Raw genomic sequence first — 144,179 nt, forward strand, 5'->3', positions numbered from 1 at the left:
TGAGCTAGGGAGCCATCATGCCTTGCTTTAGGCCCGGAGGTCAATGACCCTGTGTCGCACCCAGATAGAGAACCAGGTAGAGAGAGAGGAGGCGAACCACCAAAAGCTACAATATATACCCATATGGTACGTGTCACTGCTTGTCAGTGGCAGAGGTCAGTCAAAATCCTCAAAAATCTGTAAATCCTTCTCTTTCTCTCGTCACCCATAAAACACTGTACGTGAGCAGCGGCTAAGCGACTGTAGATTAGCTTTCTCCGAGAGACTAGAAGGAAGAGGAGAGGCAGATAGAGAGAAACGGAGAAAACGGCAAGTGCTAGCAGTCACGGCAAAATGGCCCATTAGATTTAAGGAGTAAAAGTTCATCAGCTTTATTAATGGGAAGGTATATAAATGAAGTATGAATTACCTGACTTTTATGGAGTGGCGAGAGTGAAACTGGAGTGTCTTATGATATAATGTTTTAGTGAGCTGTTCTGAGCGCTCTGATGAGCCGGCTGCAGGGAGGAGGAGGAAAGAGAGAGAGAGAGAGAGACTGACTGAAGTGTGCAGGGTCCCCTGAGTCCGGCGGCTGGAAGGTTGCCTGATTGTTGCTAACATGCGTAGCTGATCGGGTTAGCTTGGAGACAGGGACGTCCGTAGCTTCCAGGCTTATTCTTTGCGTGTCATTAGCTAACATAGTACAAAATTGCCTGCACGAAGAAAAAAAGGTCAGCTCCATCTCTGATTTTGTCACTCTTCTACACATGTGCATGCGAGTGTACAGCTACAGTGGAACATGCATGCAGTTAAAATATGCAGAAGTATGTTTATAAACAAGCATGCATACAGTATATGCAAGCACAAGGGCAAACGCACGCCACTGCACAGACAGACAGACACACACACACACACAAACACACATGCTCTCCACCATCCTGTAATAAGCGGTAAGCTGAGCTAGCTGATGGTCATCCTCCCATGGGGCTGCTGGGTGGCTGCCAACTTCCTGCCTGCTTTGTCAGTGGATAAAGCCCCTAACAAACGAGAGGGCTGTAGCTAGGCAGGCCAGCCAGGTCAAAGGTCACCTCGGCCCCCAGGCAGGATTGAGCCTAAGAGCACTACAAGTAGAGAGAGGGAGAGGATGGAAGAATGCACTTAAAGATCGGCTGCTATTAACCAAGCCTAAAAGCTATATGCCTGCCTTACCACTCCTTCTCTTCCCTCCTCTTCTCTTGTTTTTGGCGGCACTTCACAAAGGCATTTTAACTCTACATCACATGTCGACCCTGCTTTGAGGAACATTAAGAAAGTGAAAGATCCTGAGGGCATTTGTCAGTCCACACAGCCTCATGCAGCCAGCCGCCCCTGGGTGTTGAGCAATGACAGGAGATATCTCCTTGACTCATGCACCCCTAGATGAAAGGAGAGCTCTGAAGACGTGCATTTCTGAAAGGCAGAAACGGTTTTCAGTAAAAGAGAACAGACACAACAGGTAGGGACGGGGTGGTGACTGATCAGGGCTTGGCTGGCTTTGTTCCATGGAAGTACTTGTGATCTCAGATGAATGCACCTTTGGTTCAGCTATGTTGCTCTGTCTCACTGACAGAGACATAATCTGTCTGTATGTCTGTCTGTCTGTCTGTCTGTCTGTCTGTCTGTCTGTCTGTCTGTCTGTTCGTCTGTCAGTCACAGGCCCAAGAGCTTGTCTCGCTGACAGGATAGAGGAAATAGGGAGACATTGGAAGAGAAAATCTTTCCTTCCACCCCAGCTGTCCATTCAAGGGAGAGAAAATTTGACATGGTTGACTTGAACACATTTAGCATCATTAGCAAACAGGAAGTGTCCCCTGCAGCTGTTTTTGAGCGGGGGAGGGGGTGTTCCTGCCTGCACTGTAATGGACAAATGTTACCAAACATGTTTGCCTTTGATTTTTGACCTGAAAAACAAGAATTGACATTACAAATGTCCTATGATAGCTTCAAATTGGCTTGACATTCCATAGCCAGCCCCGGGGGGTTTCTTGTTTGTCCTCTGTAAGTGGTTGTGCTCTTGTTGTTGTGTCCTGAGGCTCGCTATTAGAATGTACCGGCCTTTCTCTTGAGAATTTGAAGTCTTAAAGAGACAGAGGGAGAGACTAGAAAGAGAAAGCTAAGAGGGGTCCTGGTTGTGTATTTGAATACTTATGCTCATTAAGTTAATGCACAATGAAAGGGACAACCATCAAGTGGTAACTCTTACAATCTTCTGTTTGAAGAGTGATCACTCCCCCCTTTTCTCTCCCTCTGTCTGTGTCCATCTCTCCACAAATTACTCTGTTTCTATTTCAATTGAAAGATCAGCATCACTTTACTTTGACTTCGAAAGTTAAACACACAGTCCACAGAACACAATAGAGAAAGAGGTTAATCTTAAAGGACCCTGTATGTTAATATTAAGTCCTTTTCCCAACACACTTTATCAACAGACTCTAGGTTGTCAGTGCTCTACCCTGCCTGAACAGTCTCTTAAAACCTAGACTTGTTGATACAGATACATTTATTTATACATAAACAACAAAATCCCATTTATTAGAAGCTATTTCTTGAAATGACTCAAACAGTATATTTTCCTTACCCATTCAAACTGAAAAACATAAAATATATTTATTGTGTAAACTTATTTCGCAGTGTTTTGTTTTTATTCCCCGTATCGTTTTTTAGACCAACTCTCAATTAGTCTGTATAGAAAATCATTGCTTTTTTACAATGTGTACATACGTCATTAAACCATTGCCGGTGTTTATTCAGTGGCTTAGGTGGTTTGTTCACTACACTTTAGCCACAGCATGTGCTCCCGGTGACTTTATGACTGGCAACAGTGACAAGTGGTGTGGATATGAGATTGTTCAATGCAGGCGAAGTGGGTGGGTCTTCTGCTTTGACAGGCCCACCAGGCCTCTAATGATCTGCTTATAGGCCCTTAAAGTCCCTCGCAAAGGCAAGAGAGCAATTACTTCACACTCCCAACAGGCAACATCATGGAGAGTACAAGAACAGGAGGTTCATTTTTAGAGAATTATCAAACATAATAAAATCCACCCAAGACTTAATTTAAAGTAATTGAATTTAGGAACAAAACCCTTTGTATGGTTAGCTGTAGTCATTGCAACAAGATGTTTTAAAGATTTCTTAAGAGCAAGTAGTGGCTGTGTGTCGACATCAGGCGAGCTGGAGAGCAGAGCAGAACAGAGCTGGGTGCCCCTGAGCAGGCAGTTACCACAACAAAGCCAACAGACTGGTCTCAAAAACCAGGCCAAATTCCTGCCCTCTAGGACCTGGCTTAAAGCTTGAGCGGAAACTTTGAAAGAGGGGGACTAGATGAGAGGAGAGGAGGGAAAGAGGTAGGGTGAGAAGGATACGAGACGAGGCCAGGCGGGTTAGCGTGTAGCGAGAAAAGGATAGCTGCTGGGGCCTATGGAGTACGGCAGGAGAAGGAGAGATCGACGGAAATGAGAGCGAGGGAGAGAGTAGAGAGGAGACCAGGCCCCTGCTGTAAGGATGGAGGGATCGTATTCCTCCTCTTGAAAGCGGAGGGGCAGCCGTGTGGTGGAAAAAGAAGCCATGAACTCGATCTGACGATTAAATAGGCGCATCTCTATGGCTGCAGGCCACAAATGAGACCAGGACCACAACAGAGCACGCACACAGTATGTGTTTATAACTGTTGGCAAACTCCAATAGATCTATAGGTTGAGTTCAGTTGATTCTCATTTGGGAGTCTTTTACAGATTTCTGCATAGATAATGAATCTTCATTTTCTTTATTGGATAAAAGTGATACCTTATTATCATTATGCATGATAGCTTTTCCCCTAAAACATTTCTCTTTTTTTTTGCTGGTCGATCCGCTAAGTCTGGAGGTGCATTGGGATTGTGTGGGAGTGATTGCTATTTAGCCTCATGGAGCTTTGTACAATCAGATGCCTATAAACTCGCATATCCTCCAGGGCTCCTTCCTCACCCACATCGCTCCTCCTGACTCCCCTCACCCGCTTTACTGTTACTGTAGCTTGGCAGGCGAGCAGGGCAGTTATGCTGTAGAGCTTTCATACAACCTTGCGCCATCTCCAGTGAACATAAATTAATGGTGTAGAGCAAACAGGCTGCTGGCTGTGGTCCAGCAGCTGGCTTCAGGAGCCCAGCCAGCGATTGTTGTGGCGGGCCATGGCAGCAACAACAGCAGTAGTAGTACTGAAGCACTGCCAACCAGCCGGCCAGCCAGCCAGTCAGAGAGGCAGACAGACAGACTGGGGGCCCTTTCGCTCTATAATAGATGCCGCGGGCCTCGCCAGTCCGCCTTGTATTTGCAATCATCACTTTTTTACTGTCAGAGGGCAGTCCGCGGAGAGCCCTTATAGTTACTGGGGAAGCTGGAGTCTGGAGTGAGAAAGACAAGTGCAGTGGTATGTTCTGAATGCAGATCGTGTGAGGTGTAGATATGGATGTACTTTAATTTGCTGTTATCAGAGGTTGGCATGCAGTGTGTGCAGTTTTGTAGGTTGGGATCATGTGAGTTCTGTTTATAAGTCGGCTGTGTGTGTGTGTGTGTGTGTGTGTGTGTGTGTGTGTGTGTGTGTGTGTGTGTGTGTGTGTGTGTGTGTGTGTGTGTGTGTGTGTGTGTGTGTGTGTGTGTGTGTGTGTGTGTGTGCAATCAAGAGTGGGAGAGAGCAGCCGAGTTCAGTCATTGAGTCATGTGGCATTCTTGCCTGTTTTCAGACTGTTGTCAGGAAGCGGTTTAGTTCTCAGTAAAATAAAACAAACACAGAAAAAACACAAAAAACTTGACTCCCCCAATCTCAAACCGCCTCAAACAAAACACACAAAGAGAGGGAGTGAGAGAGTGATGGAAGAAAAGACAGAATAAAGAAGATATATATAGCGTTGAGCCTAAAGATATAAATGGTGATGATAGGTGTGGAAATAGTAATACATATATATTTATATTCGTTAATGCTCGGCTAAGTATGATAATAAACTAGACATAAGTTCACAATTGATTAAAAAATCTAATTTAAGTTTGAAATCACAAAGCATTACTTCGGTCAGAATTTTTTTTGATAGTAATACTTCGCTGATACATTTGAAAAATGATTATCATAGAAATATGAAGCTCCTCTTTTAATTGTCATTCATTGATCTATTTGATGTTTACAGATGGAAGTTATTAACTGCATGCTTCATTTTAAACCATAAAATCTGTCAGAAAACTGCAGCTAAAAAGCCAGAGATTGCTGTGTGCATAGTAAACATGCGTGATGGATTCAAAAACTCCAACTGGATTTATTTGTCATATCTGTCTGATCTCCCGGTAATGCCGATATGCATTCAATCTCATTGTCATTTGTCAAAGGAGCCAATTGTAGCATTATTAACAATGGCAACTTCATATTTAAAATGTGCCAATCTTATGCAGAATTCATATTAAAATGTCATTCCTATATTTGATTGCGTTTATTTCTGACAGTGAATGTTATTATCATCCTCCCGTCGCTTTGATTAAAAACAAATAAGATTCCAATCAATGTGAGGGAGGGGAGATATGAAAGGAAATACTGGGATACAATAATACTGAAAACTAAACACAAACTCACATTGAAGCCCATCAAATATTTCAACCACGCATTTCTATGCAAGAAGCTATTATATAAAATGATGTCTGTTAAGCATTTGCCACTTTTTATAATCGCTAAAAGTTTAATACAAAGTCTTTTAAACATATACAAAATATATACATGATATCTAATAACCCAATGCAAGTGAGAAAGAAGCAAAGGCTAAAACACATGAATCGTCATCAGCAGATCCTCTGTGTTGCCCCGGCAACAGAGTAAACAGCCAATGGCTTTTGATTTCCTGGAAGTCATTAGCATGGAATAGGTTTGCAAGCCACTGCGACCTTGTGACCTGGCCCTATAACTCATGTCACACACTGATGATGTCATTAATCAATGGGGTCCACCAGCGACTCTTGCAAGGGTTGAATGGAGCGACCAGGATAATGATCGGGCTGTGGGGTTTGAGGACGGCGGCGAAATAGGTGTCAGGAGAGTATCTGATATACAGCAGGCGGGATGTTGAAGGAGTAGATAGGACTGGTGTGGTGTGAAGTAAGAGTGGTCCAGCACTGGCCGTGGTTATTGTATATGGTGAAACGCCAAGCTGGGGCTCAGGGGGGGTTTAAGGACTGTACAAAGCAGATGATGGAGCCCCCTCAGCTTGTAATGTTCTGCAACCACAGGGGCCATTACATCCAGCACTATCAGAGAGCACAGAACACATCACACCCTGTAATTTAGCCATCACACACACATACACACACACACACACACAGGTTCATTCTGAATGACTGGCAGAATGTGATCCACCTGTGTGTGTTTGTGTTGATGTTTAGCTGTGCTTTTTTAGGTGAGATTGCAGGAGTTGGACAACATGTGTGCATCAGGATAGTGCAGGCTTGTGCCATTAACAGCCTCCAGCATAATTAACAGAGGTGTTTTCGATCCCACTCTGCCTAGACAACAAATTAAGGCTGCTTATTTCTCGCTCTAATTATTTATAGACTGGTTGTTTTACGTTTTGCGGTCAATCCTGTTTTAAGGATATTGGCCTTGGTGGTTGGAACTGAACATATTGAGCGGATCCAAAGCTAGTGGGGAGATTATCAATACCATCTTTGATCTTGCTCCGTGTTTGTGTTTCATCCATTAAATAACCATGTCATACTGTCTCCTGAGGGTAGGGAAGGACATATCCAGGAAGAAACACATTAGAACAGATTTAGCACTTTGTTTAAAATGCACTCGCCAATTCATCTCACGTTTACTCTTTTCATATCAGATTTTTTTTTTGTGCTCATTGGGTGATTTACAAACATATATTTTTTTTTATTGAGGCAATTAACATTAAGAGGTTAGCCAGAGGTCTAAATAGACGTTCTCCAATTTCACGGCTGCTGCAGCGCTGTAACCACGAGGCCCACCATGTCGGCTTATTTCTCACGTCTGTGTTTCTGTGTGTGTGTGTGTGTTTGTGTGTGTCACCATTGCCACCACACACTATTTTCTGTAGCTGGGATTTCTGAGCCCCATACTCTAAGAAAAGCTGCCACAACATAAAGTGTGGGTGGCCTGCAGTAACAGTCATAAAAGGTATGTGTGTGTCGGGGAGGGGGGTCAGCAAGAGTTGAGGATAGATGAAGTGAGGATAGGTTGTATACAGACATATTGTGTGTGTATGTGTGTGTTTGCGTCTCTGTGCTTGGCAGTGCATATGTGCATGCAAGTCTTGGGGTTGCAGGGGAGAAATCTAGTCTGACACAGGGAGGCGAGGAGAGGTGGATGAGCCAGAACTGGGAGGGGTATGAGATGAACGAAATAGGATTTTTTTTTTTTTTATGTCGTGTCTATGTGGTCAGAGTAAATCTCCTTACTCAGGGTTTTGTGTGTGAGGGGGGCTTTAACGTCCCCACTCTCCTTGATGAGACATCTTTCTTGTTTGTTCAAACCATTCATTACGTGGTGGCTGCTGGACGAGCTATGCCGCTGGCCGGGCGTATTTATCACGGGGCTAAAGCGCGCTCCGGCTGACAGTATGCGATTGATGACCGGGTCTGGGCTTGAGAGGCTGAGGAAGCCTTAATACAATGTAAATGACCCACTCCCATTTCCAATCTAGGCTGCTCCTCTCCCCACACCTCCATACCACATCATCTTTAGCTCTGTCTCAATTTGTGTACATGTTTGTGTAGTGTGCGTACACAAAAAAGAGTGGGAGGGAGTGTGTGTCCCATTGGATTTGCGAGCGTTTTTTCATTGTGACCGAGGTCATAGCTAATATGAAAACGCCTAGGAAGCTTGGGTGTGTAAGGGGGAGAAAAAGAGAGGTTGTGCTCTTATTACATGTTGTTCAAAATGGTCACACACACACACACACACACACACACACACACACACACACACACACACACACCACACACACACACACACACACACACACACACACACACACACACACACACACACACAGGGATGTAGATGTGTATATCTGTTGCACACATTGCATTTTACTAAGCACATTTACACACACACACAGAAACCAATAGACATTGCTCTGTCTTGCCTAGCCAGGGAAATGTCAACACGTGGCAATCAAAAAATGTATTCCTATGCAAGCATTATCAGCTTTCCTTTGTTAATAATTTTAGCATATTAAAAGGGACCACGAACACAAGTACAAATCAGAGTAATCCTTTTCTGCAGCCGGGACTCATTATTTGTCCAATCTCAGCCTTGTTTGTTATTAATTGAGCACATTCCTCTAACCATTTTTTTGGTCTCTCCTTTAATTAAAACAGACTACATTTAGACAGGCAGTACTACCTGAAAGGAGAAATAGTCCTCTCTGCTGATATGGAACCTCACTTACATCAATTATTTCAGCAGTAATAAATGAGAAAACTGTTCTTGAGCAACTGTTATCATTTCAAGTTAAAATTGAATTAAATTAACGCGAGTCAGGCAGACATTACCAGCTTCATGCAATTTGCTTTCTCGATGAGTGTGAGGCTGAAAAAAGCGCCTAAGATGTGAGGCTATAGATGTTTTCATTGAAGGGGAAGAATGTGTGTTAATGGAGCTTGAAACCATCCGAATATAGAGGAGGATTTAAGTGTCAGCTTTAAAAAGGTTTTTTTTGTGTGTTGTGATTTGCAGGTGTCATGTCTAAGAATATTTGCTTGTGTGCATTTCTTTTTGCACATAGTTCTACACAAATGAATGTGTATCTCTGTTTGCATGCATGGGTTCTGTCTCCAGTGGCTGAATGAAACGCATAGTGTCTCATTTGTTTCATTTGCGTGCGCCCCGACTCCTAATCTGGCGCTTAAAGACATCTGTCACCAGCGATCACTGTTGTTTTGTCATGCTTCATAGCAAGCCCAGAGGGAGCAAGGCAGACCAAGGCCTGCCATTTATATCAGCCCATGTTCTCTAGATTGGACCTGACACAAATAGTATCATTGCATCCCTGGTCGCAGAATTACATTTTCAGGTAAAACTCTTGGCGAGGCTGTGGAAGAGATTTCACAGCATTCTGTTCTTTTAGCATTAGTCCGTATTCAGCTGCTCTCTATGAAAGAGCCAATACCACGATACATGTCAGACATTCAAGAAAAGATAAATGTATTCACTGTAAATCTGCACCCACTCATTATGTTGCTCAGTATTATTAAAGGATCTTCAGACACCACAGTATGTGCTGTTAGGCCCGCTAGAAAATCTTTGTGTTTGCTTGTAAGAGTTGGTTTTATTTCTGCTTGTAGTACATATGCTCAGTCTGTACATTATATGTTGTTTGTGTGTGGGTGGGGTGGGGTTAGGGATAGGGGTTATCACAGTTGACAAACTTGTTGGGCCAGCTCTGGCAGTTTTAACACTGAACTGTGCATGTGTGTTGTTGTGTGGGTGGACACGTGTGAGCTGTTAATGTCTATACAGTGAAAATGAGGGGCAGGGTTGGGTAGAGTTCATAAGAAGGTGCAGTCTTGGGTTACACAATACACAAACAGGGGCACATATTGAATACATACAGTAACAAGCAACAGTCTGGAACTTGACTCGGAGCAAGCCCTTCCAGCGCTTCCCTTAATGAGTGTTTTTATCTGAATATTTATATTAATCTGTATGTTTCTCTCTCTGTTTGCTCCTGCAGCACCCATACCCCTCTGAAGAGCAGAAGAAGCAGCTAGCCCAAGACACAGGCCTCACCATCTTACAAGTAAACAACTGGTGAGTCAAGATTTCCGTTCGCCCTATCTCCACCACCAGCATCGCTCTGCCTTTCATTTTCAAAAGCCTTCGCCTCCTTCTTCCGCGCCAAGTGTGAAAACCGTTTATGTGCAGCCCTCCCCGCCGCATATAAACACACAGGTAGCAGCACGCGACGATCTACACACGGACAACCTTTGTAACATTATTACATATAAGCTACTCGGATGTTCCGGTGTTATCGGCAAAGTGTTCTGCGGCTAAGTCAGTGGCCTTTGTGGTTTGATGCACATGTATTCAGTGGGATATATTTAAGGGAGAAAGGCAGCGATCATAAGCTACCCCTACAACCCCCACACCCACCCCACCCCTTCATCCAAAAAACATACCTAGCACCGTCACTGGTGCCCCCGACAAAAGGCAAAACTGACTGCCACCCCCTCCCCATTTTACGCAAGCTATATGGTGGATTAAGGTTTTGGTGGCCTGGCCAGCAGGGCCTTTGTAGATGGCTTAGCACATAACTGGGGGTGGTGGATTAAATAAAATGATCACAGAAGCAAAGAAATGATACAGGAATTACTTATCAAAATACTAGCCCAGGTTTTATCTGCAGCTTAATTTTGTTCAGTACATTCTCAGGGTGGTGATCAGATTAATTGAACTGACAGCTTCTTTTCAAATTTCCGGGAAGGTATTTGCACGGATTTCAGGTCTTACACAAACTTAATTATATGGAACCCCATTTTATCATTCTAATTCCATGTAGCGGGGGTTCTATTTACAAATGACAAGTCTGTGCCTTTTATTCACAGCTTTCCTTAATATATTTATCAAAGCGGGTTCATTTACAAAGTGCTCTATCTGTTGGTTACAGGCAGGCCGACATTAACGAAGCTTTTAGGTTTATCAGACTCGCAGCCTGACAAGCCACCCGAGGGTCAATTGATTTTTTGGTTCCGTGATACATTTTTTTTCTCATTTTTCCTGGATCACAATGAGAAACATGCCTAGAGAATTAGCCTGGTTTGTCGGCCTTATCTATCAGCCCCCTCCCTCGTCCTCCCCCCTCCATTCTGACATCCTCTCTCTCTTTCAGTCTCTGTCTCTCACCCTTTTCTTTATTCCCTTCTAGCCAAGGGAAGTCAAGCTACTTAAATTGGCCACAGGAACCGCTGTTATCAGACTTTAATGCACCCTACAGTGTGGATAGCATTTCAATTACACCAGTAACCAAAGATTAGCCCCCGCTTGCCTGTTTCATGCCTCGTGCCACCGTTTCGGGACGCCACGCACCTTACCTACAGGAGCAGAAAATTGAGTTGCCTTGCCTGTGTCATGGTGATTAATGCAGAAATAGTCTGCAAACCTGTGAGGAGAGAAGGAGCGAGAGAAATAGACTGAGACAGAGATAGATATAGGAAGAGTCCCTGCCTTCTCAGAAGCCATGAAATCCAAGCCTGGCTCCGAAATGCCTCAGATCCATTTATAAAGCAAATCTCGTGCTGGGCAACATCCTCATGAACCCTGTTTACACACATACACACACACACACACACACACACACACACACACACACACACACACACACACACACACACATAGGTGGTCATGAAGCTGTGTACTACTGTTACATGTTAACAAGAACACACCAAGAATCCACTTTCACAAATAAAGTCATTAGAGAAGCTTATACTCTGCTGCTCTATCTCTGGTACATTCAGATGATGCAAAATGATTGGTTATTTTAAAGTGAGTTGAAAGATTAGAAAGAGAGAGGAAGCCGAAATGTCTTTCTCCTCGAGGAGCTTAACCAGGCAGACTGTTTAATATTGCTTTGTTTGGGTTGTCCCCTTGCTTTTTCCTCTTTGGGTTCTTGTTCCAGTGACCGCTGAGAGGGTCCACCCAGGATATGACAGAACTTTGCCATATGAAATTCCTGTTTTAAAAAAAAAAGCTCTTCAAATTCCTGGCTGGCCCCTTGCATTGTTCTGTAGTTCCCTTTGATGCATGGCCGCTGCCACGTTACTGGCCAAATAGAGGGAGAGGACGATGGAGACAGAGGGAGGGAGAGACAGAAGCAGAGGATGAGAGGGGGGAGAGGGAGGGGATGGCCGCCGTCTTCGGTTTCCAGAGCTCTCCCTCGGGGAAAGGATGTGCTGAATCAGGGCTTTGTCCGCCGGCACAATCGCAGCCTAGCGAGGGCACAAGGGTGCTCTGTGTGATAGTCAATAGACAGTGCATCTCGCTCTCTCCCCACTTGCCCCATCAAACCTCCGCAAATCATACTCTCCAACTAACACCTTCCTTTACGTTTACCTGCAGCACACAAAACAAAACCCTCAGTTCTCGCTGGTTTCAAACTTTTTGTTTCTGTACCTCAGAAGATACTCCACCTGGTTCTATATCTAGATTGTACCATTAGCTGCCAGCCTCACCTGTTTGTAGCCCACACCCCATTAGCTGTCTGATGTATATAAGAAACAAAAGAAAAGGTTAAAGTCCACAATCTCCCTGCGCTGGTGTTTAGCAGACAAGAAGGCAGACTTGATTATCCTGTTAATTGTATAGTCTCTGTGTAAGTATGTGTGTGCACATTATTTCTAATGGGACGCTACTCTCCCTTAGTATGTTCAGATGTGTGTACAGTGTATCAGGGCGCCATTAGTTGACCATTAGTTGGTGTTTGCTCTGGCCACATTTAAGACAGCTGGCGTCATGCTAACAGAATCGGGGAGTGGTCCGACGTGTAATTGCATTTGTTTAAGATTGCAGGAAAAAGGTGAGGGCCGTGTCACACGCGGGGTTCTGGGATAGCAAAGTAGGTGAAACGGCAGACTCAGGGGTCTATATGCTGCAGAATCGTTTACAGTTTACAGTTTCTAGCGGTATATGTGCCTGCCTCAGCAGCTCCTGGTGTCCTGCTATCAGTCTGGGCTAAATGGGGCCTGACCGAGTCTTTTCATGTCTCAGCGTCAGACCCAGCACGATGCGCCCTCACTCACTGCCATAAACGCACACGCCAACTATCCTGCCGTTATTTACCACCGCAGTAATGTGCACACACACACACACACACACACACACACACACACACACACACACACACACACACACACACACACACACACACACACACACACACACACACACACACACACACACATGCACGCACGCAGGGTCATTATATGGGCCTGAGAAATGACGCCGATGACAGATGACTGAGAGAAACAGCATCTAAAAAAAGGAAGGAAATCGTCCCCTCATTATTCCCTCATCTCAGAGGCAGCCAGTTGGTCATTTCCACAGCAGCGAGAGAGAGAGAGAGAAAGAGAGAGAGAGAGAGGACAGAGGTAGAGCAAGTCAAAGAGTGAATATGACAGTTCTTGGCATCTATGATGACTGACTGCTGTGCCATTGGAGCACTAATAACAATAAAGAGGGCACTAAGCCACACTCTATTTTTACTTCTCTGCCTCCTCTCTACTTCCCAGGGGGGAATACATGCAGACACATACACAAATACGCACACACACACACAGACACACACAGGGGAGAGGCTCTAATTAGCGGCAGAAAGGAATACAATGAGTGAGTTATTAAGACACAAGGGCGGATCGCAGCCACCCTTTGCCCCCTGTCGGAGCACAGGTCACATGATAAGGGAAGGATATCCGCCAGACGACGGCGCCAAGCAGCCTGTGCCCACTGAGGAGATGAAATACTCTCAATCTCTCCGGCCATTCAGGGCAGGGCACGGTGCACTGATTGTTTTTTTTTCTGGACAATCTGTGCTCACCAGAAATACATACTCATCATTAAGTAACAGTATTTTTTTGTTCCATGTTCATTTACTGTTGATTGACATTCACATCAAGATTTATATATTAAATTCCTTTGTATTGAGACGTAGAATAAGGTTATAAAACTGGACTACCAAAATTATAGTATTTAATAATGTGACCAAAATGTATTATTATGAGGCAGGTGTGCAGGTGGAATAAATAAAATAGGAGCTCATAAGTAAGGCAAAGCTTTATTACCAAATCTCCTATAAGGTTGCATCCTGCTGTAATACAGCTTGCAGATAAACTGAGTTGATCTCGCTCTAAACTGACTGCTCTGGAGCTCTCTTCACAGCATGATGCCCATTCCCATTCAGATCCTTAGTTTTTCCCTTTCATGGATCCCTCCAAACTTGTCAAAGTTTAAATCACAGAAGTACAAAGTAGCTGTACTGCAGGTTCGCTTGCAAAGTGTTATATGGTCAAACACAATTGTTTGTGGTATCTTAAGAAAGCATGAAAGTGAAAAACCAAAGCCAAATTTGTTCTTCCACTTAGTAAGGCATTTTCCAGCTGTTGTTCCTCAGTCCAGTGAGACACTTAGAAACACTTGCTTTCATGATTTTTTATGAACCTCTGGTTTGGCAGGGGAACCCATTATGAAATGCAAAATAATAACTAATATTTTCCAAATGTAACATAAAGCTATTAAGCTCGCCCAGCCGCCTTTTTTTCCACATTCATTCAAAGTATTTAGCTCTTGTGAATCCCACAAAGAGGTTTTTTGAGCTCCCTTTTCCCTCTCCTCTCTCTTCTACATATTCCTTGCATTTGGGTCTGTGGAGCTAGTTGACTGAAGTTGCTGGTTATCTGTCTAACTTTGACCCAGATGGAAATGTCAGGCCTTTTTTTGGCTGCAACCAGGGACTCCCAACAGTGACCATCTTATGCCCCTGGCTTTCTAAATATACAGCTGGAGTGTGGAGAGGTTGCGGCTGTGCGTGTTTGTGTGTGTATCCTACTAGTGTGTCTGTGTGCGAGACCATCAGTGTATATGTGAGTCTGACTGAGAGAGAAAGAGACTATCGGGGCACTGCCAACACAGGCATCATGATCCCTCTCATTTAGGGACCGCTAATTGGCAGTTAATTAGCAGAATTGACTCTGTTGTCAGATCCCAAGTGCCAGCCCCCCTACCATCACCCCCTACCCGCTAAATTCATTTGATCTGGCGGCTTTCTTGATGCTGTAATATTAATCCCATTTGATCTGTTTTGGAGGGAGAAACACATTTGGAAAAATATGTTCTTTATTGGCAGAATAAAACAGATCAGGCTCTCTGTTGGAGTAGGTTTCATTTTGTTTTTCGTTTGTTACATATCCAAATGTCTGTTTGCGGTACAATCTAGACACATGCCGTACTTACAGGATAAGCCATGGCAGTCTTGAACAGCTGATGCTAATGTGCGCCACAGTGTTTATGTGTGCACTCAAAGTATATGTGCTGCGTGTGATACATGAACACATGCCGCTGTTGAAACGCTCAGTGTGATTAACAGGGCCCACTCCCACTTTATCAGGCACTGGGGGCACATTGGGTCATAGCATGGCATGGACACCCACCGTGGCAATTGAGAAGCCCTGTGCCCACCTCTGTGCGAGCCCAGAGTCATGAAAAACAGGTGGAGCTTTAAAAAGAAATTGGCACTGTCGGGCGATCATGCATGAAAACGAATGCTTTTTTACTTGTTTTCCCATTTCATGCTCAAGACTCTCCAAGGCTGTGGAATTCTCCCAGCAAAGACGGCATGCGAGGAGAACGAAGCCAGACGAGGAAAGATAGAGGCAGAGAGCTGAAAGAAGCATTAGAGAGGGAGAGATGGAGAGAGATGGGAGGAGGGAGGTCTTTGTGCTCCTCTGCTCCTTTTGGTTCTTTTATTCCTCAACGGCTGGGTTTTATTGGTGGGTCGTTTAATAACAAGGGGCTCTGCGTTTTGAAATGAAGTCGAGCTGCGTTTGCGTGGGCGAGCCTCCCCTTTTTTTATTTTAAGATGGTAATTTCTGAACTAGGGGTGAGAACTGGAGAGAGATCGAGAGAGAGAAAGAGAATACACCAGAGAGAGAGAGGAGTGAGAGAAACTCTAAGGGTGAGAGTGTGGGAGAGGGAGAATACAAGGGAGGAAAGTAGGTTAATTTATTTCATTTGCAGGGAGAGAAAGAACTTAAAAAGAAGAAGAAAAAGGTTGGTGATAGTGAGAAAGAAAGTGTAGGATGCTGTTTTCATGAACAAGCAGCTTAATGCACACGTGCAGCCACAGTAAGCCTGCCAGAATCTCCCGGTGCCCGAGGCCATCTGTGAGCAGAATAGCAATTTTATTACTTTGTCATTAAACCAATTTCACAGCAGTATTGTTTGTTAATGAGCAGCCGCAAACGAGCGAAGATGTCACGTACTAGAATAGCAGCAAGATTTGTGACCCCAGTTCTCCTCTGTCTCATTCTGCCAACCTGTGCCTCATTCTTATTCTTCTGCTCTTTCCACCATCGCCTTCTTTCTTAACATCCTTACTGTCATCCTTACTCTCTCCCTGCCATCCTCCCCTCTTGCTCATCCCTCCTTTCCGTCCCCTGTTATAGGGGTCCCTGGCCCATAAAAGGGGAAACTGCTGAGAGATAAAATGCAAAGTCTATACAGTCAAGTCTCTGTTTATGAGCTCCCATTTGCCTTTAGAGCTCATTGGGACCAATGGTTTCTCCACGGGCTTTCAGGGCGTGCAGCTGGAAAGCCTGGGATATTGGCCTGTTTTTTCGCTCTGAGGCCTGACATGGGTGCCAACGGCAAGAGCCAGCAGAGGGACTAGGAGTATGAATAGATGCATAAATCCTTGAGATTGTATGCTCGATGATGTCATGCATTTATTGTGATTGTTCAGAGTTGTTTAGAGTACCATGCTTGATGAGTGCCTTTTTTGAATGAAGTTGATTCATGCATTTGAATACAAATGAAAAATGTAATGTCACTCTGAAGGTAATTGGAATGGTCTGTTTTCACACAGAAAACGGTTCACTTCAGCTGCTATGGTGCTATAAGCTACTTTATGGCTAGGCAGTCTCTGTTTACGTTACTCTGGAGGTCAGTTGGCACAGATTCTTGGCCTTTTTCGGTTTATGACTGAGAGACACGGAGTCAGACAGACAGACATACAGAAAGAGAGAGAGAGAGAGGGTAAGAGAAAGACGGAAAGAGCGAGAGATTTAAACTCAGGCCCCAGAGGATCAGACAACCTGACAAAGTAGATTTGGCATAATTAGTTTTATCTGCTGAGGGAGATAGCCAGAGGAGCTGTGTGTTGGCCACAGGGTGCTGCAGTGTGTATCTATGTGCTGATATGTTCTGGGTTGCTGAATGTTGTGTATGTGTTTGGAAGGAGGGGTGAGGGACCACACAGGGGGGCGGGGGGGCTAAAAAGGATAAAGGTGACCAGGTGTAGCAGAATGGCCTTGAGGGTGTGTGTGTTTGCGTGCGTGCGTGTGACACTGTGTGTGTGTGTGTTGGAGCCAGAGAGGACAGGAGCTCCTTCTTTAGCTGAGCTCTTTAAACTCTGTGAACCTCTACAAGGTATTTTCTCTCTGTCCAGGCATGCTCGTTCTCTCACTCTTTCTCTGTTTCTCTTTACCTCCCTCTTTCACACTTTGCATTCTCTCTATCCCTGTGTTTGGATATACAGTAACAGCATGTAAATAAGCATCTATCTTTGCTCCGTTTGTGTGGTGTCGCATTCAAAATAACCTCCTTTGACCCCACCATCTTTAAAGGCACAACAAGAGTGTTTTTAGATATGAAGGAGACAAGAGTTCATCCCATAATTAAGAATACTGCCATGTATTTGTTCTTACCTGTTGTGTGTTTTCTGTGGTTTTGATTCGTGGCCTTGTGGCCTACTGTATGTGGCTTTGAGGTACAGGCCAATAAACCCATCATGGAAGACACTATAAATCAATATACCCTTTGTTTGTTTTAGCCATGCTCTACTCTGGTTCAGGCCTGTTATGGATGAGATATCAGTGCAGTCAATGCCAGGCAGAAAAGGGGCGGGAAAGGCAAAGATGCCTCTGCACAAAACAATCCAATCTTAATTGGACCGTTGCCCAGAATCGTGGAGAAATCAAACCCAATAATTGCCAATTTGGGATCGTGAGAAATAAACGATGAATCCTACCGACACGCTCTCTCCATGCATACGCTAACGCACACCTGTGTTAGTGCTTTGATGAAGTTATCAGAGGTAGCTCGAGGAATTAGCCACCATTATCCAACACTTTTACATGCATAACAAGATGCAGAGATACAGAGCTGGATAAAGGAAGGGGGAGAACAATGAGGAGAACATTACCCTAATCTAGGGTTTCTTTCTTCCAGCCTTATGAATATTTATCCCTCCCATTTCCGACGATGATGTTTCAATTGGGAGACTGTGAGCATGTGCAGGATAGAGGGGGGGAGGCGGAAATATAATTTCCCTGGTGGGGGTGGACGGCATCTGACTTTACCCCACTAAGAAATATGTGCTTCATCATCTTCATATTGTATTGAGACTTTCTGCAGAGAAGGTTTTTATTATATGACCTATTTCATTTTAATTGGAATAGAGTAGACCTGATCGTTGATGTGGAGGCAGCATGGACATTGTTTTATGTTGGTTTTACACGTTAACATCATAAATACACATGCAATTTCAGGAGTTACGAAGTGTGGTAACCCTTACTTTTACATACACATACTATTCAAGAGCAATTCACTTTAGTGATGCTTTCTGATCAATTTGTGTTTGACTGACTATTTTCAAAGATAAGATTTTAATCTTAGCCTAAAAAATTCAATAATTGAGACATGACATGAGAGCATACTTAAATTCAAGGACCATATTCTGCAGTTCAGGCTTAACTGAATGTGGCTTTTGTGAAACACTGAGACGGTTGTATTTGTTTTAGGCTGTCACATATGAAAGAGGCCAGTAAAAGCTGCACACAGTCAGTGGTAGAGCTGATCTGAGAGGCAGAGGGCTTGCTTCAGGCCACCAGACACATCAGGGTCCCTGTGGTCCGCTCCACAGTCTCAGTGCTGCTTCTGCCAGCAGTCCCCTCAATAAACAACAGCTATTTATATCACTTGCCTGCTGCTGGGCTTTTTAGCCCTAAACTCTGCTTCTGACTGAGCCTACACATGTGTGTTTGTGTGCATGTGTTCATGCTTATGTGTGTCAAAGCGATTATGTGCAATTGAAACTGAAGATCAATTATTCAATAGGGGAGTCAGAGGCACGCTGACAACATTTGACCAATGACTCTCGTGGTCACTTATATGTGCAAACACACTAACAAAGACACATCATGGAAAGGTGCTTGGTGGAAACAGTCACCCGCACCCGAGACACAATCATGAGAAGATGATAATATCCCACTGGGAGGAAGAATCCCCCCACCCCACCCCCCAAAATGCACACACTCACACACACACACACACACACACACACACACACACACACACACACACACACACACACACACACACACACACACACACACACACACACACACACACACCAGCTCTTAAGGCTGCAAGTGCAACAGCGCCTAAACCCCGGCATTAAAGAATCTCAGTCGTCTATCCACTAGGTTTAGATGTCACTTTTTAATTGCTCAAACTGCTGTGCATTCTCACTGCCCTAAATTCATGGTTAATACTGTGAAGAGAAAAAAAGTGGCAGGAAGAGAGAGGGGATATATGTTAGGGGGCGGGGTGGTAAAATGGGGGCAACCTCCCATTGGCATTGCTTTCCCACTTTGAGATTCAGGAGCGTTAATGTCTGCACCCAAACATGTATGTGTGTTGCATAAGGACTTAACTGCTGAAGCCCCTCTTGGCAGGCCCTCTTCTTCTTTTCTTTGAGTTGAACCCATTATAGTCATATAAAAGAGGGAGAAGAAGAGACGTTTGATATGAAGCAAAGGAAATAGATTGGCCCTATTTCCTGCCTGGCTGCTGCAGCGCAGACACTTGTGTTGCCTAGACGATGCAGGCAATTGACACTCAATTTTGTTTGAAATATCACGCCTCTATCATGCCATTATCAGCTTCCCCTGGTAATCCACAAAGCCGCCCTGTTTGATATCTGACAATAAGGGGGAGTCACAGAGTCGTGGAATCTCTCACTCGATTACCAGGCAGAAAGGGGAAAAGGGTTGAAAATGAAAGGGAGCGGAAGAGGATAGAGCCAGAGACAAAGAGAGAGTGAAAGAAATCGAGATGGAAAGATAGTGCAGGAGGGAGATGGAGAGGCTAAAAAAGTCACACATTTATATGATAGCAGGGAGAAGTGGATGCAAACNTTTCCAACCCTTGGTGACAAAATCTCCTGATCCCGTATGTATGGTTCGTCTGTGTTATCTCCATGATGACTGATTGGACAACTGCTACGACATCAACTACAAAGTGTACAACGGGAGGTTTATGAACTCAAAACGACGTAAGGAAGTAACGTTACGTCGGATCAGGGATGTACTCAGAGTGTACAACCCTGTTAATACACTGCCAGGAGCAGAGTATGAATGATATCTATATTCCTCTTATAATATTGAGAAATATAGACAAGTGTTTTACTTTACAGACCTTCTCCGAAGTTCTAAACTTGGGTCTATGAGTACGTAGTGTGTCAATTCCGTCTCCATGTGGTTCTCTCAAGAGGTTGGGAGGTTCAACCGTGACGTAAATCTCACTTGTAAAGGCTCAACTTAAACTTATATTTCACAAAACAAGAAACACTAGGTCCTTTTTGTAGAAATCATCCACTCTCAGGAGAACTCTAAAGGTTACTTAACCTAAAAAAAAAAATATGTGTAATTACATGACCTGACATTTATATAAATCTTCAGACATAAAACATTTAACCCAAATTTTAATTTTACAACTTCAGAAAGTGACAGTTTTTATAGTAAAGGACTATTAATGGACGAGAAACGATCTCAGATTTTAGACAGAAATCGAAGGAAGGTACTGGTGATTTCGTAATCATTAGTTTTCTAAAACGAATTCCGTTGCCCCCCGAATTAAGCAAGTAACAGAATCTCGTCTAACTGTCCTCTTTGGAGAGAATGTACATGGTGATTTAGGACATGAAAGATGAAGAATGGTAAGTTTTGGTTGGGCAAGAAATCAAAATTAGCACGTAAACCAGCTCCTAGTAATAATAAAGCTTTGTAGACTCTCGGATAGAAAACCACCGATACAGGGTTGTAACTCCTGAATTCAGTGAGTTTGTTGTTACTATTCGCGATAACATGACTGTATACAAGGAAAAAAAGTTGTTTCGGAAAACCCTTCTCCGCAAACCGAGAATTTTTTATTTAGTTTGCGTGTGTTAAGTACGGTAGGAAATGAAAACAGAATGCCAAAAGTGAAGTGATAGAATTCTTCTTTTTGGGAATTTTACTAAATACAAATTTTATCAGTATGTTGTGACTTGTTAGAAAATTACGTGAAGGAGAGATTTTGGAACCTAATTTCCTGGGATGTGTGAAAACTCTATTTGCCTGCATCAACGGACTGACGCCGCGATGCTGCCACATCGTTTAAGAAGAAACTAAGCTCAAATTCTCGAAATCTCCGCACCTTTCTCTCATTCTTTCTCCCTACTCCGGGTGTACCCCTGTAAACTAACTTTAGCCTGGGTTTTTATAAAAAATAGAAAATAAGTCTCCTCTTGAAAAGACTTAAGACTGAAATGAGACTCTTGATCCCTTATATATGTAAAAAAATAAATAACATTACGTTTAGGTCTTGAGACTTTGTGCCTTCTCCTACTCCTGGTGTACACCTAAATAAAAAACCTAGACTGGTTTTGACTAAAAATGAAAGACTCATGTATTTCAGTCCTCAAGAATGAATGTTTAGAGTCTAGATATCCTTTCACAAAAAGACTTCCACAGTACTTCTTTTTAGACTAAAGATCTTAAATGAGATCTTTTTGTTTTATCTTTTAGACTTTTTTTTCCAAATTAAAAAAAATAGTCCTTAAGACTGAAAGTGTATGCATTTCTTTCAACTCTAGAACTGGTTTCACTAAAAAATAGACTGAAATTCAGAAGTGTAAGTGGTGTAACTAGGATGGGAAGTAGGTATCTGCCGAAGAAGTAGGAGTAAAAACCTAATATTTATTTTACGATTGAACACAAGTGAAAGGTGGGGCCTGAGAGTTACAATAAACAACCAACACACAACTGACAGCAGGTAAAACATGGGTCTCGAATGAAACCCCTGCATCGTCGATTTTTGTTATTTATGTGTACGTAATTTTAAGTTGTAGTGAATCACGTCGAAGTGACCTCTCCTCTCTTGTAAGTAAAATTCTAATGGTTTGTGTTCTTACTCTAAAAGTGAACACCAGGAGAAATCGAGAAAAGAATTGTTCCTTTTTTGGGTTGTGAAAATAAATAAATGTCTGTGACATTTACACCGTGAGTAGAGTGTAGAACTTTTATTCTTTGACTTAAAGTATTGTTTGAGTTGGATTAATCGAAAAGATTACACAAAAGAAGGAAAAAGTTTGAAAGGTAATTACGTAAGTTGTGTAACTCCTGATCAGTTTTGATTTTCTGGATAAGTTGTTATTATAAAATATCTCGTTTCAAATGTTAAAAGTACCGTCTCTTTAAGTCAGACTCCAATTGTCTTAGGAGGACTCGTCACTTGTCGGAGGTTACCGTTTTTTCCTCCCTCGCGGCGGTTTCTTTGAGGTTGTAGATTTCTTTGTTGTTACTCTTCTACAATTCGTGTACGCGTATTACAGATGACTAAAACTCTGTCTCGATTGAACTACGACACGCGCGCAAACCAATATTTAAGTCAAGATAAAAGTTCTACACTCTACCTCACGGTGGTAAATGTGACACCCACCTTGGGTGATTGGAAATATTTGCGAGCCCTCCCTAACCCAGTTCCCACTTAGATTGTTAGAATTAATTGTAATGTATTAATTGTAAGAACGTTACATTTTCTCTGCTAATAATAACGAGACAAAAAGATATATTATTTTATATATTATTATGGATTGAACATGAACAGAAGTGCTTGTATTGGCAGATGATCCTGTGCCACTGTGAAATAATGAGGCCTGATTGAAACATTTACAAATACTGCTTATCGATCCGGTTCTTTAACAGTATTTTTATTTTTGTAATTTTTTTAAGGGAAAAATTAAACAAATTGGAAACAGAATTCACATTGATTTATTGTATGTATAGTGTGGATTATGGGCTGCTAGCACACATGACATACCTACAGTGTTGGTAGTAACTAAGTAGATTTACTCAAGTACTGTACTTATATTAAGGTACTTATGTATTTCCACTTTTGCCTCTTTTTAATTCTGCTCCTCTACATATATTTCATACCTTTAGTTACTTTACAGATCTGGATGAATGATGTGAAATATAATCAACTCTTAAATCAGACTTTAGTTACACCTGGAGTATATTCAAAAGCTACCCTGCAGTATACTACTTTTACTTAAGTACTTGATCTGAGCACTTCTCCCACTCTATACGTAATTGGGGCAAAGAACTCTAATTTAAGGAAGTTGAAAACGGTGCATTTCTCCGTATGAATATTGTTGGGAACACGGCGTGCAAAAGTATACAGGTCGTGCTGCAGCTAGATTTTCCTGTCCTCTGTCAGAAGGTGTTGGCGACGGACGTGCAAGGAAGAATGGCTTTTCACAGGCTGTTCCAGTTTAACTACTTTATTGATTCGAGGGTAGTGAATATACATGCAATGGTAATTGAATGGGTGTGTGAATAGGTGAGATTGGATGGGTGTGGTATCTGTAACATAAAGATAAACAGGTATGAACAAACATGTAATACAGAGAGACAATGACTAGTGACACCGTTACACAGCAAACCAGGCAGACAAAGAAATGGCACAATTAGCTGGCCTATGCTGCCCTCTATTGGCCAAAGGCTAAAAAGCGACTTGACTGACTTCTTGGTACACCCTGATAATAAGGAGTTACAATAATCCAGCCTTGAAGTAACAAATGCATGGACTAGTTTCTCTGCATCGTTTTGAGGCAAGATATGCCTGATTTTTGCAATGTTACGTAGATGGAAGTAGGCGGTCCTTGAAATTGATTTTATGTGGGCGTTAAAGGATAAATCCTGATCAAATATAACACCAAGATTCCTTACAGTCTCACTGGAGGCCAAATTAATGCCATCCATAGTTAGTATATCTTTAGATAATTTGTTTCGTAGATTCTTCGGGCCAAGTACAATAACTTCAGTTTTGGTCGTGTTTAACATCAAAAAATGTAAGGTCATCCTGAGTTTTTAAGTCTTTGAGGCAGTCTTGAATTTTATTTAGATGATTAATTTCATCAGGCTTGATTGATAAATATAGTTGAGTATCATCCGCATAACAATGAAAATGTACAGAATGATTCATTATAATATTGCCTAACAGAAGCATATATAATGTGAACAAAATAGGTCCGAGCACTGAGCCCTGTGGCACTCCATGGCTAACTCACCCCATGGAAGATTCATCGTTGACACGTACAAACTGAGAGCGTTCAGATAGATAGGACCTAAACCAGCCTGGGTTGAAAATGAAAGGGAGCGGAAGAGGATAGAGCCAGAGACAAAGAGAGAGTGAAAGAAATCGAGATGGAAAGATAGTGCAGGAGGGAGATGGAGAGGCTAAAAAAGTCACACATTTATATGATAGCAGGGAGAAGTGGATGCAAACGGAGATTTTACCTGACTGCTCCGCAGAGGCATACAAAGGAGCCCAACAGGCTTGGCATTGTGGGAAAAAAAGAAATCCGGGCAATAGGGGTGGCTAAGGGGTGGCTAAGTGAGAAAATGGGGCGATCTTGTAAGCTCACCCTCTCATCTCAGGAGGGCTGGTGGGTAGGCAGGGGTAATGATAGAGCTGGATTTATTTTTTCTTTGTATTCTCCTCCTTTCCTGTGTGTCTGAGAATGTGTGTGTGAGTGTGTGCCAGCCTGCCAGCACGTCTCTGTTCTTTCTCTCGTTGGCCCTGCATGAAAGCAGGAAGCCCTCACCCACCCAAAGGTTGAGAAGCTGGCTTATGAGGAATGAGCGTTACCTTCCAGCGATGATGAACTCTGTCACATGCTATATGCTGGATTCTTCGACAAGTGGCTAATATTGGCATATGTTGAATGTTTTCTGATGCTCTTCAAACAACGTAAAACACAGCTGTTGGTCTCTCAGCTCCACGGCAGGCAGGCAGAGAATACCTTTTGTCTACCTATGCACATGAATAAGGTGTTGTCTTAAGGGAGGGAGCCCAAGAGTAAGAGCAGAGGGGCCTCGCTAACAAGGGGAGGTGTGCATCAACTCTTTCCCTTAATCCCCCTGTCTGGTTGTGATATTCAAAAATAACAGCGTTAGTAAAAAAAATCCAGGGCAGAGGTGCCAGCCTCTGAGGAATGGGAGGTTAATGACGGGAAATATTAGGGGACTGTCTGGTTGAGGAAGAAAGAAAGAGAAAGAAGAGATGATACCCTCCTTACATCAGAAAACTGGAAGAGCTCGGGCAGGTTAGCCACGTTGGGTTGCTACAATAAGGTCTCTTTCATACAGGTGTGTTGACGCCTGGGGCAGGCTTGGCCTCAGTCCATTCCATTCACCCTGGCTGATTTGAACAATAACTATCATATCTCTTAAAAGAGAAGGGAGGGTGAAGCGTCAAGAAGGAGATGCCTGAGAGCTGTGTCGGGGCCAAGAAAAACCCCCGCTGCCGTTGTCAGAGCTTGTTGATGTTCTAGGGAGGAAAAAACGGGCAAGTTTTTTTTTAACTCCCCCCCCCCCACCTCCATTATCCCCATATTTTTTTTCTTTCTCTCCTTCTACTTCTGCACTGGAATCAGTGTTTTTGTGCCGTAGGACAGAGTGTGGTGAGGAGACGGAGGAACAAAGTGCTGCTGTGTGGAGCAGCAGCTGCTGCTTGCCGGATCAAAGGGGCAACAAGCGTGGTCTTCCTGGCCCAACGCTGCTCTGGAGGTGTTTGACGGACAGTCAGCAGCTGGGGCCGCACAGCTCGCCATGTAGGGGTCAGGCTGCTGGACTGCAAGGCCCAGGGGTGACATGCCCTCACTGGACAGGGGGAAGAGGGGAGAAGGTGTTAGATGGGAGGGTAAATAGAGGGAGAGATGTCTATGTTTGTTTCCTTTGTTGTTTGTTTTTGCTGTTGTAGTGAAGAGAGTTACTTCTGGGATGTTTACTGTACATTTCAAATGGATAGTAAGATGTGTACCCTTACTTAATGAACCAGTGTGTTCATCATAATGCATAGGTGGTAGTTGAATCCTTATTTTCAGGGTAAAACCATCATTATAATAGCATTGCACTCCACACTGCAGTATTCCACCTCTTTGGTGCTGACAAGAAATCAGAGCGAGAAAAGAGAGACAGACAGGGAGCGAGCATGCCGCAGTGCTATTGATTTATTTTAATTAGCTGCTCGTTAAATCGTGTCAGTTTGCAACACAAATATATAATTCTTTGTCTGATTTTCCACTCGAGTCTTAATGACTCGTACTCCCCGGGTTTCAGAGAGGAATTACTTCTGCAGCTAGACTGAGAGAGCAACGCAAATGTTACTCATATTGGACTGGGGGGGGGGGGGGTGCCACAAAAGGGCAATGAGCAGAGTAATAAAAAGGGAAAGAAAAACAGGTCAGTGAAAGTGCATGGAGGAGAGGTGAAACAGTCCCCCTTTGAGAGGCAGACAAAAGACTGTGGAGGGGGGTATGGAGGCACAGTGGATGAGAGAAAAAGAGGGAGAGAAAGAGAGAGGGAGAGACAGAGGTAAAACTATGTAAACACAGTGGCTGCCCTAAACGTGGGCCCTCTCTGACGTTCCTAAAAAACGATCCTGCCTCGCTCCGCTTCACATCTGCACTAAATCAAACACGGGGGTGAGGTAATGTTCGCCCAGCTTATGTCTCTTGACTCCTGTTTTAACTTAGAGGAGGGAAGAAGGGATGGAAAAGGGGAAACTCTGTCTCTGATAGGATGAGCTTGAGGAAGCTTCCCTGTTCCTACCCTATCTCTTTGTCTCTTATCTCCATCCTGAAGGAGTGGGGCCTGTGAAAAGCTCCTTTGTTATAGTTTATGATAAATCCATAGATACTGTAGGTTCATCCTGGTGGCAAGCTATGTATAAACTGTTGCACGGGGCCTGTTAGGAGCATGTGAGCTGATTTAATCAGTGTTGTTGACACTACAGTAGATCAGTGTTGGAGGTTCAGTAGCCCCAGACTGCCCCACTGTCTGACTGTACCACCATTAGGGTTTGCTTATACTAAACACACTCTCCTCATGGGGTTAATTTGCATGCACTTCCTGGTCAAAAGACACGCAGTGCCTCACTCATTTCTGCCTGACTTGCTTTTTTTTGGCGGGAGGGGATCAAACTAAAGCCTTCCTCCTTTGATTCCGTTGAGTTGTGACTCAAACGCTGGGGGTTTGGAATCTTTATTTCTGTCCAAAGCAAAAGTATGGAAGCAATGAGCTCTAATAGGAACCAGAGGACAGTCATGTTTGCAGGCAGTGATCAGGGATTGAGTTCAGCACATTCTTGTTCAGATTGTGTTGCATCTAATCTTCCTACAAACACAGACAGGGCCCAGGAATTTGACGGACAAACGGAAACTTGCTCCCATGTACCTGGCATATGATCTCTCAAAAATGGCATGCACAGGTAAGCCGTTAAGGCACTGAACTGTCAACAACGTTTTTTATGCAATTTGAAAACTGCCTCCTTTCTTTGCACGCTTGACGGGGCAACATTTGCAGTTATTTCTTAAGAGACATGTTTAGCATTTCTTTCTCTCTCCGCTCTCACTCTGGCTCTTGCTCGCTCTTTCTTTCTTTCATCGCAAACTCGTCAAACGAGTGACCCTACTCCTGATTGGCCTACTCCCTCCGATCTCCACAGCAATTGGCCAGTCAAGCAGCGAGGCTCTTCTGCTCCCTCCCTCTCTCTCTCTCTCTCCCTCTCTTGGCTGTGCTCCAGGGTAGGGTGGTTTGGCAGGACAATTTCTCAGAGAAGGAATGCTGACAACAGGAGCGAGTTACCAGGTGTGGCTGCAAGTCAGTTAACCAGAAACAAGGCCTTTCTGACAGATTGAGAGGAGGAAGTAAGCAAGAAAAAAAAGAATACATTTAAGCCTTGTATCAGACATACAGACCAGTTTTCTGTGACTTCTTCTTCAAAGTTCCACGACTTTCATAGTGTTTGTCAACTTAATTTCATGATGGTAATGCAGTTGGTTTGTTGCATTTAAGGGCCATAAAGTTGAAAGGACTTCATCAAATTGAAGCATGTTTTAGGATTATGTAAGTTCCCAATAAAGTCTCCACTCCTGTCTCAGACCACACACACACACACACACACACACACACACACACACACACACACACACACACACACACACACACACACACACACACAGGGTATAGCATAACATTGTATGCTAGCCAGGGTATTTAACACCTAAGCAGACAGTCTCTGAAGCCCCCCTCCCCCCTTCACCCTGTGTATGTGAGCATATTAGTAACCAGGGATGCCGTGTTGATCCAGCCTCGTGGAGACCTCGTGTCAAGGGGACTCCTGCTGCCCTGGCTCCATCCGTCATATCTGCCGCTTATTTTCCCCTGCGGCCTGCACAGCCACAGCACTCGTAAACTTAGCACTCTGTATCAGGATGTATAAGGAGCGAGGATCTTCCAGTGGACATATTGTATCTGTGCATATACATGTGTTTGTAAACTTGTGTTGCTCACGCCATTTCAGAGTATGTCAGCAGGAAGTGCTACTCTAGACCAATTGTCAGTAGCATGTAAAGAATGTGCCATTGTGCACATACACACATGTTGACTGACATGTGCATACTCACATTCACGCTCCAACGCGTTCTTAGCACTCCAAGAGCATTTTTTGATATACAACTTGAAAATGTGTTTAAGACTAAAGGAGGCCACTTGCCCACGTTAAACAGCAGTTGGCCGCTGCCCCCACCAGCCCGCTTTCTCCCGGGGTAATGTACACATTCTGAGCTGTATCCCAAGGAATGACCTCCACACGACCCCCTAACCTTGCTTTTAATTATTTGTTTGAAGACAGCATGGAGTTCCCATGCTGAGAGGTACTCAGTGTGCATGTGTGTGTGTTGGTGTTTCTGTGCTCTAACATTGAGCAGAGGCAGGCCATAATAAGCTCGACCACCAGATGTAGATAATAAAACATGGGCTTTGGCTTGGAGGTTTTTAGCTAGTGTCCCCTGTGAGCCTCCTGTGTTCTGGTTAGTCTACAGACACACTGGCGGTGGTTGTGGTCATGTCCATGGTGTTGATGTGTAGATTTACAGCCCATGCGTATGTTTTAGCGAGTGGTTGGGAATTCTGAGTCCCTGTGGTCAACCTCTGTGTCTCTCCAGGGCCTCGGGTCCTCAGATCTGTCCATCTATTCGTCCATCCCAGTTTGCTTCATCTCTGGAGGATTCCAGGTTGTGTTGTTCTAAGCACACACCATTAGCAGCTCACGGGTTGAGGGAAAACAGTGTTATCAGGACTGGCTCTGATAATCTCAATTGGCTTTACTCAGACTGATAAAAGGTGCTCTAAGGCCACGAGAGGGGCCCTTAGTCACCCCCCACTCCCTCCATTGCACAGCATCGCCTCCTAGTTACTGTGGCAACTTGTTTAGCAGACAAAAACAGAGCCTTAATGTGTGTGTGTGGGTGTGATATGGTGGTGGTTGGCCAATAGGGAATGTTGACAAGAAGCAGGTCCATGTCAGAAGCAGCAGGGGGGAACATATTTGAATATACATATGTTTGTGAATACGGTAATAAGCTGTTTTGATAATTAAACAAATTGTATTTCAATGAGAGTAAATACGCTGACAGCTAAACATGTTCCTGCATTTTTTTCTTTCACACATTTCTGGTAAGAAGCGGGGGAGACAAAATTGGAAGAATACTGTTTGATGTTATATTATCTATAGATCAATACTTTGATCTTAAAGTATTTCCTCTGCAGTCATTGGAAACCGTATGGGCAAATTTAGCACCTGGGAAGAACATTTCAAATATTATGTGTTTATAGTTATATCCCAGAATAGGTAAGAATGCACATGGTTGTGATTTTGAGCCCTTTGGTGCGTGTAGGAAGGGAAAAAGCAGGACATATATTTCAGCAGGCCTTGCACTAGTTGAGCTTAAAGAAGGGAGTGTGACACCAGGAATTTCTTACTATTTACTTGCTCAGCTGGTTTTGATGCTGGAAGCGACTCTCTCTATCTTAACAACTGCAGGCATTTCTGACAGAATAGCTATCTAAGAATGCTTTGTCCCCTTTGTTCTATCAAAAAATACTTTCACAGTTAATAAACCTTAATTCTCATTCCTTCCTTAAAACACAAACCATGCATTACAATCATATAATTTCCAATCCAACACTCATTGGCGCACCCCGCCTCCCTACCTCCTCTTTCGTTCTCTCTCGTTCCCATATGGATGCGTTTCATCTTTTTCTCTCAGGGGCCCGCGGCACCCCTGCGTACCTGCACTCTGGATGCCCCCTGGCAAATGAGCACCGCGTCTCTCTTTTCCCAACCGTGCATTTTGTACGTTTAACCATGTCACTTTGAGTCGGGCAGATTACAGGCGTTTAAGTTCATTGGAGAAGGTAAGGGCAGGTATCAGGGCTTCATGGGGGATTAGGAGCCCAAATTGGTTCCAGCTCTCCCTTCTTTCTAATGACCAGTTCTTTACCGTTCTGATGGTGCCGTGGCCTGTACGTTAGAAGAGGGGCCTTTTTTTTCTCTCCTCTCCTTTTTTGGAACCAGCAAAGGACTCCATGCTGGACAGCTCCAACGTGATCTTTAATATCAACCACATGGTGGTACCTGTAGTGCTGAATCCACACTATGTTTTAGAATGTGAAAGTGAATGAGAGGAAGACACAGAGAGAAGAATAAAAGAGGAAGATATAGAGATAAATAATGTTTGCTCGAGTGTCCAGCTTGTGTTTGCCGCAGCCCAGGGCATCTCCATTCTAAGTTAAAAATGTTGCCCCTGGCTGGCAGTCACCTCCAGATGACCTCCGGCTCTACAGTGGAAAAGCCACAGGAGCAAGGCCGGCTGGGGAGGCTTTGTGGAGCTGCACTTATTCGCTGCTGTGGTGGTGATAAAACTTCAGACAGCCTAATTGATGGGCTCGCTGACATAACAATACCTTGTGAAAGCACGGAGTGGCCCATGCCTGGTCCTCATTTCTAGACAGCTGGAAGGGGAGCAGAACCCCCTACAAAGCAGCCAGAGTGGGGGTCCCACAGAGGGGAATGATATAGTGGGGGTGGGATGGTGGGGAGCAATGAAAGGAACCATTTGTATCCTGCACTTTGCTAACCTAAAGCTTACTTTGGAATTCCAATGGGTGATAACACAGAAATAACGTTGTTTTGGAGAAGGAGCTGTAGAAAGGACACTGTACACTATGGATAAAGTTTCTGTGGCGACCGGCTGCAATGAAGACAGGGAGAGAGTGATGTGCCACGCTGAGGGTTCTTCTGTGCCCAAGCTGCACTTAATACTTGAGGAATGTCTCCCTGGTGCCCATAGCAACCAAACGTAATCAAAAGCTTTATTAAAAGAGGGGGGAATAGATCATAAGGAACATTAAAAGTATCCCTCGCTGGGTTCCCAAGTCAGAACACAATTGCCCTTTTGTTTGTTGCTGTTTTGTTGTGAGCGCCTCTCTCAAGGACTCGGTGGCTAATGTTGCCATTAAGTCATGCAAAACTGTTTTGTCTTTGTGGTGGCTTGTGATGAATCTCTCTGTGCGGTGAATTGCAGGGTGATTTAACGTTTGTTTTTCTCCTCTGTTTTTCCTCTCCTCTCTGCCAGGTTCATTAATGCCAGGAGAAGAATAGTACAGCCCATGATTGACCAGTCAAATCGAGCAGGTAAAAAAAAAAGACCAGCTGACATTACGTACTGTTTCTCTCTCCTTCTTTCCCCGGCATGAAGACACCCTTCCCAAATCCTTTACTGGCATGCACATCATGCCTGGAGCCCAGATTTTTTAAAAGGGGGATTTTACCCCCCCCCCCAAAAAAACATCTACTCCCTCCCCTCATCCCCTTTTCCATCTATGTATGAGATGCGTTCAGCAGTGGTGCGGGCCGTTTGCTGATTGACTCTAATTGGAGATTTCCCAGTCTAAGTGGAGAGAGAGGTATATTAGCACTCTCTCTGTGAATTACTAATTGGACACAAGAGGAGAGCCAGAAATGCTAGCAGCAATTTACAAGTTATCTTTCTTTTTTTTTAAGCTGTTTTGTTTTTAATTTATTTCCGGTCGAGGGTTAGGGGGGGATTCCCCTCACTTTTTCTGCTGCGTTTTTATTTTATTCCCTCAAGAATTCAGAATTTTGATATTAAGTAGTCATTCAGCACATTTTAAACGTCTGGATCTCAACATAGCTACTTAGTCAAATGTTCAGCTTAAGAGTAACAGTTAATGTATTTTCAGTCATGAAAACTGCCCTTAGGAGGGAGAATGATTTTAAAACGTTGCCTAGATTAAATCAGATCTGATGTTTGATGTTTTAACGCCAACGCAGAAAGAGATCTTTATTTCTTTCAAATTATGGAAAGCTTCATATTGTTAATTGATGACGCATTAATTTTCCATTTCTATTGTGGTCAGATTACAAAAAGCACTTACTTAGTGGTAAACATACGGCTCTGTGATCCTGTTGAATGATTGACTCAACCTAAGCTTCATTGACTTTGGCTTTGCAAAAGAAGCCAAGTAATTTGTCTCGGGGAGGGAAAAGCTGTTTTTGTTGATTAGCAAGCTCCCCGTTTTATAAAGTCCCCACACAGCGGGATGAAAAATCGCTCAAAACCAACATGAAGCGTGATTAAAATAAGCTGCACTTATAAATGTGGGGGACTTTTTACAAATGCCGTGCACTGTGAAATATTCGTCAGCATTTAACCGATATGTGCCAATCAACAATCATTACAAAAACAGCATGACTAACAGCTCCCCCTAATCTGTACAAATTACAGATTTCCTCCGATAATGATGTTTTAGTCCTAGAATACACTTTTTTTCAACAGTCTCCACAGAGCTTTAATTCATTAGGGCTTATAGCAGGCAAAACGAGACACAACAGAGAAACCTCATTACTACTGTATCTTCTGTTTTATAACAGATTATGAGATACATAATTCAGTTAATTGAATAATTTTCAAGAATAATTTAATGGGTTTTCTTTAGGACTAGATCACTATTGACTTAAATTTGGACTCGCTGAACTGCCTCTGAACTGAAATTCTTCCTTTCCTGTCAAACGGCATGCTTTCTTCTTAGAGAACAATGTATCTCCTGTGAGTGTGGTTTTGAATGACATCGGTGTGTGTGTGTGTGTGTGTGTGTGTGTGTGTGTGTGTGTGTGTGTGTGTGTGTGTGCGTGCTTGCATGCATTGAGACCTACTGTATGCGTGTTTGCATGCCACGCGTCAGTCATTGCGGTCTACAAACATGAGCACAATGTCTTACAGTATGTTTGGGCTTGAGCTGGGACAATTGCTGATTGTCTGGTGTGTTTTCTCTTCTTCTTCCCCCCTCCCTTTTTCATGTCCACGTTTTGACTACAATCAGGTTTTCTTATTGATCCTTCAGTGAGCCAAGGAGCAGCATACAGTCCAGAGGGCCAGCCAATGGGCAGCTTCGTGCTGGATGGCCAGCAACACATGGGGATCCGACCAGCCGGTAGGTCGTCCACCTCTTGTCCTTTTGCACCTTTCCCTCCGTAATGCCTGCTTTACCGGACACCCGTTTCACCCTCAGTTATCGCAACACTGATCTCTAGTCTGTAACATGTAGATCTAGTCACATCAGCACGGAACAGGTCCCTGAGTCAGCAACGTAAACCTAATACTAACAAGTGCTTCACAACCACGATAACGCTTCTCTTTAAACCCCCTTACAGTTCCCCAGACTGTCTTGCTTGTTTTTTATCTCTAATCTAACACATCTGGGAAAATCCCTTATGAATGATCATAACAAAGGGATTTGTGGGATGGCATGCAAAAATAAAAACACTTCTTTACATCTTTCACTTCCCCTTCCCTAATCATTTTCCATCTAACCCTTACCAACCTCATCTTTTCTATCAGTGGTTTTTCTTCCCTATAATTCAAACTCCTGCTGACCCTTTTCCTGGCGTTTATCTTCTCTTTCTAGGGCCTATGAGTGGAATGGGGATGAATATGGGCATGGATGGGCAATGGCACTACATGTAACCTCCATCTTGTAAAGCAAAACGCAAAGAAAAAGGGGGAAGTAAGTACTGGGCTCTTTTCCTTATTTTCAACTGTTGGGGCTGTGGGTTTCATTTTTTTCCTTTCACTTCACCCGCACTACCCCTTCTTACCCTGGCCATGATTTAGCAATAGGCTCGACACCCTTCTCCCTAGCACCAACAACTATGAGCCTGTCTGCAGGGATGTTGAAGCAAGATGCTTTAGAGGTAGAAGGGGTGGCCCAGTGGTCAAGGATGAATTAAAGACTTGGGAAAAAGGGGGGAACCGTCCTGGGACAGAGAGGAACCGTCGACTTGTGGCGCCAGACAACAGGAACAACAACAAAAAGAAGGAGGGGAAGAAACAAGCTGGCATGACATGTGCACATTTATTTATCACAACAGCACCATCGCTCTCCCCATCCTGGACAGCCAATGCAAATGTTGGACATTTAGGGAAAAAATAACATCTCCTGGGGAAGGGGCTGACGGGGAGAAATTAAGCAGGCTCCAGTGAAGCGATAAAGAAGGAGAAGTGAAACTGTCCTCCGAGTGACATAAATCTGTCTGGGGAAGGATTGATGCCCAAATTATCTTATATGCAAAGACGGGAACACCGCAGTACATTACGGTCCCTGAGCGAGATATACGGGCCGTGGGTGACATGGCCGATCCTTCACTGGGGGTTTGGTTTGAGCTGTGTAAAGGGAGGAATGAGTGCGGGGGGGGCTGTGTGTTTTGATTATTTTTTACTGGAGGGAGACGATTTAAGGGGAGGCGGGAGCCAGTGACTAGCCTGACCTGAGTCTCACAGACAAGAGCAGGGAGACATTGAGATACATTTATAAGGTTGTAGACACAGGCATGACTGCATCTAAAAAGGATGGGATCTCTTTCAGATACAGTCTCTCTGTGGCGCTGACTCTGTCACACGCACACACACACAATCACTATACAGCTAAATGGCGGCAGTCTGATTAAGCTGGCCATTCCACCTCCCGCTAGTGCCACAGTGCTGACATTTGGAAAATCAAGACATATCACATCCCAAAGGCGGCAGGGCAGAAGAGATTTTATTTTAACACCTAAACTCCCTTGCCCAATGAGGCACAATATAATAACACTTACCTTGATTAAAAGAACCCTTTATATGTAAATGGAGACTGGATTTTCCAAAGGGTCACAGCAGCAATTCTGCCGACAGAGATCATTTCACCCCTCTAGTCGTTGCCTCCTATCTCTCGCTCTTTCTCTCTCTCTCTCCCTATGTTTCTCTCTGTCTCTCACCCTTTTTTTCTCTCGTCCCCTCCTGTCTTTGCTAATGGCAGCATGAAAAAAAAACACCAGGAAGCAATGTTCCCTAAAACAGCCACACAGAGACAACATTTGCTCAGGTTGGCTAATTCTTAATATAGGGCTATATAATTTTGAGACTATTTAATTACGTAACATACTTTATGCTTCATGACCAATTACATTAATAGCTTAATACAGAGGAATATTATCCTCTCTTGATTTGATTACACAGCCACACAATATGGTATATTTGGTACTTAATTATGGCCAGCCATTGAGCAGGACCACTGTGCCATAACAGAAGTGAACAGCCAGCGAGGGAGGCAAGCATGCAGAGATGGAGAGGGAGGGAGGCCCAGTCTGTACTCGGTTATTGTCTTCAGATGGTTTTACCACTCTTGTTAATAAAGGAGGGGGGGGGTCTCAGATCTACTTAACAGAATGACTGCAGCTTACAAGACTGGAGATTACCAGCTTACAGTGTCAAAAACATCTGCTGGGCCTTTTACCAGGAGCTGCTCTAGGTTATATGGAGGTGAGGGCAACCATCATACCCCAACACCCTGAATGATTTATTTATTTTATGACCCCAGTAGTGAGGTTTTAAGAGACCTGCTCTGACAAACATGTGCATTTCAAATGAACTGACATGGAAAGGGAGTATTAGAAAATGGCCCAGCTTTCAACCAATGAGACTGGTCATTAATCTTGGCCTTTGCTGTCCCCTTTCTTCCCCCCTCTCCTTTCTGTCCTCCTCCTCCTCTTCCCCTCACCGGGGCCCTCCAGTGTAATTTCTTAATTGCAGTGTACTAAGGTGGAGGAATGCAGAGAGTGAGCATGCCTAGTGACCTTGCAGCGACCTCTCCCCTCCTATTACAGCTTCTAATCCCCCAGGGGTTCACATTACAAAGCAGGTCGGCCCAGACCCAATCTCAGACCCAGGCCCCCTGGCTCCAGCGGGACCCCCTGCTCTCACTAGCCTCTCCCCAAGGTCCAGGCCTGTAGACCAGCCATGTTCCCATACTCCAGTCCCGGGCTCCAGGAACAACCCCCCCAACATCTTGCTTTTTTCTTTCTGATTACGACAAACAGGCGTGTGAAAAGCCAAACAGTGGCACTGCTGAGGCGGCCCTGTGTCCTGGGTCCTGTCACAGTGTGAGGGATGCCAGCATGCTGAGGTCTCCACACATATGAAGTGGATCCCATCATCAATATACCCCACCTGCTTGTTCCTTCTTTGCTCATTTAACTTCCTTCCTTTTATCCTTCCTACTGTTTCCCTTTTTCCAAAACCCACACCCCATGCATATAAGAGCCTTGTTTTGCTTTAAAATGCTTTCATTCGGGGGTGGAACCGAGCCTTTAACGCTTTCTGGTACAGCTAACTGAGACCTAAATTATTTAATAACCTCTTTAAGGGATTTTAAATCAAATATGTTCACAGAGACTCGTCCCCCTGAGAGAAAGCTTGTTCAGTTTTGTCACTTAAGTCAGCTGGGGAATTGACTGTTCCACTTGTAAGAGTATTAGCACTTCTCCACATCAATACCGCTGGTTGATTTCCCTCCCGTCCTCCAGGACTGCAGTGTCTGTGGATGACTGAGGATCATTTTCCAACCTGAGACCTGACCACAACGCTATTGGTCATTGTAAACCACTCACCATAGTCTAAAATAGCTCAGCGCAATAATGTCTCTCTTTACTTGTCGGAGCTAAAAGCAATGTAGTCATTGAAGCAGTGTCATAAAATCGGCTTAGCCCTTTGAAGGAGCATGTAAAAAGTTATATTGAGTGTGTTTATTTATTTCTGTCTTTCTGTGTTTCTCTCAGGTCTGCCAGGCATGCCGGGGGAGTACGTACCTCAGAGCGGTCCTATGGGCATGAGCATGGCCCCACCTACTTTCACCAACCCTCATCAGATGACCTCCCACCCCTCCCAGCTTCGACACGGACCCCCTCTCCATGCGTACCTGCCGGACCACCCCCACCATCCTTACCACCATCACCATCCCCACCACGCCATGCTGATGCATGGAGGACCCTCGTCGCACCCAGGAATGACCATGTCTGCACAGAGACCCCCTTTGCTCACTCCCATTGACCCCAGTACTGGAGGACAAGGCCTGGACATCCATGCCCAATAGTATGAGGGAACTTTGCTACCACAACAACAGCAGCTACTACAAGAAAACAGTTTAAAAAAAAGAAAGCAGCAGCCCACAATAAATCCTATTTTGAGACTATTTTTAAGAATAAAAAGCGAAACCTTTTGACCAGAATTTGACACTAAAGAAACAGAATTCCAGATGAGCTGTGATAAATCTTTCTTTTTTCTTTTTTTTTAGACTTGTCAATTTTGTTACTTTCATCCAAACGGAGGACCAAGCTGACAAGAACACTTTGTAAAGTCTTGGGCTTTTGGTAGAGATCAACAGAGGATGTTTTGACGTACACGTGTGCAAAGAATGGACATATGCACACACTCAAAAACACACACTCTTCGCACACTCACTCACACACACCGACATAAACATGTTCAGTACACTTTCATGTGACGCGCTCAAACGCTTCTAAAATAAAATCACTCTGGAAGATTTAAAAAAGAAACGACAGAAAGACTCCAAGAGTTATAACTACTGTAGTATAAAAAGTATAGATAAATAAGTTAAAACTTGTGCATTTTTCGTTGATCACATGGTTTATGTTTCCTGAGCTAGTTTTAGAATTAAAGGTTAACCTTTTCTCTCACACTGTGTGTGCTCCTTCCTGGAGGAGAAACTGTCTCGCAGCACAGCACTATAAAAGAAAAAAAACAACAAGAAGATGGAACATCTCAAACCATAGAGGGCAATCAGGTCCTGTCCCCCATAAGAACAGGGCATGATGGGAAAAGGCTGCTAAATGACACCGGATCTTTCCAGAAGATTCAGTTTGAACATTTGTCATGCCCCTCTTTTTTTGGTTCATGAATGAATGTTGCCCTGTAGGTTTTAAAGGAAAAAAGTTCTTTGTTTGAATTGCCCAAGCACTGGATTGTGTTGGTTTTATACATTTTTATTTTAATATTATTTTATTTTTTTGTACCCTGGACTCTCATTGGTAAGAGCCTGTTGAAGGAAGCTTAATAGTGGAAAAGCAACATCCTACAGCGCTTCTTTATCTGCGGATCAACATTCTTGCCATAAGGACAATACTGACACAAACGTTGATTCTGCGGCACTGGAGAAGCATTTGATGGTTGATGCACCAAAAAACCTAAAACAAAAAAAAGGAAAAAAAAAAACTTAAATTATGAACTCAATGCTTTTGGAGGAAGAAAAGCTGAGAGAATATTGTAACAAACTTCGTACAGAGTTCAGTCTATTAATTGTTTCATGTTAGATATTCTATGTGTTTACCTCAATTGAAAAAGAATGTTTTTGCTAGTTTCAGATCTGCTGTGGCATTGATATTGTATGTCCATGAATTCCTTCCTTTTTCAGCACGTGTTCCTCACTAGATGATAAGATGCCGTCTCCCTTAAGCTTTGTCAAAAATACATTAAATACTTGTATGAGGACTGTGACGTAATGTTTAAAAGGTGTTCAGTCACAAATGCTGTAATAAATATTTCATTTTTGATTTTTGTTAGATTTTTGTGTGATTAACTGTGTTATAAACAGAGACTTTATCCACATTCCCATTGTAATTGTAATAACATTTATTTATATTATCATTCAAAAAAACAGGTTCTGGTTGCTTGTCGAAAAGACTTAAATTTTTGAAATGGTCAGAAAAATTCAAGAGTTACATCACCACTTTTTCCAGCACTCTATTTTCACTAGCTCCTTTTAACCAGACTGCCCATTAAAATGCCCTCTTATAATGACAAATACAAATGATGGTTGGAATATATCTTGCCATGCCAATTTATTTAAGCACACAAACATGTCCTCTAAATGATAAATAGCTCTCAAACACAAATGAAGGTTACAAATTAATGGGGCAAATTCACCACCAGCAGATCTTTAGTTTAACACCAAAAGACAAACTGTGAGGAGGAGTGACATTGTGGTAAATAAAAAATAAAAAAGGTAATTGGTGGCTTTCAGCTCGTAAATGTAGGGGACAAAAATAAATTACATTTTCTGAAAAAAACATTTATTTACTTTAAAACATCCCAATTTCCTTTTCACATAAATAAACACACGTTAATACAATGTAGAAAAATACTATTTCAGATATTTCTGTTTGCTTAAAACGGCTGGATCATCTATATTTGGGAATTTAAAGAAAAGTCAAATATAGTAAAGATAGATACACCCTTCACTCTAGTCTTCAAACAATAGAGCGAGGATCGTCCCCTGTGTGATTTATCCAGATCCACGGCTGGCCCTCTCCGTGTAGTCTGCTCGTTTCTGCCGTTTTGCAGCGCCGCCTGTCGGCCAGATGTGGGAGTGCACCGCTGGGCTTTGATAGGCTATCTCTTCTCTATCTCTTTGCCTGTGTTTGCCCGCGGCCATCCAAGTCATAGCCTTAAACCATAAATGACAACATCACTTCGGCTGAAATATTTTCTAGAAGTTTGGACTTGTGCTTTGTCCAATTCAAGGCCTCATTTTTTTTTAAATCATTTTTTCTTTAAATTTAATTTACAAACTCTTCTTATCTGCTGACTTTGAATCAACAAAAAATAATACGTGGCATAAAGGATAATAAAATATAGGATTAATATTTGATAATGCTGTTTACCTTTTACATTTTTTTGTGCACTTAAACAGCTGGGATTGTTGTTTATCCACAGCTGGTTATTTGTGTATTCTCTTGTGGCCTTCTGAAAGTTATTTTGTTTCCAGCAATTAGTTAAAAAAAAATCCCACGTTGTCCTAAATATGACCTAAATCATGTTTAGCTATTTATTAATTTGTAATTAATCTAGACAATAATGCATTTCAGTTTAGTTCGTGTTGGGCCTTTATTGTATTTATTTTAATGTTGGATTGTGTACGTTCCTAAAAAAAGAAAGATAAACAAACATATTATATTTTTGATTTAAATCCGTTTCTCACACTGAAAAAAATCAAGTACATTTCTGGCGTGGAGAGTAAATTAATTTGAATCTCAAATACTTTTTTTAAGGAGTTTTTCATTATTTGGATTTAAAATGAATTTCTGTTTAACACCCTGACTGTGAAACTCATTTTCCTCTTTGTTATTTTAGCATTTAGTTGGAATGTTACACAGGTTGTTTTATTGAAATTCCGGACATAATACAGTTCATGTTTGTTTAACAATTTCACAGAGGAGTGTTAAGGCCTTGACCAGGTTGGAACATTTCTAGATATTTATTAGTTTCACACCAGCGTCTAGTTAATGATGCATCTTAATTCCCTTAACTATTCAAAGTACTTTTTTGTTTTTCTAGCGCTCTATTATTATGTGGATAAAACGGAAGGAAGAAGCCCTCCGTTTTGTGCGGAGATTATCAGATGAAAAAGAGAGAAAACGTGAGGATTACTGTGGATGGGGAGGATTTTAATATTAATAGTTTTTTTTTCTTTTCTTCCCCCCCACCCTCCCCCCCTCCTCGCCTCCTCCTCCTCCCCCCCTCTTCCCCGATGAGACAGAAGGTAGATTGCCTCTGCTGCTTTCCTTTTGCCGATTCGGTGTGACAGGGATGATGGATGATCCAGCCGAGCTAAACAACTCCTCCCCTTCATCTCCTCCCTGTCAAAGCCAGTCCGGGCTGCTGCTGCAGGAATAAAATAAGGAATATATTCCCTCTGCACTGCTGCACAATGCAGCCCGGTCCTCCGTGCAACAATATTAAAAGTCCACACACAGTTTACTCGATGGAAACACTATGTGCAGACGCAACATGTTAATAATAATGCTTATATTATTGGCTCTGTGGTTTTCTCTGCAGAGCTTCTTGTAAAGTGCATGATCCGAGGGGTATTTTTAGATTCACTCATGCATCTGCTTGCAGCCAGAGAGAAACGCATCAACAAAAAAAGTTTTGTTTCTGCTTTGTTTTTCTTTTAAATTGCTGATTTGGATAGTGGTCATAAAAATGGACGCACACGAGGGGCTGAGTGTCCTTCGCTTTGCAGCTGGCTCTCCCCGAAATGGCTTGCTCTGGGGGACAGTTTTTAGGTTTTGTGTGTGTGTGTGTGTGTGTGTGTGTGTGTGTGTGTGTGTGTGTGTGTGTGTGTGTGTGTGTGTGTGTGTTGCCCTCCTTTTCTTTTTTCTCTCCTTTTTTTTTTTACATTTCAGCAGTTTTCTCTCCTCTTGCCATGAGGTGTTTCTATGACTACGTTATGTAGGCCTGTGTGAGCGGGTCAGAGGCGGGGGTCCCTGGGAGAAAAGGGCCGCATTTGGCTGATCATTTATCAATGTCAACCGCATAATGATTCTCCCTGCAGTCCCCTATTGATGAGGATAATTACATTAGCTCAGAGTGACTGATCAATAAAGCCCAGGGAAAATGGTTTATTATAGCACCACCGAAAAGGCTTTATTTAAAAGGGGACTGGCTGGCTTTGAAAAAAAAGGAAATAAAAGACAGGGTTGATGTGCACAATCCAAACTCCGGAAAGATAAAGTGGGAGGCAAAACTTCATCCGCACGCAGATTTCAAGAGTGAATGTTTTTTCTTTCTCAGGATTTCTTTTATTTCATTAATTTTCTTTTTGTGTTATTTATTGTTTGAAGCGATCCATAGTTCATTTATTTCGTGGAAAACTATGTACATTCTCCTTCATTAAAAAAGAAAATAGGAGTGCATCGTTTTTGATCCAACTGGTAGGCTACATTTAAATAGACTAAAGGTGAACCATTCCCTTGTGATTATTTAATGATAAATCAAAAGTCAAACTAAAGACATAACTCACCAATGACTTACATTTTTCCAAATACCGTGTAGCACTTGAGGCGTGATTTCAAACATAATTTGTCTTGATGGCAGGAACACCTGATACAGTGTCAACAAATCCACATCGGCCATGAAAAAGAAATCCCTTAAAATTAGGAGTAAACTAAAATAGCCTTGTATTGTTGGCCAGGTTGCAGAAATACTACACCGGAATAAATAGTCCCAAAAGACGGCCAGTAAACGCATGTTTGACCTCTCTCTCAGTGTCTCCGTGAGTGCGTGTTCTTTAATTGTCAACAACTTATCCCCTGCAGGAATGGTGCAAACTCTTTCGCCTTAATTCTCGGTGGTGCTCCGCGCCAGCTCCCATTTACCGCTGATGAACGTGTCTGCAGGAGACAGCTCCATTATCTATTTATCATTTATGATAGTATTTTCTCAGACAGTGGAGGAAGAAAACGCTTCTACAGATATAGTCTCACTCATGGCTCTCCACTGCCCTTTCACAAACGTGCCTCTTTATTTATTCGATGGCATTTTGTTAAATAGAACAATTTGATTTTATCCTAGAAAATAAAGCCTTGACATTTTGGATTATTATCTAAATAAGCATAATTAGATTTCTTTACTTTTAAAAATGTATAAGCAGCGTTATTAAGAAAACAAATCATAAAACAATTATCACATGGACAACATGTGCTTTATTAATCTATATTTCAGACGGATTGGGTTAAATTAAAGTGCGGTTTTAGGGGAAATATTGAAAATAAATCTCTCAGATGGGTGATTTCAGGACTTTTTGCGCTTGGCTGCGACTACTTGAATTAGAGGCGATTTTGTTCACACTTCAGCGGTGCTTGTCTTCTTAAAAATGAGTGACAGTCAGCCTCCCCCCTTCCTAACACACACTCACCCCACAAATACATCTTGATGATATGAAAATTATAATTAGTCAAATAATAGCTATAGGGGTTTTTGAAGGAGAAGAAATCGAAAACTGCACTCGGTCTGTTGTGAAGCAGCAAGAGAGGGCATGTGAGTGCAGAACAAATAAAGCGCAATAAAAAAGGAAATAGCCGGAGTTTAGTCAAGCCTTGAGGTGCTCAAACCTTTATTTCAATCAGTTAAGATTTAATTAGACAAGCCTCAGGCCCGGCCGTCTCCTTTTTTTTTCTCATTATGTGCGTTCTCCAGCGCTGTGTTACAATGCCCCTAAGGTTGTGAACATTTGACCGGTTTTTCCAGTGAAATGATCACGCTTTATGGCTTGAGTACCCATAAGATTCGCAAATAAATCTGGCATTATTCCATTATGAGGCGGAAGTCCAAACAGTGAACGTCGAAAATATTGATTCATTTTAATTTATGGGTTGTTGTCCTTTAAACTGATCTTATTTATAATGAATTTCCTTGGGTTATTTTGAGATCTTGGAGAAAAAAGAAGGTTAGAAATATCTTGTGGGTAGCCGAGGGCAGCAAAGTGAGACATTTCACAAGAACTGTAAATAACAGAAGAGGGCTGAGAGTTAAAGGAGAAAGGGAGAGGGCGTTTTTCTCAAAAATATTTAATTCATCCAGGTTATTGATAAATGCACATCTCTATAGGCACAGTGCACGATTCAAATCAATGAATTAATAACGCCAATATAAAAGATGTTCGTTGGTTTTAGAAAATATCTGAGACCCCCTCCCCACCACACCCTTGGGCGCACTGTTATTACATGTTGGCGACCCCTTCTGGAGGCCAAAGCAAATGTGTTTACAGAAAGAGAAGAAGAAGAAGAAGAAGAAGAAGAAGAAGAAGAAGAAGAAGAAGAAGAAGAAGAAGAAGAAGAAGAAGAAGAAAAGCGGCCTGTTGTGACAACAGCTTCAGAGAAGATCACATTTACATGTGCTTTAAACAGTCTGACTGCACTCATCCTGCACTTAAGAAATCATGCTAAAAGGACTCCGCCATTTGTACCCTGTTTTATCCCCTAAGATGGTGAGACCCTGACCTGCTGCAGTAAATGACCTCCAAAGACTCTCATCTCATATTTACTTACATGTATAAAGCCCCTTATGCATGTATTAGGCGTCCACGTTGATGGTAAAATCAATAAAGATGGATTGTAAGGTCAATATTATGCTTCGCACCTGGGGACTTGTTGCCAGGCTCCCCTTCCTGTGTGTGTGTGTGTGTGTGTGTGTGTGTGTGTGTGTGTGTGTGTGTGTGTGTGTGTGTGTGTGTGTGTGTGTGTGTGTGTGAGACAGAGAGAGAAATGAGCAATTCATAGCATGCGACCGCAACATCTCCTCTGCAAGAGCTGTGCATGGCAGAGAATATGTGTGTGTTTAAAGGAGAGAGAGAGTGGGGAGAGAGAGCTTGAAGCAGGGCAGCATGGCTGAAGTCATCCAGCCAGGGCTCTGAAGGACCCGGCTCGCACTGACTCATTAATCATGGCCCACTTGAAGATTATGACTGAAAGTATAGAATCGGTAACCATTATCGTCTCGGATGGCAGTTAAAACCTCTCCTTATTTTTCAAAACAAGGTAATGGCATATAGGTCTAAGAAAGAAAAAAAAGGGCCAAAGACGGGGGAGGGAGACTGGTGTCACTGGGATGGAGTTACAGTTTGCTCTGGAGGAAATATCAAGGAGAAACAGAGGTGGTCCACTTCATTAAGTAGCATGGACTGCTTTAATAATATACTCATCATTCTGTAAAACAAACAACTACACATGGATATCACTGCTTTAAATAATTATATAAAAAATAGGTTAATAGCAATAATGTAGGGTTATTGTTTTTATCATTCGTATACGCCTATATAATTTAGAATCAATATTGTAAAGTTATAAAATACAAAATAATTAATTACAATTATTTCGTTTGAAAAAGCAAACGCGGATCAAAAAATGAAATGTTTTTTTTTTAAATGGCAAAACATTTTTTTTTTTTTCTCTATCAATTTGTTTAAACAGCGTTGTCAATATTTTTGACACATTTCGATTTCTGGATGACAAGATATGAACAAGTAGCAACCTCTTATCATTATCATTTTGACTGTATGGATCCGAAAGCAGAAACGGGTCATCTTAATTTTATCTCAACAAACAACAACCGCATTTTCTTCTTTAGGCTACTTATTATTTTTGCAGAGACTGATTTCGTTTCAATTTGTAGAATTCTGATATCAAAAGGGCAAAAATAAAAGTCTAAAATGTTCAACATTTGTGACGAGCAAAAAAGAAGACTGAATTTATCTCGCGATTACAAAACAAACTGTATCGAAAACGCAGCCACGTCGAAGTTTAAAGAAAAGATCAAACCGAAGTAATATCTAATTATTTTCCATTAGTGTCCGTTTTTAGGGTTGGCATTTCCGGTGTTTTTGAACATAACACCCCCATGACACATTATAATTCTTAAAAAATACATTATATATCTATCTAACAGTGTGATGAATGTAGTGTGTGTGTGTGTGTGTGTGTGTGTGTGTGTGTGTGTGTGTGTGTGTGTTTTATGAGCATTACCTCCAGTATACAGCCTATGAGAGAGGAAGGAAAAGATAACATGCCCCTGTTAGCAGTGAGAAGCTGCAGTGATGAAAAGCAATAGCTGGTGTCAAGAACTTTTTTAGCACATCACTACAGCTGGTGGGAATAAATAGTAGTCCACTGAAGAGGAGGAGGAGGAGGAGGAGGAGGAGGAGGGTGCAGGCTGTGACACAAGGCTTTTTGGGTGTGTGACCAAAGGGAAGCTGGGCTCTCATATCTTCTCTGCACAATAAAAGCTCTGTGTGCCACTGCCTCACAAGTCCAACTTTGTTTCTCAACAAGGAGTGTAAACTGTTGTCAATATTCAGATAGCCTTCATCTGCCAATAATGACAGGCAGCCGGCTTCCTATCTTATCTGTGGGCCAGGTAGCGCCGCACCTGGGGGGAATAACTGCTGCGATAAAGAGAGTCTGGGCCAATAGAAAGGCTCTTGTCTGTCTGTGAGGAGTTAATGGAGAATGCCACTGGAGACAGGAAGTCCTCAGAAAGTGAAAAGCACTTTATTGTGCACCTGAATGGCCTGGCATAGGGTTTCCCTCAAACCCAATGGGAAAACCACATTACAGGTCCTTACACAGGGTCATTACAACAGGGCAATGGAGTTCAAGTGATCCATTGCATTTGAATGACAACATCACATCGCTCCATTCATTCTTCCCTCTTGTGTGACCTGACGATGATCCCTGTGGGACTAGGAAGTTGTCAGTGGAGTGACGTGCTGAATTTACAGTAAAGAGTGTGCAAGATTCGGTTCATTCAAGTTATTCCTCAAAGTGTGCATGAAACTCACCGCAGCGCACGGGTTTCCTCATGCACTGCTCACTGAGTCAAGACAGTTGTGATGACTGCTGCTTTCTTGCAGCAACAGGTTCATGGACCCATAACCCACAGTACACTGCAACATGACATCATCACGCCTCTAAAAATGAACTGCAACATCGATCCCTCGCAGGCTGACCTCCCATAAGTCAAATATAGACGATGTGGGACATGTGTTTGGATGGAAGTGTATATTTACCTGTCACCAGGAACTCAAGGACATGGCAGCAGCGAGGTTGTATCCAGCCCAAGAGGGGAGTGTTTTGGGGGTGAAAATGAGTTGTAAAAGTGATAAATGGCCCACATTTCTCTAGCTGAGGAGTACTGGAGCTGGCAGCGTGCTTTCAGCAAAACAGTTAATTGCTCAGCACACTGAAGGCCCAACAAAATACTCGTAAAGCATCACAAAAAAAAAGAAAAAAGTTTAGTCCAGTCTTCCTTTCTTCTCCCTCACTGCCTCTTTATTTTCCCTTCTCCTCCGGCTAAACGACTGCTTCCATTCCTGCCCTTCACAATTTCCCAGCACAAAAATATTATGTTGCCAATGGCAACAATTCAAGAAAATAACCAATCACATCTGCTCTTTCAAATATTTCCAAAAATTAAGCCGAGTCTGTACATAATGGAGGAGTCGTCTGATCTATGCATCAGGATTTGAAGCTGGATTCATTGCCGTGTGATAAATGATTGTGAGGCTTGTTTTGACAAATGCAAAATTCTTCTGAAAGAGCATGCGGCCTTGCACATTGTGCAGGACCAGATCAACTGGATTACAGACTCTAATTGTGCTCTGGATTCAAGCTTTGCTCTCAGCACCAATCAAAACCCGTGGTTGACGCACCCCATAATATCTACGCTTGTCTGGTCTTTGCCGCCTGTGTACAGCAGGCCCACCTCCTCCTGAGTGCACTTATTTCATAATAACCAGCCTGTGACAGCTCTCATCATGCTCACAAATAGAGGAAAAAGGGAAAGTGTGAGCCAGAGTTTGTTTTGACTCAATCACATTTTGTCTCCAGCCTCTTGCAACTAACCTTTCTCCACCCCCCAACCACTTCCACCGTCTTATTTTCCTACGACACAGCTCTAATCTTTTAGGATGTCACTAGTGCTCATATGTCTACCACTGCCTCTCTGCTGTCCCTTCCTCCTCTATCTCTCCTCTACCCTGCTGTTCCCCTCACCCTCGCTCGTCCCCATGCTGGCCTGTACCTGTACCTATGGATGTAACGGGGCCTCCTCTGGACCCCTCGCTGAGAACAGGAGATGACACAGTTTCTGGGTCACTTCTGTCACAGTCCAAATGCCACTCAGGGGGGCTGACCTTTCCGGTGGCCGATGCTAGAGCAGGCCGCCTCCGTGCAGGCTGTCACCCCTGGCCCAACCACAAGCACACGCTCCTTCCATTTCACTGACAGACCTTTTTTTCCCCCTACGCTGTTCTGCGGTATTCACATACTCCTTTTTATTCATGACAATACATGTTAAAACAATGGGGATTAATCAAAGCTGACTACAAAAATAGCCTCTGTAAAATGTGGCTGATGTGTGACATCTTGGCTAAACTCTGGACGGTCACAGGCCACAGCTATGGCCGCAGACACATGATGTATCAGGTCTCACTGGAAGGAACTCCAAATATGCTTCCTGGATTTATTTGAAGGCGTGGGTTACACGCTGACTGCCACTGTTTTTACAAATGGGAGCTTGGCACCAAATGGAATACCTCAATTAGCAAGAATCCCAGTCAACACCTTACCATTTAACATGGTGTACCATCTAAGGTATTTAGGTTTCCACAGCCATGCTGTTTCTTTTAACAGAAAGGGACTTGAGTTGCTCATTTAGGGCTGTCAGAAATTGAAAAGTGCAATGGCCAAAGCCTGGGTGCATGTGATCCCATGTCTCATCAGTGTCAGGAGTGGTTTTTGCAGGGTGTTCAGAGCTCTGGATTTTTGGAGGCTCTCGGCCATGTCCCCGTTTGTCCCGCACTACCAGTGACTCATACTTCACTAAACTAGACTAGCGCCCTTATCTCCCCACCCTACTGAGTGGATTAATGTGTCATAGTTGTTCAGTTTCCCTCAAACATACCATCTGCCCTGTCAATCAAACATCCACTGCTTTGCCATGTAATATCCCCCAGACCATTTTTCTCATGATCCATTGTTGTTTTTAAAATAACAGTCTCTGATTAGGCAGTTTCCCAAAAATAAAAATAAAAACTCTTCATATCTGCTTGAGCTCAGGGCAGAGGGGCTGCTTTTTTCCCAGTGCTGTTTTCCAAGCACTCTTTAAAAAAAAAATCTTTTTTTTTTAAATTTTAAACTGGCTGCTCTGAATCTTCCAAGAGAAATGTTATTTATTTTCACCCTGTGATGTCTTGCTGGCTGAGGGAGGCTGAGAGGATCCCGACTAAAAGCACTATGCAGCCTGGGGCAGCAACAGGCCAGAGCGCTCTCCACATAAATAACACAGGAGCATGGAGGAAGTCCGTTTGGTGGTCTGCTGGAGGGATAGAACCTAGCCTTCAGTCTAACTCCGGTTCTGTTCTTCTTCCTCATTCTCCATGTCTCAGTGGTCTAGCAGCTTGGCTGAAGAGAAATAAAACAGCAGGATCTGGGAGAGATCGGGCTGATATGTACATCTGAGTGAATAGTAGACTTCCAGTAGCCTGCAGGCCAAGGCCAGACGAAGCTGTGAGTAGCATCAAACTAATAGACACATGGGAGTCTCAATTTAAAGGGGTGTAAACAATATTATAACACTTTTTTTTTTTTAACTAAATAGTTCTCAATGTAGGTTGGAAATACTTTATCAGGAGAACATGATTTAAATGTTTTCAATTTTCTCTCTGACACAATTATATATATCTGCAAAAAAGAAAATACTGTACGGTCAGTCCTGTTATTACTGGATGCCACTTGAGGATCAAATTTCTCCAACACTGGTGTTCCTTGCCCCAGGAAACGACCTCTCCAAACTCACCTTATTTGGAGAGCACTCGACTGCCCATTGTTGTGACAAGAACAATGAATCTAAAAAGAGGTGGTAGACGAGGACAAGGAAAACACAAAATAAAGATGTCTGGCTCTGAAAAATCATCAGAGACATTTGTTTTCTTCTATATTTGCACTCACATCATGGAAAAACTGCCAGCCGACGCTGATGTCGGCTCTTGCCTTTGAAGTAGATTTAAAAAAAAAAGAAGCTGTATTTAGTTTGCATTGTGTGCAGAACCTAATTTATAGGAGTTGACCCTGGCTCCTCTTTTGTGCGACAGCCATCTTGGAAAACAATGACAGGAAGGCTTGAAACTTGAGAGGAACTGAATCTGCTGTTTTCCATTTTTTCTGTTCTAACTCAATAGAGAATTTTCCCTCCCCGAGTAAAATAGCTCTGTCTTTGTGTCCAACAGGAGCCATAAACTGATGTCTAAGCATTCCATGGCCAGGCAATAGGGCCGAGTTTAACTGGACACATGGGGACAGTTGTTTTGTACCACATGGAGCAGGGGGGGCCTGACAGAGGAAGCCATGGCCGCCTGGCGACCCCGCGCTGACCCACCGGCCTCCTCATGGAGGGATCAAGGCCTAGATGGGAGCTGGCTGAGGGTTAGAGGTTTAAGGGTAACAAATCAAGCAACACTTTAGTGGTATTTAACCCCCACATACCATATCTCTCTAACTGCGTGAGCCGTGCATGACTTTGCAGAACAAACAAGCGCTTATTTTTATTCTATATGGGGAGTTCTCCTCAGTAACAGAACAGGGAAGGGTCAGGTTTAGGAATGATTACACTGCAGTGACGACAAGGAGGACATCATTTCATTCAATACCTCATTCTTACCTGAGGTCTGTTTTGTTTTATCTCTCAGCAGGTTTTACTGAAATATTGTGTATTAGGAAACAACCTCTCATATTAACTCAGTTTCCGTAGTGCAGCAGTTATGATACATAAGAAGCATTCTCTGAGGTGGCGGCAGGTTCTTCACTCTTTCACTTTCTTTCCTCTTACCGTTTTGTGTGCCATAAAGAAGAAGACAGGACAGGGACCCCCTATAGGCAGTGCATATCTGCCTCTAAAAGCATCACTCAACTTTATGTTCACTTCTGGTTCCCCTAGCCCGGCTGTGTTTCTTCCATTGGTATCTGCTCATAAAAAAAGGTACAGCGGTTGTAAAAGAAGTGGAACAGACAACTGCTGGATACACACACATTTACATGAAAATCAGGTGTTTCTACTGTACGTACCCGTCTGCACTCACAAAGCTTAAGTTTAAGTGGAAAATAATAAATGTTATGCTGGCAGCATTCATAAAAATAACATATTCCAAATATTTTATCAAAACGTATTTATTAGTAATAAACACACATACAAAATCCCTATATACAAAATACATTTTCTATTAAATTACCCCAGTGTAAAATGTGGGATAAAATGAACCACCTCCTTTTTTTTTTTTTTAAACCCTGCAGTGCACTTGTTTAGGTGACATATAGACCTAATTACTCAAATCTTTGGCTCAACAGGCACCTTAATCCCTTGTATGGAGAACACTGTAACTTCAGGCTTTATGGCTTTCTCTGATGTTATGTAACACTGTTTATAGAACACATCTTTAATACTGACTTAAGACTGACAGAAAATGAAGTGCTACCAATTTGAATGATCAATGAATCATTTTTGATTTTGAGAAGCAGAAATGTGAATGTCAGCTTCTTATATGCAGATACTGGTATTTGTTTTATATAAATAACTTTGAGTGTTAATTGAACAATTTTGATGGCCAATTCTTTGATTTTTCAATGTTTCATAGACTGACAATAACCAATTAATTTAAAAAAATTGAACATATTAGTCTATGGTGAGAAAAAGATAGATATCAACATCATGCAAGCTAGCCAAGGAGAAAAACAAAGACACTTAGTAGTTATAGTTGGCACTTGAGTTTGATGGGAGCTGTGTGAGAAGTGTTACCAACAATGTGGAGACTTATATTGACTTAAAGACAATACAAAAAAAGTGGATATTATTCTATGATAGCATTTAGTTTTGAAATGGTTAACCTTGCTTCAAAAACTGTGGGGAAAAAAAGAAAATCCTCAATAGTTTTTATAAGGTGAAGTGGAAGAAGGTCACAGTGAGGCCATCTTCAACCAGAAATGATCCTGTTTACCCCCCTGGGGTGGAACTGAGAGGACGCTGAGTGACGCAGGTGAGAGACAGGCGTCCAGCCAGCCCCTGGACCGCACCTCTCTTATCTGCCTATGGAGTGGAGGAGGAAGGAGTGACAAAGGCCAGGGCGCTGGGTGTGATAAGGAAGGACCTAATGTCCTGCTTTGGCCCTGGCTCTCACCCTGGCTGTCCGTTGCGAGGGGCCATCCAGGGGCCAGGAGCTGACCACAACCAGGAAAGCCTCCAAGACAGTGTTTTTGCACACAGGTATGAATCTGACCCTGTGCTGTCAGATAATACAGAAAGATGGTGTGTGTTTACATGTGGTAGCTTTGGGGCAGTGAAAGAGAGGAAGGGAGAGACGGACAGAGACGGCGGGTCAGGTGGAGTTCAGGGCAGATTTTTTTGCCGTCTCACACTGCAGGAAAGCCAAATTGCTTCCGGATCTGGATATACACCCCTGTTCCTTCCCGCCTCTGTGTCTTCCTCTTTCTTTCCTTCCATCATACGTTTTTTCTTTCTTTCCCCCCGTCTTTGTCTTTATTCTGGCTCTTGTGGCAGTCGGTCCTGCTGGGCGGCATGGCTCAGAGTGACTATGTCTGTAGGGAAGCAGTCTTTGAGCAGGATACCTCTGTCTCTCTGGCAGTCCAGCTCTCCTATGAAACCATACCAGTAGATCACAAGGCCTGGACCGAACCTGCAGTGTAAAACAAAAGAAACAAAGCACATATTTCCTTAGTACATCATTACTGTCAAGACTGAGAGTTCTGAAGTAGCTATGAATGTTTCTTTTAAATTCATATGTGCAAAATGCTTATGGCTGTTGACTTTGGGTAAGGCAAAACAAGAAAAGGAAGAATAAGCAAGTAAAGAGACTAACAGATGGGACACAAGCAAGATTGATCTATGAAAGATATGATCGCTTAGTTTCTTTTCCCTTTGATAACATTTCAGGAAACTGAAACAAATAAAAAAATCCGCCAGGAAGATTAAGATCTTTGTGACAGGGTGATACACACTTGATCATATTACAATGGCAGTGAAGAAAACAATAATCTGAGAAATAACAAAGCATTACACCAAGGCCTCCGGATCCTGCCGTCGGAAGCCTTTGGCACATAGCAGAGAACAGAAAGTTCAACACAAAGTCTGAGACTCAAACACACTGCATCTGGCGGCTAATGTTAGCCAATCCAACAGTGTCCAGCTGTTTCATTCACATTCACTTTAAAAGCCAGAACAACTTTGACTCAGTTGGCAAGCACTGCAGCTCCTAAAAGCTATACATAATGAATTGCCAAGCAACTGAGAAGTCAAGTTCAGGCTATTTAAATAAAAGTGTTTTTTTTCTATGTTTTGTTCTCTCCCTCTCATCATGTTGCTGCTATTGTTTCTTCTGGGCACTGTAACTACTGTACACCTGAAGGTCTGCTGAAAGGTGCAGAGACAATTAAAATGGTTCTTCAGCGGGAACGTTATTTCACTGCTTCTCCTCACAAAGGCAATAAATCATCTTTCAAGCTGTATATTATGCCCCAAAGAGCCACCGGTGGCCCCTCTCTGCCTCATATAGATCATACCTATTCTTTGAACATTAGCTGCCATGCATAAAGACATGTCACAGTTGAACTCTGAATGGAGAGCACCTCAGTCCCCACATGCAAGACCAGATTCAAGGGGGCTGACAGTGCTCCGGTCCCAGACACTCTATCCTCAGACAGTTAACAATGTTGTGGGGCCTCGGGAGAGCTAGACAGGAAGCTAGCCAAAGGGCCACGGAGAGCAACAGAAGTTCAGCTCCAAGGTAAAGTGCATAAAATCTTGAACCTGTGATCAATCATTTCATATTAAAACACAGACCAAAACACCCTTTGGTGTTATTTTAATATTAATTACAGAAATATTTACCGTAGTCTTTTATGTGGTTATAATTTACGAGCTTATTATAAATACCTGGATGTTCGACCCCTCGCAACTTCGACAAGTTATTCTAGCCACATAAATTATAAATGAGAGCAAGAATCAGTTGTTGTGACATTGCCAACTATGTATATGTTCTGTTGACTGAGCCTTGAGGCAGTGCATGTTCTACATACAGTACTTGTATGGAGACAGTCACAAGCACAGACAAATATGTGACTCCAACGCGTGCACCCCTCCCTCCAAGAGGCCCTTCCAGCAGTTCATGCTTCTGAGCCCCATCCCCGGATTCTACATTTTACACTGTGTGATTTACGGTGCTGTATCTATGAGCAAACAGGCCAAAGCTAACAGCCCAGCAGAAAGCCCACAGATGCACACTGAAAGTTCACCACGATGTCACACACATAGCTCAGCCTCTCAGCACTGCAAAAGGCTCAAGCCCCCAAACTCTCATCGCTTCCATGGTCCACTGCTGCACATGGCCGCCAACTCTTAATATGGAAATGTTATGGAAACAAAACCTAAACATTTACATTAGATGACTTTGGAAAAGGGGTTATGCTCTTCTTTTGAATTCAGCCGCCGTGCTGTATGTATTTCCTGTGCTCTGGATGGGGAGGTGAATCTGAAGAGGGGGGGACAGGGAGACTGGTCTGCACAGAGTGGAGAGAGGCAACCTTCTGGAAAGGTTAAAACTGTACATCAACAGATAAGGCAGCGGTGTACGATACATCATGTCCCGGCTCTGTCAGGGGAGGCCGAGCACAAATTGAAACAAGCAAAATTATAAACACAGGGGAGCCATGTCACCAAGGCCTTTCCATACCGTAAAGAAAATAAATGGACTTTGAATCCTACTCAGAATTAATACAGGTCAATACTACAAGGATCTTGAGGTAAAAATCTGAGACTGGGAATACAAACAATAACAGTAAGGGGGAAGGGAACGGTCAGGGGGCCGAGGCTGAGCCTGATGGCTTTGGATTGAGAAGAAAAAGTTCCAAGCAGCATCCACACTCTGTGAGAGTAAATTATAAATACACATGATGCTATGTACTTTCAGGTCCCCCTGAGTTTGTTTGTTATAATGCCTGATGAAGTGAAGTTCAGTTGAAAATTGTCAGCAAATTATGGTTTATTATGTGGGCCAGCTCATCTTAACCTGGCATGTGCTTATTACATCGACCACTTCTAAGTCAGAGTCAGCCATCTTCCAATAAACACCTAGCTGTGTAACGAGTTAGGGAAATTGTTTGTGAAATGTAGCTAATTTTAGCGAGGGGGCAGGTTGACGAGCCTGGGCGTGGAGTGCGGCTGCCAGCCACGCTTTCGTTAGTGTTAATGAGCGGGTGGTGGTCGTATTTAAAGCAGGTGCCAAGCAGCTTACTACTGCAGCTTAATGATCACTAAGCGCTCAGGAACAAAAACCTTCAAATGGAGAAAAGGGAGTGTTATTAGTGTCTGCCTGAACACACACACACAGCGAGTCATGCAGCCAAGCCTCACACAGAGCTGGAAAACTGAATTAAATCTCTGCATCTTAAATGCCTAACCCATGCATACACAGAGCACCAGTAAAAAAGTGCAAATGTAATACAAATACAGTAAAACACAAACTGTACCTTTCAGAGAATATGCACACTTGCTTTCTTGATTTTTATTTATGCCCTTCTCATTTTGTGAGAAGCCTCAGGTTGCTAGAGGTCAGACAGCTCACCCTTTACCTCTTCCAAAAAAAACGTTCTGTTTTCTATAGTACAAACAGATCAAGGCTAATTTGATCTGCCACATTTGGTGAGAAAAAGCTTTAGTAAAAACTGGGGACCGAGCACCTCTGCCAAAACACATTACACACCATGACGGATTATCAATAAAATCAAGATGAATTTACGCTGGACTTTAAAACACCGTCATTTTACATACCACGCAGACCCATTTTAAACAAACGCCCCGGCAATGATTTAGACAGCGTAAGCCTCTACCTGAGCCTGAACTCTACGTCTCTGAGGTTTCCTCACAAAGACCTCTTTGTTTTCAGCATCCATACATCAGGTCACAATGTAGGCCCACTAAAGCACTGCCAAACATTAGCTTTAGTCTTTTCTCTGCTCCCTGAAAAGCAGGTATGGAACCGGCTCAACTCCTTTTAAGACAGAAAGCATTGAGAGTGATTGGGGTGAGAGGTATAGAGGAATTAACATCTCTGTGTTGGAGACAGGCGGACTATGTACATAGACATACAATGTGTGTATTAGTGACAAACGGCCTGCTCTTTCATGGTCAGTCCATGCTATGGGCAGCTGCCTAAAAGGAGTTTATTTACAAGGTCAGATAATGGCTGTGTGATCGGTTTGTACGTGCAAGGGGGGCAATGACCCAGGGGCCTGCGTTCCAGGTGATATGGCCCCTCAGCTGATCACTGTACATCCAGTGTCTTTATTTTAAAAGCCTTTCAGTAGCTGTTTGTAGCAAGTCAGCCAGCCTTGTGAAGAGGATAGAGGATATTTAAAGGCTGGCTCTGCCCGGAGGGGCGTCCCCGAACAGGGAGGTAAATAATCCCTCGCTACAAACTATACATCCTCCTGCACATAAATAACAGGAGATGAATGGAAGAGTTAACCTCCCACAGACAAGTTATTAACATGACTACAGCTAAGAATAGAACACCTTCTTTTCTCTCGCCACCGCCCCCTACATTTCTGTGGGCAAGGAAAAGTACAATTCTGCTCAGCTATGTAAAACACAAATAAAAAAGGCAGCCAGTGCACACGGTTAAATGAGTCGCCCAAGTCTACACAAGCATCGTAATTAAAGTGGAATAGAGGACAATAAATTATAAAACATCTTCTTTCAGTTGTAATTCTTCACGACATCTTTATGTTTTCTGTCGATGGGTTATGGAAATAGAACGTGGAGCGGATGTGGTTTGCCTTTATCACTGTTGGAGGTAGGGAGTTTTACGCGTATGTATGTTTGTGTAGTGTAGTGTTAGGTTTAACATAGAGCTGTGGAGGCAAGATGTGCGAGTATGAAGGGTGTGGGAGGTCAGGTCGAGCCGGTGTGTCGTGAGGTGCATGTTACACCAAGAGCTAATTTACGCTCACTGATGCATGATAACCAGCACTCCAGTGCTTATCCGGTAACCATAACAACCACTGTAACCTCTGTGGCAGGATCTCAGCTCTCGGACCCTAGCTATTAGCCAATGCCATCTTAAACTTAGACACACAATAAAAACACAAATTGTAAGAAACACAGCCTCCATTATTTACACGAGGAGATGAAATAAGTGACTAAAGGAATATCAGGGATACTACCTCTAATCTCACAAAATGAAAATGATATTGAAAGGGAAATTAAACATGTGAAATATAATTATTTATTTAGGACAATTGGGAGATGACCGCTGGGTCTTTCAGAACATATTTTAACACATAAAACATTGGAATATAATAATGCAGATTCAATTATAAAAAAAGATCTTTGAAGTCAAATTCACTTTCCTAAATTAGTTATATAAATTCCCTTTTTTGTATTACAGTAATGTAGCCTAAATAAACTATTATATTTATATTATCTGAAATAGTTGTAATTTTAACTATGGGAACATTTTCTTGTATTGTGTGATTGTTGCAGGTCAAGATTTTCATTACATTTAGTATTTTTAAAGGAATATATCAAGCCTCAAACCATGTAACAGTACAGTGTTATAACAATGTATTGCTTACATTATTTTCTTACTACATTGGTGTTTCATACAGTATGTTTCAACTTGCTGCATTAGGAATATTGTTTTATGTGCTTTGAACAGGGATAAAGAATTCTACATAACTGTGAATGCTGCTAACTTTTAAGTACTCAGTGAGATCCACAAATACCAATTATTCACCTCTATCTCACTTTTTTCTGAATTATAAAAAGGTACAAATACTTTTTTTATTTTCACATTATTTTTAACCTATCACTGTTAAGCTCCGTGAACATTAGTGGGTTAACCGTTAAGGGACACTACAGTCTTTATCTTGCTCTAACAAATTATCACTTTCTCTGACCTCAGTCTACCTCACGACCTCCTATCACCTCAGCCACCTTCTCACATTAGCCTAAACCTTATCTCCACACACACACACACACACACACACACACACACACACACACACACACACACACACACACACACACACACGATTGATAACCAGCCTAACACATGATTATGTGAATGAGCAGTTGAGCTAACAGGCAGCAGCCCAATTTTTATTTGTATAGCACAAAAGCACGAAGGAGAGAGCATACGACATTTGGTCCTAGTTAGGATCCGTTTGTACAAAATCATGCTTCCCAAACATCCTCCAGCCAAAGGGAGGAGTCTTAATCAGTGTTTGGAACTCGTTAAGTCCCTTAACTGAGCATGTTGCCGGCCGCATTAGCAACACATATCTGAGGGACAAGTGTGTGTAATGTGTGCTGGTCCCCTGTAAGATCTACGGCGTCACACTCTAACGCACTTTGACACACTCTGGTCTGCTTTGGATGTGGAGCGAAACCAAACAAGGTGTGGTGTGGCTTTGTCTGTTTAGTGTTTAGAAGTTGTATCGGGGACACACATACGACCAAACAACCTACAGACGACAGCTCCATGATCACACCAGAACATACATATTAGAGCTTATGGAACAAATAATTCTTCAAACAGATCCTTTTTTTTTACGCTTTGCTCCTACTTATCTTTTACAAATATTATTACATTTGAATTCATCCCTTGTAATATAAATGTAATAATGAAAATGCTCTGGCTGTGTAAGGGTTAACATTCAGTCGGTCAGAAGAGCTCACCTGATCTTTCCTCAGATATCGACTCCTATCCTCTCTAATGACCCTCTACATCATGAAAATGGCTTGATCTCCTCAGTTATGACACACTGAGTGGGTATTCATTAACACCTGACGCTGATATTATTAAATTTCTATTATGCCAATGGCTGCAAATGGTGTCTCCTATGCAAGTACTGTAGTGAGCAAGCCATATACTGCGTTCTTGAGTCTGTGTAAATACATTTTAAATGCAGCCTCTGCAAAGGATTGAGATGACCTTCATTATATCTGATATGGGAGGTAAAAATAACAGAAGAAGAAATGTCTCTGAGGCTTCTTCTGTTTTTAGATGAGGCTTATTAGTCTCTAAATCCAAACACTGGGTGCAGTGCTAATTTGGAGATCAGTCCAGAGTCCCTGTGGCCTTTGATGAGTCCTCATGTCTGTAAGTTCAGCTTGGAGACAGGAAGCTCCCCGCGGTGGAGAGCGAGCATGCTGGGGGCCTCTGCAGACGGAGAGGACTACAGCGTCAAGGGGATACATGTTCCTTTAACCTGTTATTGTGAACTCCCAACAGCCCTAGCCGATAATTGCCACTTGTCTCTGGGGAAACACAGTCAAAGGCAGGCAGAGGAACGGCCATTTTGTGTCTGCCGCTGCTCCTAGTCCCATGCCGCCCTGGTCCTAATCCTGCCCTTAACCCTAGCGGCTAATGTGTTTTCAATTTAGGATTATCCCCCCACTACAGGCACGGCCCTAATCAACAACAGTTTGTACTGTAACCCTATCTGCCCTCGCTAGGGCAGCGTCAGTCTGACCGGGCGCCTGCAAACCTGGTACGTCCAGCACAGGAACAGTGTTATGCGTGTATATGTATGGATGATATCATGTTTATATGTGAGGTCATAGGATGTGTGCCTGATGCTTGGCTGTTTATCTTCCACATCTTGTTATGCTATTGAAACAAACACATAAATATGCACACACACGCAATGTAACGGCACGTACAAAAAAAAGAAAGTCATTGCTCTATTTTTAAGGATGTTTTTTGGATTCAAAAAATATTCTGTTTTCATGATGGATAACGTTATCATGGCTATGTTTAGTTTTAGGTGATATTTTTTGTTTGTAGAGTGTATTTTGCAAAGGAACCTTTCATTTTTTCAACATTTCAGAAGATTTAATTCTGAAAAATCCACAATCCACTAAGTTCAGGAATAAGTGGTATATCTTAAATTCGGCTGCCACTCAAGTGAGGACTGAATCAAAAGTAAGGCATGGAAAGGCAGGTGTGAATGTTTGTTGTGTAGGGCCTCTTGGCCTCAGCATCCATGAGTAGAACCCTGCCCCAAAATTAGAGTGAGGCCTCTAATGTCTCCCTGGGAGAAAAAGAGGCCTGGCTTTCGTCCAAGTCAGCACCTTTGGAAGTGCAGTCGTGTTACCACCACTAAATCAACATGTCAGCGCCCGGCCCAGTGAACTTCTTCACCCAGACTCCACCGCTTACAGCTACTCCACACACCTAATGAATTGGTGTGAATGCCCATCTGTCTATTACAATGAAAAGGGGAAAGGAGATATGATGAAAAATAACTAAAAACATATATTTGTTTTTCAGCTGTTGCATAGAGCATTTGCAGTTTGCCAATATGATAATCCTAACCAGAGACAGAAACACTTTTATAAGTCCTCTTACTTTAACTAAAGAACAGCCAAATGAGGTTAAAGGTATCCTCACCACCAACCTTGGCCTCTGAGTCCAAAATGGATCTGTCCCAGTTTGGGTGGCGAGTTTGGAGACGGACGCAGGCGAAGGGCCACAGAAAGCCGTGTGCTTACTCTGCAGTCTGTTTACATTCCTGAGGGTAATTTTAGCCCCTGGGGGGGAGCAGAGCAGGGGGGCCAACATGTCGTTGGGGCCTGTCAGTGGTCGATGGGCCAGCAGGCACAGTGGCGGCACCTGAACATGTGGGTGGTACATAAAAACACACAGACCTCCAGCCGACAAATCACTGGAACAGTTTTCTGTGTTTTTAACTAATCAATTATTTACCAGGTTTAGTAGGAGGACATTGAAATAGAGCCAAAAAGCATCTTCTACATATTATCAATGGCTACCTTGTCTATGACTGGACGACTCAGAGACACGAGCTAACATAGAGAGGAAAACCACTGCCGTGGGGGCTTAGGCTTGCTAACAGGCCCACCACAGAGCAGCATTAGCTTTGGCCAACACAGGATACCCCCAGTGTTTTCACTGATGATCTAGGGTGCAAATCTAATTTCATTGTAGTTTTAAAAATTTGCTATGCAAACAAAAAAATAATCCAAGCTCAAGAATCGCTGAGGGCTTCTGTGCGCATGTTGGGGATTTGTCTTTTATTACTCCCAGCCGAGGGTGTCCCTTCAAAGGGCAAGAAAGCAAAATGTCCATGTGTGTTTGCGGAGCTTGTGTGTATGTAAGAGAGAGGGAGGGAGAGAGACTCTGAGCTTATCGAAACTAATTAGGCGAGGGATGAGGATGGAAGTTAAATACTGGGCTACATGTAATGAAAGGAGCAGAGTGGGGGACATCTAGGGGTCAGGCCCACACCAAACAGTGGTCCTCAGGCAATCTGGTATTGATTTTCACTCGTTTGGGGATGAAGGTGGACGGGGAGGGGGGGAGTCATAGAGAGGGAGACAGGGAAAGGCGGTAGTGCTGGAGTCTAAAGGTCTTGCGAGTTGTCAACTTGACAGTTTAACCCCTTTTGGAGGAGAACAAACAAACAGAGGGATCTCCTGGGCTGACAGCGTTGATCTGTCATAGCGACGACGCTACAAAGCCCCACACAATGCCACACAGGAGAGGAGAGTGGGGAGGGATACAGATATGCAGAGGCACATTCCTTAAGCCTAAGAAGATAGGACTGTGCTCTGCTTAAGATCTGGCAACCCTGAGCTATGAATATCTGCACCTCAGATCAGAGAAGGGAAAACAACTTAACTAAATGAATACGGTTTAAGAACAATTAGATTTAATATGAATACATTATGCACATGATATTTCTCATCAGTGGTATTATACAACTATTTATGACAGAACACACATGGAAAAGTCGACCAAAGTGCCAAAAGGTACCAAAGGCCCATGGGTTATATTTTGATCTCTTTGCTTGTCAAAAAGTTGGGATTTCTCTGAAAAGAGTATGGGTGTCCAACCACACAGACACACAGATGTCAGTGCTCCTCTCTTGTCACTCAATCTGTGCAGGCCGTCACCTCGAGCACCTTCCCTTCTCATGTCCTTAAACACTTGAAGACCCTTTTTCACTTTTCCCCTCAGACTGCCTCATCGCTTTGTCACATTGCCAAAGGGGGGACTCCATTAGCCTGGCCATGCACAGAGCGAACACGAACGAACACACACACACACACACACACACACACACACACACACACACACACACACACACACACACACACACACACACACACACACACACACACACACACACACACACACACGGCTGTCCACATCAAATTAGAGTGGCCCCTATTGTCCCTATTACGGCCTGGGAATGCTCCATCATGACGGATGCTACGGGGTCCCTCACTTGTCAGGAGTTGTCAGACAGAAAGGGAGTCTGGATACACACAGCTGACAGGTAATCTTAATGTCTTCAATTAGCCCAATTAGGCCTGTCATAAACAATTCGATAAGTGCTCGACCAACACAAACAGATAGACGTACGCACAAGCACACACGGACGCACACACTCACACGGCCAGGTCTGCAGGGTATTAATGAGAAGGGTAATGGGTATATCAGCGGACGCTTGACTTGTCTTTTGTTTCGAGGAGGGGTGTGTCCCCCATCCCTTGCTCTCAGCTGTGCACTGCTGGCTGCTACCTGGTCAGTTCAAATTGTACTATCTCCTTTCATTAGCACATCTCTGGTTGAGAATCTGAAAGGCCGTGACAAAATTCATTTGAGACGAGTAGGAGCAGATTGCCTGAAGCAGGTGCTATAAGGGAGATAAAACAAAAGCAGCACCTTTGAGAATCTGTGTGTGTGCATGCATGCGTGTGTTTTCTGTCTGTGTGTGTGAAAGGCTTTTCCCTGGTCTTCACATTCTGTTCTTTTCCTTGCTCTGGTAAATGGGTAATGACACAAGAGTGCTTTAGAAAAAAGAAAGAAAGAACAGGGACCAGAGGGGAATCGGCCTGGCGCACACTTAACGTTTACAAAGCTGTGGTGAAATATAAATATTGTTTCTAGCGTGACTAAACAGGCCAACACCTTCACGTGGAGAGGATGTGCGATAGCTAACACTGTTTGATTTGGTCTCTCTTTTGCAATATCTTATCGCAGAACAATGGTGACACCCACTCTACATCCCCTCCTTTTGTCCTCTAACTGTTTCTTTAAATTCATCTATTTGCATTCACTATCAATTTATTTTTCTCCAGATACGCAGGACACGATTGAGGAACCGTGAAGGACAAGCAAATGTTTAAAACAGAGATTCCACAGTTTGCAAACACAAGACCCGAGCAAAGTTTGCATCATTATTTGAACAACAATTTCAAATCAACACTGCTTATGTACAGAGGCCCTGAAATGCCACATATTAAGCAACAACAGAGCCTTAGTATACTGGTCTCTGGGCATTCAGGGCAGTGTTGTTTAAAGACAAGAAAGCAATGAACTATAAATAATCCACAATGAAGATTTCAGTTGAAACCAAGGCATTAAACCCAATGGTGAAATCCAAACACAAATGTATATTCGAGGAGTAAATCTTGGACGAAAAGACATCCCAATTTCTACCAGCGATATTCATGATGGACATCGAGCTCTACGTCTGATCTTTACCTCAAGTGACGGCTGGAATGCCATATGAGGAAAAAAAAGAAAGAAGTAAAGAAAGAGAAAAGCCGTCACCGGGAAGTTGTAATAGGAAATTGCTCTTGGCAACTATTTGTTCAAGCACCAGATTTTTTTCATCTTTATGCCAACCCAGCGAGCCCCCATTGGAAAACAGGGCAGGTCTCCCTAATGAGTAATCTATTTCAAAGCAGTCGTGTCTGGGCATGACAGTTTACTGAGAGGCTTGAAGAACTGGTAATTACCAGTGTTACGGGGCAATTAATGCATATTACACTGCGGCACTCATGGCGGTGACTGTCAGCTCCCCAATAAAAATGAGCACTCTTCAGCTAAAGGGTGACATTAATTGGGCCCTTAATGACTATGCAGAGGAACCAAGCCAAATAGGAACAAAACAGGGGACTCGCTCTGACTCCAGCAGAGGGCTGGAAATTGGACTAAAAATGAGATTAATTGCTGTTTAGAAAAAAAGAAGGGAAAAAATGTGGTTGAGGGGAAGGGGGAGAAAGAGGTTGGAATTATAGGGTGCAGAGAGCAAGGGCTGCTCATACAAATGACAATTCAATTAATTATTTTATTCTGTATTTTCTATACCTTAAGACGGGCAGACAGGCTTAAGGTCCTTTTCGAGGGCTCTGTCTTCATATGTTGCTCATTGCATAAACACTAACATTTCCTTAAGCACCCACACACTACGTCTCAGGGTGTTGATGTTCAAATGAATGTGTAAAATCTTAATTTAAGCGAAAAGAGGCTTCTCACATGAAGAAGTATACAATGTATACAGCTAGGATTTATGCAATGAGATCAGGTAGCTAGGTCAACCATAATGTGCAATAAATACAATTAACATTGAAGCAGCGAGAGTTTCTGGGTTAAACATTTTCCTATGAAGCCTAGGGCGTTAAGGATGTCTTTCCACTTAAAACAGTCCATAAAAACATTAAGCAGAGCTTTCATTAAAAGTAGATCTGCCAAAGTGCAGGCCTTCCACCCCCAGGAATGTTTGTTTAGAGGGAGATCAAGGATGTGGTGGAGACATGAAGTAATTCTGATTAATGTTGCTACAGCTAGGCACGTACTGAACACTACCTGAATATGCAAGCCCCAAATCATAAAAACATCAGCATGCAAAACATCCTGCCATTTGCATACATTTTTTATTCTGGATTTCCTTGCTATTTAAATATGCAGTTAGAAATAGTCCAGCTCTGCCTCTTGCGCTGTCACGCTGCACACTCACACTCACACTGTCATTGGCCCTGATAGAACTCTTCCGCTTCAAAGAGAGCTTTGCAATGGCGAGGAGAATGAGCAAATATTTGAATTGCAAAAACACATCATCTTGCGAGGGGAGAAAATTCAAGACAACTTTTTAGAGTTAAAGACATCTCCAACCCCCAGTAAGCTAACCCTCTGCACACAGCTCAAAAAGGCAACATATTCATAGCGTAAGCACTCCTCGCCGCTAATTTACCATGTCCACATTTGCGTAATGGGATATGACATATTTTAGAGGGGATTGCTGAAATAAACTTTAATTTGAGTGGAGAACCATAAAATGTTTTAAGCTGCTCCTGTATTTAACTGAAATCCACCGCACAAATCCAGGTTCTCAGGCAACCTGACATGGATTTGATTGCAGACTGTAGTGTAATTAGCTGCTTAGGTTATCCTCAGCTAGGTTGGAGTAAGCTGTCCCTAAATTGTAGCTAGCTATTTTAGCATAACTAAAGATACCTTGAGATTCTACTGGAATATATTTTCCCTTAAGAAAGAGCTCAGCCAGTTTACACCCATTTCCATGCAAACTCTCTCCAGAAGAATCTCCGACATCTTCCAACTTATGCAGAAGTTATCGAAAAAAAGTGCAATAAATAATCTTTATGACAAATCAATAATATGACTCATAGCATATTTAAAAGTAAGAGCTCCACAAATTGAAGCCAGGGTAAATAGAACATATAAGCCAACATTTACAGTCTAGCCACAAAGGCCGCAGACACATTTAACAGCAATAAATACCCATCTTCAGACATCTGAAAAAATACCCATGCAAAGAGGGACAACTGTGTTTATGATTAAAAATGTATTTACCACAGGCTGGGAAATACCTTGAATTTTAAATCGGGGAAAATGTGAGTGTCTCAAACACATTTAAGGAAATGTCTAGGACACATGGAGAATTACTGTGAGTAGCTAAAAGTAACTGTGGAAAGAAGGGCGATCAGCTACTGGTGAAAAACTAATGTAATATAATTTAGTTCATAAACATCCAAAGATGTTAATGCAATACAGTTTGTACAAATAATTAGATGATACAATTAGGGTTTACACTGTTACCTTGATTCTAAATTATATGTTAACAGATAACCTAAATATGAGTCAACTTATAATAACAGTCCTAACATTGTTAATTATTTTCAGCTCTTAAAACACAGTAGGCATTTTCCAAAGCTCCTCAATACACCGTCCACTTTTCACCTCCCACCAGTCAAACCTTCCTGTGGCCTCTAGTTTTTGTGACTACGTGTAGACAACTTGGAGACAGGTCATAGCAGAAATCAAACCCGAATGATGGATAGCTTTACTGCACAATGACCTCTGTCACTGGGTTCTTGCCCTAAATCAATGCTGGCGATAAGAGCCCTGCGCCAGCGCTCACCTTGGTATGTTCACTAGCAGACCTTATCTATGACAAGAGGAAGTATGAGTAATAACTAAAGACAAGCTACGACAAAACCACTAACCCCACCTTGTCAAACATAATTTACAATGTATATCCCTCTCCCGCCCCCCACCCCCCCTGCTGCTGTTAAAACAGTAATTATGAGAACCAAAGAGATTTGGGACTTTGAGTTTGGAAGATTAACCTACTATAGGACGGTGGGAGAGCTTTGCAAGAAATATTTGGTCCAAGTGAGGTTTAAATTATATAACAAGAAAACTTTTTAGACAGAGGTCTGACATATCGTACTCTTCACTGGAACATTCATTCACAAAATCATGAATAAGATATTTAAATCGTAGCACTGTCTGGAGCGGCCAAAATGTCAGTGATGCAGGAGAGAAGAGGTTAGAGGTTAAAGGTTAGAGGAGGGCTGACAGGAAGTAGAAACAAATACTCAATAAAGATTACAGCATTGAGAACTCTCAGACCTTTGAGTCGTTTTTCATTTGAGTGTGTGTGTGTGACAGAAAGAGAGAAACACAGAGTTGAGCGAGAGAGCGAGCATAGTTTCAGGCAGTCGAATCAAAATGGAAAGAGAGACCAAACATGACATCAAACGCTGCAATTAGCTGACCCCTTTCTCCAAGAGTCACAGTTGGAAAAGCCCTTCCTTTAAAACACTGATTAAAATATGTTTGCTTTCTCATTCAAAATGACATTTGACAAGGTTAGTAACATTTCAACTACTGCAAAAACATTCTTGTGGCCGTAATGCTTTTTTCCATCACTTTTCAGGGGCGCAGGTAACCTCGGAGCGAGTTTCCCATGAACTCAGCACTACAATTTGAAAACAAACGGCAAAAGTTCAAAGTTTTACTCAAGCGTGTTTTGTTTCACCCGGGCAGTTGAAGCTAAATGTTTTGCTATCATTATTCAGAGAATTTATCCCCTTTCTAATTCAAACCACAACGAATATTTTAAACAGGGCCAGTAGTCTTTTCTCTAACAACGAGCTCTATCCTTAGCAGACACTCAGGGGGGCTGAGGACTGTCAGCAGCTCCGAGGATAGAGTTCCCCAAAGCGCTAAACCCCCTCATCACCAAATTAGTAGACGTGTAGTAGACTGTAAGCCAATGGCCTCTCCAATGGAAAAGTGATATAGAAAGTGAAATATAATTTAATAATGCAAGAACGTAATGATATTATTGGACTTTTTTCAAAAAGGGCCTTGAAGGATCTGAAAACACCAAAATCATATGAATAGTGTTTGGGACAGTCTTTGTCAGTGTGCAATTCTGACAAACCAAGCTGAAAAAGAGAGTCAAGAAAAAAGGGGTAAACAGATCAGAACTGGTCAGACCAAAACTCCGTCTAAAGTTAAAAGTTTTCACATCCATTCCCTTCGAAAGAGAAGAGAATGTGTAGTGTCGGGCTGGACAGTGAGTCGACCAAAGCTTAACTGCAGCTGTGCACAGATTGAAGTGGCACTTTCTATCAGAGGTCTTTCGCCAGACAGCTCTATTCTGCCCTTTCACTTGTAACCTCCATGACACACAGACGCCCAATACAAAAAACAAGAGTGGTCATTTTAAACACACTGCCGTCATTGAAGAGACAGATTCCGGGTTTTTACATGGGGGAAGATTCATGGTGAGAGCGTGCCAGCTGATAGAGATATCACTCAAAATGAGAAATACATTTCCCCGACATATCCGTGGCGGCCGTTCAAAGAGGGGGGGGGGCGTCTCAAAGCCCTAAACTCTGCGCAGAGTTTATATTTCACTTGTTTCCGAAATGTATGCCTCTGTTATCTCACATCAGTCCAAAAGAAAAGGATTGGGTATCGCCTGTTTCAACTTCCCTCCCATGATGAAACGTTACATCGACAACGGACGGATTGGTATTTGGATCGTATAGTTACCCTGTTAACTCCTTAATACTGTCACAACGGTTTGGTTTATGGTACTACAGAATAGATAAAAAAATATATATCAGCATTAACACAAAAAATTGAAAGGAATATATAAGTCCACATTTATTTTAAGAGGTTTCAACAGGGTTCATTGGCCAAAGGCATTTTTTCCCCGATTATTTTACAGACCTGACGAAGCTTGTGGAGACAAATCTGCTGACCTGATAGATCTTGTACATTAACCCTAAGAAGTGATGAGCAAAATCAGAAGGTCAGCACTTGGACACAGGCTCCTCATGTGTCTTTGATTACACACTCCCACTAAGGGAAAGGCAGGCAGAGATGTTTAAGCTATCAGGCAATCAGACCGCCGCGAGACGTGAAACTCAAACCAGAGACGGGAGAGGGCTGCCTGGGAACAAAGATGGGGAAAAGGGTCCTGACGAAGCTCTTTAACAAATGCCAGGCCGGTGAGGCAAGACTCAGATGTGCTTGTATCTCTTTCAGGGTTTCTGGCAACAATGCAATGAAGGGAATTAATACTGAAATATAAAGCAAAAGTTCAAAAAAACAAATACCTCCTTATCTGGTATTTAAATTCAGTTACTTACGGTACATCAATCTAAATGACTGCCATGAAGTACAATCAGATATAGGTCTTATATAGTGAAACAAAACAAGAACGTTATATAGAGAGATGGATGAGGTCATATGGGGAATGGTGGAGAAAATCTCAATTCAACTGAAGAATGTAGAATGATAGGTGCAAATAAGGAACAGCATTGTAGCTTGTGACGCAATATATTGTGGAAAAGATACAGAAGCTGATGGGGTTTCTGGCTTTTATAGAAATCTTTATATTTTTATCCAACACTCTCTATAGTAATCTTGTTTTATTTACTGGGTTATCTACAAAGAGTAGGAGAAACTTGCCATCTTGGTTTAGAATACTCAAAGATGTGACAGGTCAAGCCAGAATAGCAGTATACCAGAAAGGAAAATGTACATGGACAGTACAGAAGTGTGTGTCTATTTTATATAGGGATTGCATTTCTGATGGTCATAAACATGTTCCAGATTACTATGTAAACAATGTGAAGAATAAAATATACAGAGAGGATGAAGAATCAGGAGATCAATGGAAAAAAAAAAAATCAAATAAGCATGGGTGGTAAAAAAACAAACAAGGTTATGTGAGGGACAGTAGGCCTATAAAAAAAAGCCCACTGTCTAGATTATCTATAAGGAACCACTTATCACAAGCCACCAGCTCCACATGGTGACTGATGGGCCTCCATGGACCCGAGTCCCAGCACATTATCAGGTACACACAGAGCTGCTCTTTAAACACAAAGGCTGAAATATGAAGCATTGTTTCCTTGGCTGTCATTCTGTGAAATATCATATTTATTTTTGGTCTAAAATAGGAAGAGTGTTTACTGTGTTTGTGCTCTGAAACACAAAGACAATATTGGCCAACACATAAATTACAGCAAAGATAAACTGAACCATTACAAATCCAAGTAGCTGATAAAAAGGTTCAATTCAATCCTGAAGTCTTCCATTAAAAATGAGCACAAGTAACCTTTACCATAGACAGAGAAATACTGCTTGATATGAGACAAGTCAAAATCAATAAATCATAAGAAAAGAAAATCTTAATCCGCCCAAAAAGCTGTTAAACACTTGCCATGTCATGAAATCGCACATCCAGAACTAAAATATGCATTCCTCCTCTATCCATGTGTACCATGCAACAATAAAAGCCCCTTTTCTCTATATCAAATGTCATTCCTTAAGAAAATGTCAGGTATACATTGCTGGATAGGAGACAAAAGACCAAACTGTTGTATTTCAAATTGTAAAATATTTGTTTACCAACAACGAATATGCTATTTTTTGCACTTGGGTCCCATTCATTTCCTGTTATTGGACTCATGGTTTATTGCCCTTCATAGGTTTGGATAATGTGATGACTCTCGGCCTCCCTACTTACTTAAATACTTAAAAAAGGAGTTGTAAAAATAAATAAAATGGTGTTTTATCTTTATGTCTTCTTTGCTGTAATTGTGTTGATTCGAGTATATTAATAAAAACCTGTGCATTAGTTTTAGCCTTTAAGGTAGATTCAACAAAATACAAAACCACAAATTGTGTAATATAACAGATATCCCTTTAATTATTTTTGCCATTTCCCTGGTTTTCAATCTTTAATATTCTTCAGATTTAGCAGCAATAAGTGTGCACACAGGCCTTTGTGTAATGCACAGCATGCACCATGTATTGCATACAACATCTATTTGTCTTCACTGTCTCTGTGTCAATAGCAAATATCACTGCAAGTTGTATGTCACATTGAATTAAATGCAGGACTGATTTTCTTTTGTGGGTCGGGGAGCCATCAAAATGCTCCTGTTAGATTGAGTCTTACAAAGAGCCATTCTACCCTTGCTCACTACTCTCTGGGCTTTTGACAAATGCTGCTGACTTTTTCCTGGAATGAAACCCAGAAGGTCACCGTAAAGGAAGAAGAAGAAGAAGAAGAAGAAGGGGAAAAAGGAGAGCTAGACCGAGAAAATGAGGGGTGAAAAAAATCGTGCACATCTGTAAGTCTGAGGACATACATTGTGAAAGCTGACAAAAAATGTGCGTTAATCTTTAAAAAAGTTCCATGGCAAAACAGGAATTCATGGCGCAGACATGCTCGCACCTCATTTAACTCGAGGCTTTCTTCTCCATCTCACAGTGTCACAGGCTAGCAGAGAGACAGGAGGAGGGACATTATATCGCCGAGGTGCCGCTTTCTGTCCCGCTCCTCGTTTATACACACAGCGGCCGTGTCAAGGCTGCTCTCACACTCAACGGTAAATGACAAATTTAGATAATGCACACATACAACCCTACAAAAATAAATAGGAGACATGGCGGCTTAACCAGAGCTAAATCCTGAGGCTGCTGCAGACCTGAGAGTGCGGATTACACCCCAGACGCCTTAAACAATGCACCCAAATGTGCATCCTTAAAAGCATGAAATCCTTGAAGCATCAGAGCCGACTTGTCATTTGCCATTAATATTCCAGGTTGCTTGTGCTTTAGGGGCAAGCATTGCACTTCTGTGTGCCGATGTGCCCTCAAACAAACACTTGCAAAGCCCTAAAGGAACCACCATTGTGGATAGCTATTTTTCTAGCTGTGGAATATTCTACGAGAGGATGTCATAACAAAGGAAACAATAAAAGAGGCCACGTTCCTGCTCTGCATGGGGTATCTAGAACTATAAATAGGAATAAGGCAATGCTAGAGGCAATGTTAGAGATGCTTGTGCTTTAACAGAAAAAAATCATATTTGTTTTTTTGTTTTAAAAACAACATAATTTTTGTATGAATATTAAATAAATAGCAAGCCACGTAACCCTGAAAAGCTAAATTATTAAAACCACAATAGAAAGGCTTTCATAAGAAACTTAACACATTGCTGACACTGTAGGTTAAGTAAAGCACCACATATAGTATGAGGTCAATATGATTCCAATGAAGTGTTCAAAGGCCATTATTGCATGGAAATGTGCTTCTTACATTATGTTCCTCCCTTTCTTTGCTAGGAACATATCTGAAGGGAAGGTGAGGTGAAGTGTGGAAGGGTACAGGTCTTGGAGTTGTCACATTGTCACCCCAGAGGCATCAGTACCTGTCCTTGGGGATGGCCCTGTAATGTCCGGCCTCATTGGATCAGCAGCAGCCTCGGCCTGTGGGCGCCCCCCCCCTCTCAGGTGACAGCCCCTATCTGCTCTGGCTGGATGATGGTCCTGCTGCTGCTACTGCTTATATATTGCATTAAATGCACTATAAGCCCTTCTAACATTCAGAAAATGCCTCTTTTTATTAATTTATGAAGTCATACACATAAAAAGCTAATTATCTGCGAATCTGAAAAAATATTTTAAAGAGAAAGCTAAAATCTGTTGAATTCATGAAAGATTTCCTGCAACACATAATGTAATTAATTGGGCATTCCTGTCGGGAGTACTTTGGAAAGTTCAACAAAAAATGATGGACATTTCCATTAAAAAAAGACAGCAATTTCAAATATCTGGAATCAAAAAAATCATTTGATGTCGCAAGTGGATTGACGGCTCTGAGAGAATATAACAGAATAACCACGCAATTTTATTAGGAGCTGTAAAATCTAAAGTCTGTAGTTCCAGATATAATTGGAAAAAGTTCAGAGAGAGCTCAAGATGTCTAATTGCAGCTGTGTCAACTAATATAAAACAACACATAAATCAGATTTTTGTCTATTCATTAGCCAATGTGTCAGCGAGCAGATTAGTGATGTTGTAGAAACAGTCTGGTGAGAATCTTGAGAATTATGACTTCCTCATTAATTGTAGTCTTGCTTCCATGTGTGTGCAAAAAAGTGTTGCAACAAAAGACGGGCACTAATCTCATTTGCTCAAAACACATTTGAATGGAGATCGATATGCACTTTTAGAGGATGAGAGTTGTCCGCCTTTAATTATGCTAGGACATGAATTATCTACATGACAACAGAGCGTGACGTTCAAAATTACAAAAACAAAAAGAGGAAACCTAATGCGTGTTCGTGCATTCAAGTCTAAACACATTTCAAAGTGGTCAAGCCAGATGATGTATAATAGCAAACCCAAAAGTCTTAACCCCCATTTCATATGAGGGAGAAATGAGGCATACTGTCCCATTATAAAGCTATAAATCATATTCCGTAGACGTCTGACAGCTTTTTATCAGATCTAACCTTTTCAAGCCTCCATTAAGAGTGCTAACATTTTCAACTCTGACACGTTTGCAGTTTAGGAATCTCACAGCTGATTTACTCTGGGAGGGGGGCACGACGGAGTTTATGCTCATATCCACACAGGCTGTCCATTGTATTGGATTGTGAGGAATGGGGGAGGGAAAATAAGAAAACAGCGAGGAGAAGAACGGGCTCTGAATCTATTTATTCAACTCTCCATTTGCCCTTTAATCTGCTACTACAGTGTAAAGTGGTGTTGTTGCTGAAAAGCATTTATGTGGCAAACAGTACATTCTGATTTACTCTATTGATTCTTTAATGGTACACAACTGCTGCATGAAGGGAAGTTAATGGCTGCCTGAATTCTTCATAATCTGACTAATAATTCATGGATTTCAGAGGAAACTGTGGAGCCATTTGTTCAGACCTTTGCTGTTTGATAAGGCTTTGATGTCAAATGCTGTAATGTTAATATGTTTGTATTTTTGTACAAGCTGTGATGTATGACTCTCCTGACAATGAGGACCAATAATTGATCAATAGATCCATCAAAACATCTCTGGTGTCATTTGTTCTCAATTTGAGCTAAATGGCATTTAAAGACTCCACAGATTGACAATAACAAATGAATTAACTAAACCTCACAGGGACAAACATAGAAGCATTTTTTTAAATAAGAGAAAAAAGCAGCACTAAAAAAATACATGTCTACATAATTTCCTTAAGCCTCAGAACTATTATTTATTGTGTCTATTTTTTTTACTGCAGTGAGAATTGCCAAAGCAATGTCATTGTACTTTGTATGATGACAATAAAGATATCTTATTCAAGTGTACACATATTCAGAAAGCCATAACATAATTGTTCTTATCCAAATATGTTCAGGATTAAGTATTTAAAAAGATAACTAATCAGACAAATACAAGGGAAGAACTTCAGTGGCTGCTTGGTGAGTTATGGAAGGAACGTTGTCAACCATAATTGATTTAAGTACACCATAATCAAGTGAGGTGGCACCACACAAGAGTCCATATTTCATGACATGCTGTGTTTAACCTTACCCACTTCTCTTAAAACACACAAGAGGCTCCTTATGTGTTTAATATTCACCAGCAGGTGAATAATTTTTATGCAACTCTGATAGTTGGGCGAGATGGATAACTCAATTATCTGAACATCCGTCAGAGCAGAGGGCTCGCTGGCTCTGGAACGCCACCAGCTAAGATTGATGGCTGCAAGACACCAATAGCTGCTGCTTCGCCATCTCATCCAGGCACTGGGCCTGAACACGCCGTTTGATTCTGCACGAAGACCGTTATTCTCTCCATTTTTTTCCTTTTTTATCTTTTTTCTTGGGAGCATTGTAGGTGAAGCGTCATTACCCCTCACTCCACTGAAGAGGGGTTCATTATGGGGTTAGTGTGTTGGCAAGACTATTGTTTGGATGATAAATGCAGTTGGTGAGGGCTTTAGAGGGAAAATTAGTTATGTTTTTTCTCTCTGTCTACAAAAACATGTCCCCATTGCTCACTCTGCAAGGCTTGAGGGCAAACCGAGAACAATTAACACAAGCAATGGGTGAAGCAGCTCAGTTAAAGCAAAGAGGGAATTCATGAAAAATAAGCAAACCACTGGAAATGTCAATCAGGGGCAATGAAGTAATTACAAACACTGCTTTGCGATTCCAAGGGCAGTCAAAAAAGACCCAAAAGGTTTAGAGTCAAGCACTGAAATCAGTTTGAGGAATGAAGGAATGGACAAACACCCTAAAAATCAGTGCTTTAGGGCCCGTCTCATAAACTGAAACCAACTAATGAGAAGTGAAAGGAGGATGATGTCACCCCATCACTCTCTTGTACCCTATTTCTCTATTGGCCTATGTTTTCGTGGCTACAAAGCGCTGACCCTAAATTTTCACACACACACACACACACACACACACACACACACACACACACACACACACACACACACACACACACACACACACACACACACACACACACACACACACACACAAAGAGAAGGATGAGGCCATTTTCAAATGTCAGCAGTAAATGTCAATTAAAAATTACAAGGTTGCTTGAAAAGGTAGGGTCTGAAGGGACTGACATTTTTTCTTTTTTGACACAACAATGTTTATCTGCCCAGGCTGCTGGCTGACATGATGGGATCTACTTTGTCAGTTCTCTAATACACTCGGACAAGGCGGCCCCTGAATATCAATGAGAGACACCCGTGGGCAAATATGTAAGGCTTAGTCTAACTCTAACTGTCCAATCAGCCTGTTAGTATTCTGATATTTCACCCTACTGTATGCTTATGCCACGAGTAGCAAAGAGGAAGACTGTCTGATGCCACCGATTCAAACCGAGAAAGAATGACTTGCACGGTAAAATATTTATAGAGACATCTGATCCTCATCCCATTATCCAATTAGCTCTTTTCCTTTATTAGATTTTTTAAAAGTTTGACTGACTGAAAAAGCCCTAATTTTGGATACTTTATCAAAAATTGTCTGCCAATATTCTAATCTGGAGCTTTAGCAAATCCTTTTATAGTCACGAACTTTCTTAGTGACATTTTAATGAGACCTAACAAAGCTAGTAACCAACAAAGACTGGCCCTTTTTAAAATCACACCTCAGTGACTTTTAACAATAGAATAAAAAGGAAATAGTATAAAAAAAGCCTTTTTCTTCTCCAAGCAAATAAAACTATCTTACTCTGAGAAAATAAAACGCACCATTGACTATGACCTTGACCCGATCCCCTTCATTTTAACTGCTCAATGATATTGGATTAGTCATCGGAAAATCAAACAATATCTCTGCTGACAGCATCTGAGTTAAATCAGTAGGTCAGTCATCTATAGAGTGGCATCATTTTCTAAATGTGGAACCATTATTTTCTTTTTATTTACTTTTTGGTCTTTACATTTGTTTTTAAAAGGTATGGCTTAAAATACATGTACGTTGCTGGTTGAATTGGTTGAAAAAAATGTTGAATGAATATTAGATATTTATAACCGTTAAACCCTGATCAAGATATGTATTGTAACAATGCCAACAAAACCATTCAAATTCATTAATGATAAACAGTTTCCCCTCCTGTGTTGTGGTTTGGACAGATCCATGAATCTGATCTACATATCTGCACATGCACCAAGAAAACAATAATAAAAAGTGAGTGCCGGGGGTAGCATCCTCCTTGGGCTCTGGCACCATGTCACAACATGTCAGCTGGCCGTCACGGCTGAGGGGGGGCGGGGGCTTCAGCGATGCGGATGGAGGTAGTGTGGGCGGCTATTCAACTTGGTGACTGGAACCCCACACCAAGGGAGGCAGGGATGTGAAGACCACATGTGAAACACACAACCCTTCTCTCTCTGTGTGCCTCAACACATTATTTTATTTAGAAGAAAAAGCCAATATAACAGTATTTTGCAAAATTGTTGGAAAATGGGTGGTGTTGGGAATAAGTATTACAGGTGTTCTTCGCCAATATATTTACCTGCCATTTAATAGTGAAAGAGTTTATTTTTATTTTTTTTAAATGGATGGGACACTACAGGGCCTGTTTAGCCCTTCAACCAAGAACTAGCTCACAGTTTACTAAATAAAAAGGGTCATTACTTTACCCCCTTGCGAGCCGTAATATAAGTTGTTGTTCTATGTTGGCAGAAAATGTAAGGATGGTTGGAAATGATGATCTTTCAAGAGACAATGAAATGGATATCATTTTACTGAACCTTATTCATTTCTAGCAGTGAGACATACACATTTATATGCATACACACGCCTCTGTTCTCCCCCCCGGGGTCAGACAGCAAGGCCTTGTTCCTGTCCAAAGCTTCTCATGACAACAGATGCAACGGATTAATGACCAACTTCCCAGCTTTCCTTCCAGAACTCTGGAAAACAATCAAGCTTATAGGCAGACCCTTCAGGCTGTTAAAGGCTCCAATGGCAGAATTGAATGTGGATGTAGTGTTGTGTACAGATGTACCACATGGAAGTGTGGGGTTAGTGTGGCCCATGCCAGGGAGGAAGTGGTTAGCTTTGTTTGACAGAGATATGAGCCGCCTATGTAATACTGAGAAAAAGCTGACTGTGGTTTGTGGTCAAAAAGGAGAAGTTATAAACAATATGCCCACTGGGGAATTGGGAGTTGCAGCATTACATGGAAAGGTAATACCTGATTTAGACCGATAGTTCAGCTCCATTTAACTCACTTTTTGTACCAGGTTATTTTCTCTATTTAGTTTTCTAAACTGCTATGCTATGCCGAATACAACTGATGTGCCATATCAAGCAGCGGAAATGCAAATATGATGAGGCTGACCTGTTCCAGTAGCTCCAGAACTGTTCGTTGAGATAGGTGCGATGACTGTGGTCGTCTCCGAACGAGGCTTTGCTCTCAATCCAGTGAACAATATGTCCTTCGACGGCTTTTGAGAAACAGAAACACAGAGCAACACAAAGTAAACTCAGCAAATCAGGAGTAAACGGTAATCCAAAGACAATATTAAGAACACTTCTGTTGAAGACAACATAGTTAAGATTACAACATGTATTTAAGATAAAACATGGTTATATTGTGTTAATACTTACCAATGGGAACCTCCAGGATGATATCAGGTGTTTTATCGTAGCCCATAACTCTTAGTTGGTTTTCATCTAAAGGAAATAAAGTGCAACATCAACGTGTGACTTTTACTTTGTAATAGGTTTTACTCTTCATCGAACAAATTCTGTTGCATCAGTCACAGGCAGGTAACCTCGCAGCCTTGACCAAGGTGCTGGTAACAAACCCTTTAGAAGAAGAAATAACAGTAGAGGACAGCAAGCACAGTAAAACCATTAACTACATCTGCCATGTATTCGCTGTCGTTGCAAAAAGAAAAACCCTGTAAAGCCCAGTTACAGAGCTGCTCTTCAGTTTGCAGTTTGGCAGAGCTTTATAAAATATACAGCAAAGGGACAAGGTTGGCATTATAGCCTCTGTAAGCATGACCCCTGCCTGCACAGGCCGCAGCCATTGTCCTTGACTTCTGGTGCGCTTCGGCCATTATCCCTACAACACCTGATTTCTCCATTAAATCTCAGGCTGACCAGGTCATTCAGTTCCAAGGGCCTGCCTCTTTGTCTCCAGCCAAGCTCAACTAATGGGGTATGGAAGGGAATTGAGGAGAGATGGAGGGTGGCGGTGTCAGTGGTGGTGAGGAGGAAGCATCAGCCAAGGAGAGAGAAAAACAGCCGAGTGGGGTCAGAGAGGCTGCCAGAGGCCTGTGGTACTAGAGGAGCATCCTGGGTGTGGTAATGTGGGTGTGGATGTGTATGTGGTGGGATGGTAGCCTCTATTCATACCTACTGGGCTGTTGACATTGTCATGTGGCTCTGATCGCCTTTTTACATCACCCTTGATTAAAATTAATGGGCCATCCCTGCTGTTGGGTAGCTTATTTCAAATCCATTTATCAGATGGGGTGAGTCTGCCTTTAGTGGCCCTGGTGCCTCCTGAACTCTGACAGTTTTAGAACAGTCCTTTGTAAAGCTCTGAGGAAAGGTCAGCACTCCAGGTTCAAATAAATGATATGGTCTTAATGACAGTGGGAATGACTTTTATCCTTCATCACTCATCTGACCTAGGGGATGGTTATGGGATGGGGGTGATGGGAGGAAGGTTAAAAATGTCTGTTTCACAATTTCACACCTGGACTCTACCTTGATTTAATATTGTTGGAACAGGGTTATGATTTTAATAGAAAAACATTTAGAGAACAAATATGTAATTGGTTAAATCTTAGAAACTAAAACAATATAAGGAGTTTTTCATCTCCAAACTAGGGGCTGGATAGATAACAGCTCCTTGTTAGCAAATCAATAAGAGATAACATCCATAGCATCAGTCATGCACAGGTCTTCCTTCACTAAGCGTACAAAAAGATTACAATGCCATGAAGAGACGTTAGAAATGTGATGAGGAGGTCAAAAGATAGCTTACCTAGAAAGGAAAGGTTCCTCTCCTTTAGTTTTTCACAGAGCAGCACCTCATGTTCTTGGCCAATAGCGCTGAGGAAAGAGAGTCAAGGATTCTAACATACAGGAAAAGAGTAAGAAGTACCAACATGTTTAAATAGTGGAGCCTCAGCCGGGGTAAATACATGAAAAATAAATAAAAAGTCAATTATAAGAATTCATACAAGTCGCTCACTAACAATATTCAATTTGATCTGGAAATGGGTAACCACAAAAAACACTGATGTTAGCGATCATACAACCTCAAATTTGCATGTTTATGCTTGAAATCAGTTAAAGTAAGGAATATGCTTTACTCCACTATTGGCTTACTATGCAAAGTGAAAGCAAATTCTGTTTTTGCCGATGTATAGGGAAAGCACAATCAGAGTTTTTAGGTCAAACTTAATCTGCTTTCACAACAAATCTCCAAAGTGCATTACCTAAATGAGGAAGAAACAAATGCCAATTTGGCAAAATGTATAGAGCGCCTGCACAGGCCGCTCCACTCTTTCCTCTACAATCTTGGAAGTAAAATGCTTTTAGAATAAATGCCATGTTGCATCAGGATGCATGCTGCTTGATGTCACAGAAAGCAATACAGCAAATACAGAGGCCGCATATCATATATGCAAAACTGGCTTTTTACCAAGAGAAAAAGAAAAGTTCTAATGCAATTATCCTGCCCTCAACAAGCACTCTACTCCCAAGATGGATTTTAATTAATAAATACATATCGTTATTGGCCCAAATGCATTAAAAGCCATACCCCTGATGTGAGGATGGAGCTCTTTCAAATAGCACATAGAGGGGCGGTTCTAATGAACTCTGTGTGGCGGAGTAACTGACTCTAAGTTGACGCTGACAAAAGGACAGCCAAAGGAAGGTAAAAAGGGGGGACGTAGAAGGAGGGCACGGTGGGACAGGGTTGACTGGATATGAACAGAACAACACAGCCCGACCACCACACACCAAAGCTTGGAGAGACACAAAAACATACAGATGAACCCATGTACCACACATTCAAATAAGTCTCCTCCCCCAGGAAATAGTTGGTCTGCTACCCAGCTGCTTAGCCCTGAATAGCTTTCACTCTGAGCCTGCAGTCAAGGCCTAGCCCCTGTTTGATAAGGAGGGGGTGTTTGTATTGATGTATAAAAAGGAAAGGACAACACCGGAAAAATAAGGAGTAATTCGATTACAATTAATAGCAGAATAAAAAAAGAAAGAATTGATTGATCAATTAATAGTTCATATTGGACTGATTAGACACTCTCCATGGTGCTGAATGTAATTATAATGTTAAAAACTAAATGCAATTCAATTGAAAAGTATTTAACAAATCTGCAAGTAACATCTCTCGGTATAAAAATAAAAGGGTTAAATAAAATACCAAAGAAATGAACACATTTCCAACACATGGGGCTTATGAATGTTAATTTTTTCCCTGTATCATAGAACATTGGGTCTGATTCACTGTGTGCACATGGAGATGCATTTAGATCAGCCAATCCTCTCCTCCTCCTCCTCTTCCCTCCATCGCCTTCCAGCCGCTGTAGCGGTGAAAGTGGGATGGCAGGCAGGATGAAACACTTCCTCTGTGAAGCAGAACTTTTATGTCAGGTGAAGCCAGACACATCCCATCCCCTTCAATAGCTCCTCGTCAATTTCAGGCTTAACATTTTATGGGATAGGATACTGTTTGATGCAGTCTACCAGCGGTCCATAACAGCAGTCATTTATTGTGCACTGAAAAGAGGGGGAAGAAATATTATGGCGTGCAAAAAGGGTGGGTGGGTGTAAGGGAGGTGGTACAGCGGCGGGAAAGGAGAAAACACATGAGATGCTGGCAGATTGGCAGGCATGACCGCCGGCTCTCACGTGACCTCATCAGCAAACATGAGCGGCTGATGCCGTCTGTCAGCCAGGTGGTACAAAAACATTGAAAAACTCACTGTACCTAAGCAGGAGATTTGTTACATCGACAACAGCGACTAAACCTATAAAAAGGTATCAGATCTAATTGAATAATTAAAAATCATCCCATGAAACAAAAAATTAAGACGATTATAACGAATATTTCAGTTTATATTTAAACGTTACACTTACCTGGTAAATGTTATTCGCCAAAATTTGGTCTGGAATCAAGGATGGCTCTTTAAGCATGCTGCTGAGGACTATCTTAGAGGCTGAAACCAGAAAAAAGAGAGATAGATGATTACAACAAATTGTATAAATATATATAAAATATTATTAAATGTATGCAAATCACATCAAAGATTACGGCGCAGATAGTCTACGAATGCAAAATATACATTATAGCTGCTTTTAATTGAGAGAAAACGGAGAAAATATACAGACCTAAAAGACAGACTTCACAAACGATAATTCACCATGCCACTGTTAGTGCAATATTTCCTCACGAGTCCATTAGATGGCTGCTTGGTGTCTATACAGATTTTCTATAGATAAATGTTTCAGTCCAGAGCACAGAAGCCCCATGTAGTTTATCTATGTTATGAACGCTGACTATTCTGCATCTCTCATCCCCATTCTAGCTCTACTAACATTATAAATCAGGAGGGAAAGCCTGCTGAATTGATTCGCTGGTACTGCAACAGCAAAAAATTCCTTAAATCATTTCTTAAAAAGATTTGGATTAAATGGATTGTATCATTGTGTGACGAAATGGTTGAGGCACGCCATTTTAGTGATACATGGTCCTGACAGACTTGCAGAATTGCAGACACTACAAGGAATGTTTCTATTCACATTTCAGGCATGGATGGTGCCTGTACCAACACTGCACTGATGTCTCCAAGCTCATCTAATAAACTGCGCACAGCATATAAAACTCTTAAAACAAGACAGCTTATTTGAAATGTATAAAATGGGTTTTAAAAAAAAAATGGTGTTGAAAAAAATATACAAAATGAAAAAGACTTGGGCGGATATTTGTAAATGCTGATTGGCTCAATCATTGATTTCATTCATAGAAATGCATTTAGAGTCTTTTTAGCCCAGTCTTTGAATTTCTTTTATTGGCATTACTCCTTGAGAGGACTATCACAGAGAGGACAAACAGTGCTGTGATCCCATCTACCTTATGATGAAATGAAGAGGGAGGAGGGTGGGAAAAGAACAAAGCCCATTCAGCACTCCCTCCTCTCTTTCAGTTTCTTCTTCTTCTTTGTCTCCATCTTTTCTCTGCCACCTTTTATTTCCCTCTGTTTCAGCCTCTTCCAACCACGGACGGTACTCCCCCAGCCCACCCCATAACCTCACACTCCCTCTTAGAGCTGCAAGGCACAGGCCTGTGCTTTATTTCTTTGCTCATTTTTCTCAGAGATTGGTACCTTCACACGCAGATCCATACCATGCTCCTGTTTAGTGCGGGCGGCGGTGAGAAAAGAGGGTTATATTTTCCCCTTGAGTTAGGACACCTCATGACAAATGATAATGGATAATCAATAAAGCGGGAAATATGAGGCAGCAAACTTTATGAAGCCAGGAGACATATTACTCCCCAACAACACTGGTTTCCCTTAACAAAGTCACTACTCGACTGTGCCTAATAATCTGAAGGAAAATCAAAGGACCTGCAACCACATCAGCAATATTGGCAACTTATTCCACTTTAATGGCATTTTGATTGATTTTTTCCCTCTTCCTAATGGTCGTTTTATAGATTTGACGCTGCTTCTGCAAAACAGTAGTGTGTAATAAACCTCCCTGAAGGCAAACGGCAGCCATTAAAGCTCTTGTCTTACTAGCTCTCATAATTGGGGGTTTGACCACCACCACATTTTGGTCTCTCACATAACACACACAAACACACACTTTGAGGTCTGGCTTCCTTTCTCTCTCTCCTTGTCTCTCCTGCCGCCCTTTGGTATTTTTGGTAGATGGCCATAATAAGTGAGAGGATCCCTTCCTCCTGCTCTTTCTGAGCGATGGGGTTAAAAATAGCCATAAAGAGGTGACCTTGGCGCTGACATTGTGGAATTTCAGCCAAGCATTGACCTGATGAAAATGGAAGGCCAGGCTGCTCATAAATCAGGATGCTTTTAAAATGAGTTTACCCTAATGCCCATTCATCACAGGCTGTAATGCCATTTGCAGGCCCAGGATTCGCTGCTGTGCACAAACACAGCAGTAAATAACAACAGGGCCCTTGCATCCCTCGCATCGCTGCAGCCTCCAACATCAGCATACATTTATTAAAGACGCCCCCGCCTTGCACGGCAGCACTCCTCTATGACACCCCGAGCTCCTCTCTGCCACACACACGCGCCGTGCTCTTTAAATACACACACTCAAGGCACACAGTCGCACACATAAAACACATGCAGGAAAATAAAAAGCATAATCTGAAGAACACCAGACACAGAGAACAAAGCCCTGCAGCGCGACTTTGCACCTTGTAAACATTCGCCAAATTTACAGTAATTGTCCCATGCTGGTATAAATTCTGACTAGGCACCGTATCACACCGTCAACATCTGAACCGGAAAGAACAGAGAGGAGGAGAATAATAGATCTGAAACGCTACGCCTCCATTGGGATTCGCTAAAGAAAACAACCAGTGTAAACAAATCACAGGCTGTTTCATATGCAACTCCAGAACAAGATAAACTATATAAAGCAAGGTAACAGCAACATAACCTTGGCTTGATTTCTTATTGCGTACTTGTGTCATTTGTAACTACTCTTCCTTTCTCAGCGAGGGTGAAAAAGTCATTATCTCAAACACAAAAAAAAATTGCGAAACCTCATTAGATAGCAGCATTTGTTGAGGGAGGACCGTAATAAACAATAACGGATGACGATTCTTATTGCCCCTGACACTGATGAGCTCCTCTGCAAGTTTGTTTATTAATTAAAAAACCCACTCTTTTCCATGGGTGGGGGGGCACTTATCCATTTCCTCTAGAAACACAACCCCCCCCCCACCATACTCCCCATGCACAAGCCATTGAGCTGTGGAGGGGCACTCGTTCATCAAACTTCATGGAGCAAGGGAGAGACAGGTCCTGATAATGTGCGCCGCTAAAGCTGATTTTCCATGATGAATCTGGGAGCATATAAATTGGCTAATATCTGAAAACATTTACAGATACTAGAGGAATTGACTACTTGTGGTACATGATGGATGAGGCCCTGCGACGCTGGCCGACAGCTCTGCAAATCTCTGCGGCTGCCTAAAGCCCTCATTTGATTTTCCAATTTACTCCTTTTAAATTTATCCTCCCGTATTGAAAAAAAAAACAGAAGATGGGAAAGGGAGACGGCGAAAGAGAGAGTGGGAGATGAGAGGAAGGGGGGGAAAAAAAACGTGTTTTCTTTTTAAGTATCTGTGGTGGTGTGTAGGTGCTGGTTGATGATACGCGGTGGTATCTCTGTGCAGGAGGAGCCCAGTCCCTGAAGAGGTTACTGGGGCAGAACTGATCTGCTTCCACCTGATTCTCCCTGATAGCGGTGAGATGAGACTCTACATTTCGGTGTGTATGTGTGTGTATGCGTGTGTGTGTGGCAGTAGTAATAGTATATCTGGGGAGGCTCTGCTATGGAGAGAGGCTTCCTGGGTCAGGCCATTAGACTGTGGCAGAGTCTGACTGGAGCTTCTCTGCTGAAAAGGAGTAATTAGTATACTTGTCAAGTGAAGTGCCACGCTGCTGCTTACCTCCCTTGCAACACACACACACACACACACACACACACACACACACACACACACACACACACACACACACACACACACACACACACACACACACACACACACACACACTTTACCTCCTGCACAGCCACACACACACACACACACACACACACACACACACACACACACACACACACACACACACACACACACACACACACTCCTTACTCCCTCCCTTCTTGCTAATGAAGTGCCCTTACTCTCATTATTTGAAAAAAAGGCTGCATATACACAACAGCTCTACCACAGTTAAGGGGTGAGGGAGAGAAGTGAGGAGCACTTGAAGACAAGAGCGGAGCAACCATAACAATCATAGTGGATACCAAAGTTGAGATTTGACTGGATAGAACATAATACAATATTCAGTTATCAACATGTCTGATCTGCAAAACACTGAAGCTATTACGAATTCTGTCAAGGAACCAAAGGATCATAGTAGACACTAACATTCTCACAGTGTTAACATCAAACGCAGGACATTTATAACCTTGCGTACAAGGCTTCGGTAAAGGAATGTGACAATAAATCTTAAAGGCGGTCGAATCACATAGTTACAAAACATGGAGCAGCAATCTAATCTGGAGCTGGGCCTTGGGAAAATGGAAAAGGTCAAATAGCTAGCAAAATTGCCTCCGCAAAAAAAGTATGTCTAAATCTAGAGGCACATCAACTCCTGTCAGTGGAGGGATAGAGAGAAAAATGAAGAGATAGCAGGAGATGGAAAAGAAGAGCAGGAGCTCCCCCAACGTGAGGCTATACGAGGAAGTATCTAGAAACAATTACAATACAAGAGTTTATAATTTGATCCTATCATTTACAGAATGTATCAGTGGGTTGAGACACTTTCTGTGTGCACGTGTAATCCATTTAATGTAATCTGATAGACATTTTAGATGTAAACATATTTTCTGTCAACAAGAACATTTTAAATAGTTCCAAAATATATCATATCGTTAAATTAGAGTTAGTACATCAGTTATGTCGTTGCGGTCATAACATTTGGTGCATTTCTATTATATCAATTCAGTTACAAGGAATCAATTTATAGTATTTTCTGTCATACGTAATATATTTGAAAGAGGGTTTTGGGTTCAGTTGAATTCAATGTAATTGTATTGCCACTATACATATAAACTTTAGTACATATTTTCGATTTAAAGACGTTTATACATCTTTTTTAATAATTCATTTGAACACATCACAATGACAGATTAAACTGTAATGCAAACATATATTTAGCTGCCTTAGTTATGTTTCTGTTTTATTGTCATCAAATTCAATAAGTTCCTAAAGTTAACTTAATTGCCATATCCATGTGGCCCATTTAGGACATTAATCCGTTGCCAACAACCCTGAGAGGAATTCTAGCGTCCTCATCAAAGCTGTCTCACCTGGTTTAGAATACTGTATTTTTTCCTAAAAATTGCAGCTCTTAGTGACCTTAAAATAGTGAATACAAACTGTGCAAAAGTCCACACGTGACCTTTCCTCCCCTACTGCCCAGTCTGTTTTCACGAGACAAGGAGCATTATGGATGTTGATATCATATTCAATACGTGATAAAACTGCTTTGAATGTATTGATTTATTTACAAGCACCACCAGATAGTCTTTCATTCTGCTTGACTGATGCTCTCTACAATATTTCTGCTGCAAGGAGAGAGGGGGGGATGCAGCTTGTTGGTGGTGTCGTCATGTTAAGGTGTGGTGGTGGTGGTGGTGTTGGTGTGTGAAGGGAGGGGAGGCAACAACAAGCAAGCAAAACAAAACAAGGAAAGGAGAGAAAACAATTTAAAACTCTGTATTGATCCAGCACTAGTGATTGTACATATATTCCACAGTCCCAAAGGCCCCATTCCTGTGTCTCTTGAATGCAAGGGACAGAGAAGGGGAATTCAAAAAACGATGGTGCTAGGCAAAGGCAAGCCACTCACCCAGTTGGGGGTAATGTCCCTTATATAGAAGTCTATTGATCTTTGCAATGTGCCTGCTGGCCCTCCCTCTGGAGTCAACAAAAACAACACAAATACACACACACAGGCACACTGGAGTGCAGTCTGGGTCTGGAGGGGGGCATGACGGATATACCTGACAATAGCACAGGACCAGCCTGTGAGCTAATTGCCAGGAAAGACAATTATCCTTGCTTTGTTTAATAATGGAAACACATTACTGGAGTCTAATATACACAGAGGGAAATAGGACGATTTGACCGCACAACCCATGTGGACAGCAATTAATTTGCAAAGGCCAAGCAGGTCATTAGGAGATTGCAGAGGAGAAAACAAGTCACCCTGAAATCAACCGGCTTCACAGCTGGTAAAAGTGAAAAAAGGTACAGTATAAAGACGTCAACTAGGGGTGTAACGGTTCACAGAAGTCACGGTTCAGTTCGTACCTCGGTTTGGGGGTCACGGTTGGATACGGGTTCGGTACAACAAGAAAAAGCAATTATTATATTCCCATTAGCATACCGCACCGCTATCGAACAACACCGAAACACCGTGCTCGTCCGATCCACCACTTGCACACTTCATCGTTATTGTAGTCCACAGGGAACCCGAAATGTTCCCACACAGCTGATTTAAAAGAAGCTGGTGGGTTCTAACTCCTGTGTGTTATCTGAAATCACCATACTAACTTTTCTTCTTCTTCTTTTAGGTTTTGTTGTTGTGTTTCTTCTTGTTCTTCATTTGTTATTTAAGGGCGGCTGGCAAACAGCTTTTAGGCGCAATACCGCCCCCTGGATTATAAATAGTGTAAAAATAATGCCCTGAATGACAGACTTTTTTCCCACTCGTAAAAAAAAAGGCGTATTCGTCGCGTGGCGTCCGAACCCTGACAGTACGGGACGGATACGGATACGGATACCGTTACACCCCTAACGTCAACATTTGAAAGGTTTTATTTAAACAGCAGGTAGGATTAAAGTAGATGTTAATCGGATCTAAATCACTTTTCTTTCACAGCGTGCAGGCTTAGTTATGCTGATTTAGATCTATGATTATCTTGTAAAAGCCATCTAGCTTCTCTGACATCACTGTACAAGAAGAAGAGCCACAACCATGACATTACTCTCAAGCCTGCAAACGCTGTAATACTCCATGGTTACAACACTGTTTTGAAATTAAACAACGATCATCCGGGAAGTTTTGTCTGCTACAAATCTATTGTGAGCAATAATAAAGCCTGTTTTCACTGTATGGAGATGGAGGGATGCAGTGTGCTATTATCTGAGACCGAGTGCTTCTCCTGGATGAATGCCCTGTTCTACAAGCAGCTCAGACTAGTATTTTGACAGGCAGTGGATAACGGTGGGTCCAAAGCAATCACATCTCTGACTTTGACAAATGGCTGTGCTGTGGCGAAGTTGAAAATAACACACATCCACTTTAATCTCTTTCTTGATTAAATTGAAATCACGTCTTTTTGACATCATGCGATTCACTCTCAAAGCCCTGGCTATGGCACAGACACACACAATCTATTGAAATGTTATGGAATAATATTTGCATGTGATATTAGATTTTCTCTTTAAGTGTTACTGCAAATGTTTCCAGTATTTCTGCCAAAAAACTATTACACAATATATAACCAAACTCTACACACTAACAGGAATGTACAGAGACAATTATTCAAGTTTAACACAAATATTTGCATCTGGAGTTTTGTTTTCATCAGCGCTACCTTGAGATGGTTTGCTTTTCCTGCCACATTTTCCTTAACTTAATTTCCTCAGAGGACCCCAGTAGAGATGGAGAAAGAGAAGGAGATGAAGGAGGAAGAGAAGGTAGGGGGGAGATGGATGCATTGGGGGATGAAGGAGGGTGAGGAAAGAAATCAGGGGTGTTATAAATAACACTGATGAGGTGAGCTAGAATTGATCCAGACTGCAGTTGAGAGGTGGGTGGTCCTTCCAGTGCTTAATTGCCAGTCATGTGCCCTGGGATGCAGCTAGCACTAAATGTGGTCTGTCTCTCATTAGGCTCGGACAGGCTGAAAATACAGCAGCAAGAACGGGATTTGGGACTCAAACAGAAAGGGATTCAGACAAAGTGCTACAATTAAGACTGATGGGGGGATGATAGAAAGGATGGAGGGGGAAATGGAAAAGTGTTACTCACGCACTCCACCCTCGAGGCCCTGAAGGAACCTGTCCAGGATGATACGAGCCATCAGTGCCGGAGACAGATCCACCTTTAAATAGATTGAACAACAAAAAGAGAGAATTTGCCTTAATGAAAAACCAGGCTATGCAGAGTTAATGCTACTTCAAAACAGGGCTATAGTGGAAATAGTATTCCTCTCTTGAGAATTACTCCATTTACAAACCTTCAGACTAAATCCCGCATATCCAGTTGGAAGTGCGAACACATTTCAAAGAACCTAAGAATTACGGCGCTGAAATTACACCGCCGGTCTACTTTCGGCTGATGTCACATGGATAATAATGATTGTAATGGCTTTAAATGATATTATTGGGTTTTCAAACCTTGACCTAACTTTCGACAATCTCTGTGCAAATTGGTCTTTGAAAGCGTTGCTGTGCAATAACCTTTCCCACAGGAACAAGAGCTCGCCAATTACGCAGCCAAGCTACCAAGCTGAATTGCCTTCGCCTCTGTCAAACGGACAACCGTAGTCTCTCATCTGGAATGAAAAAGCTGCAGACACTTTGCCCGAGACAGAGACTATGCAGAGCTTTAATCATAGGATGATCACCAAGGAAAAACTTCAGACACCAACAGGACACACCGGAGGGACTGTGGGAATGCAGCCCTTAATGGGAAGAATAGAACCTGTGGCTGCAGCGCTCTTTGAACACAAAGACACCTTGAGAGGTGTTGAGAGGTGTGCAGTGTTTTTTAGTTTGAGTGCAGGGAGATGCCCTGACAGGTAAGGGAGTACTAATGGCTGATACTGAAGGTGTATCCTTGACTTCATTCTTATGCCTTCCCGGTCATTATAAACAATATTACCAGGAAATTGTTGAAATGGTACTGGAATGAGAAAACAAAAGCTAGTATTTATTTTATTATTCAGTTCAATTAACTTAAGGCACTACTCATAAAATGCTCCAAATCGTCAGAGTGAGGTATTAGCTTTAAAAAGGTAAACCAAGCATATGGAGCTAATTCCTTTTCCTAAGCATTGCTTTTTATCTGCTAAACATTAAAAGACACATTAAGTCATTTATTGCTAAATTGCACAACCTCTTCAGCATTGAGGGAATTAAAGCATTGCTTGAAGACAAGACATTTCTAGCCAGCTTGTTATGAAACACAGCTAGAGATCATTTTTTCTCTTGTTAGCATAATTGGGGACCAGAAGTGAATTTGCCCTCAGCCTGTAGTAAGAATGGTGCGTTTCATCTTTTCTCTGATGCTTGTTGGTAACGCTGGGAGCAGAGAGGCTTCTGTCTAAAAACAATGTATTTTTACCCGCAGAAGTATTTGTTAACGTCTCCATAATATTGCACTAAAAAGGCCAAACATGTCGGTAATAATTAAGGAGTGAGCAGCACAGAGTTTATATCTTCATTAAGACCTCTGTTAGCGTTTTAAACTTAGCTTTTAGCTTGAAGCTCTCTTTCCTCTCCCCAACCTTTCTAATTTCCTCTCCTTTTCGTCTCTGCTCTCAATTCTTTCCTCTTTGTGCGTAATAGTTTGCGCTCTATACACATTTTTGGATGATGAGCATCAGATTCCTGGTAACCTGCATCAGGGCTGACACATGAAAAATGGCAACATTACCATCGCTGGCCCAGACTGAATAAGGACCACCTGATTAGTTCAGGTACTTGCATCTCCCTAATTTTCATATTAATCATGAGTCTCCATTCTCAAGTCAGGGCGCAGCACTTCATGGGTTTAACATGTGACTAAGACTCACCAAACCTTTATTTCCTGCAGATAACAATTATTGTTTAGTTAAACTCCACTTTTATTAGCCCCGTAGGCTAATGGCTGTCACGTAGAGAACAGTTGTGTAACTGCACTGTTCTAAACCCCTTATGTTTAAGTAACCTTTACATAAAACTTCATATACAGCTTGCGAAAACACAGCAAATGTCGGGCTTAGAACCCTCATTTATGGAAGACTTCTCGGGCAAAAAAAAAGAAATCCATGAATAGTTTTCATCATTGTTAATCATTTCCCTCTGTTGGAGATATATTGTCTCATAAAGGGATGAAACTACATCAATTAGCGGTCTGGGAGACCATGAGTGCTTGGTTTAAATGTTAAGTAGCATATTAAAATGACAGTTAAATGGTTCATAGACAGTTATCTCTGAGCTGAATTTAATCCTTTGGAGAAAAAAAAAATCATGTGTCAATTAAATGGAGAATGAATAATGGCAGTTAGCTTTGAGGTGCCGCTGATGCATGTGAACTACTCTGATTTTAGATTAAGAAACCCTCAAATCCAGTTGCCTGGTGTATTCACCAATACAGATTAAAATGTGAATTTAAATGTTTTAAAAGCTTACACAGTCTACATTCAGTTCTAAATATCACAATGTCAAAATTGCCAGACTAACAATGGGATCAAATGACAACATAAGAAAGAAATCAGTATCTGAATAATCGAATACATATTGCATAAATAATCATTCAGCAACATAAGCTGCTTTTTCCATTTTTTCTTCACAGAAGAGAAACTGTAAATTATTTAGTATTACAACAATAATTTACTTATTAGGTCCAAATGTGAGAAACACTAGGGGTAACTGATGGATTAGTTTGCTCTAGAGTAAAATGCAGAAACTTGATCATGTGAATAATTTAAGTGTTGTTTTATAAAAAGCACACAAAAATCACACCACTATTTGATTATTGTACCAAGTTCACATGAAATTATACGTATGAATAACATTTTCTGCATCAACCAGAGAACCAATCCTACCCTGACCTTTCTAAAGCAAACAGGTGGTGAGGTGATGAAGAGAAGAATTAACCAATGACCCGGCCCTCACCTGTCCGCAGTTTGCTGCAACTCTGCCTGAAGTGCAATTTGGAAAATGACCTAATAAAACACAACACGTATTTTCACATCTGCTTAATGGAGGTGAGGGCTAATTACATTAAATAATTGATAATGGTGCGGACCAATTTACCAATTTTGATAATGACTAACAGACTACTGAGAAAATCTCAAACTGTGGCCAATTTCTATTTATCCATTTAAAGGAAAAAGCAGGCATCAATTGAGGATTTTCCTTTTGAAGATAAGAAAAGAGAGACAGAGAACTAACTAAAGGTTAGGCCATTACCTCATTGGCCAACTCCAGCAGGACGGGGGCAGTGGGATGTGCCTTGGCTTCACTCAGATACCTTCATTATAACAAAGAACAACAACAGCAGTAAAAAAAAAAACATGGCCCACAAAGGCAGACAGAAGGGTAGAGGGGACTAGACCAGGCTAGCCAAGACATGCTAATGTCCCTGATGACTCTGCCCTAGGTGGCATATGGCAGGCTCAGTGCGGTTAAAACAGCACTGCTTGAAGGGCTTCAAATTTCCTTGAAGCCAGATGATGGTGATAGTTAGTTAACCCCTGCCGCCCAAAAAGCCTTTTTTCCCTCGCCAGCTAAAACAGCAGCTCCCCTCTGATCCTACCCAGATCATGTCTGAGGTTTGTTGTTTTAAGTGGATTAGAAGTGCATTATCCAGTCTTGTTTACCCCAGGACAATGGCCTAATATGCTAGATAAAGGCTAATTGCAATATGCAAAGAGGTTTTCCCCCTACAGCCTGTTTTTCTTTTCTTTTTTCTTTGAATTTGTCCGTATTCATTGAATTACAGATAATCATCCCGTCATAACCCTGAGTAAGGCAAATGTCTAAAGCCCGGTTATTTATTTATTTTTCTGCTTTCACTTTGACATGCAGAACAGAGCTTAGCAGGTGCAAGTGGAGGTCTGGAATGAATCCTGAGGGTGGTGATTTGTTTGGGGAAGATTATATCTGTCACGGTGGCCCACCTACTCTCTGACTTTTGCAAGTCCATTCCTCTGTCACAGAACAGGGAAGACAAAGAGAGCACACAAGAGTGGGAGACAGATACAACAAAAAAGAAGTGAAAGATAAAAATAGGGATAGAGATGTGAGGAAGATAAACAGAGAGGGCTTGACAGAAGAAATAAGAGCAATAAAGTAATACAATACAAAGAAATACAGTACCTTTGGTAGTGGCTTTCAATAGCATCTGGTGCATGGTGTCTTGAGATTGTTCTTTTGATTCGTTTCTATCATAAAGAAAATACTGGTTATTATTAAAAAATAAATAATAATAATAATAATAGTTATTTCCATACATTCATTATTCATACTTTATTTCAGTGTGTTATTTTTCCCATTCCACCTGAATAACATGCAGACCTGTTCAGCCTAGGTTCCTCCCTTCATGCTCTGTTGTATATGAACAAGCGTAATAGATCTTAGGTCAAAGTAATTTAATTTCAATAAGTTTGCTAGGGGTCAAAGTGTATGAAGGAAAGCTTGTTCAAACCCCCATCCCCCCGCTACCCCCCTCACTCAAACCTTGTATTCATTTCCCCTTTTTCGATCAAACAATGACCTTATTTCAGATTCCACACCCTGACATTTCCCTGCAATTGAATTGCCATCTTCGGCAAGAAGGAGGAGGACAGGGGATACAAGAAGGAAGACCACTGGTTAAAAAACAACTTATTTAAAAACTACTACACAGAGAAAATGTAATTCCACAGAGACGGGCAGTGTGACTGACACCTGTCAGGCGGATGATAAATGACTCCATTTTCTGCCTGTGCTGCCTTCTGCCACTGGCGGCAGTGGCCATTTATCATCATCTGCTGTCAGCCGTGGAAAGCAGCAGTGACAGTGCGAGTCAGCAAACATTTAGCACACGCAGCCGCACTACACGGGGAAATTATTATTGTCAGAATAATAATGGTTTAGCATAATTTATTACAGGTCCACCAAATAAGCAGGGGCTAGATGTTATTAGACAGATGGATGGGAAGGCTTGGCAGACATCCACTGAGGCTAAGGCAGGCAAGAGCCCTCAACGTGAACGTGAGGAGGAGGGGGTGGAGGGAACAAAAGGGGGTATGGCGTGGGGGGGGGGCATTCTCCAAACCAATCAGAGAGCTGGCAGTTCAATTACAAAGAAATAAAGGAACATTCATCATTCAATTAGGCACCTGTCAGGGCTCACAAAGGAAGAAAACTTCTAACCTGGTACTCCAGGGAGAAGATGCTCAGAAGAGTGGACTGCGAGTGACTGGAACAAATAAAAGAAGGACAAAGTTAATTACCAGAGTGCATTGCACAGAGACAAAGGGAGAGGGGGAGCTTCAAAGCTGGGGCCAGCTGCCCTGTAATCTAAAAGAACATGAAAACAAGTGTGGCAAAGTTGTTCCAGATGAACACCTCTGACAAAGGATTCCTGCCACGATGGCGTAGGGGTGGAAGACAGGGGGAGGTTATGCGTGGTATGAGAGATGAGAAAAATATACCCTGTTATTTTTCCCTTTCACTCATTCATACATACCATCTTCTTCCATCCATTTTATCTACAGTAAGAGAGCTGGAAAATAAATTCTTCAACATTGAAGTGCAGTTATTGCACTCATAAAGAACATACCCAAACCAAACATAACAATGTTGAAGTAAAAGTAATGACATTCATGCAGATAAAGGACAGGATGTGCTGAGAGAAACCCAGCATTCACTGGAAATAACACTCTGTGGTTTGGTAGATGTCTCTTTGCAAAAGGAGTTGACCACTGTGAGATTGTGTATCTATTTGTGTGATTGGTGTAGCAATGCACAGATAGGAGAAAGTTTTCTTGCTTCACTGTCAGAGCTGGCATATGGGCCTCTCTGGATCCGTCCCACTGCAACTGATGGGCTTTGAAAATGGAAACTTTCACTGCAGGAAGCTTGGACTCCCAGGAGTCAGTGGATTCTATGGGATGCCATAAGTTACATTCATCTCCAGCTCTAGTCAATGTCAAACACCTGGCAGAGAGAGAAACCTGGAAAACAGGCAGCTCCAACAGGGACTCACAGCCCCTTCAATACTCCTCTCCCACCCCCACAGGCTCCTTTGGGTTGGGGATATTTAAATTGGTGACAGATATTATTCTAATTGGATGATACATACCTCCACGTGCATATCAATGGGAAGAACACATGAATGCAGCACACACACATGGACATACACAAACTGCTATGTGATGGTCTCCAGTGGTTTCCATATACTGCTCTCAGTACACTTGATTGTTAAATTTAATGGACTTTTGGTTACAAGTCACCTGAGAGTGGTATGTAAATACTGAGGAGAGGCTGAAGCTTCCTTTCTGCATTAAACTATTGAGTCCACATAGGCTTTCGACATCAATCACTATAAACCATGAAATAACCATGTGACATGTAAACAAAGCCAAAGGAATCTCGAACATTGATTTCTGTCTGGAGTCTCCGTCTGCGGCCATTTTTAATAAAAGCATTTTAACCACAGGAATAGTTTAGCAGTTTTTAATGGCTTACCCCACCAAACACGTCATATTGGGTTCTTCAGATGCCAGTTTTTAAGTTGTAAGGCCGGAGAACAGCTAATTTGTGACTATTCAAACTCTCTGGGGCTCGACCCATCACAGATGAGTCTTGTCAACCACAAAGTTACAGTTACAATATGTGAATGAAAAACAGTTTGAAGTGAAGGAGAAGAAGGGGAAACTCACTGCCACCTCAGCATTAATGTACAATGATGCTCGGGGATGAAGGGGCCACTGCAATTAAGTGGGCCATTAAATGGTCAACTGTCAACATGTGGACACTTAAGGGAAGAAAAAAAAAAATCTTCCACACTTCAACCATGCACCTGAGCATTTCAACAACATTACGGCCTTATTGTTGGCATGGGACCATCACGATCCCCCTGTTGGAACAGACATCTGTTAGGTTTTAAATGGATTACTCTATAATGAGCACGATTACAGCCTAATTGCTAAATCTATACCCTGTTAACTTTAAAAAGGGACATAAACTGCTCTAAATATCTGGGAAAACATATCCATTTCAAAAACACAAAGAACTTTGGGGACTTTTGTTTTTTCTGCTTCACCTATAGCAGTTGTTGCTGACATGGAAAATGGATAAAAGCTTCACAAATGCTGAAACTAACTTGAGTGTTGAAACAAGACCAAGTATTCTACGATTTTGAAGAAAAAGAGAGCGATGTAAAAGAGATGAGGGCAGACACCTGGATCCAAACCAAGACGATCTGCATTTTATAGAGTCTGTCATATTTTACACTGTGCTCATATTGTATAGTGCCCTTTTTCCATTTAACAGACATGAATAGTAGGTTATTGCAGACTTTGCATTAATGTATATCCAATCTGTGCTCTCCTGGGCACAGTAAGCTCTATTCATGCTAACATATAGTGCCAAGTGAAGTCTTACAATGGGGATCTGATCTGCCTGCTGCACAGTAGCACGGTTATACATACACTACCTTACCTCATAATACAAGATTCTGAGAGACATGGTCTGATACAAAATTATTCTATAAATATTCCAAAACCTGATTTATTTCTCACTGCCTTTTTTTGTTTTAAACAAAGCATTTTATTCGTATGTATGCACATTATGAGCACAGAAGAATGATTATTGCATGTTATTCTTTTTAATGCTGTGATACAACATAAAGATAAATAGCATTTTGTTTATATGTCAAAACATTATTGTTAAATTACAGAACTTTCTTCTAGGGTTAATCCCAAAATCCCCCCCTGGCTATGACAACTTTGGAGTCCGAAAGTGTAACATCTCCACATTGAAATATCTTAGTGTTTTCATAATAACTAATTCATCAATCTTTGTATCTTTTTGAATTAGATAGATGTTTGACTGTTTGATTTTAAAACAGTGTTTAATTATTTAAATGTATTAAAAGGGAAAAGGAACATTTTCAAACCACTACAAAAAGAGTCCGTGCAATGCAGCACATCTGAACACTGACCTTTATGAGAGAAGAAAAAATAAAAATCCCTCCCTCTTGGATATAATTTAGAACATGGGGAAACAGAAGGTTGGGAGACAGAAGAGTGGTTAGGGAATCATTCACTCTCAACCTAATTACCCTTCCTTACAACATAAGACAGAGCATTAATATGCACTGGCACCCAAAATAGTAAAGCAGCAGATTAAATTAAAAACAATTAGGGACTTTCACTTTGTCACTGAGCTGGTATGCTTGTCTGGTCAGTGCTTTAGGCTCTATTAAGTTAGGCTATCCACTGGTTATGAATCTGACAAATTCATATTTGAGTGTCGAATTGCCTTGACTCCTCATGCGTTCAAAGTGCATCAGTGTCTTAAGCTTACATGGAAGAAAACAGTTGCGAAAAGCCTAGAAATTCCCTACAACCTAATTAATAGGAGATGAGGGAATTCAAGCCATCCATTATATTCAGAATCTTCCTATTTACAAATAATTAATTATAAACAATAGCTGTAATTTAGGTAATGAAAGCCACCTGGCTAATGGCATTGGTATCATATGCTGCGACAGTATTTAGCATTTGGTGGATCTGCATGCAGTGAGTGTTGCATGGTGAGACTCTTCAGGGCATGGAGCTGGCTAATTAAGGCATAGCACATATTTTTCCTAATGGACGATGAAGCTGCTTTTTTAAAAAGAGAATGACATGGATAAAATGATTCACTCTTAGAAATTGTATGGAAATATTGCGCAGTTGTAATACCTTGTTGTTATATAAATTACTTTATTAGCTAATGCTTCCCTAGCAAAGTTAGGATTTATATCTCACCTAGATCTCATTTCATCAATGCGGGATTGCTGACAATAATATATTACGCATTTATTTTCCTATAGATCAATATTTTATAAAGTGAAAAACAGCTGAATGTGGGTAAAACACTCTGGATATGCAAATGCTGCTAATTACACATGCTGATATGCAAAATACTAACATCTGTTTCTCCATCATCAGCAGCAAAACAAATGTGTACCAAAAAAATCTTTACGCGTTAATGTATAAATGTGATGTATTTTGACAAGAGATAGAAACAAACACAAATCTCAGTGTGTCACACAGCTTCGTACAAATACTTGCACAATGAGCGCACGTGTTTGCAGTTCAAATTACTTTTACTTTCACCCCCGTGCAAAACAACTGTAAAGCCTTCTTCCTATTACAGAAAACACATTAACAATCATGTATAGTATTTACTGTAATTGCAGTTATATTGTTATATTTTCTTGTTAGTTCAACAGATCTAACAGAGATCAACAGATCCACTATATTCTTATGTTTTTTTCTATAAATGAAGAAAAATGCCCTGAAAGCCTGAGTACATTCCACTACATTTACTTATATTGCCCCCCTACCCTCCCAGCTCTCTCTGCAGAATACAGACTTACAAGCCCGAGGGGGACTATGGACAGAAATGGCTCCAGTAGAAGCACAACAGGACATCACACTGTCTACAATTGTCCTAATAGACAAAAAATATGACCCCTACAGAGGCCTATTCACTTTATTACAATCTTTAACATTTCTGTCTGCCGAGGTGCACGTAGATGTCAGAACTGTTAAATAATGGTGCCAAAAAGAGCAAGAAATATCCCACAATCACATCCCTAATTGTGATTCCTCCTGAAAGCTGGGGATCTTCGTGGCTCTGTGTGTGACAAAACATGTTCTAACTATTATGATGTGTTGCCTTTGCTATCGTGTGATTATTGTCATCGCTGCTTCTGCAAATTCTCGTAGAAATTGAAAATGAGGTCCATGTTATCCGTCAAGTGACGAGCGTCCACTGGTCTGGCAAAGAAACACATTATACTGACCAATTGCCTACTCCCCCAAGCGTGGCTGGGGAACTTGTACCATTCTGGGCAATTTGTTTCATTCTTCTTTTGCAATTGAACCTAGTATGCAAAGAGAACCTGAGGCAAGAGACTCCACCATGGCTGCCCAGCTGAACTGTGCTGCTCTATGCTGTAGGTTTTCCTCTGAGTGTATCTGGCTTTGGGGCTTGAGGGACAACACTGTTTCTACCGTACAGTGATTTGTTGGCATTGCTCACCATAGCTGATATTTCTGAGTTGATAATTGGCCTCTATATTAAGACCTTATTTCATATTGTATTTTTAGCCCAATGAGCCGAAAAGGCGTGTGCTTGGACGATGTCTTGAAGATATGAAGAGGAAGTAGTCCTTCCTTTGCTTCTTAATCAAGTAATTGACTTCATCTTTTATTCATGAACTCCTTAGCTTGACGTGAAGTTGTAAACTCAGCACAACTTCTCTTCTTTCTCCATCCCTCCTCTCTGCTTACACTTCATTCATCCCTTCACCCTTCCAAAGCTCATCTAACCACATAAAGCTGTGGAATTAGTTTGCCAGCCTCTCAGCTTTCAAGGGTTGTACCCCAAAGCCACAACTGCCAGTTTGTGTTTTGTTCAATATGGCGGACCAGAAGTGTGAGGCCGTGCACCGGGGGCCGCCTCAGCTGCCCCCACAGGCTCTGCACTAGATCAGTCTCTGGGTAATGTCATTGCCACTTCCAGGCTACAAAAAAGCTCTTGTAGTTTACCTTCATGAGAGCTACAACAGAGCAACTCATTTGATTCCACAGAGACAACAGGGGAGTTCTCAGCTAAATGTAGAAACACTCCGACTGGGACACTTTAGAAATGCTATATTAATACTTTGGCAGTATGAATATACATCTTTAGATCCAATTTCACTTATAAAATGACATGTGTTTACCTCTAAATACGTCATTCTTCAACATTAAGTAAAGGTGTTTGAACTGATAATATAAATGTACAGGTTTCAAATTGGACCAATATAACAATAAAATGGTTGATATAGATATTGTATTTAGATTTAGTTTGAAAAAGGATAATGTAGTTTCTGATATGCAAGAAAATTATACAACTTTTTAATTAATTTATATAGCAAAGGAAGTGAAGTACTTAAAGCAGCTAAACAATTTTGCAAAAATATTGCTGCATTGATTTTGCAAGAGAGCCTAAAAAACAATGATGATCCTTCAGGTATTTACCGTAGTTTAGTTCTATGAAAAAAACCATTATATATATTTATATTTATATATATAAAAAGAGCTTGCCAGTTTAATGCATCGTGCCTGCTATCAAATCCTTAGCTTTAGTCGGCATGTAAATAAAGAAATAAACACTACAGCAACGATAAATAATCAATGAGCAAGTCCCCAAGCTTCGTCCTGAGCCTAGATATTACCATCAAAAACAAAGTGTGTGTTGCCAAGAAATCACCATATCAATGGCACATGCCACAACAACCCTGTCCCGCGTTTTCCTTTCAAAGATCATGCTAGATAAACCCCAAATAACAGAGAAATTAACAAATGCTTGACATTTGCTCAACATCCATTATTCTGACACTTCTTCAGAATTTCAAAAGGCTGAACGCATGCTTAATCAACATTCATATTCCCAGAGCGAGCCCCAGCACCATATTGCAGCCCGCCTCAGTGCTGATGAAAACGGCACATTAGGGCCCGATTCGAAAAACGTTCAGGGACTCCTCACCAGGGAGCTGTGCGAGTGTGTGTGTGTGTGTGTGTGAGAGAGTAAAAAGAGAGAGAGATGCAGTGGCTGTGTTTAGCGGGGAGGGATGCTTCACACTTAACTTTTTAAGCATTTTAAAAATCAGAGGCATCTGCCCCTTTCTGCACACCCTCCCACTTTCATGACTGTGAAAGCCATATGAGGAGTGAGCCGAATGGCATTTTAAAGAGGGGGGTAATCATTACATCCAAATTCATTCATAATACAGCACAGAAGGACACAGAGGACTCTCATTCCCTCCCTCTTTTTCTCGCCCTTCTTACACAGACTCTCTCTGGGGACAAAGGGTGGAAGGAATGGGGTCCCCTCTAGACCCCAAGGGAAGCAAGGCAAGGCCTTAGAGAGCAGCCTATCATTTCCAATTCTAATATGTGGCAAGAGAAGAACCTGATGGGACTGATGTCACATTTTCCCCCAAACCGACCTACGATGAGCCCTCCCACCCCCTTCCCTCTCGCTGCCAAGCCGCAGTCCAGATACTAGGCAGGGCACCACGGCTGGCTAAAAAGGAGGGCAAGGAAGAGAGGGCAGGAATGGGGGTTGATATTTGCATGTCCCTCCATTGTGAGTGGGGGTAAAAAGTGACAGCACCGTGTCCAATTCTTTTCCCCCCAGAGCAGCTCGGGCCCGGCAAGAGAGGCCAGGCTGACAGATGACTCCCAACATCTGTGTTATGCAGCCGTTACAGATGAGGGACTCCACATCACAATCTCTCTCTTTCTGTCTGTCTATGGGACACTCCCTCTCTCCTCCCACTACCCATACTCTTAGTACAACAGAAAGACTGACAGACTTTCCGTGGAAATTACCTTGAAATGGCCTTTAACAATCTTTTTGTTCAAAGTTCAAATGTTCCTCCATTTAAGTCCAAAATTAATGGCAATGATTATGAAATGGTTTTGAACACAATGCAGCATTCAGATGTTTGAGGATCATGGCCATTCATACTACATACTCATCAATGGAAGTTAATGTTGCTTTTTTTTTTTTAAATAGACTAATACATATTATTTAATAGCTAATAAAATATTATTAGAAAAAATGAAAATTATTGATAACTAAACAATGTCATTCATGAATGTTGACTGCTGTTATTTAAAAAGTTAACATAACAATAAATTATATTTTATGTTATAATTAGCACTTAATAAGTGTGTATTCGAGCCCCCGAGGAAACTACTACAGCCTCTTTCATGACGCTGGTAGCCAACAAATGAATTTGCACTTCACTCAACATAGCTAGCATCATTTGGAAATCGACCCAGTGCGATGTGAAATTATTTGATATTCAGATACCTGTCTTTTTTTTCTCTCCGAGCATTATAGCCAGAGAGATAGAGTGCAGGCTTGTCCACAACAAACCCCTAACCCCCCTCCAACCCTCCTCCTGCCAGCCCCAGCCTGGCCAATATTTACGCAGTGGCAGGGCTCCCACACAGTCCGAGGGGACAGGAGGGGTGTGGGGCGGGGGTGGCTGACTGCCGTGCCTGAGCGCATGCTAAGAGATGATGGATGGCCTAGTCGATATGTTATGTCTTAAGAGCCTGATTTCCTGCCAGTCCAATCACTAACCCTCCAGAGCCCAGCTCAGCTGATTGGACAACCAGAATAATTTTGCAGGCTGTGAAAACACTGCTGCCGTGCCTGTCTGTCAGGCCCAGTGACGAGACTCAGGGATTTTAAAGAGCAGGAGTCTCCCCAAGACTGGTTATGGTGAATGAAATAATAACAATAACCAGCGAGACTAAACAAAAGAGCCAGCTCCTCCGGAAAGAGAGATCGTGCTGAATTATTGGAATGAAAACGCTCCAATGTTTTTCTTTAATTATTGCACCCACCAGTTCCACTTTTTGAAAAACTGGTATTTGGACTGTTTGTTAAAGCCAGTTTGGATAAGAAAACCGAAAGGTGAAAGGAAACTCAAAATAAACATGAGAAGGAGCTCCTAGTGGTGGTGCCTAAACATACAGGATATTGAATGAACTTTATACGCATGACATATTCCGTAAAATGCTGACAGTGAGAATAAAGGCAAGATCAAGCTCTGCTGTGTCTCCTTTGGGGTTCTGATACCTTCTTCTAGATTGGTGATTAGGGCACAATGGAAGTAGGAAGCTCCAAATACATACGACTTTGTAAGTGACCTCGAAGGGATCAGCCATGGTGTCCTGGTGGCCTTGGGGGATTACACATGTTAGGTTCAATAAAGTGAGGGCCCTCAGTGTCAAGGAGAAAGGCAAACACAACCATTAACCTCTCTCTTCGATTTCTGGAAGTGAAGGCGCTGCATGGCAAAACATTGGCTAATGCTGTGGTGGAAGCCTATAGAGAAACCTGTGTAGAATTAATTAGTGGTCATAAGGGGTGAATTAAATGGGGTTATACATATCTAACAGGAGATAAAAAAAAAAAGAGATGGTATTATTGGGAGTCGATAGATGTTAAAGTCATCACTCAGTATTTCAATTATTATCCAAACACATTATTTTCGGCAATTTCGGACACTATTCATTGATGTACATTATAGAAAGTATGTTAAAAACACAAAACATTTACACGTGAGGAAGCTCAAAGAGTTCAGCGCAGTGGTGGACTGTAAGTATAATTACTCAAGTAATGTATTTAAGTACAAGTTTGAGATACTTTCACATTATTTGAGTGTTAAAATGATTTGCTACATTTTACTTCCACTCCATTACATTTTTAGTGGCAATATTTTGCTTTTGACTTCACTTACTTTATCTGACAGCTTCAATAACTTTGAAGAGTCAGATTATGAACGGAAAAAATATATAAATCAACTAATAAATAATATTTGTTATAGGTTAAGCTACCCAGCAATATATTAAGTAATTAAAATTAACCCCACCCTTTACCAGCTGCAACATTAAAGTGATAAATGAATGCACCAATAATTATAGTCCAATAATATATTATTCTGAAATGGGGCATTCTCCATGATGAGTTATTTAACTTTTGGTATACTTCTTTGTTTTGTGCTTTTACTTGAGTAGGGGTTAGGAATTCATGCATTTTATTTATAACAGTGTATTGATACACTACTTCAGAAACCGGGCCACTTACTTTGGAAATCTTTCTTTCAGAATCTTCATACATTGACGGGTGGGTCTCAGCTGATCAGTCCATCTCACAATCTCCTTATATTCAGCTCGGGACAGCTTCATCTTCTTTGATTCGTATGACTTTGACTGTATTTATCTGTAAAAACACATAGTGAGAGTTTGATTGCCGGATGCTCCAATAGCAATCTGATTTAGAAAGGGAAACGACAACAGGTGACTGGCAGCTGTCAAAAACAGCTGTACCTGCACTGCTAACCAAACATAGCTTTATGTTATGACTGGCGCTACATACGAAAAAACAACAACCCAACATAAAACATTTCCTCACATCATCTAAAGACTGCTGGATGCCAATGCATGCAACACATTGTAAAAGATGATCTTGGTTAATAAATGTGTGTGTAAAAGGGTTGTTTACCAGCGATTCCAGCAGCCTGTTCACACTTCCCGATAGCAGCTTCCCGCTAGGAAGTTGAAGAGGTGACTTTTGTGTGAAGAGCCCTATGATTGGTCGATGCATCTGCGGAGCTGAGTATACCAGCATGTGATTGGTTGGTTGGTAGCACGTAGGCGGAGTTCTGCTAAAACATGCTGCTGCTGCTCTGTTACTGCAGCTACGAAGCATCACTGGATTCTCCCCAAATGCAAGCAATACAAAGGCAGGTACTTGAAATATTTCGCCATAGTTTCTCCTGCAAACTCGTTGACTGCTTTCCAGTCCCACAGGACAAAATAAAGGGAAATTCATGAAAATGCACCGCCGTTGGTGGAATTTTTAGAAAGCGAGTGAAAAACAATTGAACATATCAGGGAGCACCTTGTTGAATGATTACATAGTAGTACTGTTGAACTATTGACAACAATTTAAGTGTCAATAATGTACGTTTAGAGCTAGTATTTTTCTGTTTTTGCATAGGCTACAGTTGGTTTTACTGATATGTTCAAAGACAGACACAAAATGGGCAGCCTGAGCCTACAGCCTGCTTTGGGCCTAACTCAACTTCAGTTTATGCTAATTATAATTCTGCCTCTTTTGTAAATATTTAAACAATTGCAAATCCAGACAAATTGCCTGTTAAAACAAAGTATAATCATTAATTTAATGTTATTGTGTTTCAGCTCCTAAATGCATTTACCATTTCTGATAACAAAATATTTGATTCAGGATCAGTGTTGTGGTAGGATTTTCTTTAAAAGAAAGTCTGCCAAATTCCACTGCACGTCATTAATGTGTATATATTGTAGGTAGTTATTAGACTGTTTAGAGAATATTGGTCTGGTCTTTTCTTAATTATTTCCTTCATTCTGCAGGAATTTCTGTGGACCATCCATCCCCAGCTGTGGGTCCCCAGAATCATCAACACCTTTCACCTCACCAAGGAAGTGCTTTAAATGCCCCTGGCAGAAATATGTAAATCAGGCCAAGGGTGATGGTGTATACTGGAGAGTACTGTAGAAAGAAATTGTAAAACATACAAGAACAATGTTTGATATAAAGGATAACTGTTTGCTTTGCTGATGGTTGTAACATTTGTAATTTCAAAATTGCTGGTATTTTAATGGAAATAGCTATTCAACAAAGGCAAGCTGAAATGTGAAGAAAGATGGTCAATAGTCAATTAATGATTCATTGTGTTTCCTTTTTTCCCTCTGAACCATATGATTGCTTCTGTCTGGAGTGTTGATTTTACCATACTTAGATAGGACTAAAATCTTTAAGACCTAATTTGTCAAATACATCCCTTGAGATCAATATAATTTTACAATGGCATTGTTGTGTAATTAGTCTCTGAACAGTGCTAAACCTCAGTCTACCCTAATAGATTTTCTCTTTAACATTCTCTCTTTGCAGATGAATGCAGAAAAGTCTCAGAGTAATTTATGGTGAGTTTTTAATTTCTCTTAATTTTGTATTCTCAATACAAAAATTATGACAAATTAGCCTTAAAATGTGAAAAAATATCAACTTCATTTGGCATCATTGTCCGCTAGCCTGTGACTACATCAAACCTTTCTGTAAATAAAACATTCTTTGACAACAACATTTGCTGGTCTTCTCCATTGTGAGTGAACAATGCATCGGTGAGCAGAAAGGCTCTATCTGACCTGTGGTGCATCAGAAAGTAGAGCTCATTGTTGTTGGGCAGTGTTGTATGATGTCTGAGATGAGCTGAGGTCTCGGGCTGTGTGTTCACCGGCACAGTCCCTGGATCTGAAAGGGCTCAGTGCTCTGTGGTGGCTACAAAAGGGAGCTGTGTAGTGGGATTGGTATGGCAAGATAAGATCAGGGCCTCTGAGGAAGTCTGGTCTGATTGCTACAAAGGGCTGAGGTCAGGGGCAGGAGGAGCAGTTTACTCATCTAAGTATCAGAGGATCAGGGGGTTTGATGGGGAGCCGCGTGTGTAATAGGTATAAAAGGATCAGTGTAATGTGATGGTATAAAAAGATAAAAATCAGAGAAAGGGTTGGAAGGCAGTGTACTGTAATGGCCCCAAAAGCGAAGGGATCAGAGATTTTGTTGTGTGGAGGTGTCTACTTGTGTGTGTTTGTACTCCTGTGTGCACACACACAAACACCCTTGCATTGGATCAGTTTGTGTGCATCTTTGATGGCTTTGAGAGCCACAGTGGGCTGTGATGAGCTGAAGGAGAGCGCGAGCGATGGAAGGGATACAGGGAAAGGATGCAGGGGGAAAGACGAGTGCTTTGGAGGCTGCGTGTAAACAGGGCAGTGGTACACACAGTGCCGTTAACCAGCTGTGAAGCTAGCTCACAGTGGGAGATGGATTTACAAAGGATGTCTCCCTCTGATATCCAGGAGATGCCGCACTGATCTCTGCTCCACTGCTCTCGGCACACCATTGTAGTGCTAAGCACTGTGCCACTAATGGCACTTATATACCTTAATGCTTGGGAAACATTTACATTTTGCTTGCAGCAGAAGGAAAGTGTGTGTGTGTGTATGTGTGTCTGTGTGTGAGAAATTGCTTTTTATCGACAACATCTTCAGCCGATGAATGTACGATTTTTGAGGTTGTGTAATTTCCTTTACTCATCATACAGTTTAAGGAAATTGCTAGCCCTCCCATGTCTGGCACATTAGTCCCTCCTTACCATATCCACTGATATTACTCACCATACACAGAGAGCGTTTTGTTACACTAGATCGTCAGCATTACTGTCATAATGTTTCTTTTTTTCCATTTGTGAAGTCAGTGACTTCACTCCTCTGCACTACAGAATTCCTCTCCAATCTTCAGGGAGTCTGGGATCTCAGCTCTAAAAATCACAGTTTAAACACGAGGTAAGCCATAACCAGGAAATGCCTGTAGTATTAGCAAGGTATCGGATTCATGCTTTCCCCCCTGAACAGCATGACTGCCCCTGCAAATCCCACATCCATATTTTACATCACGGGAGACAAGACACATGTGTTTCACCCTAGCTTTCAAAGCTGTTTCTTCCATTTATTTTATTATCCTTTTAATGAATTTAATTACAGGACATGTAATTAAATGCAATTGTGCTCACCCCCACAACACACACAAACACACACTCTCATGCCGACACAGATGCACACATTTGGCAGTAAATTGCTCAAACAACATGTGCGATGAGAACAAATTTACTGGATTAACAGGGGATTGATAATATTTTGGGATTGTATTTCACTCTAAACGGCTGCACGCGGAAACAAAGGCTGCAGCCCAGGCTCATTAATCATAGTCAACGGGTTGCCTGGGTGCAATTTGCATGTCCGAGGTGGCTGCACATGCTGCCGTTCGGCCTAGGTTGCTGGATCTGCCTCGATTTGGCCAGACTGTTAACGTTGCGTCAATCAAGGATAACCCAATAAGAGTATGACAGAGGAAGAGGGATAAAAAACATTTTCTCCTCATTACCCAACGCTCCTTTCCCTGTCTGCCCAACCTATTTCAGTAAGCACTAATTACACTGGCAAGAGGAAAAAATGAATAATTCAGTTTTATTTATTACTCAAATTATTCTTATTTGTTTTTTAAAACATAAATGTGTTTTTTTTAAATACTCTTAAATGTATAATTTAAGCATATTGATACACTTTAACATATAATAACTAATTAAAATGTGTTTATATTTGGTTTGAATGATACATCAAATAAAAGACTAGCCTTTTAGCCTTATAGACATTTTTTGAGAGAATAATCATTTTTATCTTTAAATAAAAGTTTTTTGGTTAGTCTTTATTTTTTTATCAGTCACAGTTTGGAGCCACACTAAGACATTTTCGCTGCAGATAATTGGGTTGAGGCATGATGCAAGTTCAAAATGAGGCACAATTTCACAAAGCTGTAATCTCACCAGTGGCTCAATACACTGAATTCTAATTATCTCGTCATGAACTTTAAAAAAAGAGGTAATTTTTTTTAATGGCTTTTTAACACCATACGAGGTGTGTGTGCATGCATGCATGTCTGTATGTGCATGAGATAGAAGTTGACACACGTATGCATGCATTTGTGGGTTTTTGTGTGTCAGGCACGCACACACAGACACCCACCGTCACCACACACAGACATGTGAATGCGGCTTGTGTCTGGTGTAGCCTCTCTACCTAGCTCTGCTGCCGAGGCTCACGCTGTGCTCTCCCCCATCCCCTAATATCCTCGAGGCATTTTTCTCATTATCAAATATTGTTTGATGTCTTTGTTTCTTGATGATTAACAATGGTCACCAAACACTGGTCTGGATTGTTTAAAATTTAATTTTGGGGCTCTGAAGTACCTGCAGAGGGGCTGACTGGTGGGGACACATGTATTTTATGTGTGCTATTTCTCATGCTGAAATGCAAGAGGACACACATTGAAAAACACAATAAATTCTGGAGGAGAATCATTAGTGGAATACTCGTGGTTTTTATGACCATTGTTATTCAACGCTGTATTGAGATGCAGTAAATTATTCTGTTTATTATGGCTTTATGGATTCAGTCCCATTTTCAGAATAATTATGTTGTCCCTCATTCTGCATAATAAAACTCTACATACTTTTTGTGTGTTTAAATATACATGTAAATGATACATATATACACTGTAAATATTTATTTTTCACAGTACCAATTTATATATTTTTTTCAAAATGATTATTATTTGTGCATCTTTTGGATCTTATTCGTGTTTTGATTGTTCTGTCCATGTATATATTTCTGTGGTAATTTGAACATTATGAAGACAAACGTTGCCTTAGCAATCTAAGATTTATGACGGAATCGACATTGTAAGCAAACAGATAGGGAAACAACAATCTCCCCTAATGTCAGCATGTCAAAACTATATTGAATACTTGAAATATCTGTGTATCTGAGGCTGAATAGCAGCCATTGTATCGGTCTAATGATATTATCTTCTGAAATCTGGAGTGAAAGAAAAATGGCAGAAATGAGCGGTACCATTGTCTGCCCCATTTTATTTAAACAAATTGCAAGAGCAGAGAGACACAGGCTGAGGGAAAGAGCAAGCCAGGGAGAGGGAGACAGACAAAAAGGGAGAGAGAGTGCTCTGTAAATGAAAGGTTATGCGTCGTCCCATGTGTTTGTATTGTCAATAACTGGAGAAGGCTGTCAAGAAAGTGGGGAGATAAAGGTCAATAACTCAGGCAAATGTGTTTGTATTTGTACACTCCTGCTGATAGCATAGCAAACGTCAGGGCCTGTGTCTGACACCCTACAACAATAACACAAATAGTGGGGCTAGCACTGGAATAGTCATTATTATTGTTGGTGCTGGAAATGAGAGGGAACCTCAGCACATGGCGGTGACAGCTGCCGCAGTGTCACTCAAACGTCACTCCATAATGAAACACGCCTGAGATCAGAAAAAGCGATGATAAATTGTAAACATGAAGAGATAATGTTGCTGGATTCTTTTGATATTTGCCTTATTTCTTGTCTCTAAATAAATATCATCATTACCGCGTTTTTTATTCGAAGCACTCAAGAATAATTACGGTTTTATTTATTTCTTGCTAAAAATAAAGATTAAAACATATAATTGGTGTTATTTATTAATCTAGGATTTATTGCTTAGCATATCAATTGTTTACTATTTGTGTTTGTTAAATAAATGTTGTAATTATGAATTTTAGCCCTATTTCCCAATTAAAATGGTTGGTTAAACATTTCTTATTTACCTGAAAGACAAATTGGCAAGTAAATAAAATGTATGACACTTATTTTTGCGACACAAGGTTAAACTGTAATCTAAAAGCTTAATTTATTTTTCATGACTCCTATACGTGTGGAAGTGTTATTTTATTCCGGAGCCATTTAGTGTATCTCTCTGTGGCCTTGAGTGTAATAAATGTGCAATTAACAGACTTAACTAATTCATGAGGAACATTGTGAAACTAACGAAGGGCATAACTACTGTACAGACGCTGCTGTCATTGGTGGATATTGTTATTGTTCTGCTTTTAATTGCAGGAGGAGGAGGAGGCGGCAGCATGTTTTCAATATACGTCCTCGGTTACCATAGCAAAAAAAAGAAACACTGGCTCCCTCTTGACAGTTATATCTAACGTCAGAGGTACGTGGAGGTGTTAACTTCTCTTGTTTAACCAGTTACCAAACAAATTACCCCTTTTAACGCACAACACAAAGAGAGCAGATATAAGTATTAATGCCTCAAGTTACAGCGTGAAATCCTCTGGCCATTCATCTTGTTCTAAAGAAAAAAGTCCCCTATGTTTTTGTGTCTCATTATCACACAGGCTTCCTTTATTATACCAAATATAATTTCTGCTATGTTGTTACTCTGGAATCTACATGAATTCCAGGGCTTCTTCCTCAAGGAAAATGTGATAATTAAGGTATAAATCATTTTAAGTAAATAAAGCATACTGCCCTCATTCTGTGCTTTAAGTATATTTAGGTGTTTACTTGAGAAGCTTAGTTTCTGTTGAATCATCAGCACACACGATTTGCAAACGTTGTCTTATTGTTGTGAGCAGATGAAGCAAAATGTACTTTTAGTAAGTGTGTAAAGTCCATAGGGGAAAGCGGATCCTCTCGCTGTCACCCTCTCCCCAGTCAGTTTGTTTGTTGGTTGTGGAGCCTCGTAGTGGTTTACATTACATATGATTATGTAAATCTGGAGCTGTTTCTGTGCATTATGAGCCAACGCATTGTCAAGATCTTTTCTAAAGCAGTCAAGTAGCTATTTCTGAATTCTTTTATTATCTGAAAGTGCAACAAAGAAAGTCTTTTGTTCACTGTTTGCCGCACACACACTCACATAAACACACAGATACGCGCGCACTGCTCCTGCTGCCGTCCATGACTTACTACTGTCCCCTAGTGGTGCTCCACTCCATAGTCTCTCCCAACTCTCCATTTCCATCAACTTTCCACACTTCCATTCACCTGACTTCCCCCTGTCTTTGTGCCGCTCCCCCTCTGTGTGTCCTCTCGCTGCCTTATCATGCTCAAACATTTAAAGGGTTGATTTGTGGTATTGTATGACAGAGAGTTCCAATTATGCAATGCTGTGTCCACAGTGGCTTTTCCCTTCAATGGAGGGCTCAAACAGTGTCAACAAAAACAGGAACCCTGATGTTTTGTGGCTATTGTGAGGCCAGAGCCCGTGTCAATAAGGTATTGTTTCGTGAGAGTGCCACACCGAAACTGCAGTGAGAATGTTATCAGACCTGTGGAAATAGGGTGTGATTATAGTGCTAAAATGTAAGTATGATTGTTTGGACAAGCCCAACACAAATGCACACAGAGAACAGCCTTGGAGACTTGTCACCTCTCCACACTGTTTTTCTTTCTAAGATACAAAGCACTTTGAAAGAAAAACCTTTTTGCATCTGTGACAGTTTTCATCTCATTCTATAATTACTTCTCCGTTATTTATTCTTTTAAGAATATTTTTAGTGAGGTCAAAAGAGTACTCTCTTATGTTTGCCATTGCTGAGCTGTTCCTTCGGGATAATAGTATGCTTTTTTATACTTTTTGTTTTCCTTTCCTGATCACTGTTATCCCAGCCCTAATTGGTGTGATAACCTGGAACCGTGGTAATAAACAGTAGGGCAAAAGGGTCAGTCTCCACTGGCGGTGCACGGACACACACAGTCAAGTCACTCATGTCAAATGACCAATTATACAGGTTATAGAGGATGGCACCTCCGTCTCCAGTGCCCTGTCCCTCCTGGGATAGCTCTCCAACGAGAGGGCCATCACTCAAACCCAAACCACATTCATTCATTAGCCTGTTAAGATGGGCATCAATTATTCATTAAGAAGGTGGCCAGTGGATTATTTCTGTCAGCACCAGGCTTATTGTATCAAAGGTTGATTATGGCTTGGTTGATTTAGTATGCACTTCTGTCTGTGTGATCGGTCAAACATTCTGCAATAATACATATTTAAAACCTCACTTAAAACTATTTTTTGTATTCAGTTAGAATTGTTGAAAACTTCTATATTTGCATGATTTTAATAACTTTTTTATACTAGAGTGTACGGCACCACTCACTTTCTTGCTTATCATTTAGTTATTTCACAGCACAATTTAAATTAAACCTAACATATAATATGTTATGGGGCCGTCTGGATGTATGAGTAAAATATTCTCACAACCTTTCCTTTATTCTTCCTGTCCCTCCTTAACAATCTTGTGCTCACCTCTTTTTCCTTTCTCCATGGCATCATCTTCAAGATTCACACTCGCACTACTCTGTAAAATCTTTTTATTAGAATGTTAAGAAGTCCTGTGGGGATTTTTTTAGAGAAACTCTCTGAGAGAGGAACTAGTAAAATAGTCTTGCTAAACTGGAGGACTGAAAAAGCCTTGGCCTAGACAGCATGTATTAATACAGTCCATTGTTTTACTATGTGCAAATTCCACCAGACTGAAATAGTTCATTACATCATGCATGATATCACTGAAATAGTACTTAAAACATTTCAAATATTCCTTATATTATGTTACACAAGGGGGATTGTTTAATTTGTGCATTTTCCTAGTATATTTTTTTAAAACAGCCCGATCATAAGAACAGTTTGTCAGTGCAACATCTTTTATAAAACACTTTTAGAATAAAGAATACTTTTCTTTCCTTTGACCCCGAGTGACGTGTGAAGTGACATTTATGCAAAGGTTGTGTGTGAGGCAATGTTTTAGCAAATACAGATGGAGTGTTTAGGAGATTAGCATTCTGTTACAACACTAGAAGCACACTTGAGTTTCATGTTTGCGGGGCTTTTCGATGACAAATTTGACCTCCGTCTTCAGAAAAGTTGTTTAAAACAGCAGATAGCATTCAGGGAAGCAGATATGACATGTAAATATACACCAGGTAAACAATTCATGCCTTGTTTTTATCAAAGAACATTTTTGTACACTTTTGTTTGACTTTCCTTGGCTTATTTACTGAGTTTAAAAGTGTGTGTGTATTTTATCTATTGGTCATAGAATTCTTTTAACTTGGCTTTCATAGAAACGTTATTTAAATACAAAAAAAACACTAGTGGAAGTCCACATATTGTCCTGCTATTTTTAGAAAGTAGTGCTATTTACAGACTTGGCTCGAACAGTATGCACGCATTGCTAAGGTATAAACACACACGCAGTAAAAACTTCATGTGTTCAGAACACTAGATCACTCCTCTTGGTGTATTTTACCCTGACCTTTCCTCCCATTACCCACCCCTGCAAGTGTTAAAACAATACTTAAGTGTCATGTTGTCGCACAGTGTCACCACTTTATATATATGTTAGAAAAATTAATCGTAGGAAAAAAAATCAAGGGTGTGTCGCTGTTTTCGGAGTCGTAATGAAGGATAAACATTGTGACGAGGTGACAGAGCGCAGACCTTGTACTTTGAGCCACAGCAGGCTCGTACATGAGATGCAATGACAGCCCTTAGAGATGGTGGGGAAATTAATTCTTGCTCAGTGTAAAGAAACTATTCATAACCGCTTTGCGAGAGAAAACATGAACAATTTTTCATATGGATCAAAGTGGCCATCTGGTTAAATTCACACAGGCCATATACTGTGTTCCTGTAGCTCCTTTACTACTCTCGGTGGATTTGCTTAATTGTCTATCTTCCTTTTTCCCTCAGGTTTGTGCAGCACTTGCAGAGTGAGACTCTCTCAAGAATGTGTCTAATTTAGTGGCTAAGAGGCAGATTTATACCTGTGCTAGTTATGGAGAAGGTTGCTCCCTCGAGAAGCCCAATGACTGTTTACGGGCAGCCCGACAATGCCTTAGCAGATGATGAAGCACCTGCCAGAGTTCCCCCATGTCTGCTCGCCTCCCTTCTTCTCACTTTCTTTCTTCTTTCACTCTTCCTTCCCCCTTTCTTACTCAGACTTCTCCCCTTCCTGTCTCCTGCCCCTTTCTTTCCTTTTCTCAGCAGACACATCTCCTTCAGTTACCATGGAGTTGGGCCTTTTACAACCATTCCCACTGCTCTCCCCAGAGTGAGCCCATCTACTTACTCCGTCTGCCGCTGAGAATACGAAGGTTTTCGTCTCCATATCCCTCTACCATTCCTCCTCTCTCCCTCCCTCTTCACACACATGCTGGATAGACAAATTGTCAGCAACACACACACACCGGCGAACAGAACTGTGGTCAGGTTTTGTTTATGACAGGGAAAGGCAATATCGAGATTGTTTCAGAGTAGTGTCATCACGTGAAATGTATCGCTGTCAGGAGTATGTTTTATATGTCTGAGCCCTTGGCTGAAGCCATTTTGGGAAACAGAAAATATATCATATGACCTCCTCTGGTATAAAAGTAAACTATCAGCTGTAAATCCGATACACAACTACAGCAGTGTGTGTGGTGAGGTGGGGAAGTGAGTTCTCTATGACATGAAGCTCACTAGTAAAATAAAGATCAGCTGTTTTTTTCATTAAATTATAATAAAGATGTTTTAGAATTTCAGAAATATTGTGATCAATATATTGATGTGTATGAAACTAGAACTGGTATAGATTTCACTAAGTAAAATGTTTTTTTCAGAAACCTTTAGTTTCTGTTATGCGATTTGCAGCCCCTAAGGTGAATAAAAAACAAAATAGACACCATGCATTTCATTTTTCCGTACTGTGATGTCTGTTTTTTCACTACTAGTATATTTAATAAAATTATTTGTATTTAACTAACATAACCTTTAGCTTTTCTCTGTTACTTGAGAAAGGTCAAACGAACAACTTGAAAACCAGAAATGAGGAACAATTATTCTGCCAGCTCCTTTATTTTAACTTTCAAATTTGTTGTTTTCTTAAATTGAAAGGGGTTCTAATGTTGGCTGCCTTTGAGTTTATTTTTCCTGCAGTAAAAACTAGTAAAGTTTTTATATGATATACCTCCAATCGCATGATTAATGTCAATCCTTATGTCTTTCTAAGTATTTTAATAACAGAGTTTTGACCAATGCATGGGCAACAGTGCTGTAGTTCCATTTCCTCCTTCTCTTGATATCCAGCCTGCATTATACTCAATGGGCCGTGACTCGTTAATGTATGTGGTATGATGCTGCACCTGTAATTAAGTGTCAGTTTATAAACACACAAACACTAATAGTACCCAGAGCTTTTCTGGGCGAGCCCGGTGATGGCAATAGCCCATCCATCAATGTCCCTAATGAGGCTCCATATAGACAAGTCAGTGGAGGCTTCCTGGGCCGTTCAGTCTTATTTTTCATGCTCACTATGATAACCACCTAAATCCCTGGTAAGAAGATATTGTGTGTGTGTGTGTGTGTGTGTGTGTGTGTGTGTGTGTGTGTGTGTGTGTGTGTGTGTGTGTGTGTGTGTGTTGGGGTGTGGTCCTGGTTCTGTTCAAAGTTCCCATTAACCTCACTGTCATTTTACTGTTGGTGATGTTAATCAAAACCAACACCATTAAGTGCGAGGTGGTTAATATGGCTTCTGTTTTCAATGTCGCCATTAATAATACGACGTAGGGAGGCAAACTTGAGGAGCTAATGAGGTGTCACAGGTCATTTAGACCAATCAGAAGCCACCACAGGACATTAGCTAAACAAAGGCCTTGGCTTTGATACAGTATGCTACTGGGACAACAACGCAGCATGTCACGGAGAATGTCGTTTGAGCAACATTAACACTTATTAAGCCGGGACAAGCTGACACCAAAACAAGGAGGTCCTTCTCTTCGCTTTCTGGTGATCTTGTTTATTTATGGTCTCAGCAAACCCAACATTCCCCACTGAAGTTCTTATGCAGCTTATGAGTGATAATCCTCTTCCTGTTTATTTGAATTAAAGATCTCACATGTCTCTCTCTCTTTTTCTTTTAGGCTGAAGAAGCAAACAACACAGAATGTGGTCGTCATGTTTAGCTAGCGGATAGATCTACAGTTTCAGAAACTGAGGCCCTTTCGCCACGGGACAGATTTCATTCTTCCGGATCATCGCTGCACCACGACTGACACGAGGTTTGGACTGGGTCTGGGATACTGCAGGGGTGAAAGGAGGTTCTCAGAATAATATTTACAGTATCACTGGGAGTGCTGATGATTTATCTGGGGGACTTATGATAGCAGAGATCAGTGTTCCTGATGGATAATGTGTCTTTAAACAGTATGTGTCTGCCTTGGTGTGACATTTATGTGAAAATAAGTTAAGAATACTTACATAAAACTACAGTCACGAAGTACTTCCAAGAACATCAGTCAAATAAGGCAAGTAAGTTTTAAATTATTTGTTGATTATTGAAAATATTGTATTCAGATGACTTAACTTTACAAAAGTTTTGAGAAAAAAAACCTTGAGTTTATAAAACGCTCATCATAATTTCCTAAAGCGCAAAAAAAAACAAGGAAATCTGAAAATCATATTTTAAAAGCTTTGTCCAGAGAACATTTGGAGAAACGTTTTACTGGAATCACAAAAGCCTTACACTGGTTGATATATAAATTCCTTTTTTTATAATAGTTCCAAAAAGAATAACTGCTAGTTTTCTTGGTATTGAACATGACGTGCATCTCTCTCCTATAAGCCATCATATGTTATACCTTTTCTGGAAGTACTTATGGATAAGTGTGCTTTAATGTCACAAATGCGGAGAGACCTGTCTTGAAATACTTTCACACTCCTTGATATTTGTTCTGAGTGTCAGTATGAAAGCAGCCCGATCAGTGTGTCAGCGGGTAATCACAGAGGAAGTGACGTCTGACAACTACGGCCTGCCACTGTGGTTGGTTCTTGAAGAGCCAAAGGAGGTGGCCACGTCTCGGCGCTAATGGAGGAGGATAAAATGGCCATGTCACTCCTGTCAACGTATTATGTTTTAAACCTAGACAGTTGTTGTCGCGCTTGCAGGCCCATAATTTTATGCCATTAAAAGTGCCAAGTGGGAAAGAGTGAGGGAGGGAGGTGGGCTCGGAAGTGAAAGCAGTTGTGAAGGGGGGGTTCTACCTCTTGTTCCCTTCATGCTTGATTCCCTGCCACTTTTGTGCTGAAAACTTTTGGCATTTCTTGAAAGCATAAAGACTAGTTGGGGCTTTAAAGTTATCATAAAGTCAATCATGTTGGCTTGAATTACCCGGCAATCTCTGTCAGTTAGTCCCCTCTCAGCCGTTACTCCAAGAGATGTGTGTGTGTGTGGTGTGTGTGTGTGTGTGTGTGTGTGTGTGTGTGTGTGTGTGTGTGTGTGTGTGTGTGTGCTTGTGCATACATGTGTGATCCTCTGTGTACATTATTGTGTATACTGTAAACGTGTGGGAGAAGTGGAAGTCGGAGGATCAGATGAAAAGTGATTGCGGAAGAAGACTTGATTTTGTACTCATTTTCGTGCCTAACTGTCTATTCAATTGTTGACAAAAAGAAAACTGTGTAAAAGAACAGATTTTTTATTTTGATAGAAAACATTAAGTTGAAACTTTTAAAAGCAGAGACATAAAACAAACTGTGGAACCAAATTATAATGCCCTGCAGGTTCAAGCAACTTTTACACTTCTTCATGAATTGCCTCTAATCGAAAAATGTTGGCGGGAATTACTGTCACTTGCTGTCACTTGTTCCGATTTGTATGCATGACAACCTTTTTCATCTCAAATAATACTAGACCCCACAAGGTCTTTACATTATGGGCAAACATTTGCAATTATGATGAACTCCGCCAGCTTATCTCAAAAGGAACAGGTTCTTACTGATGGACAAGTAGACATTTTAATGAAATAAACGGCTTTGAGCTGATGAAATAAAGATTGCTCCACCTTAGGGCACACTCAAATTAAATGATCAAGATGAGTGCATGCATGCTGCTCACATTAACTCAGGTATGGTAACCGCATTATCACATAGCACTTGTTTTATAAAGTATAGAAATTGTGAATCTACTGCTGTACACAGTGCATAAAACGTGCTAAAAGTCTGTTGTTCTCAGCTCTTTCCTGCGTAGCTTAAGGCCTCACAGATTCACTTTTACTCCATTCACAGGGACAAGCTAATGTTCAAACCATGTGTTGTCCCTAGAGGCTAAGCCAGTGGACACTGTGATGCATGCAGTTTTATGCGTGAAGTTAAACTTGGGCCCGATGGCTTGTCAGAAGCCTGTGGAAGGAGCCCAGAGTCCTTTGCCTTAAAACAATGTTGGTGTTGGGGTGAGAGGGACTGTGACTGGCAATGGGAAACACCTGTGCTGGGGTGAGCAGCCGGGCAGTATGCTGGGGGGGGGGTTTACCACTGCTCGAAGAGGAAGGGAAGGCTGGAGGGATGTATTGGAAAAGCCACTACATCCTCACCGTAACTGCTGAGGACTAAGGAAATTATTAGTTATTTCTTTATTATTGCTCCTAACATTTTTACACGTTTGTGCTGCAGTCAAGATCCAACACCAGAGGCTCAACCTGAAAGACCATGTATGTAAAATAATGTGTTTAAGCAGGCATATCGTACATGTACATTAGCTGATATTCAAAATCTGGGAATGGAAAATGTTCTGATGTCAGAAATGTAAACAAAGGCATTCTTTTCCCCTTGCATAATATTTGAGTAAAGATTTGGCTCCGCTGTGACAATCGTAGGACCTGGATTTAGTTTCTCTCGTTATGTATCAGTGGGATCCAGGACTAACTACAGTCATTTAGAAAAACTGCAATGCTTCTGCCATCCATAAGCCTGTGGCAGCATTTCAGAGAATCTCTACACGGAGAATAATGGCAGTTTTTATCTTCACTTGATTTGTATTCTGACTTTTTGTTGGCTCGCATGGCTTTAAAACATTAAGAGTAGAAACATTTTAACCTCTTAGCTATTTCAAAAATTCACAAAACTAGTTTTTTGGTTCAAACTTTTAATAAAAAGTTAACATTCATGTCACAGTGTTAAAAAGGCCTGCTGATATATACATGTACCAATACAACATTTTTTATTTCTTCATAGTAACCAAAAAGGTTAAATGCATAAAGGCGATGCAGGCATGTCAGTTTTATTGGTATTTAAATAATACCCAGCTATGAAAAAGTGTGCTAAGAGTATAAACATGCAAATCCCAAATGAAACAAAGAACTCACATTTTTACAGCCAAACATCTAACCCAGCTGTAAATCCATCAGCCTCTCCTCAGCGGCCCAGCGCTCCCCCCTCAAGTCAGGTTGATCATTCCATCTCCTGTTTCTCTATCCTGAGGTGCCTGCTGTCAATTTATCAGACTCTTCCTTTTAATTTCATACTTTCCACAGTGTAAGCATCCATCTCCGCTGTCTGCAGCACCGTTAGAGGGTTCAGAGCATAGCGCTGTGAAACAGGCTGATGTGTAGCCTGAAACTGACAGGGAGGAGCGCGTTTGCGATGGAGTAATGATCCCTCTAAAAATAAAAAAATAAAACTGTATACTGTGCACACAGTTTGCTTGTGTATATTTTCTATATGTCAGTCTATATCGAGTGATCTCTCGTATTTGTGGTTATTAAATGTTGATGATATTTTTCTGCAGACGTTTGATTCGGAATTCTAAAAAAAAGTGAATTTAGCAACGTGTGCTTCAGAGAGAATTAGTAATATGCGGATAATATTCCCTGATTTGAGTTATATACTAAAGTTAAGATGTATACTATGCTACAGGGAAACCAGTTGTATAAAACCTGAAACACCATGTGAGCAGTATAATACATAGTCATGTACATTTAAATATATTCTGTATGTACACTACAGTGTTATTGCTTAAATCTAGAGATTTTACCGTATCATCTTGAATGCTAGAGTGTATTTTAGTAATCAAGCATGTCATCAGTATATTATGATCGTATAATGACAATATTGAACTGCATTTGCTTCATTGCTCTCCCTGGGACACACATCTAGAATTAGAAAAAGTCGATTTGTACAAGGGTTGACACATAAAATATGATAAAGTGAAATCTTAATTTAGTAGACACAAACCTTCTTTTCATAGTCCTCTCCTCATCTCCTCTTTCCTGATCGTCTCCCTCTCTACGTCTAACAAAATTAATTACTGTATGTTTTATTTCATGAAGGTGTCAGGATGAAATGATGAATGGCTTGTAATATCAAAAGATTAAAGACACAATGCAATGAAGGACGCGCCTGCTTACACTGTGGCAGCGCTTACATGCAGACACATGTACACACACGGCAGGCACACACAGTCTCTGGGGCCTTTGGTATCTGGTTTCATATTTGATATTAACTTACTGGGGGAGCGCGTATGGCCACAATGTCATTACCACTGGTAGAGGGCTATAATAGAAGTGAACTTTTCAAAAGGTCCTTATAATTGCAGCCTGTGTCTTCCTGATAAAATGCCATATTGATATGTACACTGGTCGTCTCATTACGGCCACAGATGAAAAAGAGCATTTCAGCGTTCTTTAATGAGCGCTGTACCAGTGAAGGTCATGTTAATGGGGTTCAACTTGCGAATGGGAGCCAGAGGTAATATTCTAATGAGAAAGAGCCACTACACCACTCTAGTAATTCTGTAATTGCACCCATGGATGCCATTTTATTTTTGCCTGTGCAGTGCTGTTGAAGTCTGTTGTTATCATTTGCAACATTGCCTGTCCACTCTGGTTTGGTTTGGTGGTCCAGTCCAAGCTCAGTACGCAAACACGCACACATGCTCTTATTAACATATTTCAAATCCACTTCACACACCATCCAGTGCTTATTGGAAGCTACAGTTTATTCATTGCTTACTTATGGGTGGTGGGACATCAGAACCACCTAGCATAAAGAATGAATATTAACCCCAGTATGCAGCAGCGTGGCAGAGCAAGGACAGAAGGAATGTTTTTTGTGCATTTGTGCATGCATTGGCAGTGTTTGTCTGTGCATGTGTTTATTTTGAGTTTGCCTTAGAGCATGTGTGTGTCCAAAGAGTAAAATAAGAACAAATCTTTATGCCTAAGGCTGTTTTTTAGCCTCCCGAATCTCAGTAAATTCCTTAGAATAACATAAACGTTTGCATATTACAGTTGTAACGTGGAGATCATGTGGATTAAATATTTGTATTTGCAAGAGCTGTACATTTAGATTCATATTTAGAATATCAAGAGTAGTCCACCAATTTACCATTGCACTTATATAACATTTAACTTATGATGGACTATTTAAAAAATATGTCGAAATGTATGAAGAAGAACCAGAGAAATCAGCTTTCTTATTCCATGCATTTTACTTACTTGTCAATTTGTAAAATAAGTTCCCCTTTAAGAAAATATAGTAACATCCCAGATTCTGTGAGGAGAACAGAGAAGAAGTAGACTGACGTATATCTGATACTGAATGTCATTTCCTGTGCTAAACTGTTTTCCTTGAGTTCACTGAGTAACTGTCCCACTGAGCAATGCTGACAAGACGAATGGACGGACAGACGGCACGTGGCGACCATCTGCGGTTGCTAGGTGGCCTTTCCTCCATAACAACTCTCACATTAGCTCTAAACTCAGATGAGAAACAGAGCCATGTGTACTGTACCTCTGCTACCACACATGTTTACATGTAGATTCTGCTCAAATAGTGAAATTGCAGGGCTGCAAAGGGTTAATGGCTTGAGACATTCATAATTTCTGCAAAAACAGTGAGTGATTTAATCTTAGTTGAACAGTAAATAGGTTTTGTAATACGTAGATTTTGATTAGCATTGTTAAGAGGCCAGCTCCAAATTATTCATGTTGATAGGAGCACAAGTTCGAGAGTCATTCCTCTGATAGAAAGATTGGGTGAAAAAGAGGTGAAAACAGTTAAACATAAACTAAAACAGGCTTGTCCCCTCCCTTCTCCTCTGCACTATTATTCCGTCTCTCTCGGTCATGTCAGTTTAAACAGGATCCTCAAATATTTTCACCATGACTTGAATGCACATGGGAGATGCACAACAGAACTAGAGGTTAAAGATCATACAGCTTTTTCCCTTTTAGGACCCAAAAATAATTTTCAAAGTCACGAATCATCAACATTCCACTTCCTATTCCAAACTGCTTCAATTCAAGGGAATGATGAAAAAGTTGTAACCTTAGCTTATAGAGTGAAAAGCTTAGGGGCATATACTCTTTGGGGATTTAAAATTAGCAATTTGTCAAACTTCATTTAAAGCACTGAAGTGTAGATGGATTTCTGTCTGCTCTGCCTTTGACTGACTAAAATAGGAGAACCTGCTCCATGTGATTCAGGCGTCTGTGTAAAAGTATAAGGGTGTTTTAAAGGTGATAAAAAAAACGGCAAGGCAGTGAATATCATCTTGTAGATAAGACAGCCACCCAGCTTTCCACAGGCTACATCCGTTTTATTGCATCTGGCAGCGAATTAAGGCACGTGTGGGAAAAAAAGGACGATTGAAAATGAAACCCGGGGCTAAGACCGCATTCAGCCTGACTGCTTTCTTCCCTCAACACTGACATTAGGCTTTGATTCTCACATGAGATCCTCTGATGATGATGATGAACCATAAAAAATGATATAGCTCAATAAAAGTACAAAAGGCGCCAGTTCATAAAGAGGACCTGAGGGCCATGTTAGGTTTGGTCCGTGCCAATGCATTTCTTCTCCCTCTGCCGGCTTTTAGAGATGATTACCTTGGATATTTATGGATGAAACATTTTTTGATTTGAGGTAGTAAGTGTGGCTGAATGTTTGTGTCTGCTAGGTACTTCGAGGCTGTGAATATCCAATAGAGTGTTTTTGTTTTTTTCTCTTGCCAATACTAAAGATCTATGACCTCTTATCTGTTAGAAACTGGGATAATGTAGTGTTGTTGTCATCACTGTCATCATAAATACCACTGGGAAAAAAAACCTAATCCAATAAATGACTGGTGACAGAATTGGAAAACCGACTGATATTGACACACAGTTGGAAAGGACAGATGAGACGGTTGTTGGAGTTTTCTTTGTCACCTTCAATGTCCACATTGAATTCAGTCAAAGTCTAAAACATATAGATGGGTCACATGCCGGCATATATCATAATGAGACAATGCCAATACATTGAGTTTTGTGTCAATACATGGTGAAAGATCAACTTATATCTGCAGCCAAGAAATAGGCAACATATCGGGCCTCTCCTCCTTTCCTCCCCTCCTCTCCTCCCCTCCCCCCTTCCTCTCCTCCTCTCCTCTCCTCTCTTTCCACATTGATTCTTGTATCCTCTCCTCTCTATTGAAAGAGAGCAGGCAGGCTCTAGTGAGCACCAGCTCCCTCCTCTTCAGGCAGCGTGTGATGTGACTTGAGCCGTGTGATCTCCATGAGAGAAAACCCTGATGCATACAGGAAATAATCAGGGCAACACAGGCAGGGTTCAGAGGAATGCAAATATTTTCAGAGTGCTTAAAAAACAATACCACACACACCGCCAAATACTAACCCCCCCTCCCCCCACTCACCCTCTCTAACACACACACACACACACATGCACACATTTAACCACAATACATACCCACACATACATCACACAACAGAGGAACACAAAATAAACAACCAGCCCCCTGACAAAACTCTCCCCAAGTGCATTTGCATAAAACATTAAGCTTAACAAAATGATTACACCTGACAAGTTGAGTTGGAGGAAGAACATCGCCGGTGGCAGCCAGTTACTTGCAGATCCTGCAATCATTCTCTCGTCAAGCAACTGTTTCATGGCCGCCTTTGTAGGCTCTGTCATGCCGCTGCATCGTGATTAATCCTTCCCTTTTGTTTTTCTTTTCTCCCTTCCACCCCTCTCAGTCCCTCCCACAAATCCAATAAGTTGCCCTTAAATCAGGTTACCCTGCACCTTGCAGATAGGAGTATTGTGATGGATATGCCAAAATGCATGCCAGGCATCCTGCTTTTGTGCGGAAGCCCTGTGAAATTGTACTGCTGTGATTCTGCATTATGGTGCTAAGTGTTTGTCTTGTAATGCAATTAAATTTGCTTGTAAGCCGCCCCCACACTCCCCAAACTATTGTGTGCTGTATTTAATAATTTTATATACGCTCTTTTGTGACATTGCCATTTAACCCGAGGTAAAATAGAATAATTTAGAGGAGTATTAAAAGAATAACTTTAGAGTGTTTGCCATAGAGAACATAAGCTGGATCATTTTTGAAAAAAAAAGATGACAATCAAAACATTAATATCCTTCTCACTCTTATAAGCCTGCTGAAAATTCCTTGCTCTGAATACTTTGCTGAAGGATAGCTCGCAGATAAAGAAAGAGAGAGATTATTGCCTCCTTTCATTTCTGCCCCCCTGGCAGAGGTAGGTATGGTAATATGGTTTTTGAATATTTGCAAGCATAAACTTAAGAAATGAGTGCTGATAAGGAGTGACAGCAACAGAGGCAGCAGAGATCTTCAGCATGACAGGCGATGTCAAAAACCCCGGTGACGCTGTCACTGTGACAAACTTTTCAAAAGAACAATGCACACACACACACACACACACACACACACACACACCGTTATTGAAGTGAGCTGCTGCAAGCCTCTGACAGTGTTGTCCCAGCAGTTAAAAAATGGAAACATCACCTAATTATGCACGCCATATTTTCCCTCTGAATAGCTAAGCCTACAAACTTTCAACGTATGTCAATATACTTTGCAGAGCTCCTGGGTGCACCGACATATTGGTAAAATGAAATATTTATAGATGAGGTTCATGCTTTGTAATAATAATGCATTCAGAAAAAATTCTAATTCAAATGAAATATTGAAACTGTTAATTCAAAAATATTATTTAAGGGATGGGGGGAAATAAACATAATTTGAACCCTAGCCTGCACTCTTTTTGCTCTGAACCTGACATTCAATTCCACAATAACAGGTGTGTGAATGACATGCAGTTTATTTTATTGAGTTTTACTCTTCTTTTAGTCTTAGCTGCACTTTTATTAGTAACTCTGCAGACTCCTATCACGTCTGCGAGAAGCCGCGAGGATCATTACTTTCAAAAAGAACCAGCTGGCCCATTGTTTAGGATCTGCCAGCTGTGTCTATTTTCATAACCCATTTTCCCTTTGTTCTAATACACCTCCCTATAAAAGTACAGAGACAGGAAGACAGAGTTGTATTTCACCATTTTCATGAACTCTTACCCTTATGATATCCCAATGCTCTACTCCTAACCATTGTGTGTGTGCGCCTGCATGCATGTACGAGTGTGTATGTGTGTATGTGTGTCAGTGTGCATGTGAGAGTGACTGTGAGGAGGAAGGCGAGGTCTGTAATCACCTAATCCAAACATACTCTCGGGGAATCTCATTACTGGACCTAACAGTTCCATTTGAACCTTATCTGGTTTCAATCAGCCGCCTCTCGTTTGGAGCAAGGTGCAGAAACTTGATTCCTTTTGTCTAGAAGTCTCTGCTATCAGGGGTCTCCTGTTTGTCTTGTCTATCACCATCTTTTACAGCTAACGGTATTTTAAATTCCCCATCAGCAGTGAGGAGAGCAACTTCAGTGGCAGTTAAAAAAAAGAAAGAAGCTGCTTCTCGTCATCCAGCTTGCAAGTAGCGGTGTGTGACATCAGGGGGTTTGAATGTGCAGAATGGACGGCTGCCATGGGGAACTCCCGCTAACCCCACACCCTTGCACACTAACCCCAGTTCTTCCCCAGCCACCCGCTCCCACAGCCCCCGCTCCACATGTAAACGGACATTAAAACGAAACCTGACCCTGGCCCTGGAATCTGTAAGGTACTGGGTTTTCTTTTTTCTTCTTTTCTTTTTTCTTAAACAGGGAATCCTTCAGATTGTGTGTGTGCAGGCATGCATGTGTGAGTGTGTGTGTTTTAAGGCACTTCAAGAAGAGGGTCAGACAAAGGTGATCGAAAAGCGACGTCAGCCTCAGCGAGTGGACTGTCTCAGCCATCCCCAGATTAAAAAACTCCAGAAGGTTGAGAGTCGGAGATAATCACAGGATCTGGAATTCACAATAACAAACTGGCCATATATCTACCTGTCTCCGGCCTTCCTCCCCGAGACGGCCACAGGGTCAACTAAATGGCTGCATTCCATCAACAGCTCTTTTTTTTCCTCCTGCTGGGCTCCCAATGAAGTGTCTGGAAGGATCATATACGGCCTCTGAAGCTAAACTTTTAACTCTTTCTCCACCTACCCACCCAGATTTTCTTTGTGTATTTATTCTAGTGCTTTTCCAGCACTGGGAGTCAAAGTTGAAATGACAGTGTCACTTCATCATTCTGTGCTTAGAGTTTTGGAAAGGGGACTGAAACTGAGACTGAAGGGCTGGATCTCATGATTAATGTGGGAGTCTGAGGTGAGATGCTACTAAGACCACTACAGCATCACAACTGTGACTCAAGCTAAAGGGCTGGGGGCTGCAGCGTGGGGGCTGAGGTTAGAGGTCTGGAGCTTTGTGGCTGGGGTTAGAGAGCTTCCTCTGAGACTTAAGTCGGAGCCACGGGCTCTGCGGCTGTAGTGATTTCTGGGTTGAATTAACAGTTGAACAGGGGAGCTGTGAGTAGTGTCTGGAGGGGGCTGTTGGGGTCTGGCGGAGGGTCTAGTAGGGCAGGTATGATTTACATAGCTGTGAGAGAGTCCAGGATCTAAGTCTGCCCAGACCCTTCCCCTGGGAGCCTCGTTGAAGGAGGTGCCATATTGTGATACATGTGTGATTTATGTTCCCCGTGTACTCTTCCCTCCATCGCATGACAACTTCATTATTTATTTCTGTTTGTTGTGATTATTTGCTTTATTGCAGCGAAACTGTATATTACGTAGACTTTTTGTAAACTTTTTTTGCAGCCTAGAGATTTGAAAGTGTGCCTTTCTTTTCTTCAGATGTGTTCTCTGCAGAGGTTAGTCTTTGTTGTTACCCGTGTACCCGTCTAGACACTGAGGATAATTTGTCCCTTTGCTTCCTCCTCTGCTTGCTCCGTTCTCAGCGAGGGAAATTACCTTACAAAGAGGGCAAAGGGTTGCCGATTGAAAGTAAGTTATTTCGTCAGTGTAAAGTGTAGTAAATAGCCCGAGGTTAGGAGAAAATAATGATATACAGTCCTGTCCAGAGGGAGACTACAGCATGAGACACAATCAGACCCTTGCAGAAAACTTTCTGAAATGCTTTCAGAGGATGTATTTCATCATGTTAGATTATTACTGTGGTTCGCACCACTACTGGATGGTTATATCATATTCATATTCTGGCGCGGAGTCTCGTGCAGTGTGCAACAACATTCCTTGAGCGTAGTGCATGGGGTTTAAGGCTGTAGGGTATATCTAAATTCAGTTATTGATCAACGCTGCTTCAGAAAAAGCAAAAACGAAAGCCCCTGTAAAGACATCAGCGTGTGCAGTTACACAGCAGACTGTTTAATTCCCCCCTCACTGCTGCATTCAAATTATTTGCTTTCGCTGTCGAAAATCGAAGGGTTGTAAAAATTGACTTCCTGTACAGCCGGAGAGAAATAAATTTCAGCAGTATTGACAGCAGCAAAACAGAAAAGCTATTGCCCAGCATTTAATTATTGAAGACATTGATCAACAAAGTGATTTATTTGCTGTGGTTCGGTTAAAAGGCCTAATTGAGTTGCAGCGTTCTGTAAAAGGCTTTTATTTGTTCATTTGGATTGGATCAGATTGCATGGGAAACTGCAGTCAGGAAGAAGAATACTGTTTAGTTTGAATGAATGCATTTAATGAAACCTTTGGAAAGCAGAATTGAATCTAGGTACGTTAACAAAAGAAGTATAAATAACAGGGTAATTGTTGATCAAGGAGGCAGACATAGGGAGAGAGACAAAGTAAAAGAGGCTTTAGAAATACAATTGGAAAAATAGTGCAGACAGTATTTACATTCTAAATGCAAGCCTTTTGCTGTGCCAAAGACAAACATGTACTCTACAATACCCAGTGATGACAGCCCATAACATGGGAGTTCATTTGTATTGTAGAAGGGGACCTCCAGGTCTCCAGCTATTAAGCTGCACTTCTCCACCTCCCCCTTTAATCATTTGCTCTCATCAATAAGCAGGGAGTCGGATCTATCAGACACTTGTGCTGCACTGTGTTGCCCATGGTCTCCCTGTGGGAGTTGGAATAATCGGACTGTTTAAGGCTCTCGTCTCGCTCATCTGTCCTCACTGCCTCCAACTCTCACATTCTATCTTTCTGTCTTGGAGACCATGCAAATTGTGTTGATGTATTTCACTTTCAGTGTTTATGGTCAATCAAATGTGACACTATAATTTATACACCCAGAGTGGTTCTGATGCGTCCAAATCTTTTAAATAAGCATCCTTTTGTTGCACTTTCAGAATATTTTTTTCATCCAACATCTGCCAAGTTGGTTTATAGTTGCACACTATGCGAATAAAAGCTTTAGAGGTGCTCATGTTACCAAAAAACACATGTGACCATTTTTCTATTCATACACTGAACAAAAATATAAATGCAACACTTTTGTTTTTGCTCCCATTTTTCATGAGATGAACTCAAAGATCTAAAACATTTTCTATGTACACAAAATAACCATTTCTCTCAAATATTGTTCACAAATCTGAAAAAATCTGTGATAGTGAACACTTCTCCTTTGCCGAGATAATCCATCCCACCTCACAGGTGTGGCATATCAAGATGCTGATTAGACAGCATGATTATTGCACAGGTGTGCCTTAGGCTGGCAACAATAAAAGGTCACTCTGAAACGTGCAGTTTTGCTTTATTGGGGGGGTCTGGGGGGGTCCGAAAACCCTAACCCTAACCCTAACCCTAACATGTCACCCATCTCCTTCGCATAGAGTTGATCAGGTTGTTGATTGTGGCCTGTGGAATGTTGGTCCACTCCTCTTCAATGGCTGTGCGAAGTTGCTGGATATTGGCAGGAACTGGAACACGCTGTCGTATACGCCGATCCAGAGCATCCCAAACATGCTCAATGGGTGACATGTTAGGGTTAGGGTTTAACCCTAGGGTTTTCGGACCCCCCCAGACCCCCCCAATAAAGCAAAACTGCACGTTTCAGAGTGGCCTTTTATTGTGGCCAGCCTAAGGCACACCTGTGCAATAATCATGCTGTCTAATCAGCCTCTTGATATGCCACACCTGTGAGGTGGGATGGATTATCTCGGCAAAGGAGAAGTGCTCACTATCACAGATTTGTTCAGATTTGTGAACAATATTTGAGAGAAATGGTTATTTTGTGTATATAGAAAATGTTTTAGATCTTTGAGTTAATCTCATGAAAAATGGGAGCAAAAACAAAAGTGTTGCATTTATATTTTTGTTCAGTGTAGTTAGAGTAGCTTTTTTGATGCACATATTTCCCCCTATTCCTCTGTCCATTGTAGACCTCTGGCTCACACCAGCAACATATTGAGGGAGGAGAAAGCAGGAGCAGGCGGCAGGATGTTTTCATCAGAATATGTCTCTTAAGTCCACAGCCAGCGAGCAGTCTAATGATCTCACTTTAGCCGGAGATGGGAATGTCGGGATTAATGGCATTCCAAGAGGAGGGCAGGAGCTCCAGGTTGTGTCCCCGGCACAGTTTGAGACTGGAGGGAAGAGTCAGACGGCAGGACTGGAAGAAATTATGAGATAAAGAGATGTGAAAAAGCGAGAGTGAAAGGTGAAGTCAGAGAAAGACACCACAGGGGAAAAAAAGTGGGTTGTTCATTTTCTGGATAGATAGATCAGATGGAATGGAACCATGCGTCAGAATGAAGGCAGCTGTGCTGTTGGCAAGGACTTTCTTAGTCCACACACACGCGCACACATGCTTCCCATACCCAATGTGCATTTACACCCACACACTCGTACACAGTGCACACACATGGAGGTAAAAGGATCTTCATGGACAGGTGAGGGTTAGCTTTAGTATTAGCTCTGTGCTGCAGGCCTGCATGAGCTCAACCACTGATTTCTCCTTCATTCTTCCTCTCCGGGGCTTTAGCCAAGGGAGCAGTGTTTAGCGGGCCCTCAAGGCATGGAGCCATCTAAGCAGCACTAAGTCCTGGAACTGCTTCACATTACCTGCTGCTGCTCTTTGCCAGATAACGCTGTGTGTCTGTGTTTGTGTGGGAAGGTGTGTTTGTGTGCACACTGCAGTAATAATACAATTGATGTCATTATCAGATTGCTTAAAAAAGGCACGTGAATGCTGCACATCATACACTCCATTGGTTTCCATTACTTGTAGTCGATCTGTATCTTGCAATGCAGCTCCCTCATATGTTAGCATTAATGTTAAATCAAGTATTCTCGAGTAAAACATATTTTCTTAGTTACCTTTTTTTGCAATTTTGTTGAACTTACCCTTTAAATCTAAAAACATTTAAGGAATTGCTATGAAATGGAAAATGATGCACACAAATCATCTTTTTGTTACATTTTATAACACAGTGGGATTTGTGTTCAGAACTGAAGAGAGTAAAGTCCCATCCAGCAAGTCCTTGGAAGGAGAATAAACTGTTATGCTTGGAAGTGTCTTTACTGTACTTAGTCACACAAACATTTATCATTAGGTTATAAATCTTTATGAGTGAGGATTGTTAATGACTGTGAGAGACAGTGGTGGAAGTGCTCTGTCTCCTCCATTAGACGGGTTGATTCTAGTTGCAGAAGACAGAGCTGTGGCTGGGAATGTACTTTACCTGGCTCAGGGCTCCCCTGGGCTCACTCCAGTGGAACACTCTGCAAACTGGGGGCCCTGGCCTCATGCTGGGCCTGTCTGCATCCAGCAGTTTATGGAGACGCCGCATATAGATTCACTTTGACAGTTTGATGTCTGATCTCCGCCTCTTGTACCTTCCTGTTTGAGAGTGTTGCTATCTCTGTCGTTATTTGTTTAACTCTTTCTCTTTGCCTCCTACCCAGTCTGTCCTTATCACTTTGTATTTCTGTGAGTTTAAATAGAAATGGATAGAGCGGACTCTGCATCTTTAGGTTATAGTGTGTTTCCTGGGTCTGCAGGATTTCAGTCAGGAAACAGTATGCAGAAAATATCAACGTGTGGTGGAGTTGTTTAATATTTCCTTTCCTCTGTAGATATGGACACGAGGGAAATATCCATCTCCTGGGATCCTGACCCCATAGGAACTATCTGTATTCCAGAAGGAACTCACACAATGACGTTTGGACAGGGTAGGGGGGCTATTTGTGGTGCCGGGTCACTTCCAAAGCACCAGCTTCAACCTTTCAAGGCCTCAGACCTCAGTCCATTTTTAGTTTTGAGTGCAGTGAAAATAAGCATCAACAGCAGTTTGTCTTTTTAGAGCCTTGCATCATTTCCTGCCTCCCCCTCGCTTTTGATCATACTCTCTCCCATTCTGCTAGTACACACACACACTCATACGCAAACAAACTTGCACCATCCTCCAACTCCTCCGTCTTCCCTCTGTCCCTCCAGCCTTAATGAGTCTTTGAGCTGAGCGATGATAGACTTGTATTTACTCTCCAGGCCGATAATTTTGGGGAGTGCTTCTCCTCTCTCGGTGCCTGGGGCCCATGCCAGGGACAGATCAGCCCCAGCCCCAGGCAGTGAGAGGAATGGGGAAATAGTTTTTCGGCATCCACCTCCTCCCTGCCCAATTTTTCTTTACAGTAAATACACCCACTATACACAAGTATTACTTTATTCTCCCACAGGCATTGTCACTTTTTGGATTTTACCCAACACAATTTACCCTCGACATACAGTTATGCACATATCCAAATACATGCACACACACAGAGCTAATCCTATTAGCTTATAACACATTGACAATGGATTTACTCCAAGCTAATGCCCCAGGCTATGACTTCTTACCTCCTAGCTCAGTCAACAAAGAAAAAAACTGACTGCAAAAAAATACGAAATCATATAGATGTTTCCGCCTGTCATGGAGTCAGGTTCAAGTGCCCCAGCAGTTGTTTGCTTTTACATATAAACTTTAAAGTTATTACTATTGGCTTTATGTTGCAGTGAGAGACATGTAGCACGCGGGCCGGGGAGAGGGAGCAGCACTGTGAGATAAATCTAACATGCTGCACATGAGCTCATTTATTCAACATTTGAGTCCATGTGGACGAGACGGAGAGGGCCTATCCAAACACTGTCCCTCTGCAGCAGGGCTCTGAGCACTCTGAATAACTCTCTATTTACTGTAGGCCTGTGCTTGGGCTTGTGCCATATGACACTTTGACCCAGTGAGAGGGAGATTGTTGAGACTTGTATCCAAGAAGGGGAAACACTGAGCTATTGTGAGTCTCAGCACAGCGGGGTTTGGTTTTGGTGGGATTTATCACTTTCTGAATTTACTGACACGTGAGATCGGGAGTCTCTCTAAATCTCTGCTGTTTTCCTTTATGACCCTCCTCCATCATGTACTGCCTTACACTATAGCTCATGTGTTAAATTATTTCATCCATTGATAGTACTACTGAGGCATTGTAAATATCCGATAGCATCCATTATTTATTTTAAATATTGAATATGTTTGTTTAAATACACCTTTTCACTGATTCTGAAGAAAAATGATCCCAGGCAGCTTCACCCCTTCCCTGCTGTATTTCGCACACACGCCCACACCTCTGACTCAATACTTAAGATTCCACCATTGCTCCCAAACATCCCCTCGGTGTTGACATTAGATCCCCGGGATCAGTGTCCCCCCGGGGCAGATGATCTTTGGGGAGGGGTAGCGCGGCTCCCTGGATGCCTGGATTTGTGCTGGAACACGCAGGACGAATCAGAGCACCTGTGTTCGTTTGGACATAGCTCTGCACATCACATGATCTGTCTGAGGCGGGACAGGGAGTATGGGGTTGCAGCTGGGGCACATTGATGTCCAGAACTCATCCTGGCTGATCAAACTGACCCAGTATCGACCAAGGGAAAGACTCATCCATCTCTGCCTCCACTTACTTATAATATGACATCATCTACAGTACCATATTTGATGTTTTTTGTGCATGTTCTTGTACAGAAATGTTATGTTTTAGTGATATAATAAAAAAAAAAGGGTTTAAATAGTTTCATAAAATGTCCTAAAATAATATATTTCAAATACTAAAGCTTAATGTATTCAGATATATTATAAATGTTGCTTACCTCTTTGCTCAGGCTACAGTTCACAGAAGGTGAACAGGCGCAGCGTCATCGCCATGACCGCTTTATAATGGATTCATACATCCATAGGACAGCCTTCAGGTCACAAGGCTTGATGATATCAGCCTTGCTATTCTACCATCAAAGTCAAACCACATGGTGTTTAGGTCTGGGAAATATTATTTTGAGGCTAGGGCTCGTGTATACTCCAAAGTAGCACCATGTTCCAAAAAAAGGAGAATAATGTGGAACAGAAGTGCAGTATTGCACTAGTGTACACTGCATTAACCCCAATCAGTTTATGGACAGTATCCGGGAGAGAAAGAGGGAAACAAGGAAAAGCAGTGGGGATCGTACTTTTTTTCCTCCAACTCTTCTGATTTCTTGCTTTGAATAGACACAAATACTCCTTATCTCATTGTTTTTTTTTTTTGTACATGTCCTAACTTTTCTCTGGCCACCATATCGTAATATAACATAGAAAATAACATGTATTTGAGAGATGTGTGTATTATCCAGGGGAACATACACTGTGTGTGTATATACCTCTGTAAACTCATGCCTTTCATTTTAAAAACTATGAATCATCCACTATCTTACAAAATCATAATAATGACTTACTTAAAAGTTACTGACTATAACTTACAATTATTCACAAGTTCCCTCAAAGCCTTTCAAATCATCCTGTCCGGTAGATGTTATGAGCGGTTATCATCTGGCTTGTTCATCCCTACTGTCACAGTGGATGACAGGTAAATGACCTCTGAAAGTGCAAATACTGTCACTCCACTGTCATAAATGCCCCTGTATAGTAAGAAGCAACATGCATATTTATGATGTCGCATAAACACTGCCCTTACGTCACACCAGCAGGCATGTGTACCTCACCACGCCACTCATCTCCCACACTCCGGAGCCCTGATGGCACAGAGCACTAAATGATAACACGTCAAAGAGAATGCCAGCCTTTGTCAAACTCTACATGGTAAATTCCATCAAAGAACAAACCTGGAAAAAACAACTTTAAATCTGCCTTGGGGGAATTATTCCCAAACACTCAGTTAAAAGAGTGTGGCCATTTCATCCTGTTTTGATTCCGAGGCTGCTGATGGGATCTAAAGTGCATGTTGAGGCACTGGGGCCTGCTGCTGTGAGGTATCAGTCATCCTCACCTGTCAGAGGTGAGGCACTTTCATAAACTCTGATGATTAGTGGATGATGAGTCCAGACATGTCGCTGACTGACAGCTTCACCGCCCTGCCAAAGCCTTAATCCAGGAGGAATGGCGGGAGGCGAGGCTGGGGTATTAATCCTGTCAGTGTTAGCTTCATGACAACAGAAACGCCACTCAGTGTTTTTACAAAAGCATTCTATGCAATTATAACTTTCATTCGTGAATAAGCTCAACATTATCCTGCATAGCGTTGGACTGTTGCTCTATAACTCTCTTTCTCCTGCCAGTAAGGTGGAGTTGTTCATTCTGGGATGAACGAAACAATTGGACACAACTGGTGTGAAATCCTTTTTGGTCCCCTGTGAGGTGCTCTGAGTACTCCACCACACCTTGGCCCATCTTTCCTCTCAGCGGGGCGCCCTCACTACACCTCTGGCTTCCCCTGGCAAAGCAGCCAGACTTCCTGTATTTCTCAGCCATGAAATATTGCATACAATTATGAGCAGTTGTCGGCAGGGCAAATGTCCAGTACAAAAGAAATGCAATAAATTCAAACATACGTCTATATGTTAATCGATTTATGTCCTTTTTGTTTTCCTTTTGGCTACTGTAGTTAGTCTAACTTTACATCCTGTGTTGGAAATGTTGAATAAGAACAAAGTAGGTAGTAGATGTATGTGGATTTTAATAGGTGCATAAGAAAATGCAGTCTTTTTATTGGTCTCTAATGCTTATGCATGCTCATGCTCATACACACACAAGTAGCACAGGAGTGATTAACGCTGGTTTTACGAAAACGAATGCTCTCTGACCTCCGCCCTTCCTAAACGCTGCTATCCTACCTTGAACGCTGGGTGAAACTCATTCAACCCCATCCCACAGGTCAGCTAATAACAGAGACATTTGTGAAAGATGCTTCCCGCAAATTAATGATTGAAAAATGTGTTTCCTCGCTCCCTCACATTTCACATAACCTCTGCTGTTCACCTGTGCTGGCTTTATTGAAAAGACAGTCTAGTCAGAAGGTTTTCGTGACGGGGAGAGAGTCCTGCCAACTTCCGATGCAGCTGGCTGCAGCTTCTCAAGGTCCTTACTGAGAAAGTGAAGCCCTTAGGGCAAACAACATTAGATATTTAACACTTTATTCTGTCTCAATATTAGTCAACCACAATCCCCAAAGTTGAGCCTTACAGACAACTGTGTGGGTCAATTTGTCAGTAATGTTGCACACCACAATGCCGATAACATATTTCAAAACATATTCCTGATGTAACTAAAACAGCCACACAGAACTCATTGTACCGCTTCTTTCAAAGTACCGCCTTAGCAGATGGGTATTTATCCGTGTAGGTGTGAGTTGATTGACAGGTGCTTTGGAATGTTGCGTGAAGCTGTTTCACAGTTCAGTGTCAAGGTTATGGTGCATCGCACAAATCCGCGCTAATCGTAGCCCCTAGTAAGCTCCACCTGACAGTGAGAAACTCTACCGACGATGAATTGTTGACATGTTTTCCTAAACCAGCATGCCCAGCACATTTATTTTCCCCTTAAGCCTATTCATAGTAATAGGGAGCGCTGAAAGGATTTTGATTGTCTGCTAAAGTATTTAATGCACAGCAAATATTTTAGACACTGCTCATGGTGCGGAAACAATACATACAGTTTCCAGCATTCTTGCTTAATCAAGCAGAACAAAACAAATCTAGCCAGTGGGAGGAGTGAACAGAGGAGAAATTGGACTTTTAGCTTGCGTGGATGACCTGATTCAAAATGAGTTGCTGCCATTATTTAACTTTCTCAGAATCTTTCCTTTACAAAGCACCCTGTAACTATATGAATATTCACCTTATTCCATCTAGTAATTTGTAATAAATGAACGATAAGATCACAAAAGGAGTCTTTCCTCAATGAAATTTAACAGCATTACACTGAAATGAACTGCATGCCTCTGCCCTGCGGTGTTTAAAAGGATTACTGGAAAAACACAATATCTTCTTTGTCAGCACTTAAGGTCTATATAGCCGTGCCTCAGGATATCCCTTTCCCGAAAGGAAGGATTGCCCCATTTTATTTTATTTTCAACTCTCACGCTGCTCATCACATTAACACCTCAGCTACAGTCTGAAGGAAAGAGCCCCTTTTATAATGTGAGAAAACAAAGAAAGTTGTTATTTTTTTAATATAGTGTAAAGTATACAGTCTTTGCTCCTTTCTAATGAGAGCCAAACGGATGCAAAATGAGCATTCTGCTTGATTTTGGTGCAGTTTTTAAATATTTGTCCTACAATAACTCTTACTTGTACTTTTCTGACGTAGTTTAGATTTCAACCGGATGGTGTGCACTATCCTCCTGTTCTAACATCCGAGGCCCTTCACACACCCTTCCTCCCTGTCCCCTTCCAGATGTTCCCATTTGATTTTCTCTCCATCTGCCATTCGCTATCTCCCTGACAAAATCAATAGCAAGTCCATTTGCCATATCATACTGTAGCGTCTCCCCAAACTCCGGATGATAATGATGCGATGATAACCCAGGGGTGAGACGCATAGGGGCACATTTTAGACTGATCAATATTATGCAATTCTCGTGTACAGTATGACAAGGTTTGTATAAAGAAGAACCTTATGCTACTTCTCTACAATATTAACACTCGTACTATAAACATACTGTATAAGCTAAAGGGACATTTTAGGTGCACACGTTTTTTGTAAATGTCCATTTTATAAATACAATATTAAGTATTTTCTTTCAAGGTTTCTGTCCATCTTCATTAGCTGGTTCAGGGTCAATCTATGGGTCACAGGCTTGAATATTCTCCCCCCCTTCTCCCTGGACAGTATCTGTGATATGAGCCACCATGACATCACTCCGTTAATGTGCTCCTCAGCCAAAAAGAGCAAGAGAGTGGCCTTTCCTTGGGGAAGATTTCAGCAAAGGTCTTTTGCATTATGAGCTGCTCCAGCAAACCCCACTTAAAGCCAGCCTTCTGCTTCCTAAACATGGATTTAATACCCTCATTAATGATATATGACAGGGGAGATCAATGGAGACTGCGAGTTAGAGCCCTGGATCTGTGTGTTTGTGTGTGTGTGCTCTAGCATTTGTACGTATCCATGTCTGTATATGTGTGTGTTGATGTGTGTGTGCACACTACTCAATGCACTGCCTTTAATGGGTACATGCTGTTGAACATCATAGAGACTGGATTGCCTCTGGATACGTTTTCACCTCATGGAAACGAGGCTGAGAATAGCAGGCTGGGATGCCTTTGGAGGTCATAGCAGCTAAAACCACAAGTTAAGCAAAGAATAAAGGTTCAACATATAGCTGAAACCCCTTTTGATTAGCTGTTCTTTCACACTTAAGATGGTGCCTGATTTTGTATTATATTTGTACAAAAATTAGGAAGTGTAGAAAATGTTGGGGGCTCATGTTATGACACATTTGAGATGACGCAACCATTTTGAAATATATTAGGCTTAATATTTTTTCTCTGTTTAATTTACTCACCTCCACAAATACTATTAGCATTATTATAGATTTTGAGAATAGTTTTGTTTGTTTTTAAGAAGAATGCATATAAAGCAATTAACTACTTTAAAGGTGGGGTAGGTAATTTTGGAGAAACCAGCTCGAGCGCGCTAGAATTTGAAAATACACAGCCGGAAAACATCTGCCACTTCCTATCCCCTGTGTGCCTTGGCACGCGCACATGACCAATGAGGGCACGAGATAAGTTTGTGCACAGATGGAAGGCTGACAGGCAGGTAGCCCATCCAGTTACAGTACCACTGCTTCCACAGATGAATTTTTTTTAATGGATTTTTTGTCAAAGCACTTCAGATATTCATTGCTATCGGGATGTTAAGAGCATTCCATGGAATATAACAAAAAGTGTATCTCGAGCCGGTTTCTCAAACTTACCTACCCCACCTTTAACTTGTAATATTTAGGGATTTCAGTGGGTTCCTAAATTGATGTTTGACTAAACAAGTATGGACTACTTATAAAACATAAAATATCCTATTTGGAGACATTTGTGGACAATAACGATCAGTAAAATGTTACTGCGGCCTTTGTTGCTTCTTCTTTGTATGCATTGCAATATGTGCAACATAGTCCTAGAGTTTATCGCCTATCATAATGAAAGGCGGTATAGAAATATTGTTGGCATAGCTCCATATCAGTCATATGTTTTATTCTGGCTCTACATATAAAACACAGTTCACTGTAAAGTCACATCCAAATAATCTTCAATGCAGAGATTGAATTTTTAGCGTTTACAGAGCATCAAGGTTAAAGCTCCAGCTTTAAAAAGAAAAACTGAAGCACTGACTACTTGACCCTGTGACACTATATTCGAAAGGACCCATGAGCTGATGTGATAGCATGTAATAAAGCCCGAAGATCAAAGTTTGGATTTGATTTCCAGCCAGCATGGCCCGTTGAACAGGGCCCAACAAGCCCATCCAACAGCCATGGCAACCATTCAGCGCTTTATTTTCTTATTAGATTGCTCTCCCAGAATTCCATTTTTATCCACACAGATCTGGCCAGTGAATCACCATTAAAGGGCCCATCAAGCTGTCAGGCCATCCGGAGTGCAGGTGCAGCGGGCCCACTCCACTGTAAACAAGCAGCACAGAGCCCTGAATAATGGAAAGCCAGACTCTTTTATGTTGTTCAAGAGGACTTAAAGAGATTCATCTCCTGCTGCTTTTCACCAAGTTTTTTTCACAACGCCAGGCTGAGCTGCTGAATGTTACAGTTTCATATGAAGACAGAGGAAGAGCTAGGGAGAAAAAAAAGGTTGGGTGTGTAGGGTAAAGGAGAGAGCTGAAGAAATGGAAATCTTTCCGTACATGCTCAGACAATATCTGTGAGCCTATGCCAGAAAGCTTTGTTTCTGTAAAGGGGTCTAAATGGAGCATTTTATGCCTGGCTGAGCACTGACACTAAAAAGCTGAGACTTCTTCTTCATATCTGACAGATTTTCTTTCATTATCTTTTCTCCATAATTTCTTCAGTAGTTATGGAGGCTACAGTTCTTTGTAGAGCAGCGAAATGTCTGACTTAACTATTCGAGACACCAGATAATTGCCCGCTGGTCCTTGTTCCCCCAAGGTCAGAGAGAGAGAATGGAAGTGCCCAAGAAAAACAAATGCAGACCATAGTGTAGTTGTCACACGCTCCACTAACACATGTGAAGGCTGGCTCCTCTTTTGTTCTCAAATAAATTGCCCTGAAGAAGTGCTCACACATAAATGTGTCCCACATAAACCGATGTAAGAGGGGCATTTTTCATGATTTGCGAAAATGGTCCTCGGAGTTTATCTTATGTCGTTGAGTTTGAGTGACATCACCCCTCCATTAGATTATTACCCACCCAAGATGTGCAGTGTTTTCCACAAATGATCTGAAATATATTTATTTTCAAAGCCCAACATAAAAAGTGGTGCATGTTTACTGGGTAGAGAATTTCACAATGTTACACTTAACTGAAAGCGGATTTCAGGAAAACTGAGCTTGGGAACTTCTTAAAAAGATCTGAGAGAAACTGTCTATTACTGTCCAATTGGAAAATGTTAGGTAGCAAATGTGTGCTAGTCGTAGCTCTGTGGGGTAGTTAGCACCTACAGTGCCCTGCCTTTGAGGGTGTCTGGTTGTCATTAGGGGTGATGGGCAACAGTGCAGGCAGGTGGGGCTCAGCGCTTTAGGTTCGCTGACAGTTCTGTAACTGTAAAATATATTATCCAAGGGGAATGAAAACAGCACTCAGCGGGTCTGTCAGGGAAGACAGACAAGTTAAAACAGATGATGCACGTCCTGGTGACTGCCCCATCATTTTAGTGCCCTGCTTCACATGCAGCTGTGAAGAACCCTGGGTCGCCACATCTGGCCGGGCTTACCTCGAGGCTGAAGGCAGGGGCCTGGGGGGACAGACGGTGGAGACTAAAGGAGACCTGTCAGAACAGACCAAACAAAGGCTTGCTGGCTACCGACAGGCTAAATGTAGAGAGGACCAAAGACATGGTTTCAGTTTCTCTTTTGTCCCCATCAGCCTTTTAAAATGACACCTCAAAGGGAAGATGGCATTTATTTCAGTGTTTACAATCCGAGGCAAGTTACTGTTTATGGTAGCTGAGGCTGTGATGGTGTTTCTCAGATACCCAAAGGCGAGTACACATATACATAGCTTTCACAGTTAAGGATGATGTAATGACTTGAAATGTATAACAGTAACTTTGTGACAGTGAGATTAGACTTTATTCAAAATAAACATTGCCGACATATCCTCCTGAAATGGAACTGAAACGGAACTGAAACAAATAGACTGCAACAGGCTCAGACTATAAAAACATACTCCGAATCTTTTGAGTTTCCTCAGTCTCTAATTGCCGGCAAACACACATAACTGTGATACTACGGAACGTTACACTTCATTGAGATTACATAAACAGTACATTTGGTGAACGCTGATGTTTCTAGTACATCAAACTGCCGGGCTTTCCTCCTCGCTCTATAGAGGTCCATGCTTGTGGCCTCTGGCGCTGAGGGCTTTGGAGGAGAAGAGGCCCAGGCCAGAGAGGGCGCAGGGCAACATGGGGTGACTGAAGGACACAGTGTGGGGTCACACTGGGGCTCTTCCTGCTCTGCATGTGCATGCTCCAGTGCTCCGAAGGCCAGAGCCTGATTACTGCACTGGGATCCAGCCGCAGAGCGTTTTCATTAGGAAGAGGGCCAAGATCATCCAGGAAGGTTCCGGCCCATTAATACATTTGAAACGGCGAATGAAAGGAGGGGCTGTCGAGGGGTTGAAAGGGGGGCTGTGGGTTATTTTGAAAGGGGAGAACCCTGTGGAACGACCATGAGAGCCTCAGTGAATAAATACCCTGTGGATCATCTTAACCTCATCCTACTTCCCCCCCCCCGTCCCCCCCCGTCCTCTCCCTAAGATCTGCAGCCAATTTTCCTGCAATTTAGGATAAATTGTTTGTGAAATCCATGTCGATCCTTCCACTGGGAATCCATTCACAAAAGATAGAGAAAGGAGGGCTCGGCTGGATGGGTGGATAACTTCAGTGAGAAGGGGAACAACGTATAGAGAATCTGGTTAATGATCATCTGCTTCCTGTTTCAAAGTTATGCTTTTCATAGGGACAATCATAACATGCCATAGAAACATTTTGCATTCACACTTGAAGTAGCTTGGAGTGATCAAAGTAACTTTATTCATGTGATACTAGACAATTTGACACAGACAGATGTGTGGACAAAGCTGTGATAGTTCTGGTATGTGTTTTGAGGTCTGGGGCTTGGGGTCAATATAGTTTGCAAATTTAGAAGCTGATTTTCCCAGGGTTTATATTACCTAACATGTTCTCTGCTCAAACACCTCCATCTTTCCGTACTAGACTGGCAGAACATGGAAGAAAGCATGTTGGTGTGATTACATTGAATTACACATCCAACCCCTCTTTGGTAAATATGATATTTCCCAAGCTAGTAGTTGCACCACTGTAGGTGTTTATTACCAATATCAGGCACCCAGCGCTGGAGAAGAAGAGATCTCCTCAGGTCAGTTTCCAAACTAGTTAATATTTTATCCTGCGTTGCGGTGTAATGACTGCTATTGATTTTTCATCATCTCTTATTAATGCTGTCTGGTGCCACAGCAAAATGCTAATCATATATTAAACCTCTACATTTTTCATTCTAACTTCTTCAATTGCTGTAACTAAGCGTACATCTCAATTCAAGGTATTGGAAACCCGATGGCGATATTTCAGAAGTGTGCTGTGATGTCTCCCAGCTGGGTGTTTAATGTGAGTTGCTTTAAATAAAACGGTAACATCTCTCAGCAGCCTAGGGGAAATTAATGTTGGCCGTGTTATGCAGTCTTTGAATTTCTGAACTGATCCAGGCTTCTCGATTCATTTATATATTATCAAAAGAGACCAAATATGACCTTGTATGCTCCACTGGCTCAGCATACACCTCAGACAGTGACCCTGCCAATAACACAAAAACCGGCATGGGCCCGCCAAGCCAGTGCAAAGTGAGCTGTTAAAGCCTGACGTGTGTTTTGTCATTGAAGCACGACAGGGAAGAGGCTTGACAGTAAGCACTGAGCAGTGCTCAGGGAGCAGCGGGGGTAAAAAGGCTCTGTGACTTGGCAACAAGGATCGCAGTCTGTGCCAGCACAGCTGTCCGGCAGGCGTCTCGATCGGAGCTGCTCCCAACAAGAAAGCGAGGACCCATCTATCACCACAGCAGCCGGGCACACAAGGACACAAAGGTGTAAACCCAGCCTGCAGAGGAGAAGGGCTCAGCAGCGCGCTGACAGAGCTTTGCCCGTCAGGATCTGTCCACATAGACGTGCTGAAGGGATTTAATTGGCTCGAAACTGAATTTTTGAGGTCTTCATTATATTCGTTGGTCAGTTTTGCAATTACATTGTGATGTTTGGAAGGATTCCCCTTATTGTTTTCTTTCCGTACAAAGTGCTTTTTGTTTACTCAGCCCTCTTTGTGGATGTCGACACATACTATCTAACAATGGAAAGCTAGGGCAAATATCAAATCAATTAAAGGTTTAAAGTATGTAATTCAGTCAACTGTTAATACCTCGCAGGGCGCCAGGCCTGTGGAATCCCCTTTGTTAGGAAGACAATGGTGAGAGAAGAGACTTTATGAGCAGGCGTTCCTCTCATGAGCCAGGTTTTTGTTTCATTATATCTCTACTAAATGATCTGATGCCTACATCCTGAGTCCAATCCTGTGGTTTGGTTTTATTCTCCTGACGCACTCAGCTCACTCCCCTCGCTGTCCTGTGCCACACAGGGAATCGGAGAGGGGTTATGTTACAGCCCATGAATCAAGGCAAAATGAAATGCACTCCAGACGCTTTCAGATGGTTTTAATTTATGGCACAGTTCTGCGGATACGAAAAAATACATTAAATGTAATCTGATCACTTTATTTGATACTGAATATATGAGAAATAGGACCCTGTCCGGTTGAGTGAGTGATTTTAAAAATAGACTGTGTAAAAGATTACCCTCAAATATTTTGGTAGTAATACTAACAACGACAACATAATTATTTATTTATATATTATGTCTGTCAATTAAAAGGGTATTAGTACACTTTCCACACTAGTATTGGCTCCAATTTAGTCCTTAATACATTATTACAGTATTTATTTAATTATTGAGCAAATCTGTTACCTCACCCAAAATAAGATACAAGGGGTTCGAGGATACTCATAACCAGCCACTTTTGTAACATGTTGGATTTTTACAGTGCCAATTTAGCAGGGATTGACTTTCTTCTTTTTCTCTGTTGTGGTCTATCTTCCATTGATGTCTCAATTGTAAAAATCATCTCTCATTCTGTCTCCTCAGAGATCAAATCAATTTACGAGTGCTTGATATCTGTCGCTGGACCAAATCCATTACGGTCAATCCAACCCAGCAGGGCATTTGGCTTGCACATTAAGAGGTCCACAGGCATTTACTGCGAAGTGAGGAGACGCATCAAGTTTTAATGCTTAAAGCCACAGAAACCAATGAGGGATTAGTGTGACTCGTTACTTGACATTATTCCTTGTGGCATTAAAAGAGACGTGCAAAATACTGTCAAGCAAATATTTGTTCTTGAAAACACAAGTGATCGGAGATTGTTTTTAATCTTTTGCTCTGTTGAGCAGATAATGCATGGCCACAAGCAAGAACATTAGCATACAATCACACCATTTGTTCCTGCTTGTGTGTGTATGCGAAGACTTAGGAAGTGCATCCATCAGCAGTTCCAGGCCTGTGTGAAAAACAAAATTGCCTCTTCCTTCCTTCAACTCTGACCCCAGTGCAACCAGTGACACCTGGTGAGCGAGGATGTTCCAGTGACTGCAGAAGGAAGTGTCTCCTTCAAATGTACTGTATATTTGGAAAGATGTGTGCTATCATTGTGTTCTCAGGCTTGAACAGAGTGTCTCCGTTAAGAGGAGATGTTGATGTGCTTCTGACAGCAGCTTGTGAACATCTGTTAGGAAGCTTTTATCACATGTCCCCCCCCTCTCCCAGTCAACACACTAAATACGTACAATACAGTTTAGAAGAGTAAGTCGAACCCGCAAGTTGTTGTTTGTATTTTTGATTAAATCATCAATAAGTAACCTTTATTTACTTCATCATATTGCATGAATGACACTTAACTTTTGACAGTCTCCTGCATCTTCACCACCTCATTTTAACACATACTGTATAGCAAACCAAACAAATGAGGAACAGTTTGCTTTAAGGATCACATCAGAAAACCGCAGTGGGAAAAATGCATATCTGCAAATCTTTGTTCAAAGATGACGCACAAAAACGGAAAATAGAGCATAAGAATGAGGCAATAATTGTA

General features: G+C 41.7%; 2 protein-coding genes across 9 annotated transcripts in view; one reads left to right on the forward strand and one right to left on the reverse strand.

The window, feature by feature from the left end:
• meis2a (Meis homeobox 2a) overlaps positions 1-38,896 on the forward strand; it is an 81,174-nt gene extending 42,278 nt beyond the window's left edge. For 3 of the 8 annotated variants that reach the window (XM_010767553.1, XM_010767551.1, XM_010767552.1), the window contains exons 9-12: positions 9,729-9,805; positions 31,569-31,627; positions 33,337-33,447; positions 37,106-38,896. In XM_010767553.1, the coding sequence (XP_010765855.1) occupies positions 9,729-9,805; positions 31,569-31,627; positions 33,337-33,447; positions 37,106-37,419 (561 nt within the window). In that variant the 3' untranslated portion in view covers positions 37,420-38,896. Of the gene's footprint in view, positions 1-9,728; positions 9,806-31,568; positions 31,628-33,336; positions 33,448-33,921; positions 34,021-37,105 lie in introns of all 8 variants that reach the window. The other 5 variants (XM_010767556.1, XM_010767557.1, XM_010767558.1 and 2 more) reach the window with 3 other exon arrangements.
• An 11,968-nt stretch (positions 38,897-50,864) lies between these two features.
• cdin1 (CDAN1 interacting nuclease 1) lies at positions 50,865-103,572 on the reverse strand. The gene is made up of 12 exons (XM_010767560.1): positions 103,513-103,572; positions 103,096-103,230; positions 93,595-93,640; positions 92,557-92,621; positions 91,648-91,708; positions 88,499-88,571; positions 80,763-80,842; positions 80,353-80,402; positions 78,640-78,707; positions 77,247-77,312; positions 76,978-77,083; positions 50,865-52,365 (listed from the first exon to the last, which is right to left on the reverse strand). The coding sequence occupies exons 2-12, from the start codon at positions 103,194-103,196 to the stop codon at positions 52,209-52,211; spliced, it is 873 nt and encodes a 290-aa protein (XP_010765862.1). The 5' UTR covers positions 103,197-103,230; positions 103,513-103,572; the 3' UTR covers positions 50,865-52,208.
• Between the last annotated feature and the right edge of the window lie 40,607 nt (positions 103,573-144,179).

This window comes from Notothenia coriiceps, unplaced genomic scaffold (assembly GCF_000735185.1).
Source record: "Notothenia coriiceps isolate Sejong01 unplaced genomic scaffold, NC01 NC01_scaffold00004485, whole genome shotgun sequence".
Lineage (NCBI taxonomy): Eukaryota > Metazoa > Chordata > Actinopteri > Perciformes > Nototheniidae > Notothenia > Notothenia coriiceps.

What these genes read in the sequence shown, in the direction of transcription:
- cdin1 (XM_010767560.1), bottom strand. Translation starts at nt 103,196, where the DNA reads ATGAAGCTGTCCCGAGCTGAATATAAGGAGATTGTGAGATGGACTGAT. An exon ending in CATCCTGGAGGTTCCCATTG is followed by an intron (nt 77,084 to 77,246) that starts GTAAGTATTAAC and finishes GTTTCTCAAAAG; the next exon opens with CCGTCGAAGGACATATTGTT. An exon ending in TTCTGGAGCTACTGGAACAG is followed by an intron (nt 52,366 to 76,977) that starts GTCAGCCTCATC and finishes TTTACACTGCAG; the next exon opens with GTTCGGTCCAGGCCTTGTGA.